The 143,653-nt window shown below is 45.1% G+C and overlaps 3 protein-coding genes and 1 long non-coding RNA gene across 5 annotated transcripts in view; 3 read left to right on the top strand and 1 right to left on the bottom strand.

Moving 5' to 3' along the window:
• Positions 1-22,909, top strand: part of LOC120394268 (N-acetylneuraminate lyase-like) — a 23,877-nt gene extending 968 nt beyond the window's left edge. The window contains 12 exon segments of the mRNA XM_039518504.1: positions 986-1,054; positions 5,569-5,642; positions 6,360-6,447; positions 7,922-7,979; positions 9,896-9,968; positions 12,310-12,402; positions 15,782-15,927; positions 16,125-16,171; positions 16,857-16,897; positions 16,900-16,940; positions 19,852-19,891; positions 21,641-22,909. Coding sequence (XP_039374438.1) covers positions 990-1,054; positions 5,569-5,642; positions 6,360-6,447; positions 7,922-7,979; positions 9,896-9,968; positions 12,310-12,402; positions 15,782-15,927; positions 16,125-16,171; positions 16,857-16,897; positions 16,900-16,940; positions 19,852-19,891; positions 21,641-21,780 — 906 coding nt within the window. The 5' untranslated portion in view covers positions 986-989 and the 3' untranslated portion in view covers positions 21,781-22,909.
• Positions 22,910-36,190: 13,281 nt separating this feature from the next.
• LOC120394265 (ATP-dependent RNA helicase A) lies at positions 36,191-77,987 on the top strand. Of its 2 annotated transcripts, XM_039518500.1 has the most exons (27): positions 36,191-36,399; positions 37,392-37,532; positions 40,427-40,544; positions 40,809-40,921; positions 41,403-41,551; positions 45,756-45,802; positions 47,070-47,206; positions 48,293-48,382; positions 50,049-50,210; positions 53,662-53,739; positions 54,137-54,328; positions 55,598-55,739; positions 56,280-56,362; positions 58,910-59,066; positions 59,709-59,809; positions 62,220-62,433; positions 62,693-62,787; positions 62,957-63,030; positions 64,015-64,167; positions 66,874-67,034; positions 68,672-68,783; positions 69,499-69,660; positions 69,841-69,968; positions 71,848-72,077; positions 73,415-73,530; positions 74,483-74,683; positions 77,443-77,987. In XM_039518500.1, the coding sequence occupies exons 1-27, from the start codon at positions 36,289-36,291 to the stop codon at positions 77,765-77,767; spliced, it is 3,792 nt and encodes a 1,263-aa protein (XP_039374434.1). In that variant the 5' UTR covers positions 36,191-36,288; the 3' UTR covers positions 77,768-77,987. The 2 variants fall into 2 exon arrangements, with proteins under 2 accessions (XP_039374434.1, XP_039374435.1); XM_039518501.1 differs by lacking the exons at positions 36,191-36,399; positions 37,392-37,532; positions 40,427-40,544; positions 40,809-40,921; positions 41,403-41,551 and adding an exon at positions 44,231-44,364.
• A 3,274-nt stretch (positions 77,988-81,261) lies between these two features.
• LOC120394267 lies at positions 81,262-99,469 on the top strand. The gene is made up of 3 exons (XR_005592223.1): positions 81,262-81,311; positions 94,530-94,684; positions 99,430-99,469. It is a non-coding gene; the product is annotated as an uncharacterized LOC120394267 (long non-coding RNA).
• LOC120394266 (testicular spindle-associated protein SHCBP1L-like) lies at positions 95,145-143,087 on the bottom strand. Its single transcript, XM_039518502.1, is given in 11 exon segments — positions 95,145-95,449; positions 102,327-102,449; positions 103,127-103,377; positions 112,488-112,641; positions 121,927-122,032; positions 125,329-125,392; positions 125,395-125,546; positions 126,883-126,969; positions 131,409-131,623; positions 140,399-140,548; positions 142,777-143,087. Coding segments are annotated over 11 exon segments (1,785 nt in total). The 5' UTR covers positions 143,023-143,087; the 3' UTR covers positions 95,145-95,212.
• Between the last annotated feature and the right edge of the window lie 566 nt (positions 143,088-143,653).

The following is a 143,653-nucleotide window of genomic DNA, read 5'->3' as shown; positions in this document are numbered from 1 at the left end:
TAGAAGAATTTTGTTTCTAGCCCCTATGATTGTGAAGACAACCTCCCAAAGCTGAGCCAAGTGTAACCATTGCAGCGTTGAAGTCTTATGTTCTCAGACATAGCACTCTGGGTGCCTCCAATACTGCTCAGTAATGCCAACCAGACATGTAACTGGGACAAACGTGATCAGTTTTGTTTTGATGCTGTAGACAAAGTTGGAAGCAGCAGCAGAGAAAGTCATGGAGGAGAAGGCACCAAAGACAAAGGCTGGGAAAGGGGTAGCATAGCATAGTAGAGACCTCACTGTCCGGTAGGAGAAGAATTCTCCTTTTCCCAACCTTTCCAAGAGGAGAGAGAGACTGAAGGTGGGACCGGTGCCATGTTTGGAATAACAGTAATGAGAGTGGTGGGTTAAGAGAAGTAGAATTGACCAGGCTCAGAAGTGACTTTTCAGTCACTTAATTTCCCACAATCTCCAACCCAAGCAGAAGCTATAGTGCTTTTCAGGGATTCTGTCCATATGAAATGTAAAGTTTGGTGGCTTAGTTCCCTTGATAAAAATGTGCTTATATTTCCCCCCCTTTATATTGTTTGATGTGCATCTTTTCCACTCCCTCCCCAGACCTAAAAAATGGTGTTAGAAATTTTGCTTCCAGAAATTCTCTCTTCAAGCAGAGACCCCAGACATAATTACTGTCTGGCCCAAAGGTGAATGTTTTAGGAAGTGATGCACATGTGAAAACAGGAGATTCAAAGAGAAACTGCCTTTGAATTAGAACTGTATCGAGTGCTACCAATCTTATGCTCAGACCTTGCCTGCTACAGTAACCCTGTCTTTACAGGTCCTCAGAAAACTGCACAATCTGTTTTTCTCAAAAGAAACATACAAAGTCCACTTGTTCCAGGCTTTGCCTGTAGGGCTTTGTCATTAACAGAATTTACTCAAAATATATATGTCTCTAGTTGAGAGAAATTTTGCTTGTCTTTCTGACTTCTCCCAACAGCTCAATGGCATCGCCAAAGAGATTGCAGGGTCTCACAGCAGCTACAATCACTCCAATGACTCCAGATGGGTAAATATTATCTCTCACCGCCAAAAGGGTTGCTGTCAATGTCAATTAATGTATTGTGAACTTTTTCCCAGAACATTACATTTTCCTACTTGCTTTTCAACTACTTTTTTTTTAAGTTAACTTTCTAACAATGTTCAACATCCCAAGATGACAAAGGTTTGAAAAGGCTTTTGTTTGACTGACAATCCCCTTCCTTACAGTCCTGCAATACTGGGAGCAAAGGTTAATTTTGTGGTGGTCAAAAAAATTTTGTGGTGAGAATCTAGGCTGGCTCTCGGGAGGAAAAAAAAACCAGGTTGGTTACCCTGTAAAAATGGAGTTGCTCAACCTTACCTGCCATTGATAAGTGCTTTGAGATCTAGGTTTGAACAGTGCTATGTCAGTATTTACGCCACTCCTTTCTACTTGTAAACTGAGAACATTTGATCTGGAGTTATTGAGAGGCCATAAATATGGAATCCAATCCTGATTATTCTTATTATCACAAGCAAAATAAAGACTGTCCCTTTCTCTCTTTATCCAAGCAAAGAGAAAGGGCAAAGTAACATCCACCAGATGCCATTTAACAGCCTGCATCCTGTAACTATGAAGGATGGTTTGCTTAGCCACTTCTTACAGTAGTAGAGTGTAGTTCTAAAAATAACTTGTATTTTTAGAGTACCCAGAAGTTGTTCATAGCGCTTCCCTTCTCAAAAGCGCTTAGTTTAATTACCAAAAAAGACACAATGGATTACAGCAACAAACAATTGGTCAGGAGGCCGTGGCGGAATTAAAAGAAAGAGGCATGAAAGTTAGAACTACACCATGATGTGCTGACACTGGATTGTTATGTGCACTAAATGATCCTGTGACATCTTTTGGCCTATAAATATCCATATGTGTACATCACACTTCTTTAAAATGCATTTTTAAAAATTGTTTTATAATCGCACACATCTTTAAATCAAGTTAAGGTTGCTGAAATGAGCACCCAAACAGTGGGCCTTGAGGGCACACGGGAACAGGGAAGTGTGGGCGGCTTCAGTCTCTTCTCAGGCGACATGGGAGCAGTGAGTGAAGGAGCATTAGGTGACTCTAGACCTGCTCAGTGTGTTGAGAGCCCAGACCATGCATTCAGGTGGCCAGCAACACTGGCAAATTGAGTGGGAGGGAGGGCAAGCAAGGTTTCAAAGTGTGTGTGCTGGGGGAGTGTAACTGGGTGGCTTGCTCTTAAGGGCTGGATGGAGGTCCTACAGTTAGTCACCCCAGATTATGAAGGAGTCACACCTAGGTTGAATCAGGGAAGCAGGATGCAGAGAATGGCTTCAGCACAATATTCTTTGGTCTCACACGCCTCCCTATCTCCCCCACTCATGCTGGGGGTGGGGAGGTGTGCTGGAGAAGAGCCCTTATGGCAGTGCTCTGTTTGCAAGAGAGACCCCCTGGATAGGAGATATTTTCCTCCTCCCTTTAAGTCCCCTTTATACTGCCAGAGTGGTGTAAAGTGATCTTCATGTAAGGAAGAATCAGACCCCGTCTGCCACTCTGACGTTGGCTCACTAGCCACATAGTCAGAATAACTAAAAGGTTCTCCTGGTGACTAATTTAAAATCTGAACCTGATAGAGATGCTGTGATTACACATGCTGTCTGTCTCACCAGTTTAAGGACAGCTAGACAGTTAGCATTTTGAGTCACACTCCAATGTCCAAAGGGAACTGTATGGCTGACCAACAACACTACATATTTCATCTTGTTTGGGAACTATGCATTTTTCCCCCTGGCAGATATTGAATCGGGAGCTCAGATTTTTTTTTTTATCTTGATCCAAGAGCGTTCCATTCCAATCTTAATTCTCCTTAAACTACAATGTATAATACAAGAAACACTTAATAATCTGAGCATGGTAGAGCTGCTGGAAATGAGCCACTGTATTTTAATAGGGCAGAAAAAAACCCCACAAAGCATCTTCAGTAGCAGAGATAAGTGGCTATGCCAGAGGGTCTTGTTTTGTCTCTCGTGTTAAAGCCAAGACCACAGCCCATTAAAGGGGTTAAATGGTGAGCATCCAAGAATGTAATAGGAGGGAAACTGTTTTTCCTCTAATATTTTACTCTGAGCCTTTCATCCTATATGAAGTCTTAGTGCTCCACAAATTACAAGCGTGCAGCACACCAGTGAGATGCAGGGAGTGGGAAAGTGGCACTGGCAACCATCTAACACACTGTAGAATACAGGTGGGGAGGGTAAGGGAAATTTTGACCAAGAATGCTGGAACTTACCTCTGATCTTTGTTTAATTCTGTGATGGCAAAAAAGCATCACAGCAGAGCTGGTCAAGATTTCTCAAAATCTAAATTTTTATGAAATAAAATTATTCTGTAAAGGTCACCATTGTTTGAGCAGCTCTAGATCATAGGGTCTGTCTCAGTGATTTCTGTAGTCAGCATGTACCATTTAAAATTCAGACAATAGTTTTTAAGAACTCCTTCTGCAGATTAAGCCTGGATCCTGAGCAACAAATTGTAGCCATCTCTCATGTGACCACCAGTAACACACATTCTGCAGAGCAAATTATACCTCTCATTGACACAGGCACAATCCCATTGTCTTCACTAAATTTGCACAGATTGGAATTTAGCATACAATATCTGGGAGGGGCTCTGCAGGGCAAGCAGCAGTAAAGAGTAACGCATATATTTTCACTAGAGACTGCAAAATTGTAAAGGTATGGGGCTAGGTCCTCAGCTGATGCTAATTTACATCAGCTGAGGATTTGGTTCTCTACCTGCCACTGAAGAGAGCAGATATGACTGTGAATACGCAAAGGAATAGCTCTGTCAAAGCAATAGTTACTATTTTTACCTAGTCACTTTTCAGTTAGACCTGCAGTCTTCAAGCACTACAAGATATTAAATGTTTGCCCAGGGGAGAAAGGGCCTTGTTTGTTTTTTCTGTATCTGAAAAATCCACAATAAACTTGCCTAGAATTGTCTATCCACCTCCGAAGGCCTGAATGAACCCGGCTGGCGATTGGAGACTTCAGTGTCTGAGATTCTACTAGTTTCAAACCAGCCATTAAAACATAATTAAGCTTGGTATCCTTTCTAGCTACACTTTATTACGGGCTTACCCCATGTTCCTTAGAACAATAGTTCTCAAACTTTTTTTTTTTTTTTTCGCGGACCACTTGAAAATTGCTGAGGGTCTTGGCGTACCACTTAATGATCTTTCCAAATGTTGTTTGTACCATTAGTTAACTATTGTAAAGCACTTTGGATAAAAGCGCTATATAAAAAAACCTTAATAATAATCCACGTTTTTTTGGTCTACAAAAAAAAACCCCAACTCATATTTTAATATCAGTAGTCTCACCTTTGCAGTGCAATTGATGTGCCCTCTCTCCCCCGCTGCGGCAGCCCCCGAGCTGGGGCTGGGAAGGAGGGGGATGTCTCCCCGGCAGCCCCAGCCCTGGAGCTGGGGAAAGTTGCTTCTTTGTCTGGCCGCCTCTCCCCACCCCCTCTTCTCACCCCACAGCCTGCCCCCCCAGCCACCACCTCACCTTACATGTGAGTCTTCTCAGCGGTTCCCATAATTAGGTGGGTGGCCCTTCATTCTGTTGTGTGCAGCCACCCAGGCATGCGCCTTAGAGGGAACTACCCGCAGACTACCTGAATGGAGCTCGTGGACCACTGGTGGTCCACGGACAACAGTTTGAGAACATCTGCTGTAGCGCTTTCCAGAAGTCAGAGCCAGCCTGGTGGCTGCTGTGTGCTCAGAAGGGCAGTGGTTACGAGACAGAATAAGGTAAACTTGAAAAATAGTGTTCCTATCAAGTCTTCAATATATATTTTTTTAAAGGCATGAATACATTGTAGCAATAATAGAACACGTGAAGCTTTGTGGTTCTGATCGCTGAATATCTGGGTCCTATAGTTCTGTGAATCTCATGCTCTAGGAACCCCGATTAGGTCTCTCATACAGGACCCTTTCTAATCTGGTGTTCTCAGCCCCAAATACCCTGTTCAGAAGCTTTTATGTATAGAGGTCTCCACAATTCAGGAAGTGGGCAGATGAAACTTTTTTTTTTTTTTAAAGCTAGATTTCATACTCCCAACCCCTCTAGGGTATTAGAGGGAAACCTGTTAGAACTTGTACTTGGTCAGGGATTCCTTACACCAGGGGTAGGCAACCTATGGCACGTGTGGCGAAGGTGGCACACAAGCTGATTTTCAGCGGCACTCACACTGCCGGGTCCTGGCCACCAGTCCGGGAGGCTCTGCATTTTAATTTAATTTTAAATGAAGCTTCTTAAACATTTTTAAAACCTTCTTTACTTTACATACAACAATAGTTTAGTTATATATTATAGACTTATAGAAAGAGACCTTCTAAAAATGTTAATGTATTACTGGCACACAAAACCTTAAATTAGAGTGAATAAATGAAGACTCGGCACACCACTTCTGAAAGGTTGCTGACCCCTGCCTTACACACATGTTATTTCTGTCCTCCCCTTTTTTATCTTTCTTTTCAGAGAAATTAACCTCTCTGTGATTGGGCAATATGTGGATTATCTTATAAAAGAGCAGGGTGTGAAGAATGTTTTTGGTAAGTCTTAAGTAGTGAACTGTGCTTCTTGTCAGCCAAGAGCTGTGATGCAGTGGAATATGGGGATGGGAGCATTATAAACGTGCACTTAAGTGGAAGAGATCATAGTCTATTCTTTAGGAATCTGTTTTAGCCCAAATTCCCAGTTATGTGCAGGATAGAGCAGAAGATGAGAATGTTACTGGAGTGGGGAAGGAAGCAAAGAGACAACTACTAGACAATGCCACATTAGGGCATTAAAAAGGATCAAAGCAGTGACAGAAAAGACCCATCTGAATAATTCTGTCCACGTTTGGGCAAGATGTGGTCACCTGATAGACAACATTGGATATGAGAGAGATGCATTTATCCAATAGGCACCTTTATCAAATGAGCTTCAAGTCCATTGTTCTCTTACAAGGGTTTCTTCCTTTCTGATTGTGTTGGCCTAGGAGGTCATATGCATTTAACTCTTTCAGTGCTATAGGCCTCTCCCTCTCTTGGGGGGGGGGGTGCACACACACACACACTCTCTCTCTCTCAACGTTTAACTAAAGCACTTTAAAAACAATTTATTTAAATCAGTGCAAACCCCTGTGTGGGCTTGCATATCCATTTATAACTGTCCAATATTGGGTTAGTTTGTGTGATTAAATTTCAGTATGGTATTTAGTCAAACCGGTGCAACTTCTCTGTGTAGGCCAGGCCTTAGAGTGTGTTGTGTTCTGCTTGAAACAGTGAATGGCACAACAGGAGAAGGGCTGGCACTGAGCACCCAGGAGAGGAAGCAGCTGGCAGAGGAGTGGGTGACCAAAGGGAAAAACAAGTGAGTAGCTCTAAGGAAACATGTCTGTTCACCTAGACATTACTGCTTGTCTAAGCAAAGGGTGCATCATCTAATTACTTCCTCTATTTTGTTTCCTTGTCCCTTTTTATCAAGATTTTGCTGGTGTTGTCAAAATCAGGGACTATAGAAATGCTTATGGAGGCATGTGGAAGAGAGGTGGTTTTGGAAAATGCCCTCTTCCTGTTGCTTAAGTTGGGGGAAGGGAAAGTAATAAGGGATGTGAAAATGAGACCATCTCTTTGCTGCTTTTCTGTTGCCTTAACACAGGCATGAGAGCCTCACAATCTTTGTATGTATTTATCTTTTCAACACCCCTGTGTGGCAGGGCAGTGCTATTATCCCCATTGCACAAATGGGAAAACTGAGGCACAGAAAGACTAAGTGACTTGCCCAAAACCACACCAGAAGTATGTGGCAGAGCAGGAAATTGGCCCTATGTCTGCCGAGTCCCACGTTACAACTCTAATCACTGGACCATCCCTCTTCTTGGATGTTTTGCATATTCTCATATCACTCGCCTTTGTGCTGTCTCTAACGTCCATGTTGAAAGTGAGTTGCGGGGAGGTGAGAGATGGGGAGGGAGAATGTGGAATTATGGGGAAGGGACAGTGAAAATCGGGGGGGAGGGATAACCGGGGGGTGGGTGGAGGAATTCCCTGAATTTTCTTTTGGCTTTAAACTTTCTGGGCTTCTCTTTGGAGGGAGAAAGAGGGGAAACAAAAATGGGTGGTTTTTTTTCCTTGAAGTAGGGAGGGGTATCTGGATAATTTTTGTTCAAGTTTGAGTTAAAAAAAAAAAAAATTCTGGATTCGGGTTTGTGTTTTTGTTTTGGGTTTTTTTTATTGTTGAATAACTCAAAAAATTCCAATGGAAAGTTTAAGGGGGAGGAGAAAGAATTTTGAAAATTTCCCATGAAAAATGAATTTATTTTTTTAACCTACTCTGTGTGACTCTCTAAGCTTGCCTACAATGGGCCTGATTCTCCACAGCCTTGTACCTGGTGCATTCATTTCTGCTGATGCAAAATGGTGTCAGATGTTGCAGATCAGAATGATTAGCACTTTACATAGAGGAAGAGACTACACAAGGGGCAAAGCAGGGGAGAATCTGGCCCACTGCTTCAGGAGGATCACTTGGCCAGCATTTGGCAGCTCTGGCGATGAGGATCTGAGAGAGCTGCAGAAATAAGATTGTGGGATCAGGGTGTCGAGAACACCTCTGGGTAGGGGAGGGAACTGGGAAGAAGTGTTGGATGTGTGGCTGAACTTTTTGCTGTACTCTAAAACTTTGTTTCTAGATCCCTTTTAGTTTGTATCCCCACTCCAATGAAGTATCTCTGTGTGGACAAATAGAGGACATAATTCAGTTACCCAGACTGTCTGGCATCTTTCCCCCACATTTAAATTCCCATGAACCAAAAATAACAGCAACCTTTCAATCTTTTCTTGTGCAGGTTGGATCATGTGATCATTCACGTGGGAGCATTAAATCTACCAGAGGCAAAGGAACTGGTGCGTGTGTGAATTTTCTCTTCGCCTCCTTTTGTCTTTCCATAACCTTACATACGAGTGGGTTGGATCCTCTTTCTGAGTTTATGCACTTGGTCCAGGGGGATCCTGAGGGTACATCTACATGGCAATAAAACACTGGCCTGGGTCAGCTGACTCCGGCTCACAGGGCTTGGGCTGTAGGGCAATAAAATTGCAGGGTAGACTTTTAACTCAGGCTGGAGCCTGGGTTCTCAGACTCGCCCACCTTACAAGGTCCCAGGCTCCACTCCGAGCCCAAATGTCTGTACTGCAGTTTTATGGCCCTGCAGCCCAAGCCCAGTGAGCCTGATGGTATTTTATCAATGTAGTCATACCCCCTGAGTCTTTGCGCACACAAGCATTGGATCTAATCAGCCTGAGTTGGTTTGCTCTACTAGTATCTTCTGGGCAGCTGTCAGATTATGCAGAATTGATTTGTTTGTATTGCTGCAGGGCCTAGGATTCCCTTTCATGGAGCTGGACCCCATTGCACTAGGTGCTGTACAAGCACAGAATGTTACAAATAGATTCTCTGCCACCATTTTACTGGGGGGGAGGAGACTTCCAAATGTGACCTGACACCCTCATGTGAATGGCCCCATTCATCTCAGTAATATAATTAATGATCATTGTAAATTGTATTAATCACTTTGCTGTGGGTCACTTTAGGATAAACCTCAGGCTCCCTGGGATTGAGGCTCTTTGATTTAGTTCACTGGAGGAACCAGCCAGGCTCCTCTTCACTGCACTCAGGTTGTGGGAAGGTTTAATGAATGGAGGCTTTTGCTCTTTGAGGCTTTGTCCTAAGGGATGAGCTTGTGTCATGAAGTTGCATCAGCTTGTCATGAGGGGATGTTGCTGCCTCATTGATGTATCAAGTAGCATCTGCTGTGCCCTGAAAATTCTCAGGTACCCTTTAACATTCCACCAGGTAGGCATGCAGGATGTAGGATCTGCATTCAACATTGCCACCTTTTCTCCAGGAGCATCCCACTCAGAAAATTGCTATAGATGTCCGGGACAAAAAAATCCCCTCCACACCAGCCTGTGTTGCAAGGAAATAAAGCGTCATTAGTGCTGAGAGAGTGACACTAGGATGATGGGCATATGTTAGAAAAACCTAGTTAGGCTTATGGATATTTTTTTATTTTTTTTTATTTTTTTTGGAGCCATCCCTAAGCACAGACTACTGGTAACATGGCTCCCCTATATCTGCACTTTATTCCTTTGTTTCCCCCCCCCCGGACCCCCACTCCTCATTTCCTCCTCTTCTGTTTCTTAGGGGGCTTCCATACTCTCTCCCATCTTCTGACTCAATCTCTCTCTGTCAGCCCCTGTTCACTTATGCACTGTCTCACTCGCTCTCACTCCACACATGTTCTCAGGCCCAGATGGTCCACTCCGGGCCACTTCTTCAGGGATGTGGGAATCCTAAAGGCACGTAGTAGCTGAAGGAAGGGAAAATTCTTGATGAACCTGATGGTGCCAGAGAGCAGGATTCTATTCCCTGCTTTTGCCACTTACTTCCTGTGTGACTTGAGCAAGTCGCTTAACCTGTCTGACCCCATTTTACACATTGGGAGACAGTGATGCTAACCTATTTCTTGGGAGGTGGGAGTTGTAAGGATGGAGGACCATTCATTAATCAGGCAGAGGTAATAGATGTGTGTTTTGTTTAGAAACAGAGGTAGTGCATTACATTGATGGAAGGGCCCTTCATCCCTGGCACAACTCCCATTGACTTCAGGGCTGAACTTGTCCCATAATGTACAACTTGCTTCTAAGAGTTTAATTCATAGCGGTGAAATGGATTGATGTGGTGGTTCTTTGCTATGTGCAGGATTAAAAATACATGCAGTGCATGCACCTTTTGATACATTCTGTTCTTTCCTATTCAGGCCAAACATGCAGCTGTAATAGGAGCCAGTGGTATCGCTGCGATTGCCCCCTTTTTCAAACCTACAAACAAAGGTGAGCAGAGATGTCTGTGGCCATCAGACCCACAGAAGCCCTTTTTCTTCTGCAGTTTTCCACACATTCAGGCTGTCAGCAGTATGATATGGTAAAGGGAGGTCATGTTTTTTAGAGATCTGTGGCAGCAATGCTGCTGTAGTTGGTCAGAGTATCTGTATCTTTGCTATATGGCTCCTCAATGATAAAACTTCCTTTATAGTGCTTATATTCCTCATTCAAGTGTTTGGAAAAAACTCCAAGAGGGCAGGTAATCGAGTTTTAATATAGGTCCTGTGTTATAGTCTCCTCCTTTACCCTCTGCTGCTCTGGCTCAGAATGTCACCATCCTCACTGTCATATGGACATTCTTTTGGAAACCATTTCTGGAAATAACATTGTTTGAATGCCAGTGGTGTGTTTGGCCTTGGTCAAAAGTGAAGCTAATTGATGATCTCTTGATGCCTACTGGACACACCAAATTGCATACATTACGTTGGCATATTTGACAGTTTCTGCGGAAGCACAGGAGTGGATTAACAGGACCAGTGCATATTACTTGTGAGGAGCAGAATTACTTGGGAGCAGATCAGAACTGAGGATAAATGATAGAGCTGTGTGGAAGAAGCTTGCAACACTCTGACCCTAGCCAGTGTTATGAATTCCTCAGATTAGCCCAAAATGAAATAACCTATTGTTGTCTGTGTTTTTATATAACACATGTAATATGAAGGAATTACACTGGCCCAGTGGGTTTGAAATAATCACATTTACTAATCTTATACACCATTCAAGGCCTAGCTACGTATATACACTGCTGTTCTGTTGGCTTCTGAAACCTAGACATTGAGAAACACTAGAGGGCTCACAATTAAAAGCACAGTACCCAATTCCTATATCCTGCACCTATTAAGTGCAGAAGAGATAGAGAAATAAGGTCTCCTTAGAGATAGCAAGTGTGAAAATCGACAGAGGGTGGGGGTAATAGGCACTGGGACAGATTGGATCACAGAACCCCTGGGAGCTGCTACCCGATGTGCCAAGACTACCTCTGCTCCTGCTTTCTCTGCCAGCTCGGAAACCCAGCACCCTGTCTTGCTGAGCCAGACACTCCCATCTGCTCCAACAAAGACCCAGGGTCTGAATTACTTGCCCCAAAGCTGCAGGTTTACCTGAAAGCAGCTAACAGAAGTGTTCCTGTCTTTAACACTCAGATGCCCAACTCCTAATGGGGTCTAAACCCAAATAAATCTGTTTTACCCTGAATAAAGCTTATGCAGGGTAAACTCAAATTGTTCGCCCTCTGTAACACTGATGGAGAGAGATGCACGGCTGTTTCCGCCCCCCCACCCCGGTATTTATACATACTATGGGTTAAATAAGAAGGAAAAAGGTGATTTTATTAAATACAGAAAGCAGGATTTAAGTGGTTTCAAGTAGTAACAGACAGAACAAAATAAGTCACCAAGCAAAATAAAATAAAATGCGCAAAACTATGTCTAATCAAACTGAATACAGATAAGATTCTCACCAGTTCTAAAATGCTCCCTTTTACAGACTAATCTCCTCCTTTTAGCCTGGGTCCAGCAATCACTCACACCCCTGCAGTCTCTGTCCTTCGTTCCAGTTTCTTTCAAATATCCTGGGGGGTGGAGATGCTCTCTCTTTAGCCAGGTGAAGACAAAATGGAGGGGTCTCCCGGAGTTTAAATAGACTTTCTCTTGTGGGTGGAGACCCCCTCCTCTCTCCTATGCAAAGTCCAGCTCCAAGATGGAGTTTAGGAGTCTCCTGGGCAAGTCACATGTCCGTGCATGACTCAGTTTTTACAGGTAGCAACCATTGTCTACATGTTACCTTGAACCACCTCAAGTAGACTTTTTATGTGGATTGGAGCATTCCAAGATCCATTGTCCTTTAAGTGTTTCTTGATTAGGTACTTAATTTCAACATTCCTTTCTCCAGGAACTGACCAAATGCTCTACTAAAGTTATTTAGAAATCAAGCCAGTACACAGCCAACATTCATAATGTTCATAACTTCAAATACAAAAATGATACATGCATACAGATAGGATTAATACATTCAGTAGATCATAACCTTTACAGAGATATGCTTAGAATGTGTTTTATACTACATATGCTATGTAACATATCTCCGTAAAGCCTTAAGGGAGGTACTGTCACAGGCACCTATGTAAGAAAAAGCCCCAAATATCTGGACTGTCCCTATAAAATTGGGACATCTGGTCACCCTACTTGGAGATGGCTTGCTGATAAGTCTGTGAACCTGAACTCTCCTTTATGTGGATGACCTCCTTCCCTTGCCTCAGTGTATGATTGCCTTCTTTCACTGCCTCTTTCAGATACATTGGTTGCTTTCTTACGGGAAGTTGCATCTGAAGCCCCTGGCATTCCATTTTATTACTATCACATTCCTTCTTTAACAGGTGTAAAGAGTAAGTATATTGCTCATTCAGTGACTCTTGCTCCTATTACATGCAGACTTTCCCTGTTCAAGGGATTTACTCAGAAAACAGTTGGTGAATCTAGAATTAGAAAACAAATTTAGCTTGTCTACATTAGAAAATGTTACTGTGCCGAAACAGGATTGAATGGTCACGTAGGTGCTGTACTTAGTGGGGAAGGAGAATTAATAACTCTTGACATCAAGAAGGATGAAGTATTTAATGCCTATTTTGCTTCAGTCTTTACTTAGAAAAAAGTTAATGGTGACCAGATACTCAACACAGTTAATACACAGGACCCTCGCTAGAACATGCATCTATATAGCATACATTCGCATATAACACAGTCGCAGCCATGGAACCCAAATTTAATTACTTTAATTGCAGTTCATTTTAACGCGGTCCCTGTGTTAAAGCAGTACCCTGCATGGATACCAAATCCCGCGTTCTAGTGATAGTCCGGTGTATTAATAAGGGGGAAGGAACTCAGCCAGGCCTGATGAAATTCATTCTAGGGTACTTAAGGAACTAGCTGAAGCAATCTCAGAACCATTAGCAATTATCTTAGAGAACTCATGGATGATGGGTGAAAGGCGAACATAGTGCCTATCTATTAAAAAGGGGAACAAAGAGGACCTTGGGAATCATAGACCAGTCAGCCTGACTTCTGTACGTGGAAGGATACTGAAACAAATTATTTAAAAAATCAATTTTGTAAACATATAGAGGATAATAGTTATAAAGAATAGCAAGCATAGATTTTTCAAGAACAAATCATGCAAAACCAACCTAATTTCCTTCTTTGACAGAATTATTGGCTTAGTGGGTGGGGAGGAAGCAATAGATGTGATTGTAAGGCTTTTGACATGGTCTCACATGATGATCTCCTAAGTAAACTAGGGAAATGTGGTTCAGATTAAATTACTATAAGGTGAGTCTGGAACTGGTTGAAAAGCTATACTCCAAGAGCGGTTATGAATGGCTTGCTATCAAACTGAGAGGATGTATTTAATGGGTTCTCAGAGGAGTCAGTCCTGAGTCTGGTACACCTCTACCCCGATATAATGCGACCCAATATAACACTAATTCGGATATAATGCGGTAAAACAGTGCTCCGGGAGGCGGGGCTGCGCACTCCGGCAGATCAAAGCAAGTTCGATATAATGCGGTTTCACCTATAACACGGTAAGATTTTTTTTTTGGCTCCCGAGGACACCGTTATATCGAGGTAGAGGTGTACCACTCAATATTTTTATTAATGACTTGGATAATGGAGTGGAGAGGATGCTCATAAAATTTGCAGATAACACCAAACTGAAAAGGGTTATAAGCACTTTGGAGGACAGGATTAGAATTCAAAACAACCTTGACAAATGGGACAATTGATATGAAATCAACAAGATGAAATTAAATTAAGACAAGTGCAAAGTATAACAGTTAGGAAAAAATCAAATGCCAAGCACAAAATGTGGAATAACTGGCTAGGTGGTAGTACTGCTGAAAAGGATCTGTGGTCACAAATTTAATGAGTCAACAATGTGATGCAGTTGCAAAAAGGCTAATCTAAGTCTGAGGTGTATTAACAGATGTACCTCCCATCTCTGGTTGTACACAAGACATGGGAGGTAATTGTTCCATTCTACTCTGCATTGGTGAGGCTTCAGCTGGAGTACTGTGTCCAGTTCTAGGCATCACACTTTATTGAAGATGTGGATAAATTAGAGATCATCCAGAAGAGAGCCACAAAAATGGTAAAGGTTTAGAAAACCTATCCTCCAAGGAAAGGTTAAAACAGCAGGACATGTTTTAGTCTTGAGAAAAGAAGACAGAGGCTGTGGCTACACTTAGCACTTCAAAGCGCTGCCGCGGCAGCGCTTTGAAGTGCTAAGTGTAGTCAAAGCGCCAGCGCTGGGAGAGCTCTCCCAGCGCTGTCCGCACTCCACCTCCTGTGGGGAATACGGACAGCGCTGGGAGCCGTGCTCCAGCGCTGGGGCTTTGACCACACTGGCGCTTTGCAGCGCTGGAGAGGGTGTGTTTTCACACCCTGCTGCAGCGCTGCAAATTTGTAAGTGTAGCCAAGCCCTGAGGGGCGGACCTGATAACACCTGAAGTATGTTAAGGGTTACCAAGATGACGGTGGTCAGTTCTTCATGTTCAGTGGAGGTAGGAGCAGAAGTAATGGGCTTACTCTGCAGCAAGGGAGACTTAGAAAGGTTTTCCTAACAACTAACCTAACTATAAGGATAATTAAGCTCTGGAATAGGCTTCCCAGGGAGGTTGTGGAATTCCCACCATTGGAGGTTTTTAGGAACAGGTTGGACAAACACTTGTCAGGGATGGTCTTGGTTTACCTGGTCCTGCCTCAGCATAGGCAGCTGGGCTAGATGACTTCTGGAGGTCCCGTCCATCACTATGCTCCTGTGAGTCTATAAGATGAAATGATGCTGACTATGACATTGTGACCAGTGAAGACCAGGAGAGGTTACGTTTATAATCATGTCCGCTAACCATGGTTAAACCCTGCTTCCAGCAACCTTTCACCACACCTAGCTGAAAGTGATAACCTCCACTTGTGCTGCTCAATACTGACAGCATAATCCTGGTTAGCTAACTGAAATACTAATCCCATACAGTCACAATAATCTTTTCTAATGTAGACAAGTCCATAGATGGTTAGCAGTGCAGCTGAGAATTGAACTTAAGTTTTTGACTCTTGCTCTAAGCACCACACCATGTAGCCTCTTTGAATATATTTTTAAAGTGTAGCTGCCAGTTCATTTCTGAACTGCTTATCTAACTGTATTTCTCAGTTTCTGAACTAAGATTAATACTCAAAGGAAATAAGACATCTGATAGATATTAATGAAATCACTGCTGTGTAACAGGGCACAAGCCAGGAAATAGACAATTGGGGGGGGGGGGGCGGGGAATGCGGGTAGCAGAATTTTATAGAAGCTTTTCACCTTATATGGGGATGTGTCCCACATTATCTTGCTTATTGTCAATAAGCAGCAATAATGTAAAACAGGAGTAGGTATAAATGAGAGGATAGTGACAATTCTATATCAATGGTACATTTCTCCCATTTGTGCATCTCTTCATATATTCCAAAGTTACTTTACTGGTTCCTTTGAAGCTATTTAAGTAACCAAGCTCTTACATTTAAACCGTAAAGAAAATGTTGGAAAGCAACAAGTCTGCCTCTGATTACCTTGTGTAAGGGGATGGGAAGGGGAGGGAAGGGACCTGACTCTGCTCAGATGAAGAATAGTAAGGCTTGAGTGACAATGATGATCCTTTTGAGGAGCAGACAGGGACCTCTTATGTGACTGGAATGTGTTTCTTGACATGAGATTGTTGTTCTGTGCAGTTCGTATTGAGGAGCTGCTGGATGGTATAAAAGAACAGATCCCCACCTTCCAGGGGGTGAAGTTCAGTGACACAGACCTCTTGGACTTTGCACAGTGTGTGAAGAACAACAAAGAGCAGTTTGTGCTACTCTATGGGGTGGATGAGGTAAGGGGGCTCCACTTTTAATGATCTCCCCTAAAAACCATATGGCTTATGCTAAGACACATACTGGTTCTAACCTGAACAATTACTGCCCTGTGCAAATTGAATTCTAGCCATGTTCAGGACTGCGAGTTGTACTGCTCATTCTTCCTTTGCTTTTTATTATATGAAATAAAATGCTTTTTGCCCCCACAAACTAGCATCTGCTGAGCGCACTGGCAATGGGAGCATCTGGGGCAGTTGGAAGGTCAGTCTTTTTGCATTCCTGCTCCATTTGTTGCCATATTTACCACTGTCTGTCTATGTACCCTACAGTAATATGGCCCCTATTACTGTAATACCCTGAGTACCTCACAATCTTCAATGTATTTATTTATCCTCACAACATTGCTGTGAGGCAGGGTTGGACTATTACCCTCTTTAGTCTCTCTGAACTTCAGTTCCCCTCAGTAAAGAGACTTCTGTGTGATCTTAGGAAAGTGGAGAAGGGAATCGAACCTAGGTCAGGATCAGTGCTTAAGCACTAGCCAACTCTTCCTCCCCCCCTGAGGAGGCGTAAATGAGTTACCATACCGCATTGCAATTCATGTGTACAATATATAAATCACACAAGTGACAAGTAAACAAAGTGATTGTTCCCAGAATGTTTTTCCAAGAACAAAAAATCAGTTAGCCAATGTCATTTGTAAAGGATGATGGGAAGAGAACACTTAATTGGAACACTTTCTTTTTTTTCATTGGGAGCAGTCATGCTTTTAAGGCTCAACTATATACAATGTGTTTCAGACCACGTGGAATTTCTAGATCGGAATGATTACATTCTGAAAATAAAATATTGCACTAGAAAGCCTGGGACTTCTTGTTTGTTCTGGTTGTGGTGGCTGCTCTAAGCACCTCTTTGCATAACTGAGTTTACTTTGTTTTTTTTGCAGCACATACAACTACCTGGGCAAAAGAAACAACTTGATGTTGGAGGCTTTGCAAAGCAAGACCTTGCATTAGCACGACAGCATCAGGTACAGCATCTTCACTTGCTCACAGTGGAGTGTCCTCTCTCGGCTTCCCTAAACTCAGGGGTGAGCTGGAGCAGTTCGCACCGGTTTGCGGGAACCCGTTGTTAAATTTAGAAGCGGTTTTAGAACCGCTTGTTAACTAGCTTCCCTGCGAGGAAGCTTTGATGGGCTCTGCCTGGGAAGCCTGTAATTCCTCCTCCCGGCCGCTGGGGCGCTGTGCTGTGCTGCGAGAGCCATGTGAGCTGCCTCCTGGCTCTGGTGCTGCTCCTGCTCTTTGGACCTCTGGCCCTGGGGCTCCTGCTGCTGCCTGGTGAGTCCCTGGCTGCCTCCTGCTGCTCCCAGCCCCCAGTGAGTGTCTGCGCCCCTCCCCCGCCGTCCCTGCCCCCCGCCACCCCCTGCCCGCAGCCGCCCTCTGCCCCCCCCCCTGCCCCTGCCGCCCCTGCCCCCAGCCCCAGCCGCCCCTGCCCCCAGCCAGCCCCTGCCGCGCCGCCCCTGCCCCCAGCCAGCCCCGGCCGCGGCCGCCCCCAGCCGCCCTCTGCCCCGCCCCCTGCCCGCGGCCGCCCCTGCCCGCGGCCGCCCCTGCCCCCAGCCAGCCCCAGCCGCCCCTGCCCGCTGCCGCCCTGCCCGCGCCGCCCCTGCCCGCTGCCGCCCCTGCCCGCGGCCGCCCCCTGCCCGCAGCCGCCCCCTGCCCGCAGCCAGCCCCTGCCGCGGCCGCCCCCTGCCCACAGCCGCCCGCAGCCCGCCCGCCTGCATCACCTGCCCACAGCCAGCCCATGTCCCTGCCTCCAGCTAGCCCTGCCCCACGCCCCTATCTGCAGCCAGCCCCACATCCACTGGTGCCCTGCAGTTCCCAGGGCAGTAACCCTGCACACCTGCTTCAATGAGGGGGCAGGAGCAGCTGGGACCCACACATGTGCACACCCGAGAGTGACCAGACAGCAAGTGTGAAAAATCGGGACGGGGGTGAGGGGTAATAGGAGCCTATATAAGAAAAAGACCCAAAAATTGAGACTGTCCCTGATCACCACCCACACCTGTGAAACGGAGCTCATTTCTAGTTCAGCCCCATCTTTTTAAAAAAGAACTTTAGGTAGGGTTAAAATACATCTGTATTTTCCTGGACATGTCAGGCTTTTCGGTTCTTAACCACCTCCTGGGAAAATATGGACATATGGTAACCCTATTGGTACAAAAAATACATGCTGTCACACATCCCTTAAATCAGAACTTTTTTATAGGGAACCCGTTGTTAAGATTTTGGCAGCTCATCACTGCCTAAACTTCTCTTCACTGGGCACCATTCATTCTGTGGCTTCCCACCACCACCACTTTAACCACCTAATCTCTCACCACTATGTTCACACACAAACAATCTGTTTGTCTGGTACACAGCTCCCCTTTTCTCAAACCGATCTAGGCAAGAACCCTGCTATTTTAACTAGCCAAGGCACAGCTCACCTTTCTTCCCTTGTGTAACCTCCTTCAGCCCCCAAAACCCTATGTGAAATGAGCACTGTCCATCTCTTCCCTCATAAACAGTCTAACCCAGACAGGTATGTGTGTTTTCCCCCAGTCACATACAAGTTTTGGCTTAGGCACAACCTGCTCTAGGATCCTCTTGTCCCATTTCCAATCAATGTTCTTCTCATCCACCCTCCTTCCTCTTCCCTTCCTGTCGGTGTGCACACAGCTACCTGCTGACTAGTCTGGAGGACTGCCTCCTGCCTTTCTAACCTGGCTGAGCACCCCCTTGCTGATTGATAACCACCATTCAAATACTCTCCATCTATAGCAGGGGTAGGTAACCTATGGCACGTGCGCCGAAGGCGGCACACGAGCTGATTTTCAGTGGCACTCACACTGCCCAGGTCCTGGCCACTGCTCTGGGGGGCTCTGCATTTTAATTTAATTTTAAATAAAGCTTCTTAAACATTTTGAAACCTTACATACAACAATAGTTTAGATATATATTATAGACAGAGACCTTCTAAGAACGTTAATGTATTACTGGCACGCAAAACCTTAAATTAGAGTGAATGAATGAAGACTCGGCACCCCACTTCTGAAAGGCTGCCGACCCCTGAGCTATAGGGCTCCATGCCCAATCTCTTTTAAGGGGTGGTGGTCCTAGTCGTCTTTTTAACCATTCCAGATGGGTCATTGTCCACTCTACTCACTTTTTAACCAGTCTTGGCAGTTTCTTTCCCCTCCCTCATCAGTTGCTTGTGCGGAAGGAAGGTTAGGCTGGACCAAGCATCACCTCTTTCCTTCTTGTCTCTCCTCCACCTCTCCCACACCACTGAGATTGGGCTTTCTTCCTGGTTAACAGTAGGCAATAACATTCTGCACAAGGGTTCTCCATCATGCAGAGTTTCTCGGGTCACTATGCCATTACCCTTCTTGCTCAACATGTCGGAGGCCATCTAGAGGAGTCAGGAGGCCTGAGCGATGGTGCAGTCAATATGCAAATGATACACAATTTTCTATCGCAGTCTTGAGCAGCTGGGGCACTTCTCCTTTGCTCTAAAGAGAGGGACTGGTGGCAGGAGCGTGGGGGCCATGTTCAACAAAGGGTCCTCTACTCTGGAAAGGACTTCCTGTCTGGAAGTCTAGAAGGGCATGGTGCACCAGTTTCCTCAGACTGTTGTGTTAAGGGGCCAAGTTGAATAATAAGGATGGCCTGAATGGGAGTGGTACATTGAGGTGGGAGTGGGTCATTGAGGAGGAGCTGTGGATGATGTACTTTTGGGGATAGAGTAGGTTGATTACTTAAGAAGGCATGGCAAATGTACGGGGGACTTTCCCCTTTGTTATGTCATATATATAACTGTTGTTATACAAGCATCCAGAGCTGTTAGGATATATGTCTTGTAAATATGAAGTGAATTAAAAATACTGTCTGTTTCTCTTCTAGTTCTGTACTGGAGAATTTCTCAGCTTTGTATTCAAACTAGGTAGGTGCTGCAATATCTTCCTCCTCACTGTGTTGTAAAACAGGAACTGAAAATCCATGAGTTTCACTGAAGTTTCCAGGTCCCTGCAACCTGAGAAGCTCCTTCTGAACGGTCTTGTGCAGAGAGACCTCACATCTGCTGTTGCTCTTGAGTTATCAGCAGTTGGGAGTTCAATGACTGAGCTGGCAAAGCACATCCAGAAAGATTCTACTCACTCTTCTCTCCTTTCTCCAGGCTCTCTGACAAATTCCCCAACTTCAAAAAAAAAAAAAAAAAGTTTATCCTGACTATCCATTTTTCTTAAGTCCACTCTGTGTCACTGTTACTGAGTTCTCAATCCCGGACAAGATAATAAAGTGCCCTGATGACAAAGCGCAGGGGGCCTGATTCTCCTCTCTGTTATGTTGTGTGGCAAGGCACCTTCTCGGTCTCACCAGCCTCCGCTGCTTTTAGCCTTGGTGAGACAGGCTTGGGTAAAACAGGCCCTCTTGGTTGCACAGGGGAAGTCCATTCCTTCTCTCCACCAGTCTTTTGGGCTTGTTTGCATTCCTTATGGGAGGGAATGCAGCCTCCCCTCCTGGTGAAGCTTGCTGTCTTGCTGCTCCTAACCTGTTAGCAGCATGACTCCTCCTTCTCTCACTCTCCCCCTCTTCTCCTAACAGGGGAGGGTTTAAAAGGGTCTCAGGCAGCCCTTAGTGGGAATCAGCTGATCTTAATTGACATAAGATAACTCCTTCTCAGCTGATCCTAATTGATTGATTCTCTGGTAACCCCTTCTCAGCTGAACCTGACTGACCTGTAGTTACCTCTCCTCAGTTGATAAGGAGAAGGGCTTTTTAACCTTCTGGGACTGTTTTCTACCCCTTCCCTCTTGAAGCTGTCTGTCCTGAGTTTATCACAGTTGGTGTAACTTCAAGCGAGTGGAGTTTTACACAAGTATAAGTGGTATGAGTGAGAGGACAATCAGGCCCAAGAATCTAAACATCCATTTATGAGGGAAAATAAGTGTTTTTACATTGTAGGCCTACCCCCCCCCCTTGTGCTTTCAAAACTATATCTATTGACTTGGTTGGCAAAAATACATGTTTTCTCCTATTAACCCTGTAGAGCCATCACCGCTTTGGGGGCCAGAGGCAGATTCTTTCTGGTTTGCACATAATCAAGAGAATTATTTACAGATTCTGTATAGAATTCAGTTTTACTACTTTGAGTAGCAGCCGTGTTAGTCTGTTTCGGTGTTAGTTTGTATTACTTCTGATACTATATGTAAACCACAAAGGACACGGTTGGGCTTTCGGTTCCTAGGTTGTTTGCTAGGCTGAGAGTTAGATGATGCATCTTATCTATAAAGATGACCCTAGTTTGATCTGGAAGTCATGGAAAAACAAGTATGGGAACCCTCACAAAGCTATACTTACAGAGTCACTTTTCAGAGCATAAGCATGCATTACTAAGGAAATATTGTACTTGGGGCATTTTGGAGGAAAATATGGGTAGGTAAGAGTGGTTTGTACTGTAATACAGGATGGCTATTAACTCTGTTTTCTGTCTGCAAACATTGCTTGCTGATTACATCTTTTTCTCTTGTGGGAATTTAAACTCTGACCATATTCTAGGGTTTCACAAGAGATGGAATAGTTGGTGCAGTTGGGATTTTAGAGCCCTCTGTAGTGACTGTCTTTTATTTAAGTGATGTATTTAAGTAACCTGCTTTTCTTTTTTTCTTTCTTTTTCTTTTTGCCTACCTAGGTTTTGGTGTTGCACAGACTAAAGCAGTCATGAGTTTTACCTCAAGGATTCCAATGGGTCCCCCACGGCTTCCGCTCCTGAGTGCCTCTGTGGATTTTATTGAGAAAGCAAAAGCTAAAATGGATAGCCTGATTATGTGACTGTCCCAGCAGTTGATCTGATATTAATATGGATCTGGAGGTTTGGGGCCTCTGCTTTTGTGATTCATCACTCAAAGAGTTCTCGTTGGGGGGGACACTGACTCAATGAGATTTCCATCAGTTAATTTGTAATAAGTGACTTCCTATCAAGGATGGCCTTGTTAGTCTATGTCTTGCTTTCTTTCCTTTAGCATTACCCAAAGGGGGAACTTTTATAATACAGGTGAATTCTGTTCATATGAATGGCCTGGAGGACATCTGAGACCTTTGGATAACCAGGTGTTCAGATAAATGGAAGTGCTATTTTTAGCTGCAGTTTCACAGGTCTGGTCTACACTTCAAATTGAGGTCAGCCTAGCTACGTTGTTAAGATGCCCTAACCTCTCTGGTAGATGTGGCTAGGTCAATGGAAGAATTCTTCTGTTGACCTAGTTACTACCTCTTGGAGAGGTGGATTACACCTATTGAGGGCACACCCCCTTCTGTCGCTGTAGGAAACGTCTACACTATGGCGCCACAGCGGCACAGTTCCAGTGCCATAGCCGTGCCGCTTGAGTGACTGTAGTGTAGACAAAGCCACTGTTTCATGCTGCAGTGATGCCAGTCCCAGAGGGAGGAGGGGAGAAAAGGATCTGGTATCACTGCAGAATGAAAGGCTGGAGGGTGGGGGAGACAAAGAGGAGGATGGGAGAGAGAAAAGAAAGGAGGTAGAGGGGAAGGAGCCACAGGAGACAGGAGCCTTCTTGACAGCCCAGGATTCCACAAGCACCAGTACAGATACTGTAGTGAGGGGTACAGCTGCCTGGCTCCCTCCCCACAGCTGTCAGCGCTAAAAGTGCTCAAACAACACCAAGGAGGTTTTTGTCTCCTGCAGCTATTCCCCCTCTTAACTACATTTTGGATCCCCAAGAGTGTGATCTGAAAGAACAGTGTATCCCCCATGCGTGTAATGAGCTGCTAAGAGGTTATCTGAATCAGCACAATTAATTGGGCTATTCAGTTAATTGAAATTTGAACTTTGCCTGTAGTTACCTCTGCCCTATGGTGCACAAAAGCAAGGTATGCTTCTAATGAAGCAAACTTATAAGGGTATGTCTGTACTGAAAATGCTACAGCAGCACAGCTGCAGTACTTCAGCGAGACACTACTTACCCCCATGGCAGGGGTTGACATAAGTTACACCAACATAAGTGGTGGTGTCGACATAGCCTGACTCTCTGCTGAGGAGGAAGGTTCCTTGCTGGAATTCTGAGTTCCTCTGGAAAGGGAAGAGGACTCTCTGGCTTCCAGAATTTCCATCTACTATGACAGTCCCAATGCCCCACCCCCACACTTTTTATGATGCTGGGACGTGGGTGAAGTAATGTCTCTTGTACTCTGACATGACATCATCATTCTGCTCAGACTAGTATTTTAGTGTAGCTGTTATGTCATATAAACCTACAAAACCTCCATTTTTACCAGTGAGTAAAAGGAATCAGGTTAATGTGCCCAGAACTCCCAGAAGACATTCTTCTTCCATAGGCTTCTTTCCCTTTATCTTTCTTCTCCATTTTCTTGCTCTCCCTGTATTTCCTCAAACAAAAAAATTAAGTAACTCTTTTGTGACAGAAGGCACTTGCTCCATCTTGTTCCCAGCATGTGCTGGCTAAAGCAGCACCAGGAATTGAACCAGAGGTTCTACATGGCAATGCAAAGCACTACCACTTCTTACAAATGTCATTTATTGCTGATGTTAAGGGGCCCTCTACACATATTGGACCTAATGTGCCACTACACCATGTGTATTTGTTTGCACCTTGGCAAAATGCTACCATCTAGGTGCCTGGAGAATTTTGATTTGGTAGTGTTTTACACCCACTTTGCACAGGTAAGAATGACTGACTGCATGTGCAAGGCACGGAGAATCAGGTCTGAGAATCTGGTGATCTGTTGCTATTTTAGTATCCAAGGATTCTGGGTAACCTGGAGAGTAACATTCCATTAACTTCTTCAGTTTGGCAGTAATAATCTCACTTTCTATCTGCAGAACACAAACTGTAGAAGCCCTGACTGAGTTAGATAGTTGACAAGGTTTTTTTTTGTTTTTTTTCCTGAATCTGTAAGGCATGTAGGTAAGCTTCCCTGGTGGGTCAAACATGGAAGAAGGTGGCCTCTGAAATAGCAAAGAGCACTGCACATTTGCAACTGTTCCTTGCACAACCAACCATTGATTGGCGAAAGCATGCAGAGAGCCAGCATGACAAAAATCAAAGGAAAAAATAAGACTATGTGCACACTCCCAAATTCAGCTATTTTAGGAGAACTCTACTGTGTGTTCCTTAAAGCTTTTTACTTTGATGTTTTTAGGTTCTCTAATCCAAATGAGATTCTCTATTACTGTTCCAACATTATGCACATAACAATACACTGTTACTTACTTTCTGCATGTTTTAATATAATATATAGATGCATCTAAACAGGAGATCTTCAGTTGAATAACTTTTCTAACAGACCCAAATTATTCCTGGTATTTTTAAGTCTGTCTTGATCTGTTTATACAAATCTCCAGATATTAAACTGTGTTTACATCTGAAATTTTGTTTAACATTTCAATGAAGTTTCTGTGTGTGTGTGGTTTTTTTTTTTTTTTTTTTAGTGATCATTAAAAGCATTCTTAAAAATATTTTGCCTCTATTTCCTCCTCGGGGAAAAATGCTCTTGAGGGGGCAGAGGTGGATGGGTCAGAGGGGACTGTTTTCTAGTCTCTCAAAATTTAATATCTTCCCCTTCCTCTCATGCTCCTTCAGGAAGATAATCTTATGGATGGATGCTGCAAGCACTTAAGCACATGCTTAACTTTACCCATGGTAGTAGTCCTACTGAAGTCAATGGTACATCTTGCATGAATGAAGCTTAAGCACAAATATGCCAGCAAGATCAGGATCTAATCTCCTCCTTTAAAACTCAAGTATGGGAAAGATTGTGTCTGCCTTAACTCACTTTCAGTTGCTTTTTGACCTGCACCCTCTTCCAAACTGCCATGAATCCTAGTACCTTCTATCTGTTCTCTCAGAAAGTCAGTGGAAAGTATTCTTGGGTTTTCATGTGGTTTTAAGAAATCTTCAATAAAGACAGGTGCAAAGTACTTTGTTTTGGAAGGAAAAATCAAATGCACAGCTATAAAATGAGTAACTAGCCAGGAGGCAGTACTACTGTAAAGGATCTGGGGTTATAGTGGATCATCAATTGACTGAGTCAAGAATGTGATGCAGTTGTGAAAAAGGCTAATATCATTCTGGGATATATTAACAGAATTTTTATATGTAAGACATGGGAGGTAATTGTCCTGCTCTATTTGGCACTGATGGGGCCTCATTTGGAGTACTGTGTCCAATTCTGAGCACCACCATTTAGGAAAGATGTGGATAATTTGGAGAGAGTCCAGAGGAGAGCAACAAAAATGATAAAAATGTGTCGCAAACTTGACTTATAGCCGGGTTAAAAAACAAGGTATTTTTAATCTTGAAAGACTGAGGTAGGACCTAAGTCTTCAAATATGTAAGTGGTACTTGCTCTAAAGAGGATGGGGATCAATTGTTTTCCATGTCCAGTGAAGGTAGGGCAAGAAGTTAATAGGCTTAAATCTACAGCAAGGGAGTTTTAGGTTAGAACATTTTCCCTAATATCTAACTCTAAAGGTAGTTAAATTCTGGAAGAGGCTTCCAAAGGAGGCTGTGGAATCCCTTCTCTGCGATGCCTTCTCAGGGTGCCCAGAACCATAAGCCACTGTGATGCCTCTGCCTCCGCAAGAGAGCTTTGCTGGTGCTTAAGCTGTGTCAGCTCTGATACACCAGCCAGCCTTACCAGCAAACTCCTTGAGACCCTGCCAGTCTAAATCTTGCCTTGCAGGTAACATTCAGTGAACCCCAGTTACCGGGCTCCCCAGAGAGGTCTAGGCAGTGTTCAGTTCCTCTCACTAGATACTCACATTGTCATAAACATACAGCTCAGGGTAACATGAAATCCCTCTTTATCTTGTAAAGGGTTAAGAAGCTCAGATAACCTGGTTGGTACCTGACCAAAAGGACCAATAAGGGGAGAAGATACTTTCAAATTTGTGGGGAAAGGTTTTTGTTTGTGTCTTTGTTTTGTTCTCTCAGAGTCAGCAAAGGAACCAGGGCAGGGCAAATGTATCTCCCTAAGCCATATCTGGACTAAGCATCTAGTATTGCAGAAATAGTAAGTAATAGCAAAGAAATGCATTAGATTATCTTTTGTTTTAGCTTGTGAATTTTCCCTGTGCTAAGAGGGAGGTTTATCCCTGTTTTTGTAACTTTAAACTTTTACCTAGAGGGGAAATCCTCTGTGTTTTTTAATCTGATTGCCCTATAAAGTTATCTTCCATCCTGATTTTACAGAGATGCTTCTTTTACTTTTTCTTTCTTTATAATAAAGTCTGGTGGGTGGTGGTTGTTGTGTGGTTGTTTTTTTTTTTTTAGTGCCCTAAAACCCAAGGGTCTGGTCTGTGCTCACCTTGTTACCTATTTGGTTGGTAGAGTATTCTCAAGCCTCCCCAGGAAAGGGGGTGAAGGGCTTGGGGGGGGATATTTTGGGGAAATAGGAACGCCAAGTGGTCCTTTTCCTGAATCTTTGTCTAACTCACTTGGTGGTGGCAGCATACTGTTCGAGGCCAAGGTTGAGTTTGTGCCTTGGGAAAGTTTTTAACCTAGCTGGTAAAAATAAGCTTTAAGGGGTCTTTCATGCAGGTCCCCACATCTGTACCTTAGAGTTTAGAGTGGGGAAGGAACCCTGAAGTTTCTCTCCAAAGAGACAGTGTGCACACCAGCCTTTTAGCTCAGTTGAGGATTAAAGTATAACCTCAGCTGAACTAACAGTATTTGATATCCAACACCCCCCTCCCCACCACCACCACTTCTTATTTATTTATTTATTTATTTATTAAATAGCTAGAGCTAGTTGGGAATTTTCCATCAGCATTTTCTGACAAAATGCAGTTTCTGCCAAAACAAAATTTTTCCATGCTTCAACTTTTCCCCATTAAAAATATTTAATTTTTTTATTTTTAAGTTTTTGACCCAGATTGGACTAGTTTTGTTCTATTGAACTATCCTGAAACATTTTATTTTCAAATGGTTAAAAACCCCACACTAGACTACATTTCCTTTTTAAGCACATTGGCATATGGAAGTTGGGGGTTGAGCCCTCATTGTTTCCTCCCTGGTTAGATGACCTCTTCCCTGAGGCACCATACAGCTTGGCAGCTGGTTATGCTGTGCATTGAGGGAGACTGTATCCTCCAGAGAATCAAGCCCACAGAAAGCAATGGGGCCTTGAGCGACAGCTCCCATAAAACAGTGTGCAGCAGATAGAGCAATACTGCTTAATATTGATTTGAGCCATTAAACAAAACGAAACAATGATTTCAGCAATGCTGAAACATTTACATTAAAACATATTGACATTTCCCACCTTTTTTTTTCTCTTTAATTTCTGTTCTGCAAAATAATTTCAACTTTTTATCCCATCTGGCAGGAAGGAAATTCCAAAATTTCCTCAGCTCTACTTATTACTGGCTAGTTCTGGGGCTGCAAGTCACAGTACTAGCTCTGAAATTGGTTTTCAAGTTAGGGCATGGCTACACTTGCAGATGTAGAGCCCTGTGAGCTAAACCAGCCCTCGGAGACCACAGCAGGGAAAGCGCTGCCGTGGGTTCATGCTGTCAGCTGCAAGCGCAGTGGCATGGCCACATTTGTAGCACTTGCAGCGGTATTCAAAGCAGTGCATTATGAGCAGCTATCCCACAGAGCACCTCTTCCCATTCTGGTGCTGTGGCTTGTGGGAAGGGGGGGGCATGGGGCATCCTGGGTCCTGTCCCAGTGCCCCATGATGCATCACTTTGCATCCCAGCAATCCCTGTGCTTCCATTCACATTTGGTGCCATCTTTCAATGATTTTTGTTCTGTTCCCTTTCGGGCTGTAGGAATGGATCCCAAACTTGTGAGGAATATGCTGATGGATCTCACCAGCACATCACGAATTGCAGTCAAGTTACTCCTTAAGCTACAAAGTGACAGTGAGGAGTCCGATGTCAACTTGCATAACGCACACGACATGAGATTGCTTGTGGCATTCACGGACATGCTCACCACAGTGGAACGCCGCTTTTGGGCTTGGGGAAACAAGCACTGAGTGGTGGGATCACATCGTCATGCAAGTCTGGGATGAGGAACAGTGGTTGCAGAACTTTCAGATGAGGAAAGCCACTTTCATGGGACTGTGTGAGGAGCTCGCCCCCACCCTGCGGCGCAAGGACGCGAGATTGAGAGCTGCCCTGCTGGTGGAGAAGCGGGTGGCTATTGCAATCTGGAAGCTGGCAACTCCAGACAGCTACCGATCGGTCGCGAACCAGTTTGGAGTGGGAAAGTTGGCATTGGAATCGTGTTGATGCAAGTTTGCAGGGTCATTAATCGCATCCAGCTCAGAAGAACCGTGACTCTAGGCAATGTGCATGACATTGTGGCTGGCTTTGCACAAATGGGTTTCCCTAACTGCAGAGGGGCAATAGATGGGATGCATATTCCAAGACTACCTAGCCTCTGAGTACATAAATCAGAAGGGGTATTTCTTAATGGTTCTCCAGGTGCTTTTGGATCACGGTGAGTGTTTATGGACACTAATGCAGGCTGGTCTGGAAAGGTGCATGACGCATGCATCTTTGGAACCCCAGCCTGTTCAGGAAGCTGCAACCTGGGACTTTCTTCCCAGACCAGAAGATCACCTGTAGGGGAAGTCAAAATGCCCATTGTGATCTGTGGAGACCCTGCCTACCCCTTAATATCATGGCTCATGAAACCATACACAGGGAGCCTTTACAGCAGCAAGGAGCAGTTCAACAACAGCTGAGTCAGTGCAGAATGACTGAGTGTGCTTTTGGCCATTTAAAGGGCGGCTGGCACTGTCTGTATGGGAAGCTGGACCTGGCCGATGGCAACATCCTCACGGTTAGAGCCGCATGCTGTACCCTCCATAACATTTGTGAAGGGAAGGGTGAAAGCTTCACTCGGGCATGGAACTCGGAGGTTCAGCAGCTGGAGGCTGAATTTGAACAGCCAGAGACCCAGGGCTAGTAGAGGGGCCCAGCGCAGGGCTGCAAGGATTAGGGATGCCTTGAGGGAGCAATTCTATGATGAGAGCCACTAGTAATGTGTGGTGCCCTGCACAGGAATGAAGTGCAGTGGTTCCAATGCTAGTAGGCATCTGTGTTTGCTACGTATGATGCACTGACTTGCAGGTCCTGTTGCTTTCCTGGGCTATGCTATCTTTTACTTAATGCAATAAAGAATGTTTGCAAAGCCAAAAAATTCATGTCTTGAAAAGAAACCCAACTGCTGGAGAAACACATATGGCATGACACATCTGTGCTGTGTGGGAGGAAGGAAGGGGGCAGGGTGAGGAATGGGACAATCACAGATTTGTGTTGTGTCCTGTTGTTATACTCAGCATTCCTGTCTGGAGTGCTGTGCAATGAGTGCTGCACTTCAGGCTGGCTTAAATGCATGGTAATGGGGGTTGAGTGAAGTGGGTAAAGGTCGTAGTTTGCAGGGCTGGGCAGTGAAGCTAAAGGTGTTGGAGACAGCTGGTGGCTATAAGAAACCAGAGGTTGAGGAAAGTGGGTTGGCGGTGACATGGGGGCACAAGGAAAGAGTTTGGGACAAGGGCTGCAGGGTGGGGTGGGTGCATATCTGCTGTCTGGAGTGCTATGAGAGCCTGCATCGAGTTCACTTGGTGCTCCGTAATGCTTAGGAGCCACTCCGTGCTTTGGTGCCAGCAATCTGCATTCTCCTGGCAGAGCCTCCTTTCAGTTTCGCACCACTCCTGTACTTCTTTATTTTCAGTAAGGGACTGCTGTATGACTTCATGCAGAAGATCCTCCTTGCTTCTTTGTGGACGCTTCCTGATTCTTTGTAGCCTTTTGGCCATTGATAACAAGGACGGCAGGCAGCTCAAGGTTGCATCTGTAAAGGCAAAATGCAACATTTAACAGAGGCAGTGTTGTTAACACTAGACAGAGCAATAATTCGGCCGAACTTGAAGACCAGCACAGTGCACACAATAGCAGAAAGTGCCCGTCCCAAAGTGAGCGCACATAACCCATAAGAGCCCTGAAATGGTGAGTACGCACAGGGGCGAGGGGGACTGATTGTTTCAGTGCTGTACTGTCGTCTAGGGTTCTGTGCCTTAGGGAGAGCTAACGGCTGCAGGGGGCCCCTATACTGAACTCTGTCCCCACATTTTCCACAGCATGAGTTCATCCTGGAAGATATCTCGCTCCTGAGGGTGACCTGGGAAGCAAGGGTTGGTCCCAGGGCTGGTAATCACTCTGGCCCCTTGGGAGTGGCACGATCAGCCAGGCCAGGACTTGCCCTGGCTGGGCTCCCTCAAGATGCACTTGCCTGGAGGGGCCCAGCCAAGCCCTCCACTCTATTTCCCCTACACACACCTGGCTGAGACTGGCCAGGCTTCTGCATCAGTCCCAGACAGCTCAGCGCCAGGGAGACAGGTGGGGCTTCACAAGTGGTGAGAAGCAGAGACTGTCCAGAGCTGGAGATGTACTGGGGTCTGCCAGGGGGCTGGGAGGAGCAGGGGGTGGGGCCAGGAGATGTAGAGGAGGTGTCGGCCAGCCAGCGGGCAGGCCGAGAGGAGCAAGTGGTGGGCAGGGGGAGTCAGCGACGCCTCAGGGGCAGTGTAAGCGGAGCAGGCCAGGGCCCCTTCTGAGCATGGGCCCAGCTCCATGGGGCCACTGGCGCCATTGTAAACCTGGCATTGGTGGTACGTACATGTTAGCCTTAGTGGGACAAGGAGCACAGTAGCTCTGCCAAGGAACCTGTGCAAGCGGCTTGCCCAGCTTCTGCATGAGATCTTCGATGAGATCACTGAGGCCGATTACCGCCATGTGAGAGAGCATATCAACGCCCTATTCTGCATCTAGGCATGCATGCAGCCCTAGCCCTTCTTTCTGCAACCCCCCTCAGCCCAAGAGCCTGCACTGAACTACCTCCCCAAAATAAAAGCCGCTTACCGGGCACCTCTGCTGCTGTTTGTTCTTCCACAAGCACCGTCTGCTGTGACTGACTACCTTCCTCCTGGCTTGAAAACAACTCCTGGCTGCATGCATCTAGGGATGCTGGGCCATTCTCTGACTCTCCTCCTCCTCAGCACCCTCGCTCCCACTTTCCTTGTTGAACTCTGGGCTGCCACAGCCTCTGAAGTGTCCGTGATGGTCTTCAGAGTGGAGGTGGGGTTGCCCCCAAGTATCTCGTCCAGCTCTTTATAGAACCGGCAGGTTGTGGGCACAGCACCGGAGCGGCGGTTTGCCTCCTGTGCTTTGTGGTAGGCATGCCGCAGCTCCTTCACTTTAACCCTGTACTGCACTGCATCCTGGTCATGGCCCCTTTCTATCATAGTCCTTGATATCTGCTCGTAGGTATCATAATTCCTATGGCTGGAGCACAGCTGGGAATGGACAGCTTCCTCCCCCCAAACACTGATGAGGTCCAGCACCTCGCCATTGCTCCATACTGGGGATTGCCTGGCACGTGGAGGTATGGTCACCTGGAAAGATGCACTGAGAGCACTACACACCTTGCTGAGCAAACAGGAAGGGGAATTTCAAAATTCCCAGAGAATTTAAAGGGCAGGTCTGACGGTTGGTCACCTGAGGGCAGGGCAGTAGAGTTCAAAGTGATGTACACATTGAAATGCTCCTCCTGCCAATGTAACTCCCCTGCTATGCCAACATAATAAACCCACCTCCATGAGAGTGGGGGCTATGGCGATGCAGTGTCTGTGTAGACACTGACAGTGGCTGTTGGCTGTCATTCTTGTCAATTTCACTACTGGAGCCATGAAATTGACAAGAAAAGTGGGCCTCTGGAGTACAGCTGCCCACCAGGTCCCAGCTGAAGCAAGAAACCCGGGGCAGCTTCCCTCACCCCCACTTCCCACTGAGAACCAGAGCCGTGAAATTGTTAAGGCTGCTGGGCTCCTGGCAAGGAGCAGAGCTGAGATGCCGGGACAGCTGGACTCCGCTTCCTGGGGGTCAGATGCCCCTGGCAGCTTGCTTCCGGCGGGAACCAGGAAGGGGACAGGGAGCACACCCAGAGCTTGTGGAACAGCTGGATTGAGTGTCAAGGAGTTTAGTATGACTGATGTGTGAACACACTGGCGCACAATATTCAGCTGCAGAATATACTAAGGCAATTGTTGTGGTTCATAGAGTCCATGGATTAGAGCCTCATGATGTTCCAGCCCATCTGAAAGGTATAACACAGGACCTAGCCTTAGTGCGGGTGTTCTCAAGGTGTTGTCGAAAGGTTAAACTCCGATCCAGTGTAATGCCAAGATACTTTGGGTTAGCCTCCTGGCTGATGCTCTCACCTCAGAACTGCACATCAAATTGGGTATTAGCCATTTTATTGTTGAGATGGAAAGTGGTTACCCTGCGGGGGTTTTGGGTTAGCCCTAAATTTCCAGTGGTGGAAATAATCAGCCATTGTGCTAAGATCTTGGGTTAGGCTGCAGCTACTGATATGAAGGCTTGTATGCTGAACAGCTTGGGCAATGTCATCTGCATACATGAATTTCCTTGACTCTCGCAAGCTCCCCACAGACCAGGACACACCAAATAAAAGCAGCACAAGACCCTGCCAGAACAACAGATGCTAAACCTGCTGATGCATCTCTACTGCTACAATGATCAACACCACCCACAACACGACTTTGAAGATCCATCGGTCCTACAGATGCCTACATAACATGTGGTATACCTCCATCCAGTGCACTAAATGCCCCAACAACAACTATGTGGGTGAAAACAGACAATCACTATGCTCTCAAATGAACTCACAGGAAAACGATGAAAGACAAAACAACCTAGCACCTCTGGGTGAACACTTTTCACAGTCCTCATCCTCAAAGAAAAACTGCAGAACACTTTCAAAAGATGAGCCTTGGAGCTTAAATTCATTACTCTGCTAGACACCAAAGTTCATGGACTGAACACAGACATAGAATTTATTATAACAATCTGTAACCCAGTAACCTTCTTTTTGTCCTCTGACTGCAGCAGAGGTGTTAACAGGTCACTCTACCTTGAATGGTCCCTTACAGTATATACTAGCTACTTCTGCTAAACAATCTACCCATCTTGCATTTTGCTGTGAGGCTGGGAGTTCCTTTCCCAGTCCTGAAGAAGAATTCTGTGGCTCAAAAGCTTGTCTCTCACCAACAAAAGTTGGCCCAATAAAAGATATTGCCTTACCCACCTTGTCTCTCTTACAGTATCTGAAGCAGAGCCAGAAATTCTATAGCTAGGACTGTATTTTTCTTCTCAGCTAGCAATGGGTCAAAAGTGGTTTCATCAATTGTTCACTTTAGCATAGTTTTCCCCCTGATCAACACTGGCTTCCTGCCCTCTCTTTAATCCCAAGGATTTGGATGTTCTTGCTTTTGTTTGGTTTTCTAAAATGTCTAACTAAAGACAAGGTGGGTGAGGTATTTAAAATGTGTAACCGCATACTGTGGACTGTCTTTTCAACTCAATGGAACATGTAACCATGCTGGTTAACTACATTAGCTGGAAGTTTCAGCCTCATTAAGCAAGGAGAGACAAACTTACTCTGAGTGTCACAGCTAAATACAAGGTGGAACAAATCTGTGACACTGAGTATGTTTCCCAGATCTGAAGAAAAGCTCTGTGTAAGCTTGAAAGTTTGTCTTTCTCAACAGCACAAGTTGGTCCAATAAACGATATCACCTCCCCCACCTTCTCTCTCTAACAGCCTGGGACCAACACTGCTATAATAACACCACATATAGCTAAAGTACTGCATTTTTCTTGCTTAGAGAGGCTGAAACTTCCAGCTAATGTGCTTAACCAGCATGGTTACATGCAGTCCATTGATTTAAAAGGACATTCTACAGCAGTGGTTTTCTAACTTTTGTACTGGTGCCCCCTTTCACACAGCAAGCCTCTGTGTGCTCCCCGAAATTAAAAACATTTTTATATATATTTAACACCATTATAAATGCTGGAGGCAAAGCAGGGTTTGGGGGTGGGGGCTGACAGCTTGTGACCTCTCCCTCCCCCCCATAATAACCTCATGACCTCCTGAGGGGGTCCCGACCCCCACTTTGAGAACCCCTGTTCTACAGGATGAGGTTACAAATTTTATATATTCCAATAAAGCACTGTTCTACCAACTTTGGTTTTCCTTCTGTTCCCCCCACGGAGGGACTGAACACTCTGGCCCGAATCCAGCAAAGCACTTAAGCATATACTTCACTTTAAGGGAGTGAATATCTTAGTGACTTCAATGGTCCTACTCACTTGCCTAAAGTTAAGTATGTGGATCAGTGCTTTGATGGATCAGGGCTAGATTGCTTAACTTGCAGGATTGAGTTCTTACTGCATCTCAGTGTAGGACTTTCTCCACCTGTGAAAGGTTACAAGAAATTTTAGTTTAAGCAAGCCCAGTTTTGTAAGGTGCCCTGGTTATACTCAAACCCTGCTTTGGCTGAGATTCTATATTGAAACTCAGGGCTTGGCTACACTTACAAATTTGCAGCGCTGCAGCAGGGTGTGAAAACACACCCTCTGCAGCGCTGCAAATTGCGGCGCTACAAAGCGCCAGTGTAGTCAAAGCCCCAGCGCTGTCCGTTATTCCCCACAGGGAAGTGGAGTACGGACAGCGCTGGGAGAGTTTTCTCCCAGCGCTGGCGCTTTGACTACACTTAGCGCTTCAAAGCGCTGCCGCAGCAGCGCTTTGAAGTTTAAGTGTAGCCATAGTCAACGTTGCAGCTAGGCTGACCAGATAGCAAATGTGAAAAATCAGGACAGAGGTTGGGGGTAATAGGCACCTATATAAGAAAAAGCCCCAAATCAGGACATCTGGTCACCCTATTTGCAGCAGAACCTTTACACCAGGGGTTCTCAAACTGGGGGTTGGGACCCCTCAGGGTCATGAGGTTATTACACGGGGGGAGGGGGGTCACAAGCTGTCAACCTCCACCCCAAATCCCACTTTGTATCCAGCATTTATAATGGTGTTAAATATATTTAAAAATGTTTTTAATTTATAAGGGAGGGGTCACACTCAGAGGCTTGCTATGTGAAAGGGGTCACCAGTACAAAAGTTTGAAAGCCACTGCTTTACACCATTCCAGCCTACACCACTCCCCCAGCAGCAGAATCTTCATCAACACCCATGTGTGATGAAAAATTTATTCTGTGTTTCAGTAAGACTGTTATAATTTCTCTCCTGCTTCTAAAATGCCTCCCCTTCTTCCTATTGTCTGAGTTTGGCAGTCCTAGCCCGGTAACTGCAGAAAGCTTTAACACCTCATTTTTCATCTCATGCATTTTCACAGTGACCTTTCCTTTTTTTTAATAACTGGGCTCCCCCCCCCCTTTTTTTTTAAATGTATAAAGGAAGTCTGAAAGTTGCTTTGTTTTTTACAGTTTAATTTTAATACAGCTTGCATTTTATATGGAAACTTCTACTCCCTCCCCCAAAACAATCTCGTTTTCCTAGGCTTTGCAGGAAGACTCTGAGGAGGGCTCAGCACATTGCCCGTAAGCTCCAATCCCGCTGTGTGCAGGAACAGCAACAAAGGCAGCTTTTATTCAATGTGACCTGCTCACGGAAGTGAAATAAGCGCCCCCAAACCCAACCCACGAGTTTTAAGCAGCTCCCATCCGCTGTGTAACTCCGGCTGTCCCAGGAGCAGCAGGGCCCGAGCGCTCCCGCCAGCCCGGGGCTGCCCGTAGGGTCGGGCTCGTGTCCAATGCAAAAACCAGAGGGATCCGTGTGAGCCGCCAGGAGCCCCCGCCCCAGTACAGCAGCAGCGGGGGGGTGGAGGGGCTCGGGCTCCGCGCCCTTCCGGGCAGGAGCCGCTCCGGGGCGTGCAGCTGCAGTGCGGGGCTAGGGCGCCTTGGCCGTGCGCTGCAGCAGCGGGAGTCTAGGCTCCCCCACAGGCTGAGAGCGGCCAGGCCTGAGGGGCCCCGAACTGGGAGCCCTGCGGCCCCTCTGTCACCATCCCCTACGCTGGGGGGGGGGGCGGCTCCCTGCATTCAGCCGTGGTGGCCTTTGTTCATACTCCTTATGCGCATGCGCTCCACAACCACCATTTTGTGGCGCTCGACGAGCGAGGTGCTTCACCCCCCCGCACAGCACCTGCCCAGCCGAAACCGGGTAGAGGCTGAGTCTACGGGTGCGTGCGCATGCGCTGTAGGGGGAGGGGCGGGGCTGGGTCAAGAAGAGGGTCCTGATAGCGCGCGTGGTGCTGTTGCGTGCGTGTTGTTTGTGCGCATGCGCTGTTGTTGGGCCGGAGCTCCGCTCTCCCCGCCATTACCCCCAGTTGCTGGAGAGGCGCGCGGCTCTTGACCCCTCCCCTGCTGTGACCCAGCGGTGCTAACGGTCGCGCTGTCCCCGCAGAGCCCGCGCTATGGGGGACGTGAAGAACTTCCTGTACGCCTGGTGCGGCAAGAGGAAGGTGACGCCGACCTACGAGATCCGCGCCGTGGGCAACAAGAACCGGCAGAAGTTCATGTGCGAGGTGCGGACCTGGGCGCGGCGGGCCCCTCACCGCGGCGTCGGAGCGGTCCCGGCGCCTGTTCTGCGCGGCTCGTCTCCACACACCGGCCCGGCAGCCGCAGGCGCGGGGTGTAACCGCCCAGGGCAGGGCCGGGCCGGGCCGGGCCTGGAGCGTAGCGGCGCAGGTTGACGTGAAGGGGCCAGTCAAGGATGCTGCCAGCACCGCCCGGCCATGGGCTCCCGCTCCCTGCAGCCCCGCTCAGGGCTCCCGCCTGGCTTCCCACGGCCAGGAAAGGAGCATTGGCTCTAGGGCCATTTGCTACCTCATCCTTTTCCTCTTCTCACCCTAAAAGTGGGAGCGGTGCCTGGGTCGCTCTGCTTGCAGGCCCAGCCCTTTCATGTATTGTGTCACCACCTTGGAAAATTCACTAATTACCATGAGTGGCCTTATTAGTGTAATTAGCCAGCTTCTGCCACTTCACGTTTGTTGGCTGAGCAAAACCAGACTCTATGCTCAGTTTATCTATAGAGCAAAGAACTGGTTGAGGCAACCAGTGACACGTCCCAGCATAACAAACCCCATTTCAGCCCAGCTGTTGTCCCAATAAAAATGTTGACATTCTGAATGACTTGCTGCCCCCAGAGGCAGAAAAGAAATAATGGTGAAGGGGTGTGGGGTATGTGCACAGCCTTTGGCATAGCTAAAAGCTGCTAGTACTTAAAAAGTTAAGTCCCATTTATCATTTTTAAGGTCAGGCTTGACAAAGCCCTGGCTGGGATGATTTAGTTGGGGATTGGTCCTGCTTTGAGCAGGGGGTTGGACTAGATGACCTCCTGAGGTCCCTTCCAACCCTGAGATTCTATGATATCAGCTCTGGGGAAGATGCTCAGCTAGCAGGGGAGCCAGGAGTGAACAGAAACAGCTGAGAGTCCATTGGAATTGGTTGGGTGTTCACATGGTGAGATTTTTATGTTGTAAACATTTACCTGAGGGTCAGTTTTTGTCGGTTGCAGGTTCGGGTGGAAGGTTTTAACTACACTGGAATGGGCAATTCCACAAACAAGAAAGATGCACAGAGCAATGCTGCTAGGGACTTCCTTAATTACTTAGTTCGGTTGAATGAAATCAAGAGTGAAGAAATTCCAGCTTTAGGGGTAAGTGTCTTTGTCCCTGTCAGTCATGTAGGAGAGCAGGTTTGATTCTCTCAGGTGGTAACTTGTAATGTGCTGCTAGGTAGGTTGCTAGCAGCACAGATTGAATCTGGGATCTCTGGATCTAAATGTCAGAGCCACTCCTCCTGGAAGAGGAAAGCCTAAGGTGAGGTAGAAGACCCAGGCTTTCTACCTCAGCCTGAGGCAAGGTAGAAGACCCAGGAACAGGGGCTGTTGGAGAGACAGATAGCATGGGGCTGCTGGGGGGGGGGTGTCAGATGGGGGCTCATAAGGGCTAGTGAGGGAGGACAGACTGGGGCAGGGGCTGAATGAGAGAGGAGGCACAGGGCAACATGGTGATGGGGGTGGGGTTGGCTGGTTGGGGGCACAGACACACATGAGGACAGAGGGAGGGGTGCAGGACCACATGGGGATGGGGGGGAGTGGGTGTCTGAGTAGGGGTGGAGGGACACATGGAGTTGCAGGAATACATGGGGAGAGAGGCAGATGTGCCTGACTGAATGGGAAAGGCTAGGGGTCCTCCAGGGTCTCCACGGGAGAAGCTCCTTAACAATCCCTTCTCTTCTTCCCCCCCCCCCCCAAACCCCTGTTCCATACTTTTCCCACCCATACCCAACCACCCTCCAAATTCACACCCAGGCTCCTTCCCAGAAATTTACTTCTTTCCCTCAGCTCCTCTGTTACCTCTGACTCCCCAAAGTCTTTGTATTGCTTCTGAGGGATGTGGGAAATTCAGTTCAGTTCAGTTCTGTATTGTAGTTTAAATGAATTATTACTCAGAGTTCTGTATTAATATGCCTAGTAAGGAATCTGTTTGTCAAAAAACATTTCTTGAATCTTTTTTTGTTGTCTGTATTGTTACAGACGTTCTTGCTGACAGGTATTTTGAAATAAATGACCACAAATAATTTAAACTGGTGTGATTATATTGTGGTGTTTTGACAAATAAAATATGCAGAATTTTTAACTTTTTGTGCAGAATTCCCCTAGGAGTATATACTGGAGGAGATTGCAGGAGCTAGTCTCTTATGACTGCTCTAATAGTTTTATAAGCTATTTTTCATCGTTGTGTCATGAAACCAGTAATGGGTTACGGTCCTCTGCCATATTGCCCTTTTCCTGTGAAGCAGTGGCTTTCTGCTGCTTTTAGGCTGTCTTTCCCTTTGGATACCTCTGGCACTGGTCATAGTTTGGTCAAGCGGTTGTGATGTAAGAGTGTCAAGTACTGTATGTGTCTGCCATAGGACACTGAATATCAGCTGTAAATTGATGGTAATCTTGTCTTTTGGTCTGTTGCTCATAGCTTTGCTGAGGCATTGGAGCAATCTGTAGACCCAGGCAAACAGTTATGTATCATTTTTGCCTGGTTAGAGTCTAGACCCCATAGTTGTGAAGATTATTTTTAATGGAAGTTTATGATCAGAAGAAATTTGTAGCTTTGATCATCCTATTCATCAGGAAAAGCTTCCTGCTTACTACTGGTGAGTGAATTTTCAAGCCCTGATTTATTATAGGCAGGGTTGGCAGCACCTGAGAAACCTCTGTGAGATGAGAGGGTCATCTTATCCCTATTTTACAGATGGAGAATTGTGGCACAGAGAGAGTAGGGTCAAGAGTAGTTATTAATCTTGAGTGCCCATTTGAGGCCCCTGGGACCTGTCTTTTCAGAATATTTAGCATTATAAAACAGGCTTCCATTGACTTCAGTACTTCTACAAATCAGATCCTGGGTCTCAAGTCAGGCACTCAGAAATTGAGGAACATTCAGTTAATGACCACCTGTGAAAAGTGTGGTTTAAGTAACTTGCTTAGCATCATGTAGGTACTCTGTGGTATAGGCAAGGCTAGAATCTGTTTCTCCAGGCAGCATTCACTTGCACTAACCATGAGACTATACTTTATCTTCCTTCAGTCCTCTACTTCATTCACTGTGCACCTTGTAATGGTACTGGTCAAGATGGTCAGAAGAGGAAATTGACCACAGGAGGGGGCTTGCAGGGGGTTGCTTTGCAACTGTGGGCCTACTTCTGATCCCTAGTGCAGTCATGTCTCTGAGCAGTTTTCCCCTGGGCAGTGTCCATTGACTCCTTGGATGTCTTTGAGCAGTCATGGGTGCGGTCAGGGATTCTCTGCTCGGTGTCCCCTTCCAGTTCCCTGATTTTTCACTCCTATCTCTGTTTTTTTCATTTGTTGTCCCCAGTATTCAGTTGTGGCCTAGGTTCACAGTCCTCCTCCCCCCTAGCCGGGGGGAAGGCCTTTAGCTACTGGTGGGCTTAGGCCCGCTGTGTCCTGGAACCCGCAATAGGTACTCATTTTCCAACTTTTACAGCAAATGAAGAATGGTGTTTTAGGGACAAATCTCCTTCACTACACAACATTCCTAGAGCAGATCCTTTCTGCTAGCTGAATGGGCTGAGATCCTGTTGGAAAACTATATGTGATTGTGTAATTAGACTATCATAATGCATATGTATAATGGGGCTGAATTAAGGTTGTCTAGCTAACTGCTTAACTTTTGAGTGCTTGACTTTTGCAATATTAATAATGTTCTTTTTATGTGTAATTATACAGTGCATTCAGTGTATCCTGTTTATCATGGATATAAGCCATGGGCCATAAACACACATTTTTCCTGTCGCTTGAAGCAACTAGGAATGTTAAATTGTGAGTTTTAGTAGGACACCTGACAAAGTTTAAATGCTCAGCAGTCAAGCTTTTTAAATGTTTTAAATGGAAGCTTCTGACAACAATGTTATATAGTGAGCATATCTTTAAGTTGTATGACAACTTTTCTGACATGAGTGTTGAGTGAAAAGTTCTGTCATTTTATATGAAGTTGGTGGCATTGCCATTCATGGGCTGTTTCCCTTCCCCAGGCAGGAGCTGCTGATGCTCCGGATGGAATAGTGCCTGAAGCACGGGGAGATGCTGGTGAACGTGTTTCTACTCTGGGCGGACCTCTTCCTCCACATTTGGCACTGAAGAGTGAAACAGGTAAGACTTGAATATCTGTAACTTTTTCATTATATTTATATATAGATATATACACACACACACGTACACGTGGAATATTTTTTACCTTATAGTATCAATGTCTCCTATGTGTGTTTCTTCATAAAGAAAATAACTAAAAGTAATTGAGCATTTCTGAGGCATGGCTGGGAACAGTTCAGATTTTTCTTTCCTCTTCAGAGCACCTGACTTCTCTGCATCTCACAATTGTTAGGAGAGGGGTTAACTTTTTTTTTCCGCCATTAGGTGGTGGTCCGGCTCCTGGAGTTGGAAGCTCTGGCTATGGTGGGGCTCAGTGGGACCGTGGAGCCAATCTGAAGGATTACTATTCAAGGAAGGAGGAGCAGGAGGCACAGGCTGTAAGTTAACCTATCTAATTCTACTTTAGCTCTGAAACAAGTGTTTTCCACACCTTTTAATGATTGATTAGAGTTTGCAGCCAGGCTTGTAATTTTTGAGTTCAGTATTTTGTAACTTTTTAACTGGCAGAAGATCTATCAGTGAAGAAACTAGCTGGTTACTGTTAACATCCAACACATTGCTAACCACTGTAAATAATTTACTATCTTAAATTAGTAACAGAATAATTCTGGGTACACTGATGGTCAGATTGTCCTCGTATCAACATTATTATTGTTTATACAGACTCTTTGCTATGGCAGTCTGCGGAAATAGTCTTGAGGCCGTAAAGACACTTAGATTTCTTGTGAAAATTCCTGACTCTTCTGTGGCACGCTGACCAATTACTTGGGAAATTCAACTTTTATATTTTGTTTTAAACATACTTATAACAAAACTTTACAGTTAAAGCCAGTAAATTTAAATTGTTTTCAATATTAGACCTTGGAGTCAGAAGAAGTGGACTTAAATGCTGGTCTTCATGGAAATTGGACCTTGGAGAATGCTAAGGCGCGTCTGAACCAGTTTTTCCAAAAGGAGAAGGTCCAGGGAGAATATAAATACACTCAAGTGGGGCCTGATCACAACAGGTTTGCTAGTTTCACTCATATCCTTCTGTAACGAGGGTTAGAAACATTTGTGGGCAAGAGGAATCCTTTCTGGGAGCCAGCCTATTGATCTAGTTTGTAGTACTCTGCAGCCCTATGTGGGAAAGCTTTGTTCCTTCGTCAGTAGCTCTTTAAAAAAAGGCAATGAGCAGTAGTCCCTGGAAAGAGGGGATTGTGCCTCATGTTAATCTTCAGCAGCTCCTTTTTTCCTTTCTCAGTTGATTTTAAAAAATGTCTTTGGCTTTGCAGTGTCCTATCCAGTGTGTTAGAAGAATGGTGACTGTGGTTCTGGTCCTTGGGAGGGAGGGGGAAGAGATCCTTGACATTGGGATGTGGATGACACCGTGGAGAAATCTTTGCCTGATGATTTTGGCGCTTGCTTAAAGAAATGCCTTTTGTTTTGCATATTGCTATGATCTGGGTAACTGGGAGGTCTCAGTTTGATTGCTAGGCAATTATCCCAGCAGTAAATAATCATTTGTGCTACTCACTATAAAATGCATTAAGGAAACATTAATTTGATGTATAATGCTTAAATTAGGTTAAGCAGGGAATATTAACAATTGTTACGCTAGAGCTGGTTGAAAATTTCCATTGGAATATGCTGATTCAGTGGAATCAGTGTTCTGTGGGAATGTGTTGTGATAGCATTGAAAAGTTTTGGCAGAAACCAGGAAGTCTGGCCAACCTGGTTTTCTGCCAACCGGTCAGGGTCCCAGGCTGCTTGGCTCCCTGGGGAGTGAGCTAGCAAGTTGAAAAATTCTATTTCATTTCTTCTGAAATGGAATTCTTTCCATTCTGTGGAAAAATTCACAATTTTGAGTTTTCATCCAAACTTGGGACATGTTTTAATTTGTCCCCCCTCCACTTCTCCTCCTTCCTCCCTCTCTCTTCCCAAAAAAAGTGAAACTTTTGTGGCAGGGAAAGTCTGTTTTCTTTCTTACTGGAATCTTTTTGTGGTGAGAAACGCTATACTTTTTTTTTTTTTTTAATATATCAGTTCTGTATAAATAAGCCTTTTGGAAAGCTGCTGTGCCCTTTGCCATCCTAAATGTGTTCTCTGAAGGTTATGCTATTATCAAGAGAGACAGCTGGATTTTTGTTTTCTCTGATTCCAATATCCCTTGGTCTACTCACAGAAGATTGCCAGGAACTCTGAAGTACCTCTCCAGTCAATTCCTATTAATGGTGGGAAATTTCATAAAAATCTTTTTCAGATATACGAACACATTATGTGTTTGACATCAAGATACCCCGGTACTCATGTAAACCTTGTATTGGCATTGCTTCAAGTCAGTTCACTTCCATTTCAGTTTCCAAATGTTGAGCACTTACCTCTTTCAAATCAATGGGGTGAGGATTAAATGTATACTACTGAGTACATATAAAATTCAGGTTCTAAGTGTTGTTCAGCAGAGTGTTTACTTCTGTAACCTGCAGGTTGCTGTTCCTGTATGTGGTGGTATGGATTCCTTGTGGGTGGAGACCTTAAAATCCATGTAGTTGAGGAAAGTGGGGGTGGTGGTTGGTACTGGTATGTTTCTCAGCCTGCTTGCTGTTCTTCCAAAGAGCATTCCAGGGTGTAGTATTTATTACTCCCAGGAAGGCTCGTATGGATTACTCTCATGTGGATCAGCATGTTGGAAAGAGTGGATTGTGAGAGAAACCTGTTACAGTGGATCTGACTCTTCAGACCTATTCTAATATGAGGCCAGGAGTAAATTTGCATATTAGGTGAATCCTTCTGGTATATATACAGTAAAAGCAGAGGAATAGTTGCACTGTATCTCTGGATTGAAGAAGTAGGGTGATAGTAGTATTTTCAGGAAGCACCAATCCTCACATATATCTAGGCTTGGCCGAATTCAGTTTTTGATTTTTTTTATAACGTTGAAAGATAATATCAATATTTTAAATTTTCAGGTGTACAAAACTGAGTGTGTCAGACAGTTGTTTAATGACAGACATTGAGATTCAGAAAGTTAAAGCTTTAGAAACCAAACACAAATTGTAAATATCACATGTCAAAAGATACAAGGAAAATAACCTTAAATCAAACTGTAAGTTCTCAAGCAGCATTTTTCTTACTTTGCTTATCTGTAAATTTAGATTATTGATGGTAATGTCTTTTGTCCATTTGTATGTGTATGATATCTAAACTTGCTGACATTTACCAGTAAAAAGCTAATCCTTCCAAGTCTACATATAACTTGCCAGTTCTGATCTTTTTAATATTCTTTATATTGAGTGTCAGTTTTACTCTTCCATAAGTGAGAAATTTTAAAGGAGAAATGTCTCTTCAGTGGATTTTTTTTGTCACTGTCCCTTCAAAACTGAGTGGGTACAGGTACTTGATAATAGCATACATTTGGAATCAAGAGGGTTTATTTTGAGTAACAGGAATGTAAATGTAGAACTTCTGGGGCACAGACTAAAAAACGAATATTTTAGCAAATGATGGGACAAGACTTTTACCTTTGGGGACTTCACTGGCAGTCTGGGTACAGCATTGCTGCTTGTTTCATGCTGAAAGGGGTAGCAGACGGCGACACCAGAGATCTGTGCTCATTCACACATGTGCTTCTGCTTAGGCCGAACTAAGCAATCACATGGGAGTCTATTGTAAACTGATTTCTGGTGTCGCTGTTCCCCCCTTAGGTGGAGGAGAATGAGATTGAGTGCTGACTATAAGCCTGGCTGAGAAACATACTGGCATCGGTGTCATTAATGAAAGGGTGGCTGTTGTATCCCTGAGAGCCAGTGGCCTTTGACTCATGAAGCCGCTGTGCCTGAAGGTCAGTTCACTGATGGTGCAGGAAGGAGTCTAACATTGAACTTAAATCCTCACCTAACCTTTGTTTTATTTACAGCGAGAAATCAAGGCTGTGTCCTAGCTGCAAGGTTCTGCCTGCAGCAGTGGAAGCACCAGAGGCATAGTTTTCAGAGAGGAACTGCATCTGTTAGAGCCCAAACAACTTGGATCAGATTTGCAAGTTTAAACCCAAAGTTATAACAACATGGTTTTAATTTCTAATCTTCGAACATGCATTTGTGCTGTGATTTAAAAAAAAAAAGGGGGGGGGGTGCAAAACTTGTGAGGTAGGTGCCCAATTCCCATTGAATTTCAGTGGAAGTTGGGTGTCTTACTCCCTTAAGTGTCTCTGAAAATCACAGCCTTAATCGTACCAGTAGTCTCTTTTAACAAGTTTATTATATGGTTAGCAGTCTGAATGTTTGTGTTCTGACTGAAGGCAAAGCCAGAACACATGGAAATGAAAGCAATCTGAGCAGATTGCTCTACATTTCAGTGTTAGGCAGTACTGCATATAAGAATCTTGTTAACAAAACCATTGACTACAAATCAAAAGCAACTCTGTTATCTGCCTATTTGGTCACACTTCACCACTTGATTCCAGGCAGGGTAGGAGCCTGTTCTTGTGTTGAAACATGTATACCTTGATGCTGGTGTAAACAAGTGAAGATATCCTCTTCTCCCCCGCCCCGCCCCATCCATCCTCTTTAAGGCACGTCAGATAGTTCTGTCTTGTTCTGTCAGTTTCTTAAGGTTCTGTTCTGAAAAGTAACTGTAAAATGACATCATGGGTATGTGTGTTCATGAATCCAGATCAGACATACTCAAATTACCAGACTTTTTTTGTCCAGTTGCCAGTCCTTCAAAGTCACTCTTCAGTTCAAAAGTTAAGCTGCATTTTACTAGTATATCAGTCCAGTGTGCGTGTGGTTTCTTTTGGTGTTGCCCATTAACTGTCAAGTTGCATAGGGAACAAATAAGGGAAGAATCTGGATCTGCAACTGGAACAATTGATCCATCAGTCAAACTAGAATCCAGTTTACTTAGCTGAATTAGTTTTTATGGGATTAAAAGCACTAGAATCTTATTTTAGTCATTAGTTGTTGAAGTATGAATCTGCTGCTCAAAATACACAGGGAGCAGATCTCACGATTTAGAAGGTGTCACTGTACAAGGTTTTTCAGAGGGAAAAGCCACACACTTTTTAAGGTTAATGTTTCATTTGTTCTAGAATTAAGGAGGAAATAATTGTTTTATAATTGAGTTTTGATGAGCTTTGTCTAAACAGTTGGAAAGCCTGGCCATCTTGGAAATGTCGGGTTCAGCCACTTTCAGGAATTAAAGCCTTAACTGTCTCTCTCTGTGTGTTTACAGGAGCTTTATTGCAGAAATGACCATTTATGTCAAGCAGCTGGGCAGAAGTAAGTGTCCTCCTTTTCCTCCTGTCTGGCTAGTTATGGGTCTTAGAGCAGAGAAACATGAGCATAATTCTGAGTACATGCAACACTGGTTGGATGGTGTTTCATGCAATAATGCACTGCTGGCAGTGCCGCAGTGGGCCCCAGTAAGCAGCTTGCTGAATGGTGTGAAGTCTTCTCACCATTGACTGCTATTATGGAAATGTTCTTTTACCTTTTCCCCCAGTAAACCTTTCAGCTGCTTGTTCATTAAACACATAGGCCTTTCCTTTTTGCATTGTAAAGAGATGGCCTGTGATAACTGGCTACATAGTGTATGGTGGTTTCAAATACCCGTATATCTGGTTAGTGAAATAGCTTAAGACTCTTGGCCCTGAACCACCTGAGAGATGCAGGTATCTAGTGTTATTGCACTGCTTGAATTATTGCTTTTAGAAATTATTTTTAACGAGCTGGCCTCTGCCTTCATGGAAGTCTACTGCAGTAAAGTCCAAAGCAAGCAAAGAGCTAGAAGTAGGACCATTCAAGAAGCCTCCTTGCTCAGTTTAAGTATCTAGTCAGTGATCCAGGATAGAGATATACAGGACTAGGATGGAGGAAGATGGGTGTGGGGGGCGGGGGCGGGGGAGAACCTTGGAGAATCACAAAAATTACACAATTTCAGAACAGCTAGTTAGAAACCTGTGGGTTGTGTGGTGTTTGGTGGTTTTTTGAAAGATACCAAGCACAGAAGTCTTAGTCTTGTGATTTGAACTTTAGCAGATATCTACACAATTAGAAACTTCACCAGTCAATTGATGATCTTTTTATAATGTCCCTAATGCAGTAAAATTGATGTAGTGTGATACCTTAAAATGACCAAACTGTTAGGTATTTGAAGACACAAGAAAAACAAGTGTCAAGTTTCTACTGGCTTTGTAGACTGGTGCCTTGAAATTGAAAATGGGCCTGCAGCATAACCTGGTCCAGGTGAGTGCTGTAAGGGAGTCCTGGCTTTCACAAATGTTGTGGAAAAAGCCCTGTTAAGCCTGGGTAGGCTGAGTGCTATAAGGTAAACCTGCTTGCATGAATACTGTAATGTGAATTAACTTTTGTTGGTTACAGCCTGGCTGGAACTGGGAGTCCCTCTTCTCAGTAGGGATCATTACTGAAACCTGCTTCTAAGTAGCCACTAAACCCATCTTATATTGCTATCTTATGCTAAAGCTGTTTACCCACACAGACAACATGCATCATTGGCTACTATAACCTTAATGTTTGTGTGCTACAGGAATCTTTGCTCGTGAGCATGGATCAAACAAAAAGCTGGCAGCACAGTCCTGTGCTCTGTCCCTGGTCAGACAGCTCTACCATCTTGGCGTCATCGAGCCCTACACTGGGCAGACAAAGAAGAAGGAAGGAGAAACAGTGAGTCTGCTATAGGAGAAGCAGATACTATTCCTCTGAGTCAGAAGGAGCAGTAAACTGGTGTAAATTTGTCCCTGCTTGCTTATGCTCCATGTTTAATGCTTGGGAAGCTAATGCAATTTTCTGATCTTCAGGACCAGAGACTGATTTTGATCTGGGGAAAGATGAGTGGCTGGGATGAACAGAGAAATAACTGCGTGTGTATTTGTGTGTATGTATGTGTGTGCACCTGTGCGCTTGGAGCAACAGAGAGGTATGCATGCATATTGAAAGGATGGTGTGTGTGTGTGTTTGTGGTCACATTCTACAATAGTAAAACCAAAAATAAAAAATCTCTATTTTTCAACTTAAGAACATAAGAACAGCCATAGTGGGTCAGACCAAAGGTCCGTCTAACCTGGTATCCTGTCTTGGACAGTGGTCAATGCCAGGTGCCCCAGAGGGAATGAACAGAACAGGTGTAATCATCAAGTGATCCATCCCATCTGTCCCATTTCCAGCTTCTGGCAAACTTGATTTACCGTATTTTCCGGCGTATAAGGCGACTGGGTGTATAAGACGACCCCCTAATTTTACAGTTAAAACATAGGTTTTGGCCTATACTCGCCGTATAAGACTACCCCCCCTTTCGAGGGGGGGAGCCCAGAGCCTTTTAAATCCCAGCTGCGGCCGGGAATCAGAGGGCTCTGGGCTGCCCGCTGTTTATAAGACGACCCCCGATTTTTGGGGGTTGTTTTTTAGTATAAAAAGTCATCTTATACGCCGGAAAATATGGTAACTTGTCAGCAGACCAGTCAGTTTTGGGTTCTCTTGTGTTAGTAGTACTGCAGTATTTTGATTGCAAACACTGAAAGAATTGTCTACATGTTCATTTAAAAAAAAAAACAACAACCTTTTTTTAAAAACATAGATTTTTGTTGAACTTAAATTTTGTATAAAAAGTACCTTTAATAAATATGAGTTCTGAGCTGTCAGTGTCCCCTTTCACTTCTCTCTCCTTAGAAGCCTCTTAGCGTTTCGAGATATTCTCCAGTGAGGTTCTTGTGGATATCTTGGGTTTTTATTGTAGTATTTTTAATTTCACAGGTAGAACCTTATGAAGTGGTGATCTCTCCTGATTTGGAAAATCAGCTGAATAGCATCATACAGGAGCTTTCTCTTGAGGTCATGCCACAGGTGGGTGCATGCTTCAGACTTGGGCTGTCAAGCGATTAAAAAACTTAATCATGAGATTAATTGCGCGATGTTAAACAATAATAGAATATCATTTATTTAAATATTTTTGGATGGTTTCTACATTTTCAAATATATTTCAATTACAACACAGAATACGAAGTGTACAGTGCTCACTTTATTTTTGATTACAAATATTTGCACTGTAAAAACATAAGAAATAGTATATTTCAATTCACCTAATACAAGTACTATAGTGCCATTTTTGTCATGAAAATTGAACATACAAATGTAGAATTATGTAGAAATAATAACGGCACTCAAAAATAAAACCATCTAAAACTTTAGAGCCTACAAGTCCACTCAGTCCTACTTCTTATTAGCCAATCACTCAGACAAACAAGTTTATTTACATTTACCGGAGATAATGCTACCTGCTTCTTGTTTACAATGTCACCTGAAAGTGAGAATAGGCGTTCATATGGCATTGTTGTAGCTAGTGTTGCAAGATACTTATGTGCCAGATGCTCTAAAGATTCATATATCCCTTCATGCTTCAACCACCATGCTGATGATGTGTTCTGCACGATAACGATCCGAAGTAGTGTGGACCAACACCTGTTCATTTTCATCATCTGAGTCAAATGCCAACAGCAGATGGTTGATTTTCCTTTTGGTGTTTGGTTTCTGTAGTTTCCACATCAGAGTGTTGCTCTTTTAAGACGTCTGAAAACATGCTCCACACTTCACCCCTCTCAGACTTTGGAAGGCACTTCAGATTCTTAAACCTTGGGTCAATCTTTTTAGAAATCTCACATTGGTACCATCTTTGCATTTTGTCAAATCTGCAGTGAAAGTGTTCTTGAAATGAACATGTGCTGGATCATCTGAGACTGCTATAACATGAAATATATGCAGGTAACACATAGCGGGAGACATACAATTCTCCCCCCCTGGAGTTCATTCACAAATTTCATTAACACATGATTTTTTTTTTAAGCATGAAGGGGCATACACATGTTTAGCATATCTGGCACGTAAATACCTTGCAATGCATGCTACAAAAGTGCGATGCGAACGCCTGTTTTCACTTTCAGGTGATGTAAATAAGCGGGCAGTATTATCTCCCGTAAATATAAACAAACTTATTTGTCTTAGTGATTGGCTGAACAAGAAGTAGGACTGAGTGGACTTGTAGGCTCTGAAGTTTTACATTGTTTTTAGTGCAGTTATGTAACAAAAAATCTACATTTGTAAGTTACGCTTTTACAATAGAGATTGCATTATGGTACTGTACTTGTTTGAGGTAAATTGAAAAATACTTTTTCTTTTGTATATCACTTTTGCAGTGCAAATATTTGGAATCAAGAATAATATAAAGTGAGCACTGTACACTTCGTATTCTGTGTTTGTAATGGAAATAAATATATTTGAAAATGTAGAAAAAACATCCAAAAATATTTAATTTCAATTGGTATTCTATTGTTTAGCAGTGCAATTAAAACTGCGATTAATCAAATTAATTTTTTTAATTGCAATTAATTTTTGTTAATCGCATGTGTTAACTGTGATTAATCGGCAGCCCTAGTTCAGACACTTCATTACACTGTTTTTCCCCATCAGTATTACAGTTTAATTAAACATTTTTTTTATTTTTCTGAACTTGTAGCCTGAAGATCCAAGCTATCCAGTTTCGCTCAACATTGGAAAGCTGGCCCATTTTGAACCATCTGTGAGACAGAATCAAATGGGAGTTGTCCCATGGTCACCCCCTCAGTCAAACTGGAACCCTTGGACCAGCTGCAATATTGATGAGGGTCCTCTGGCATATGTAAGTCTAAGGCAGTTTCTTAGAATGGATCTGTTCCTATTTTCATATTCCTGGAACTTGTAAATGCATTTTTCCGGGTTTCTGGGGAAAGTTCCATAATCCATGGGACTTCTTGGATTGACTTAATGGATTTTGGGTTTGGCTATCTGACAGCAGCCCCTTGCTTGTCCTATTTGGCCATTTTGTTTCACGCTATCATTTTTGCAGCCCTTAAACAGCTCCCATTAACTTCATAAGGCAAACATATAGGCTTCTTTAAATTTCAGTTTATAACTATTCTCAGCCTGTCTTCCCAATCCCCAGGAATCCTGCTTTTGAAAGGAGAAACTGCTTCAAGCAGGTGTCACTCTCTTACCAGTCTGCTTTTCCATGGCTTCCAGCTACGTAGAGAACAATGATGTGGCCTAGTAAAGAAAAGGAAATGTTGGCTTGGCGGATGCAGCTGGCTTGACTTGAGTACCAGCATAACCTGGTCAAAATAGGATACCCATAGCAAGAGTCTTGTTTTCTATTTTTCTGATGCGGTTTATGTCCCTATCTCCTCCCTGAGCTTTGCTTGCTTGGCTGAAACAATTATGCGTTGTTTTTTAAAACACGGCACTAGCAACAGTCCATTAAATGCAAGTTTGAGATGTGTTTGTAATTAAGATCTTGAATGATACTGCAAATTGAACATATACTTCATATCACTCACAAGATTTGCTCGGCAGAGTGCAGCTTCCTTTGCAACGGAGATTAATTGATCCTTTAGTAGCAAAGTTGAAAGATTTATGACTATATTTAATATTACCATTAATCGCACAATTAATTTTTAAGACTAATCGCGGTAGTAAAAAGATTAATCGTATGATCGAAACAATAATAGAATACTATTTATTTAAATAGTTTTGGATGTTTTCTACATTTTCAAATATATTGATTTCAATTAGAACACAGAATACAAAGTGTACAGTGCTCACTTTATATTTTTTATTACAAATATTTGCTTTAGAAAACAAAAGAAATCGTATTTTTAAATGCATTGCCTACAAGTATTGTAATGCAATCTCTTTATCATGAAAGTTGAACTTACAAATGTAGAAGTATGTACAAAAAAACAATTGCATTCAAAAATAAAACAATGTAAAACTTTAGAGCCTACAAGTCCACTCTGTCCTCCTTCTTTTCAGCCAATCACTCAGACAAACAAGTTTGTTTACATTTACGGGAGATAATGCTGCCTGCTTTTGTTTACAGTGTCATCTGAAAGTGAGAACAGATGTTCGCATGGCACTGTTGTAGCGGCATTGCAAGATATTTACGTGCCAGATGTATTAAAAATTCATATGTCCCTTCATCTTTAACCACCATTCCAGAGGACATGTGTCTATGCTGATAACAGGTTCTGCTTGATAACTGTCCAAAGCAGTGCATGTTCACTTTCATCATCTGAGTCAGATGTCACCAGCAGAAGGTTGATTTTCTTTGTTGATCGTTCAGGTTCTGTAGTTTCTGCATCGGAATGCTTCTCTTTTAAGACTCCTGAAAGCATACTCCACAGCTCGTCCCCCTCAGATTTTTGAAGGCACTTATTCTTAAACCTTGGGTTGAGTGCTGTAGCTATCTTTAGAAATCTCCCATTGGTACCTTCTTTGCGTTTTGTCAAATCTGCAGTGAAAGTGTTCTTAAAACGAACAATGTATGCTGGGTCATCATCTAAGACTGCTGTAATATGAAGTACATGGAAGAATGCTGGTAAAACAGAGCAGAAGACATACTATTTTCTCCCAAGGAGTTCAGTCAGAATTTAATTAATGCATGATTTTTGTAAGGAGTGTCATCAGCATGGAAGCATGTCTTCTGGAATGGTAGTCGAAGCATGAAGGGGCATACGAATGGCACGTAAATGCCTTGCAATGCCAGCTACAAAAGTGCTATGTGAACTCCTGTTCTCACTTTCAGGTGACATTGTAAATAAGAAGCCAGCAGCATTATCTCCTGTAAACGTAAACAAACTTGTTTTTCTTAGCAATTGGCTGAATAAGAAGTAGGACTGAGTGGACTTGTAGGCTCTAAAGTTTTACATTGTTTTGTTTTTGAGTGCAGTTATGTAACAGAAAAAATCTACATTTGTAAGTTGTACTTTACGATAAAGAGATTGCATTATGGTACTTGTGTGAGAGGAATTGAAAAATACAATTTCTTATCATTTTTACAGTGCAAATATTTGTAATAAAAATAATATAAAGTGAGCACTGTACACTTTGTATTTTGTGTTGTAGTTTAAATCAATATATTGGAGAATGTAGAAAAACATCCAAAAATAGTTAAACAATAAAATACCAGTTGAAATTTATTAATAGTGCGATTAAAACTGCGATTAATTTTTTTAGTTAATTGCGTGAATTAACTGCAATTAATCGACAGCCCTACTTATTAAGTATTGGAGGTGGGTAGTTCAGCTAAGGTTTTTACTGCATCCTGCCCTTTTGTGCAGAATTGCTAATCTGTGGATGATGCATGTGAAAGATTGCCATCAGAGTGATCACTTCAGCAGTTCCTTGATGTATAGTTTTTCCATTCAGTCAGAGTACAATGCATTTGTGTCTAAGCCTAAAACAGAGAGTTAGACTGTTACTGAAAATTTTCTGGGAAAACTAACTTTTTTAGAAAAATGGTCCATCCAAACTCTAGCATCCTAGTCTGGGTAGGTAAAGAAATGGTAGGATAGCTCAGGGAACTAGATTAAAAGATGATGTTTCTTTTGGGATTGCTCATGCTTCTTCAGTCATCACTGATTCGAAGGTGAAGCTAAGTCCTCACTATCATGGTTTTAAAAAATAAAACCTCACATCTTTGCAGTAGCCTTTTCCAAAAGGCCTCTTACTATAAATTAGAAGTCCATTTTCATCTTTTTTTTTTTTTTTTTTTTTTAATATTCTCGCATCCAAAGTTATGTAGAGTAGGAAGCTGCAATTTGGCAGACTGTCTCAAAGAGAATATTTCTACTGATGATCTCAATGAAGACCTAGTAAGTCCCTTTTTGCGGTATGAGAGGAAATAACCTGTTCCCTGAGTCAACTTTCATATGGAATTCTAATGCCCTAACATGAAGGATTACTGCATGTGATCTTTGTGATAAATACGCAACCAAACTCCTGGTCCATTGGTTCCCTATCCTGTCTTTGGAAGTGGCAGGCATTTGATGTCTTCTGATAATGGACTGTCAAAGTAATATTGATGGTGTACTCCTGATTTGTTCAAATTGCATCTTTTTATAACTACAGATTTGCACATATAACTTCATCATCCAAATATTTCAGTATTTGGTAATGGGTTAAAGTTAAGGTTATTGTGGTAACATTGCATTAGTACCACTTAACCACATTAATGCAATAAGAAGTTTATTTTCATTGTAAATATAAACAGATGTCCTCCCAATGAGTCTCTTAACCCTTTGTGTACTTTCCAGGCCACCCCAGAACAGATAAGCATGGACTTGAAAAATGATCTCATGTACCGCCTGGAGCAGGATCAAGAGTTACAGAGGGTAAGTCTGCTGCCTGTGATTTTTGGCATGCTGGTAAGTTTGCAGAAGCAATGATTGCTGTAATTTTCTTCACCCTAGCCCTGGAGTTGCTGCTCTTTCTGAGTGCAGTAGATAATTCTTTGTGCTGGGGATTGTGGGTTTTACTCGGGATTGCTGGCAAGTGCTTTCAGAGGCATGGGGCACTACTGCTGCAGGAATGGTTGCTTTAATATGTTTTGCCCAAGTTCAAGAATGCTACCATTATGGGTTTTGCAGGAAGAGATCTCTCAGGTTCACAGATCCCACTAATGTGGAGTAGAGTACATGTTTTGCAAGAGTGGGACACTCTTGATGTAGATAGGGAGCAGAATGGGTTGGATTGCTGAATATTACAGGAAAGGTCTGGGTCTCTTTTCAGATTCTACAAGAGAGGGAGACACTGCCTGTGAAGAAATTTGAGACTGAAATTCTTGATGCAATCCATCACAGTCCTGTTGTCGTCATTCGTGGTGCCACTGGTTGTGGCAAAACCACACAGGTTCCACAGTACATCCTGGATGAATACATCAAAAACGGCAAAGCTGCAGAATGCAACATTGTAGTAACACAAGTGAGGAATGCATTATAAATTGAAATTATTTAGGTCTCATGGTGGATTATGATAAAATATCCATCTGGACATGCTATTAAATCTGAATATAATTAAAACAGTTCATGAAGGCTGGAGAAACTAAATCACATTCTAGACAGTTGTGAAAACATCTGCTATACTGATTACACTAAATTCATTACTCACTATGCATGTGTCTGTGTAATGATTATTCATGTTGCAGTGGGTATCTGATAAGACTTAATGAAATAATCTTCGTGGACAGCACCAGAAAACTTTGCACTTGCATATATAGTGCAGTCCTTTCTGATACTTAGTAATGGAATATCCTAGTTCAGGGATTGGCAACCTTTGGCACGCGGCTCGCCAGGGTAAGCATCCTGGTGGGCCGGGCCGATTTGTTTACCTGCCACGTCTGCAGGTTCAGCCGATCGCTGCTCCCACTGGCCACGGTTCGCCGGCCCAGGCCAATGGGGGCTGCAGGAAGCAGCATGGGCCGAGAGACGTGCTGGCTGCCACTTCCCACCGCCCCCATTGGCCTGGGACGGCAGACCGCGGCCAGTGGGAGCAGCGATCGGCCGAACGTGCGGACACGGCAGGTAAACAAACTGGCCCGGACCACCAGGGTGCTTATCCTATTGAGCTACGTGCCAAAGGTTGCCAATCCCTGTCCTAGTTGATAGGTGGGGCAGGTCAGACCTATTGGTTATCTGAAGGAATGGGATCCAGCAGATAAGGGATATGGGGGCCTATGGATATCAGCTGGACTATGCAAGATGAACCATTTTTTAAGGAAAACGGTGAGCTTGCATCTTTCTGGTGATCTGATTTTCTCCATTCCCAGCTTAAGTAGTTTGCTTCTTGCAGTGTCTGCAGTGTGATATTGTCCATTAGAAGCAGCTACTGACTTGCATCCAGCTTCTGTTTATTCACATTGTTCAGCAGGGTCTGCTTAAGATAGAAATGTTTTGAGGTGCACTGGCAGAGCTGTGTAGGACTTTCATATTACCTACCTAAACTATACATGGCTCAAGCCAGTGCTGTTAGTAATGTATTTTCATGAGTATTTTAAGAGTTTGGATTGTAGTTCTCATCTTTTTTGGGTGCTCACCAATTAGATTTGTCTTTAAATGACTATCCTGCAACATTAAAGTTTGGGGAGAGGGCACAGCTAACTTCCCCAGTCTCTCTGTACTTGTAGGTCTATGCAATAGGTAAGTTTGCTTAGTTTCATCTTTACAATGTGCAAAAAAAAGTTTCACCTCTCAGCCTAGGAGGATCAGTGCAGTTTCCGTGGCAGAGCGTGTGTCGTATGAGAGAGGAGAAGAACCTGGGCAAAGCTGTGGATACAGTGTACGATTTGAATCTGTACTTCCCCGCCCCCATGCCAGTGTGATGTTCTGCACTGTAGGTCTGTATTGCTTTGTTACCCAACCAGCCTAATATCTGAGTTAAATGCCTGGCACTAGTGGCACTGATGACAGTGAGAAAACAGTCCTTGTTTTCAGGGAGAATCTGAATGAAAATTGCAAGTTTTGTTCACCTGCCCAGCAAACTTTTCTCCAATTACGGAAAGGGAAGTGTGCCAGTTTAATTTGGTCTTTGGGCTCATTAGAGGTTTGAGAATGAGTACAGATCAGATACCATATCCACAATATTCCCTCTAAGTGAGATGAGGAGTAGCCACCTGAAGTTTAGGATGGGGAGGTGGTGGGTGGGGAGAGGTGGTCTCTCTAGTCTCAACACTTGGGCTCCCTCTCCTCATTACATACAGGTGTAAATGTGGGGTTTAGACAAAGAGTTTCAAAATGTGCACAGTTCTTGATGTAAACTGATGTTGGCAACCCTCATAAAAGCATAGCTGAGGCTTTGTTATAAATGTTTGAACTGCTGTGATCCATTTCAACATTCAGCTGTTACTATCCCCATTAATGTGAATTCCTTTTTTAAGGTGTCCTCTTAAGAAAACTGGAGGCTGGGATCCGTGGAATTAGTCATGTTATTGTGGATGAGATCCATGAGAGAGACATTAATGTGAGTTACTGAGCTGGAGATCTGGATTACTTTACCTGTTTACCAGGTCTTTTGTGTTTGCTTAGTGTTTACTCTGAATGCTATGTATGCGTTCCTGTCTTATGTGAAAGGGAATTGTGCATTTTACTAAATTTTATGGATCTGAGTCTTCTGTAATTGTTCTCAATTGTAGTACAGGTTGAAATACTTCTGAGATGTTTCCAGCTGAAGATCAAGGCTTCACAGCTTCTTCTTACGTCCCTTTATAGGTCCTAGTAGGACTCTCTCTCCTACACCTTTGGATTTCTTTAGCAAATAGAGCACTACAGTGCAAGTACTCTTTGTACAAAGTGGTTTAGTGCTGAAGATAAGAGTGAAAATTGGATAGGCTGAAATTTTGTTGTCCTTCCCTTCCATTTTCTTAACTACAGTAATATACCACTTAATATGCTAGTACTTAAGCCACAATCATCAAGTTGACAACTACAATACAGTAGTTCAGTACAAAAATCTGCAACAAATTGAAAACCTGAAAGCACTGCAAAATGAGCAACATTTAATATAAAAGTGGGGATATTGTGCTGAATTTATTCACAATTAATTAAAAACCTCTTTTTAAATCTACCTGAATCTACCTTGGTTTTCATAAGAATGGCCATACTGGGTCGGACCAGTGGTCCATCTAGTCTATTTATCCTATCTTCTGATTGCTAGTGGCTGGTGTCAGATGCTTCAGAAGGAGTGAACAGAACAGGGCAGTTTATTGAATGAGCCATCCCCTGTCATCCAGACCCAGGGTCCCTTACCATCTTATGTCTATCCAGTGGGTTATTAGCCACCCTCAAGGAACTTATCTGTTTGCTTTTTTTGAACTCCGTTGTAATTTTGGCTTTCACAACATCCCCTGGCAACGAGTTCTACAGGTTGACTCAACATTGTGTGAACATGTCTTCCTTTTGTTTGTTTTGAATCTACTGCCTATTAATTTCATAGGGTGAACCCTAATTCTTATGTGAAGGGTAAATAACACTTCCTTATTCATTCTCCACAGCAGTCATTATTTTATCATATCAACCCTTAATCGTCTCTTTTTCTAAGATGAGTAGTCCCAGTCCTTTTCATCTCTCCTTGTGTGAAAGCTGTTCCATGTTCCTGATCATTTTTGTTGCCCTTCTCTGTACTTTTTACAATTCTAATATAGCTTTTTTTTTTTCTTTTGAGATGGGGCAACCAGAATTGTATGCATTATTCCAGGTGTGGGTATACCATGGATTTATTAAGTGGCATCACGATTTTCTCTTATCTATCCCTTTCGTAATGGTTCCTAATGTTTGTTCCTTTCTGTTTTCCTCAATAAGATTTGATTTCCAATTTTTAAAGGATGTCTTTTTGTCTCTAACCATCTCTCTTACTCTGTTTAACCATGGTGGTGTTTTTTAGTCCTCTTGCTATTTTTTTTGTTTGATGTGTACATACAGTTTAAGCCTTTGTGGTGTTTCCATGCAACTTGCAGGCCTTTCAATCTTGACTCTTCCTTTTAATTTCCATTTAACTAACCTCTTCATTTTTGTCATTCCCCTTTCTTTGGAATTTCTCTCTCTCTCTCCCCTCCCCCCTACTCCCACCCCCAAAAAGGGATGTTAAATTTAATTACATTATGGTTTCTGTTACTGAGCTGTTCATCTATATTCGTTCTTGGACCAGATCCCACACATCACTTACGATTAAATCAAGGATTGGCTCTGCCCTTATGGGTTCCAGGACTAGGTGCTCCAAGAAGCAGTCGTTAATGGTATCTTTCAGCTTTCCACACCAGAAAGCTGAATCTTGTCACATGATTAAAGTTCAGTGTGTCAAAGTTAAGTTCCTCATTTGTACTTTGAATCCTCTTACGAGGAAATGTACTTGCATTTGTGGCATCCAGACCGGATGAGCTGCACCTTTTCCTTTTCTAATAGGAGAGATGCTATTAAGGGCATGTATTGTATTGAGTAGTTAGATTTTTGTACAGAATTGGTGTTTTTTAAACTAAGAGGTGGTCTGAATGCAGGGCAAGCTAAACAGATAAGCCAGACTTAAACCAATAAATGTTTTCATAGTATGGATCACCACTTCATGGTGCCACATCAATTACCTCCCTTCTCATTTACAGTTGTAGAAGGTCCTGTGTGTAGAACTACAGCAATTGTTCAGTTGTATTTTTTTTTAATGAGGACTGGAAACTAGAACCACAAAGGGTTCTTTGGTGCTAACTAACTGTTCTGAGCTTGTTGACATGGAAGTCAAAACCACTTTAAGGAGGCACTCTAGAAGCAACTGAAACACTAGTCTCATCTGGTAGGGGGAAAATGAGCAGTTGATAACTAGGTGCTTAATTCTCCAATATGCTAGCTGTTTTTCAGAAGTTAGTTTAGTTTGAAAGGTTCTCAGTAGAAGGCAACATAAGTGCTGTTCATATGAATAGGCAATTACATAGTTGCTTATCTATTGTTAGGGTTACTGGAGAAATGAAAATGTTTCTGGCAGCCTTGGCTAGTTGGTTAACACTCCTGTTTTCTCTATATACAGACGGACTTCCTCATGGTGGTGCTGAGAGACGTGGTTGAGGCATATCCTGAAATCAGAGTTATCCTTATGTCTGCCACTATTGATACTAGCATGTTCTGTGAATACTTCTTCAGTTGCCCCATCATTGAGGTCTATGGTAGAACCTTCCCAGTCGAAGGTAACACACTGGCTGAGCATGTATTTTGAGTAGTTGGTTTTATTCATTCTCTTTTCAATCTTGCACAAAGTAGAAGGGACAAAAGCTTAAACAGGTCAAATGAATCTCAGCGTATCCTGAGATCTGGTCTATATCCTATGTCAGCAGAGAAGTCAGAGAACATTAACTACTACAGTGTGAATTTTTTCACTGTTTCTCTTAGAGGGTTAGATAGTGATAGTGATTTAAAAATGAGTTGCTTCTACATAATGCATACATCTATTGTCTTGAATAAACCAGCCTAAATGATCCAGTATAAAAACTGCTGTAGAAAATACATGGGAAGAGCCTGAATGGACAGGCTGGCTGGTCAGGGGTGAGGAACAATGGTGGGAGAGTGTGGGGAAGCTTGTAGTGCCATTGCCCATACTGTACTTATTCTTTGGATAAATAGAGGATTTTGGTTTCCAAGGCTGTCAGTCAAGCACTCGTCTCCAGCACTAGCTTCAAACTCTGAGTCCTCAGCCTGCTCTTTTGAAACTTTATGGCTATCTTTAGGAAGGGCCTGTGTAGAGCTATGGTTAGAATATGTCCCTCTAGTGAAACTTATGTGACTGGTTGATGGGCATCCTCTATACTAACTTGATGGATCTGTCCCTGCAGAGTATTTTCTGGAAGACTGTATTCAGATGACTCAGTTTGTTCCTCCATTAAAGGATAAGAAGAAGAAAGACAAAGATGAAGAAGGTGGTGAAGATGATGATGTATGTTGGGCTTGTTTATATATGTAAATTAAACAAGCACTGGCTGGAACCAGCGCACCAATGTCATGCATGCATTGCTGTACTCCTTTCTTACTTGGACATCAATGAAGCATTTGACCTGTTAGGGACAGAACACAATTTAACCAAGTTAAATTATAGTACTGTATAGTAAAATTTTTCAGATTCTCTTTGAGGGTTAAATATTTGCAGTGTTTCAGAAAAGTATGATTCCTACGTTATTATACAAAGACTAATGGGTGAGCATGAGTAACTAATCGGGGACAGAGGTAGAGGTTAGACAGCAGAACAATGGTATAAAATGAATTCCTATATAATTCACTGGCTATGTTTTAATGGCTGCAACATTGTTGCACTAAAACACTTTCAGAAACCTTGTAACTATTGAAATAGTGTGGGATTGCTGTTGATGTATTTAACTGAATTTTCTGAATGCTCCTCTAATTGATGTACAGTAAAAGCTGTTTTATACAGCACTTCACCAACTGGAAAGCTCTATAAACCTGCATTTCTGATCTTCATTGGAAGTCCGGTTTATAGTCTAGTTGGTGGTATGTGGCTGCCAGGGGGTTGGAGTGCAGCATGCAGACTCTGAGAGGGAGTTTGGGTGCAGGGGAGGGCTTGAGGTGCAGGTGGGGTGCAGGTTGCCAGATCTGGGGGCCGCTCACCTTGGGTGGTTCCCCGGAAGCAGCAACCTATCCCAGCTGCTCCTGGTTCCTGGCCAGTAGGAGCTGGAGCCAGCACTTCGGGTGGGGGCAGCACGCAGAGGTAGCCAGGACAGATTACTGCTTGTGGGGAGCCGCCTGAGGTGAGCGCGCCCCAGCTCTGGCCCCCCCTTCCCCTCTCCGGCACCCAAACTCCCTCCCCCTTAGTTAATCGGCATTTTTCATTTACCGGCACCCCCCCATTCCTCCAGCATGCTGGATAAAACAGCTTTTATTGTATTTATTTACCTTATAAAGTTCTAGTCCCATTTTGTCACGTCACCTGTTTTAAAAAAATTTAACTGATGTGTGAATTCAAGCTTACTACTTTTGCTGCAGTAGATTTTGCCAGCAACTATGCCTACCAAGAACTTGTATTCCTTACATGGCTGTGGGTGATGGTATCTTCTGTAAAAAGATAGTCATGAGTCTTGTAATGACTAAGATCATTTAACTGGGGCTCTACCAAATTCACGGTCCATTTTGGTCAATTTCACAGTCATAGGATTATAAAAATAATAAATTTCATGATTTCAGCTATTTAAATCTGAAATCTCACTTTGTTGTAGTTGTAGGGGTCCTGACCCAAAGGAATTGTGGAGGGGTTGCAAGGTTGTTATGCGTGGGGGGAGGATTGTGGTACTGCTATGCTTCTGTGCTGCTGCTGGTGGTGGCAGCGCTGCCTTCAGAACTGGGCAGGTGGAGAGTGGCAGCTGCCGGTTGGGAGCCCAGCTCTGAAGGCAGAGCCACCGTCAGCAGCAGCGCAGAAGTAAGGATGGCATGGTATGGTGCTGCCACCTTATTTCTGCACTGCTGCCCGCAGAGCTGGGGCCTCAGTCAGCAGCCACCACTCTCTGGCCACCCAGCTCTGAAGGCAGCGCAGACGTAAGGGTGGCAATATTGTGAACCAATACTGCTACTCCTAAAATAACCATATGCCCCTGCAATTTCCTTTTGGGTCAGGACCCCTAATGTGAGAAACGCAGGTTTTCCCCCATGAGATCTGTATAGTATAGGGTAAAAGCACACAAAAGACCAGATTTCATTGCGGGGTGGGGGGGACCAGATTTCATAGTCTGTGATGCATTTTTCATGGCCATGAATTCGGTAGGGCCCGAGGGGGAAAACGTGTATGTTGTGTTACTTTGTGCATTTGAGACCACTGTTGGGGTCATGTAGTCAGTTTCTAGATTTACTCTATATAATTCTTAATTTTCCCCAGCTGGCACTTTAGGTCTGTCTTCTAGCAACAGAGGAGAGAGAAACACCTCAGCAGGAAAAACTTAGTTGTAAAATCACAAAAAATCTCAATTAATTTGATTGCAAATTGACCATTTCTCCTTAAAAGAAACAATTTTTTTTCAAACCTACATATTGGTATTTCCTTAAAGAAAAAGTTTGATGCTGTACTTATGGCTCCATCTGTTCTAATGGAGATTTAATTGGTTTGATAGTTTCCTACTCTTAATTTATAATTATACTGGTTTATAATTCTGAAAAGAGAATACGTATAGAAAAAAGCTGGGGAACAAGGCCAGGCCAACTTGTCCTGTGAGCCAGGACTGAGCCTAGGACAGTGTTTCCAATCCATCCATCCCATTCATCTATCTAGTTTGAGTGACCCTCATCCCCATAGTATCAGAGTGCCATCTGGTTAAAGGTTTTTTGTTTGTTCTCTGCATCTGCAGGCCAACTGTAATCTTATATGTAGTGATGAATATGGTCCAGAAACAAAACGTTGTATGGCCCAGTTGAACGAGAAGGAAACTCCCTTTGAGCTCATTGAGGCCTTGCTAAAGTACATTGAGACCCTGAATGTTCCAGGAGCTGTGCTTGTCTTCTTGCCGGGCTGGAACCTGATATACACCATGCAAAAGCATCTGGAAATGAATCCACACTTTGGTACAAACAGCTTTTGGTTATTTTCTACTGTGTCCATCCCTCAGAACAGTTACTGGGTGAATGTAAAGATGACTTGACTGAAGGAGTTGGTCCTTGTGTGTGTCTATATAGGATGAGAGCTGGGTTTGAGTAGATGGATGAGAGAAAGTTGAAGGAAGGTGTTTAAGTATGAAGCAGTGGATGGATAAGAGAGAGTTGAAATTTAATGTCTGGTACATAAAAGTTATAGTTGTTTAACCTCCTGGTGTTCATATTGTAGGAAGCCACCGGTACAGAATTCTGCCCCTGCATTCACAAATTCCTCGAGACGAACAGCGCAGGGTGTTTGATCCAGTGCCTTCTGGAGTGACCAAGGTGTGAAACTATACCACTTACACAGAGATGGAGTGTAGTTTCATTGCTCTCTCCTGTACTTTTGAGAGGAGTTTTTTTTAATGCTGGCATTCTACATGTTACCTTACAGACCGTCCTTGGCTCGTTGTTACAATACATGTATTCAAATACAATTTTCCTGTTTTCATAGGTGATTTTATCCACCAACATTGCTGAGACTAGCATTACCATCAATGACGTTGTCTACGTTATAGACTCTTGCAAGTGAGTTCCCGATCCAGATCTTTATTTTACACAATGTATTCTTTGTTGGAATGCCAAATAGTTTTTGCGAACATGCAGTACTTCCTTGTATTGCTGTAGCCCCAAGACTGAGTTTGGAGACCTAATCTGCAGTGGTTGTGTGCTCCCCAAGCAATCTACACAGTTAAACAACCACATTGGTGTATCTGTAAATTGGGGGGAGGGATAGCTCAGTGGTTTGAGCATTGGCCTGCTAAACCCAGGGTTGTGAGTTCAATTCTTGAGGGGGCCACTTAGGGATCTGGGGCACAAATTGGTCCTGCTAGTGAAGGCAGGGGGCTGGACTCGATGACCTTTCAAGGTCCCTTCCAGTTCTAGGAGATTGGTATATCTCCAATTATGTATGTATGTATGTCCTTGGTCACTTGAATACCATGCTAGTAGCATTTATATGGGTGTCAGTGGGATTCCTGTACACTGTTTTCCAAATGGATGATTTCATACTACAGATCTTGGTGTCCCTAGCCTCTGTTTGTCAGAGGGTGGAGATGGATGGCAGGAGAGAGATCACTTGATCATTGCCTGTTAAGTTCACTCCCTCTGGGACACCTGGCATTGGTCACTGTCAGAAGACAGGATACTGGGCTGCATGGACCTTTGATCTGACCCAGAACGGCCATTCTTATGTTTAAACTCTCATTGTATGGTTGCTGGGGGAATATTAAGCCTTCCTATATTAGTCTGTTATGCACTTTGACTTGCTGTATGCACTTTGAGCATGTTATAGTCATGAATCACTAATTGCATTAGAGCTTTGAGCTGAGATTTAAACTTTTGGGAGAAGTCCCAGAAATACAGGTTCTGATGCAGTGAGTGGGGGCACTATTCTTTAAGCAGAAAGACTAGCAGTTAACTTTTTTTTATTCCAGTTTTGCTGCATTAAATGATACAGTGCAGACCTGCTTTGGCAATATTTGATCTTCATTGTTTTTACTACTTTTACAGACAAAAGGTTAAGCTGTTCACTGCTCACAACAATATGACAAACTATGCCACAGTCTGGGCATCAAAAACTAACCTTGAGCAACGGAAAGGGCGAGCTGGCCGAGTGCGGGCTGGATTCTGTTTCCATCTGTGCAGCAGAGCTCGCTTTGAAAGGTGAGGCTGTGCCTCTTCTTCTGGGACAAAGGGACAGTTGGGAGCACTCCATAAATTAGAGCATACAGTTGTGAGCTGCTTCAACCCAAGCAGAGGAAGCAGATTAACGCAAAATCATGGGGATAAGATTGCCATGAATTGTTGCATTTCCTCAGACACAGAATTTAATTCCCGCTCTAGAATCTGTGGGTCCCCTTAGAAAACTGCCATGGAAAGCAGGGAAATTGTTCGAGATGTGACTTCAGGAGCAGTCCCCACTTGACTGGACAAGTATGGCCCAGCAGCCTGATAGAAAGACTTGGAAGAAAGAGCCCCATGCTTCACCCAGTGAGACATTGTTGAGGCCCAAGGTATTGAGAAGAAAAGGAAAGGGATTCTAGAATGAGATGCCACAAAAGACACCTGGATCCTACCAACCAAAAAGTGCATGATTGTATAGAGAGGTGCTGGAACCCTGCTCCTCTCCCAGAGAGGACAGCAGGTGTGGAAGGTGGTGAGAACCAGGTGAGGGGGAGAGACCTCAGAGGAGAGGAGGCAGGTAGACGTTCTTCCTTTTTCCCAACTCCCTGGCCAGAAGCTGCTAACACCTCTTTTGCTGCCAAAATGTTTTTCTCCCACTTCCATCTGCTCTAACGTTCCCAAACTGCTGAAACCTGACCCCTTCTTGTTCTTATCTGCCAAACCTTTCCCCAAAGACACAGCCATGTAACCCTCACTGCACAGCTGCAGGGGCTTACACAGCTGTCAGATTCTACTATATTTCACCCACTACCCTGCAAAACATCATAGTACACCCATTCCCTTGGACAACAGCTGCAGGATAGCTGTATGTTTACAGTGATCGATGTTAAGAAATCTCAGTTTCTGATGCAGTGTGTAATATTTAGACACATATTATAGTAAAACGCGATCATCTTAATTCATTATGAACTTCTGACAGCAAACTAGTTACATGCTGTTAAATTCTGACAAGACCCCATGATTTCTTTAAGTTCATCTTACCACAGAGCACATGGAACCTCAGGAATTACTGTGCTTAAACAGACAAATTGTAAACAGGAGATTGTCGTATATTTCCAGTGGGGTCCCACGGGGGTTGGTTCTTGACCCTACACTATTTAAATTTTTTGTTTTTTTGTCAGTGATCTGGAAGAAAATATAACAACTGATAGTTTGTGGGTGACACAGATTGAGGGAATGATAAATAATGAAGAGAACAGGCCATTGATAGAATGAACAGGATTGCATGGTAAACAGGGTGCAAGCACTCAGTGTGTGTTTTAATAGGCTGAATGTAGACATCTGAGAACAAAGAATATAGGCCATACTTACAGGTTGGGGAACTATAGCTACCATGATCTCTCTCTCAAAACAAAACCAAAAAAAAAAACCCTGCTTCCCAGGATAATGAGGAGAACATGAGCTCCCAGTGCAGTGCTGTGGCTGGAAAGGCTAATGCAATCCTTGCCTGAATTGGAATCTCTAGTAGAAGTATAGGTTATTTTAGCTCTGTATTTGGCACTGGTGCAACTGCTGCTGGAATACTCTATGGTTCTGATGTCATTTTATGAAGAATGTTGATAAATTGGAGAGGGTTCAGAGAAGAGCCACAAGAATGATTAAAGGATTAGAAAACATGTTTTATCATGATAGACTGAAGGAGCTCAATGTGAGATTAACAAAGAAAAAGTTTAAGGGGTGACCTAATTGTATAAGTACCTGCATGGGGAACAAATAATGAATGGACTCTTCACTCTAGCAGAGAAAGGTATAACATGAGCCAGTTGAAAATGAGACCTATGTTTTTTTACCATGGGAGTAATTAACCCTTGGAACAATTTACCAAATGTTGTGGTGGATCCTCCCATCACTAGCAGTTTTAAAATCAGGATTGGATGTTTCTCTAAATGATATGCATGAAGAATTATTTTGGGAAATTCTATGGCCTGTGTTGTACAGAAGATAAGACTAGATGATCACAATGATCTCTTCTGGCCTTGGAATCTCTGAAAGCCTAGCTTCATGCAGCGTAGAAGGAGAAAGACGGTTTGAACTGTGGAAGCAAGGGTAAGAAGTATAAATGGATGGGACCATGTTCATTTGGGAGGCATGTTTATCCCAAACATCACATAGGATACTAAGTGTTCAAAACCTCAGTCATTTATAGGGGTTAACACTTGAACTGTGGTCCTCAAGGTAAAGAGACTGAGGGCGCTGTGTCTGGGAGAAAGGGGCCCAAGAGCTCCATCCCCACCACACCTCCATGCTTCTAGAAATAAATACTTAGCCTGTTTCCAGTAAGAGCACTCCTCCTTGTTGTTAACCCAACTGAACCAGGGACCAGCAGATGGTGTTGGGAGTGGAGGTGATAAAGTAGCCAGCATGGAAACTGGGTAGTGGTAATAGGTGGCCTGGAAGTAATTGACCTGCCTGAGGAATGGAAGACCTGTTCTAGCATTCAGGTTTGGTTGTGGAAGGGCAAGGAGATAAGGTTCCAGTTGGAAGGGAAATGGGAATTTCTGAAGATAAGTACTTTTAATCAGTGCAGGTTGCAGGAAGTCACTGAGGGTGGATTGATGAGGTGACTTGGTGAATGTATTCATGTAGGAAGGCTAGGTTGCACTTGATGGGATGACCTGTATTGGGGATTGGGAATGCAAATGTCTAAAAGGTTGACTTGTTTTGTTCTCCCCTCACTGTTTTCAGGCTTGAAACTCACATGACACCTGAAATGTTCAGAACACCACTGCATGAAATTGCTTTGAGCATCAAACTTCTGCGACTGGGAGGGATTGGACAATTCTTGGCCAAAGCGATAGAACCACCACCTTTGGATGCAGTGATTGAAGCAGAGCACACACTCAGAGGTACTCCTGTTGGGCCACAAGGTTCTTTGTTAGCAAACCCAGAGATGTGACATTTACAGCTTTGAATGGTTGAGGGTCTCAAGGTCAGTTGTAAGTAGCTTTGATATTTATATTTCTAGGTTTTCTTTGGCTGGAATGACATGTCTGGAGACCCCTTTGGCTCTGGGATGCATTTTCTGGGTAGCAGTGAGTTTCTGAAACTGGAGCAGTACTTAGAACACAAATGTTCCTCTAGATGACTTCCTAGCTTCAGGCTTGTTTTTGTTACATTTTACAAGGATCTTATGAAGCTGGCTACTACTGTATCTTCAGCTGTGAGACTTATATATATGAGATGCGACTGAGTCCACTGCATTACAGCATTTGGGATACTGGTTCAAAACAAGTCTGATCTAGGTTGATGGATTCTGTTATAATTATTTTGCACTTCTATACTGCCTGGTCACCCAGTTTTGTGAGATCCCTTTGTAACTCATTGCAGTCAGCTTTGGACTTAACTAGCTTGAGTACCATAGTTTCAAATTTTGCCACCTGACTGTTCACGCCTCTTTCCAGATCACTTATGAATATGTTGAACAGCACAGGTGGTCACTACAGATCCTTAGGTAGCCCCCACTATTTACCTCTCTCCATTGTGAAAACTGACTATATGTTCCTACCCTTTGTTTCCTATCTTTTAACAAGTTATTGATCCATGAGAGGACCTTCCTCTTATCCCATGACTGCTTAGTTTACTTAAGAGTCTTTGGTAAGGGACCTTGTCAAAGGCTTTCTGAAAGCCCAAGTAGGGTGTTTTGACTGGATCTCCCTTGTCTTCAGGCTTGTTGATACCCTCAAGGAATTCTAATTGTTGAGGCATGATTTCCCTTTACAAAAGCTGTGTTGACTCTTCCCCAACATAACGTGTTTATCTGTGTCCAGTATCAGAGGAGTAGCCATGTTAGTCTGGATCTGTAAAAGCAGCAAAGATTCCTGTGGCATCTTATAGACTAACAGACGTATTGGAGCATGGGCTTTCGTGGGTGAATACCCACTTCGTTGGATGCACGTGTCCAGTCATTCTGTCCTTTCCTGTAGTTTCAGCTAATTTGCTTGTTACTGAAGTTAGGCTTACTGGCCTGTAATTGCAGGATCGCCTCTGGAGCCCTTTTTTTGAAAATTGGTGTTACAGTAGTTGTCTGGTTACAGAGGCTGATTTAAGCAAAGGTTGTATATCACAGTTAGTAGTTCTGCAATTTCATACGAGTTCCTTCAGAATACTTGGGTGAACATCATTGTTAAAGTTCTTAAACTAATCTCTCATCCAAGGGCTAATTAAATCCTTGGTTTGACTTTGGGCTTGTCTACACTGGCAATTTACAGCACTTCAAAAAACACACCCCTCCGAGCGCAGCAAGTTTCAGTGCTGTAAAGCACCAGTGTACCAGCACTGGTAGCCACGCTCCCAGCGCTGGTAGCTACACCCCTCATGGAGGTGGGTTATTTTAGAGCGCTGGGAGCTCTCTCCCAGCACTCTGCTACGACCACACAAGCCACGTTAAAGCGCTGACGTGGCAGCACTTCAGCGTTGCCAGTGTAGACTAGCCCTAGGCAACTGCCAGAACCATCCTTGCTGATCAGTTAATCGCTTGTTTCAGAGCTGGATGCCCTGGATTCTAATGATGAGTTGACACCTCTTGGGAGAATCCTTGCTAAACTCCCCATTGAACCTCGTCTGGGCAAGATGATGATAATGGGCTGCATTTTCTAGTAAGTTCCTCAGTATCAATGATGATTCTTTGCTGTCTTGCCCTGTGTTCTTGAATCTTCAGGCATCCAATAATGTCAAAAAAGATGCACCCAGATGGGCTGTGAATGGCACTGTGGGTGGTGGCATGGAGGGGAAGGGGAGGGAACTGAATATTCATGAGATTAGGAGACAAATAACATCACTGGGTGTGGGGAGCCAAATATTCATGAGCTAAGGAGGAACTGAATGGCACCAGTAGAGACTGAATATTCATGAAGTGAGGGAATGGGACACTGAACACTTGTAAGATTGGAGTGAACTGTGGTTGGGGAGATGTGGACAGTTAGCATTTGAGAGACGAGGTGAAAAGAACCATGGGACTGAATATTCATCAACGGAGGTATGCGGGCATTGGTTTTAATCATGAGGGGTGGTATTGGAGAGCCCATTATCTGGAAGAGGGTGGTGAACAGGATTGTGAGAACAGATGGGGAGGAAAGGCATAATATTCATGAATGTGCTGTGAAATTCCAGCCACTGTCATTTGATCTAATTAATGTCCTTACTATGGGAAGAGCTGCTGTAAAGAAGTCTCTCTAAGAATAAGTACTGAGGTAATGAGGCCCATGTCCTTAAGCAGGAAGTTTTTACTCATGTCAGTGGGCCTGTAACAGCTGCTGGCAGCAAGACTAGGAACAAACCCAGTCATAAATATTTCTATGGTTTTTGTTTCAGTGTAGGAGATGCTGTGTGTACCATCTCTGCTGCCACCTGCTTCCCTGAGCCTTTCATCAGTGAGGGTAAACGGCTGGGTTACGTCCATAGGAATTTTGCGGGGAACAGGTTTTCAGATCATGTAGCCTTGCTTTCAGTCTTCCAGGCCTGGGATGACGCAAGGTATGTTGGCTTAGCACAGAACTTGATGGAAGATTAAGGGTAATATTGGGTGAGCAACTAACTGTGACCTGACTAGATAGCCAAATGGCTGTGTTAGAGTTTCTGTTTGTGGCACTCATTCTTCTCTTGTGTAGATCTTCTTGAGTCCACATGAGTCTGTCTTGACTGTTTCCTTTTTAGAATGGGCGGTGAAGATGCAGAAATACGATTCTGTGAACACAAAAGGCTCAACATGGCTACACTCAGGATGACTTGGGAAGCTAAAGTCCAGCTTAAAGATATTCTTATCAATTCTGGCTTTCCAGAAGGTAATACTCCATGGAAGTAGTCATTTCAGTATTGTCCTCTTCAATCTTTGAGTTGAGGGATAGGTTTCCAACCTGTTGGCTGGCTAATAGCCCAGTAATGGTGAATACACGGTATGTGGGACCATAGTGAATTTGCCCCAGCACTGTTGTGCTGTTAAAGCAGCTTCCACCTGAGTGTTGCTGCATGCATTCTGCCTCTCCTGGCTGAGAGCAGTTTAAGGACTTGTCTACACTGTGCATTAGTGCGTACATTTGGACTACATTAATGAGCACTAGGGAACTTAGTGTGTGTCAGCAGGGTCCATGCAGACCAATCAGTGTGCTACATCCTAGTGCACACTAGAACTTACACCACTCTAGCGTGGACTAATGCACAGTGTAAACAAGCCCTACAACTGCATGTGAATTTAGCACTGCAGTGGTGGTAAATTCTGGAGGGCAAGGTTATGAGGAATTTGACCGTTAAGTGGTAGTTGTCTTTTCAGATCCACCTCCATGGTTTTGCTTCTCATACTTCTCTGCCTCTTACCTCTGCCATATATGCTCCATATTGCAGTGATATTCCTTCTGGATGAGAAGAGCTAGAGACTGCCCTTCCAAAATCACTTGGCATAGCTGTTGTATTATCCTAAGGGAATCACTCAGGGCATTACCTCCCCACAGGATCTGAACATTGCCTTTCCTGCTCTGTAGTTTTCTGGGCTTGTGCTCAGATCTTCACTACATAGCATGTTAGCTTAGAATTCTTCGTATTTGAGTTTTCATTTCCATTACAGTGGGAATATTACAATACATAGCAAAATCTCTCAGCTAGTTACCAATATAGGATTGAGCAAGACATGACTTAACACAGCCATGTGCAAATGGCAAGAAGTCAGATTTTCTTTCAAATGGAGTCTATTCAGAGAGAAGACCAAATTTAAGGAAGGTACCTGTAAGTATCCAAATTAGGTTGGATTTATAGAGACGTTGTCAACTTGAAATCTAGTAAATTTTAGTGCCTTCTGCATAAAATTAATAGCAATGGCCAGGTCCCTAGTGGACTTCATGGGGTCCTTGCCTCTCACCCGTTTTCAAGATAAAAACTTTGATTGGGGAAGGGTTTGGGGCGGTTTACGTTTATTTTTTTTCTTGTAAGGTTGACTTTGAGGAGTATGCTTCGGTTGGGGTCTTTTGGTTAGGAGTCAATGCAGAGTTTCCATTCTTGTGGTGGAAGAAAAGCCCTTCTTTTGAAGAGGAAGGCTTTACAGTGTTTCCTAAAGATGGGACAGGTTCTAAATTCGATAATCTCTGCAAGTTTTGTTCCATGTTAAAAAGTTGATGGGAATCCAAAGTGGTGTTGCTCTCCCTTTCATTTTCTTAATATCCAGTAGTCTGTCTTTCTCCCTCTGCTCTCAGGGATAAATGCTACAATAATTCTCTTTCTGGGCTGGATGACCCAACAACCCCCAACCTGGGACTCCAGGTTTGTTGTGACAAGCACTGTTGCAACATCCAACCTGACCACTTCGGGAGGTCCTATGTTTCCAAAACAAATGAAGAAAAGATGTGATACAGCTATTCCTGGACAAGCTTTTATGTCCTTGTTCTTGAGAATGTGGGAAGGGGAATGACTTTTCCAATTTGTAGTTTATTTTTTAGCTCTTTTCTCATTGAATACTAGAAAATGTGTGTTCAGTTTTACTCATTACAAATACAGTTCTTTAATGTTGATGTGATGCAGCATTCAAATGCCCTTTTCTAAGGGCAGATATGTCTTGAGAACCAATGCCTAAATAGTTGAGTCAGTAAATCTTCAGATCAAAGATCCTGAATAACTTAGTTGCACTGCACTATGTGAGATCTGGAAAGAAGCCTGTTTTCTGTTCTCTGTCAACAGAGTGTTTGATGACTCAGATATTTAACAACACTGGACCAGATAACAATCTAGATGTTGTGATCTCCCTGCTTGCTTTTGGTGTATATCCTAATGTCTGCTATCACAAGGAGAAGAGGAAAATTCTTACCACTGAGGGGCGCAATGCACTTATCCACAAGTCATCGGTCAACTGTCCTTTCAGCAGCCAGGACATGAAGTATCCATCTCCTTTCTTTGTTTTTGGTGAAAAGGTAAAGAGAACCGTGAAATACCTTCTTTTATAAGGTTACCAAACTTTATGCCCATTCTTCATTTCAAAAGGAGCCTCTCTGGCACTGTTTTATTTCTTTAATGAAAATGTTAGTGCTAGTAAAACAGTGGATTGCAGCCCTGGAATCCTGTATTCCAAGGCTCTTCTGTTGTATGGCAAAAAAGCCTGGAATTAGCCCTCTCCTCTTGCTGTTCCCTGCTCAAGGTCAGTTTGTTCAGAATTCCATGTTCATTTATTTTATATTGTTCACAATCCCCAAGTGTTCAGCGTGCTGCATATTTTTGAATTGACAAGTAACTGCTTTATAGAGTCAAGGGGCATGATGGAGGTTTAAGGAGCTGAACAGGGGGACAGCTATAGCTTGTGGCACCCATGAAGGTGAGGGCAAGTAGCTTGTGTTTTTGTTACCAGAATGCATTTGAGTCTTTTGGTGCTGGAGAGGATTCCATCTCCTCTTCACTCCTGCGCAAAAAGGAGAAGGAGAGAGAATTACAAATTTGGGGGGGGCTGCAGGCATTAATTCCTTGCTCCCGTCACTCTAGCAACCCTGGATAACATCAGGCTGCCTCATTGCACTCCACCCCAATATCTGCCGCAACAGCCAGCAGTGACAAATAGGCAGCGATATACTTATCGCTGATCTCTAACCGTAACTGTGCTTGCTAACACACCATTGAAATGAATAGGGCAGTTCACATAGTCAGAACCATTGTCTCAGTCTGTCTGCAGAGTTCAGCAGATGTCACTGAATTGGTTTATGCCAGATCCTATTTTTAAGGTATTCTCAACAAGTACCATGTTCAGGTTTTAGTTTATATAAACAAAAGCCTAGGGTTTTAGCAGTTATGCAGGAATTTACAAATCTGCAATTGTGGGACAGTTGTGTAATCACCAGGAATATATGGATCCCTGACTATCCAAAGAACAGATTGCAAGCTTCCCCTAGAGTGCCCTACCAAAGTGCAGCATCCCAGACCATCTGATGCTGGGGCATTCTGCTGAGACTGACAAAACTTGGTGTTTTTTGTAAAGTTACACCTGTTCCTTAGGAACTGCATTGAGACCACAAAATTCATTTCACATGGACAATTGAACAGCTTTTAAATGGTAATGAATTTGTTTCAAGCAACCAAAGCTGGATTCACAGCATCTGTCCTGATCTGACGAGCTCTCTCTCTCAATGGATTAGTAATAAATACAATCTCCCTGGGATTATCCGGTTTGTAAAAAAAATTCTGTTAGTTTCCATGGCCAGTGGAAGAAGGAGCCATCTCTTAGTTCTTCAGATGGGAAACCATATTCCTCTTCTACCTGCAGATCCGAACACGAGCTATCTCTGCCAAAGGAATGACCTTGGTGAGCCCGCTGCAGCTGCTTCTTTTTGCCTCAAAGAAAGTCTTATCTGATGGAGAGATCATTCTGGTGGATGACTGGTATGAACTTCCTAGTTGATCATGGATAACTGTGAGGAGAAACAGCTGGTAACATAGCTATAAGTATGTTTAGAATGGGAAATGTAGGTCAGGCTGTGCAGTAACAGATGAATTTCATCAGAGCATTATCGTTGGTCTGTGTAAGGATGGGGGAACAGTTTATTTTGGCAGCTCCTGTTTTTTCTGTAGATTATGTTCCTAAATTGAAAACATGAGGCACTGGCTGGATTCCACAAAAGCTACTTTCCCTGAGATCAGATCTGAATTAGAGGCAGTGTAGAATTTGGGTCACCGCCTCATAGACAAGCAGGAGGAAAGATAACCTCATCGTTAAGACACAGGTCTGGGTCAGGAGTGCTGGCTCTGCTACTGACTTCCTGTGACCTTTGGCAAGTAATTGGGAAACAAGTAAAAAGACAGTCTTTACAATGAGGTTAATGCCTACCCACTTCTCAGAGTTGAGGCTTAGTTCACTAACATTTGTCAAAGTTGATATTATGGGATGGCGGGTAGTTTTTTATGACATCTTTGTGTCCTTAACAGGGCCTTGAAGAGCCCCTGTATTTTTGAGCCTGCTTTAACATTTTGGCATCTTTTAATCCCAGAGGGTAATGGAGTAGTAACTGGTAGTACCTGAAGCATTCCAGGTCCAAAGAGCAGGGAGTCAAAAATGTAGCAGCTGTTCTAATTGGCTTCTGATTTTCTCGCAGTGCTGAGGAATCTCAGATGTTGCCAATCATACTTTTTCCGTTCCAGATGGCGGCATTTCCCATTGTTAGGGTGTTATCCATACTCTTAACTTTGAAGTTCTAAGTGTTTTCTGTGGTGGTTGGCACTAGATGCACTGAACACCTGCTCTGTGGAACATTGTTCTCTATAGCCTCTCTCCTGTAGGCTATGATGCTCTATATCTAGAGAGATCTTCATTTTGAAATAGTTTTTCCTGCTCTAGGATTAAATTGCGGATGTCTCATGATGCAGCTGCCTGTGTCACTGCCCTACGTGCAGCAATGGAAGCTCTTGTTGTTGAAGTAACTAAAGATCCTGAAATCATTAGCCAGCTGGACCCAGTGAATGAGCGAATGCTGAATGTGATCCGCCAAATCTCCAGGCCTTCAGCGGCTGGCATCAACCTCATGGCAGGCAACACAAGGTTAGTGCCAATCTGTTCACGTATACAGCTGGATCCTTGGAGTAGGAAAACATTCCTGGTAACTTGGAAAGCCTAAACATTCCAAAGGCCAAAATGTGTGTCTGAACTCCTGTGCCAGCAAGAACTCCTGTTGTGGGATTTAGTTTGGAAGCAGGCTGCCTGATGTAGATAATGAGTGTTGAAGTTTTTATATACTCATATTTTCAGTGAATCATAATGTCTGAAAATCTTCCTAAGAAACTGTGCAAGCAGTGAAGTTGCAGGTTGATGGAGGATGACAAAAGGAGAGTAAAATGATGGCTCCTATAGTTAAGAGTTAATGAGGTTTGGTGTGATTGGCTATCCTGTGATACAGCATATACCAAGGATCTTCTGGATTTCACAGACGAATTGAGGGGGCTGGTCTACTCATGCAAGCCTTTGAACTGTTTGGGAAATGCACACCGTCACATACAAAGTATACTGACTGTAATTCCTTCCCCAGGCCACATGTCACCCTCCCATTAGTGGCAGAATTATAAAAAATGAGGAATAGCAGTTTCAGGAAACTGAAATAACACAACCCTTAGGGCCTGAAGTAGAAATCTTTCAAAAACCTGGGAGAGTATGGTTAAACTATAGCAACTTGGTATGCACAAATGGTTACTCTGCAGAGAGTAACCATTTCACTGGCCTGCAATAAACTTCACACCAGAAGACTGATCTTGGTATGAAGTGTTTGAACAAGTTAATTTCAATTTAACCCTACTGTCAAATTCGGAATATGGTAGTTGTAATCCAAGAGGCCATGGTACCCTGGTGTGTACATCATATGGCTTGAACATTCTGGCAGCTGTAGAGTTAATTTGGATTTGCAGTGGTGGGCATTAACTTGTGTACTGAATTTTACATACTCCGAGCATGTGTGTTTTCCACCTACTCAAGACTATTTAGATTGCCTGCAATTTCATACCCTTCACATCAATTTGTGTTGCTCATTATACAGAACAGATTTAAGATGTAAAGATGACTTTCCCCAAATCTCTGGAGATATAGTAATGGTTGAATTGCAGGCAAGGAGAGAAATGTATTAGTGTTTGACTTCTCCATTCTACCACACATACTCTTCCTGAAGAGATCAGTGCATCAGTTCTTGAGTGCTTATCTATTCAGACTGTGTGGTGCTAGGATTCCCCCTTGGTCCTAATGGCTGCCTAAGAGCAGAAAACACTACTGTACTCTACTCTACTCTGCCATTAGTCAGATTCAGTGTGGGCAAAGCACACATCAGGGTTGGGATTTTTCTTGTAGAGAATGGGTGCTGAAGCTCCTCATCCAGTCTGTATAAAGAATGATAGAAATCAAAGAAGTGCTCCAGGTTCCTAAACCACTATAAACTGTACCTGTGTTGCTCAGTACAGCAAACCATTACAGACAGCAAGAACCACTTTTTTGCAGTTTTTACAAAAATATCTGAAAATAGTTGCACCTTATAGACTAACAGACGTTTTGCAGCATGAGCTTTCGTGGGTGAATACCCACTTCTTCGGGGTATTCAGACTGCTTGCATCCGAAGAAGTGGGTATTCACCCACGAAAGCTCATGCTGCAAAACGTCTGCTAGTCTATAAGGTGCCACAGGACTCTTTGCTGCTTCTACAGAACCAGACTAACACGGCTACCCCTCTGATACTTGAAAATAGTTGGTGTCTGTCCACACGAGTCTCACCACTTCATATAATACAATACCTATTTGTGCTTTTCCATACCAGTGGTAAACATGGCTGTGTATAGGGGAAAGGGAGCTGTAGAGCTCTGTGATGTATACACATGAAAGTTCTAACAAAGAATCTTTTCTCTGCTTCAGTATCAGTCCTAGTACCGCTGTTGAAGGGCTGCATGGGGGGGAGTTCCTGTTTCAGTATCCTTTCTGCTTTGAGGAACAGGCTGACTCTTTCCCCTCCACCCCACCCCCACTCCTTCCCTAACTATATCAAGCACATCCTATTTCCAGTCCGCTCTTCCTTCTCCTGCAGGCCGTTTCCCATTATTTTCTCAAATGCTGGGTGAATTTACAGGGCTAAATGTTAGTGACTTCAGAGACTTTCATGTTCATTATTCTGCTGTTATATAAGCAGAACAGAAACTGTGCTTTCTGTGTATCATTGGACCATTGTTAGCAATAGCCTCAAACGGAAACAGCTGAACCACTTTGGTTGAAATTCAGCCTGAGGCAACTGGCTGACATGGAAAACTTCAGCCCCATAACGGGACTTTGGCAAAGTTGTAAACAATTGAAAATAGAGTCTTATAGTGGGACATGTCAGGCAGCCCTGCCTCTAATAACCTGTTCATTCCTTATTTCTGATGTAGATAATTTAATAGAAGTGATGGAGACTCAGCTGTATGGAGCATAGGTAACTGATCAAAATGAGGGACCAACTTCTATTTTTTCTTAAACATACCACGAGGGGCAAAATAGAGACCCCAGCACTTCTGACATAAGCTGAAAACTGCCACCCCTACCTGTGAGTGGTTGTTTTTGACAAAGTCCACGTTAGTAGACAATTTTATCTCAGCTTCTGAATTTTTTCAGAATGGGTGTGGTCCTGGACCAGATGAGATCACTCCAGGCTGCTCTTTAATGAAGCTTTACAGGGAGCAAATGTCTAAGTTGGGTGTGGGATTTGAGCATATTGCTCTGCTGCATAAGAGAAGTGGGAGTTTTTATAAAGTTGTGGGTGTTTAAATTAATTTTTTCTTAAAACTTTCCTTTCCTAGGTTTGGAGATGGTCCTCGTCCACCCAAAATGGCTCGATATGACAATGGAGGTGGATTCAGAGGACGGGGAGTTAACCAGCGTGGCTCTGGCTACAGAGGTGGAGGCTATGGTGGTGGAGGCTATAACTCATACCGAGGTGGCTCTGGAGGAAGAGGATACCAAGGTGGTTCTGGGGGAGGTTATAGAGGTGGTGGGGGATATAGAGGGTCTGGGGGAGGGTATCGAGGCTCGGGTGGGGGATATAGAGGGTACCAAGGTGGTGGGAATAGAGGTAATTATGGAGGTGGGTATGGGGGCCAAGGAAGGGGGCGTGGTGGTTATTGAAATCCATTGAAGTCTTTCTTATACTCTACAAAAATGTGCATGTTTCCTTCTGGAATTTCTTTGATACTAATACAGAAGTCTGTTTGTTTGTCATTCTACTTGTCCACAGTAGCTTGAAACAAATTGTTTAGGACTAGTGATATTCTGTAAAATAGAGTCCTTACTACATAGTACCACAGTCTGTATACTTTGTTCTTAATAAAGTGTTCTGTTCACAAGACTTAACATGTTTTGTCTCTGTATGATGTTTGGATTCTTGACTTGAGCATGGCTGTTTCCTTTTAGGTTTAGCATTTGTCTATAGGAGGTATGAGAAATTTGGGAGAAAAGTCTCTTTATTGTCTCCAGGGTGTAAAAGAGCATGTGGGACAGATATCAACAATTCTTCAGAATTGCAAGGGTTTCTAGTCATTGCTGCTTCAGACCATGATTGCACTGAATGGACAGAAGCAGAGGTTTGAAATCATAGGACTTCGTTAGCCAATACCTAGTGAGGTGTAGAATACACTACATTAATAGATATTATGAGCACAGTATTAATATAATGAACACCATTATATATGTGTTGGGAAGCTACATTAAGTATTGTGCTCTCCCCACAATTCTGTACACCCGTGTCAAATATCCTATTACACTTGTCAAAGCTGAAATCGGCTTTACAATTAGAAAATAGGAAACATGGCAAAGATGCATGAATGCTTTGTATCAAGTACAGTTAGGATTTACTTCCATGGCTCATCAACACATGGAGTGTAATATTCAAAACAAAATATGGGAAAATACAGGTTGATACCAAGGACAAAGCTGGCACAAACTAGTGGGTTAAACTTTAACGTGACGTGTAAAGAGTTGTAACTTGTAAAATCATACTACTGGCTGAAATGCGTATCTTTGAAGCATACATCTGCAAGCATTTGCTTCCCAGGAAGGTATGCATGTCTCCTTTTTATTGTACTGCTTTGTCTTTAGACAGTATATTTAGCTAAATTGGATTATTTGGTCTTGAACACTTTTAAGAATGATCCTTGAGTGTAGTCAAACAATTGGCTACACCTTTTAGTTGATTACTTGAATAGCTGATGTGAGGGGAATCTCTTCCTTTGCTTTAGAATGCACTGTGCAAATAGGCCCTGCTGCAGTGCCAGATGACACTGTCACCTTTTACTGCAGATTTACAGCCATTTAGGTTGTCCACTGGCTGGTTACTAGTATATGCTGCCTTGCTCTATAGAGAACTGTCCCTAGTGAGGTAATAACATGGGCTAGGTTTCTCTGGCTCAGATACAGGAACCTCCAAGGGAAGCGTTTGAGGTTGATGTAGAGATGTTTACTGGCTCTGAAGTTAACTCGGAAGTATGAAAAAACCCATTCATGTAAACAGATATTAACTTACAATGTTGACAGGTAAGCAGTGAAATAACTTGTATGACAAGAGGATTTCTGTTATCTGTCCATTCTACTAGGAGTGGCAGCATTTTGGCACCATGAGTAAGGACAAAGGACCTCAGAGTCCAGCATGTATCTGACGTGCTGCAAGGGGGAGCCAAACTAACTCGGAGGGGCAAGCACAGGGAATCCAGCAGAACTCCTAGGTGTGTTTGGATGCTAATGAATAGAGCCAAGGCCAGAGAATGTGATTTATCATGCTTGTAATCAGGTGCTGTCTCAGATGAAGCGCTATGGACAGAACTTGAGTGTCACAAGCTTCCCCTTGCCTCCACTACCCCTGATTTTAGGGGTTTAATTCTAAATGAAACAGCCCCTCCCATAAGCCACAGAAATCATTAGACAGCAGTACAGTTCAGTAATTACCAACCTGGGCTGGATGTAAACTGGTAATGTATTGCTTAAAGACTTTATTCCATTACCAACTATCTGAGCTATCCACTCCTATTTTTTTCTCTAGTTTCCTGTATGGTGCTCCTTTTTCTCCCTATTTTTGGTTTCCTTAATCTTAGTATAAGGTGTAATATAGCGTATTGTACTAAATTATTGCACATGTACACTGAAACAAATATGCAGAAAACTGTATTTTCTAATTAGATGTGTATATAAAACAAAAAACAACTTTAAACTAAAAGTATAGCTGAGGGAGAACACAGATTTTGCACAATTTCTATCCTCTCAGCTACTGAGCTTGTTAAGTGATATATGAATACTGCTAAGAATTCCCTCAAGGTTTCTTATTAATAGTATTGGGAAGTTCTTACTCGTGTTTTAGTAAAGTGGGAGAAGGCAGTGGGCTGATCTCTTGCGAACCACCACTGATGCTGTAACCCAGTGGTTCCCAACCTTTCTGTGACCAGTAGCACATTCATGTTTTCAGAAGTGTGGCAGGCGCCAACAATTTTTCAAGGCTTATTTTGTATTTGTACATTAAATAATACAAAAAAAATCATGTTTAATATTACATAATATATGAATCCAGAGAGAGAAGAGAGAAGCCGCGAGGACAGAGAATACCGGTGCCTGCAGCCCCAGAGTACTCTGTCCCCAACAGCTGCAGGGGCCCGGATTCTCTCTCCTGCTGGGAACTAGGCGAGTCCCGCACCTGCCGGGGACTGAACACCAGCGCCCACAGCCTGCAGCCCCGGAGTTCTCTGTCCCTGGCAGGCGCGGGGCCACAGCTTCTCTCCCCTGCGGGGCACTAGGCAGGCCCCGCACCTGCCGGGAACAGAGAACACTGCGCCTGCAGCCTGAGTTCTCTGTCCCCGGCAGGCGCAGGGCCGTGGCTTCTCTCTCCTGCTGGGCACTAGGCGGGCACACATAAATGCTCCGGCGGGCACCACGTTGGGGACCACTGCTGTAACCTATTGTGGACTCAAACTACAGGCAATGAAAACTAAATGTATATATAATGGGGAAAATCCTATATAGTACAGCTTTCTGGAGCCCAGTGTCTCTCTCAATTCTGCTACTTATAGGCTATTCCCCCACTCCTATCTGCTGCTTTCAGAGGCAATTAAAAGCTGTAGCATAGCCTGTGATAGACACATTCCCTTTCTTGACCTGAGGGCAAGATATTGCCTCCACCCAGCAGTCAGTCATGGTTCTCTCTGCTCCTAAACTTGACTTTTACATTTCTTAATTTTGGGGCATTAGCAAGCAGCCTTCTTTGTTCTCTCCTCCTCCTGGACCAAGTATTTAGAAGCAGGTGGCTGAAGCCACACAGAGTCTCCACTGCAGTGCCTCTCTGCTGAGCTCTTCTTCCTCCTTTCAGGGATAGCAGAGCAGCTGCAAAGCACCGCGGTGACTAAGCCTAAAAGGCTCTACAGAAGCAAATTATGTCCTGCCTGTTCTCAGCCACCACACCATAGTGTGGCTAGGCACGGAGTTTGGAGTTGGACAGGCATGTTGAGACTCCTATCCTTTCAAGAAGCTGTGATTTCATTCCAGAAATGCCCAACTGGCCAGAAAGAGCAGAACAGGAGACCTAAGGATGCGGATTTCATGCAGCTGGCCCAGGGGCTAAGTCCTGAAGTTTGAAACCATGTTCAAAAAATGGAATCCACAATCCAGATCCAACCTAAGCAGGCCCTCTAAGGTAAGCCTCAGAGTAAATACCTCCCTTCCAAATTTTCTCCTTAGTGATTCCACTGCACACACCTTTTGAAGAAGTAATCAGGGAGGAATGGGTGTCTCTTGAAAAGGGTAAACACACTAACAGGCAGGTTCTTCTTCGACAGATGTCCCTGTGGGTGCTCCACTCTAGGTGTCGGTGCGCCTCTGCAGCAGTACTCCTACTGGCCACGCATGCTCAGAGCCTGCCCGCCCGCTCTGAGTATAGCTCTAGTGAGCATGCGCGGCCGGTTCCTCAGTTCCTTCTCTACCGTCCCCGGCTTGAGATGGAGCTCAGCAGACTCCCTAAAGAATTTCTTCCTTATCTTAAAATAACGTAGTTAGATAGTTTTCTTGTTAGTTAGTTGTTAGTTAGTGTTACTTACCTTTTTCTCTACCGTTTAAAAAAAAAAAAAAAATTCTCTCAGTGCTTCAGACATGCCTGGCTCCACAGGCTTTATGCGCTGCTCCTCCTGTAAGGACGCTATCCCTCTCTCCGATGGTCATTCACACTGCATAAAATGCCTGGGGGAAACTCATATTCCCCCAAAATGTTCTCACTGTACTAAACTAAGCTCCAGAGCAAGAAAGGACAGGGAGCTAAAACTTAAATTCATTCTACTGCAAAAATCCTTAGGGTCCACCTCAGACCCTGGCGCGGACTCTGCTTCTGCTCACCGACACAGCTCTCCTGCTGCTAAAAAGCAGAAGAAATCAACTAAACGAGGGCACCCTCTGTCAGGAACAAAAGAAGCCCTAAGATACAAACCCTCTCCGGTGAGATCCACAGTTTCCTTACCAGTGCTCCCCCGCCTGAGCACTTTCGACGAGCCGGGCTCCTCAGGAATCGCTTTAAACCCGCCTGTGCTTTCGGTGGCGGCGCGAAGCTCCGGTGCTGAGGCGATAGGCTTTCAGTTGCCTGCCTCGATTATGGCACCCATCGGCACCGTGATGAACGTGGTGCCGACGTTCCAGGACCCCCCTGAAGCACCGCAGCCCGCTGTTAATAGTGCAGCATCGGCTCCGACACTGGCACCGAAATTGACAACGCTACTTGGCACTGAGCCAAGAATTAGAACTCCGGTGCAAGCCTGAGTTCCCGCACAGCAATTCTATCAGCCTTCACCTTCAGCTGCCTCAGTGCTGCCGTTTACTCAGTCAAGTGACCTATTAGTGTCACCTACAATGCAATCACCCTTCCTTAAAGATTGCTTCTCCCTTACCAATGATTCAGGATCTGAACAGCATTCCTCCAGTGAAGCGGAGTCTGAATTACAGGGTGATGCCTCAATGCAATCAGAATTCCATCCTCGGATTCCTGTCAACCGCGGGCACAGGAAAATTGTCTCAGACTCTCCTCGAGATCCTGCCTCCTGGTGCGTTAACCCCTGGATGGCTCCACCTATGCCTTTTCCATCACCATGGCAGTATTGGGCCCCATGGGCACCTTTCTCTCGGCAGCACACCCACTATTCCACTTCCACGAGACACCAACGTCCAGATGATATCACTCAGTTGGCGGCACCTTCTCATTCTCAGGGTCAATTAAATCCTGCCCCGGACCCAGTACCAACTGAAATACCAATTGAAGTAATGCCTGAAGAAGCTTTACTTCCCCCCCATCTACCTTCTTCAGACAATTTTACGAAATTCCAGGATCTCTTTAAAAGGGTTGCCAGCGACCTCAGAATTAATCTAGAGGAAGTACCGGACCAACAACATGAGTTAACGGACATCCTGCAACCCTCTTCTTCATCTAGACTGGCATTACCAATCAATCCAGCCCTTCTGTAACCTGCTAAATCCATCTGGCAGGCTCCAGCCACAAGCCAGCCTACTTGCAAACAAGCAGACCGTAAATACTTCATCCCCTCTAAGGGCTCTGAATTTCTTTTCTCCCATCCTGCGCCAAACTCACTGGTAGTGGACGCAGCCAATCAAAGGAACAAACAACAGTATTCCCGCCATACCTCAGCCAACAAGGAAGGCAAATGTTTAGACCTGCTGGGTCGCAAAGTGTATGCCTCTTCAACCTTACAATTTCGAATTGCCAATTATACTGCCGTTTTGGCAAAGTACGACCACAGAAACTATAATAAGTTCATGGACTTTATTGAACACATTCCGGACCAGAAGAAACAACAGTTTTCAGCCTTAGTTTCAGAGGGCCAAATCATATCATGCACGGCTTTGGTGCCTTGCAAACCACATCCGCATATCAGCTGCTTATCTCCCAGGGGTGATGAACACCACTGCCGACGAGTTAAGCAGACGTTTCCCTTTGGACCACGAATGGGAGATAGACAAGGGAATCATTTACAACATATTTCACACTTGGGGTCTCCCAACCATAGATCTCTTTGCAACCGCAAAAAACACGAAATGCCTCAATTTTTGCTCCAGGGCGGGCTTCTTCACCCGAACCTGCCCATGCTTCATCTCAAAGCCTGGTACCTGCATGGTTCTCCCAACGAGAACTAGACTGTTCCGACCAAGTTCAGAGGGTGCTTCTACACAGCAGAACACAATCCACCCGTACCACCTATCTCCGAAAGTGGAAACGATTCACAGAATGGTGTTCAACTAAAGAACTGTCTTCTACCTCGGCATCCCTTCCCTGCATACTCGACTACCTATTGAGCATTAAGCAATCCGGCCTTTCCTTCAGCTCCATCAGAGTCCATTTAGCTGCCATCACAACCTTTCATGGTACAGTTGACAATACCTCGGTCTTTGCTCATCCCATAACCAAGCATTTCCTCAAGGGACTCCAAGCCTTATATCCAGACATTAAGCCACCTGTCCCTCCATGGGATCTTCACTTAGTATTGTCCTGTTTAACTCATCAACCCTTTGAGCCATTAGCCACCTGCTTCCTCTTGCACCTCTCGATGAAAACAGCCTTTTTGGTGGCGATTACCTCCGTCAGACGGGCAGGAGAGATAGCAGCCCTTATGGCAGATCCACCATATACGCTCTTCTTCAGGGACAAAGTGACCCTACGCCTGCACCTGAAATTCCTTCCTAAAGTTCACACGTAATTTCACATCAATGAACCAATACATCTACCAACTTTCTTCCCAAAACCACATGCAAACTCTTTCGAAGCCACAATGCATACACTGGATGTGCGCAGGGCCTTATCATTCTATTTGGACAGAACCAAACCCTTCAGAAACTCTACTAGGCTCTTTGTCTCCATTGCGGAGCACTCCAAAGGCATGCCTATCACTCCCCAGAGACTGTCAAACTGGATCTCCGATTGCATACGACTCTATCAGATAAAAAATGTTACACCACCAGCATTCATCAGAACTCAGTCCACTAGATCTGTATCTACCTCTGTAGCCTTCTTACGTAAAGTGCCATTGACTGATATCTGTAAAGCAGCCACTTGGTCCTCCGAGCACACATTTGTCAAACACTATGCCCTTATTCAGGGTCCTCTCTCTGACACTCAATTAGGCAGGGCAGTATTAACCACAGCATTCCTGCCAGATCCGAAGTCCCTACCTCCTTGAGATAGACTGCTTCGAAGTCACCTAGAGTGGAGCACCCACAGGGACATCTCTCGAAGAAGAAGAGGAGGTTACTCACCTTGTGCAGTAACTGACGTTCTTTGAAATGAGTGTCCCTGTGGGTGCTCCACTACCCACCCTCCTCCCCTCTACTTCGGAGTTGGGGTAGCCTCCGTTGTAGAGAAGGAACTGAGGGAACCAGCCGCGCATGCTCACTAGAGCTATACTCAGAGCGGGGGGGCAGGCTCTGAGCATGCGTGGCCGGTAGGAGTACTGCTGCAGAAATCTCCGATCAAAAGCGCAGGGCGCACCGACACCTAGAGTGGAGCACCCACAGGGACACTCATCTCGAAGAACGTCAGTTACTGCACAAGGTGAGTAACCTCCTCTTCTGATTCTTTGGCGCTTTCTGCTTGTAGAATGCTCTCTGATGTACTTAAGGTTGATGCTGCTATAGCACCTCTACCAAAATATAAGATTATTCCAACAGAAGGAGACTTCTTCCCCAAGGATCCAGTGGACAGCAAGGTGGAAGGACATCCTTAGATGAATCGATGCCTCCTCAGAGCATCTCTGGCAGCCACAGGCTTTGCTTGAGTCACAATGTCATGGCTAAAGGACTTTAAAGCCCTTAAGGGCAGAGACCATCTGGACTTTATACTTAAAATCTCCCAAACAGCAGCATTGGTAGCAGATACTTCAAATGGATGTGTAGTGAGGCGGCCTGGCTCCCGACGGCCCCTGAGAGAGAGGAACCAGAACAGCCTCCTCAGTGGGCGGAGCCACCTCAGTGGGCGGAGCCACCGCCGCCTGTTCCCGCCCCCCGGAAGTCAAGGGGCGGGACAGGAAGTATAAAAGCCCGGCCTCAACACTCAGTTGGAGCCCAGCGGCCGGAGAGGACGGACGCTCCTGTTCAGGCTCCTGCCGGACCGAGCCTGCCCAGAGCCAGGTACCCTGACGCGGACGGACCGAGCCTCCCTCGAGCAAGGTATCCGGACGTGGACCGACCAAGCCTCCCTCGAGCCAGGTACCCCGAGGTGGACTGGCCGAGCCTGCCCCGAGCCCGGTACCCCGAGGAGCTGCCCGAGCGTTCCCGTGACCTGAGTCCGGAGGAGCAGCCCGACCTAGAGAGCCCTCAGCACGACGAGGAGCCCATGGTGTGGGACCCCGCTGCAGAGCCCAGCGAGGAGCAGGTACCCATGGAGGGGGAGATGGAGTGTAGCCCGGGGGTAGCCGACCCCTGTCCGGCTGAGGGCACTGACGTGCCCATGTCAGTGTGTTGCGGCCAGGATCCCCACTGACTGCAGCGGATCCACGCCGCTGTTAGGGCCCCGGGCTGGGACACAGTGGAGTGGGTGGGCCTGTGTCCCCCCTGCCACCCCACTCACGGGTGGCAGCCTCCCCCTCCTACCAGCGTTCAGGCAGAGAAGCCTGCACTTACCTGGGCTTCCTGAACTGCTGCCACAGCTCAGTTCCTGTTACAAGGACCTGAGCCTTGAGCTATTGTTTGTTGCCCCGCCCTGACTGAGGGCCTGGGCCTCCTGAGACTGATGCCGCTGCTTAGCTCCTGCTACAAGGACCTGAGCCTTGAACTATAGTTTATTGCCCCACCCTGGGTCTTACTGACTATTGTTGCTTAGCTCCTGCTACAAGGACCTGAGCCTTGAACTATAGTTTATTGCCCCACCCTGGGGCTTACTGACTATTGTTGCTTAGCTCCTGCTATAAGGACCTGAGCCTTGAACTATAGTTTATTGCCCCACCCTGGGGCTTACTGACTTGCTGCTCTGCTCATGCTACAAGGACCTGAGCCTTGGACTATTGTGTGTTGCCCCACCCTGACCTAGGGCTGGGCTTACTGACTCTTGTGGCTCAGCTCCTGAGCCCCTGGGACTATTGTTTGTTGCCCCACCCTGACCTAGGGCTGGGGATTACTGAACTATTATTATTGCTCAGCCCCTGAGGCAAGGACCTGAGCCCTGAACTGTTATTGATACTCAGTCCCTGATGCAAGGACCTGAGCCCTGAACTGTTATTGCTCAGCTCCTGACGCAAGGACCTGAGCCCTGAACTGTTATTGCTCAGCTCCTGATGCAAGGACCTGAGCCCTGAACTATTATTGTTGCTCAGCTCCTGCTGTAAGGAGCTGAGCCTAGAACGGCTGTGTTTGGTGCCCCGCCCTGATTAAGGGCCGGGGCTTAGCTTGTTAACTTTGTGTTACTACTTAGCTTGCAGGGGATCTGAGCTCCCTGGATTCTTGGGTGCTGCCCCGCCCTGAGCTAGGGCTTGGGGCTTACTGCCTCTGTAACTGCTCAGCTCCGGCTGCCAGGACCGGAGCCTAGACCTAGTGTCTGCTGTCCCGCCCTGACTGAGGGCTGGGACTCATTGCAGGAACTGTGTGCCTTCTGTTCCGCCCCTGCTTGAGGGGCAGAACCCAAAAACCTTCAGAACCCGGAGATTGATAGGGGCCGTGTAGTGAGGCGGCCTGGCTCCCGACGGCCCCTGAGAGGGCACGGCCCCAACCTCGGACTATTACAGGATGCTATAAGACTTTTCTGCCCGTACCATGGCATCCAGCTCAGCAGCCAAGAGACACATGGTTTCATCCCTGTAATGTAGATACTCACTCCAAACAAATCCTGTGCTCCTCTGAATTCACAGGACCTCCCTGGGGAGAAAAATTAGACAAAAGTCAAACAGCCTCCCCTCTCCAATTAGTGCTCAAAGAACAGACTACAAAGCTACTATCAGACACTCCTTTTTTCCACCTGCCTCACAGAGGTTCCAGAGGAACGATAACACATAAGAGAGAACCTTGGAACTGAGAAGTGATCAGAAAACCTAAGGGTGCCTTCCATGACCTCCATGAGTTCATTATGACAATGAATGAATGAGCCTCCACCTAGACCTCAATTTACAGGCAAAATTCTCAATTTCCAGATGAATTTCTTGTTTTTACTACACACAGGTAGATACAAGGGAGGGTGCACCAGGGATACTTCCTCATGCTAAAGGCCCTGCCCCCTCACCAGTGACCCCGCAAAGCTTTAGCAGGTCTGAAATGAGATTTCCCATCTGGACATAGGAGTGATGGATGTTCTCCCAGAAGAACACTTCTCAAGGTTTTACTCCTCCTCCTTCATTGTTCATAAGTGCACTGGAGGAGTCAGAGCCATACTCAACCTCTTCAAAAAGAGATGAAGAAAATTCTGGATGGGGTCCCTAGCTTCGATAATGACATCCCTGTCTCAAGGCTACTTCCTAACCTCAGTGGATTTGCGAGACTCAACCTCTACATTACACCACAGGCTTTTAAGATTTCCTTAATGGCACAGATCACTACCAGTACTGAACACTGCCATTTGGTCTCTTGGTCCCCAGTGATTTTATGAAGATGCTGGCAGTGATCATGGGCAGGCTCAGATCCCAGAGTGTTCACCTGTATCCCTTTCTGGATGAGCCCTGTCCCACAGCACGTAGTGCCATGATCCGGACTCTGAATCTTCTGCGAGCACACGGATTTGTGATAAACATAAAGAAAAGTTCCTGGATTCTGTTGACAAGGATTATTCATCTGGATGTGGAGAAACATGTTAGCAACACTGATCTGTCAACTATCACTCAACAGATTCCAGAAGATTCAGGATCTGATATCCATGATGGACCAGTGCATGAGCCCAACCATAGCTGTGCGGCTTCAGCTACTGAGCTTCCTGGTCTCATGCACCAGAATCTCCCCAGGACAAGGTCACATATCAGGTGCCTCCATGGCCTTTCTTCCGAAAGTATACGACCAATCCCTGGAGCACATACAAAATCAGGTACTAGTCCGAAACCAGATTGACTCCCTGAGATGGGCAGTCCCGGGCAAGTTCCACAAAGCAGTCTTCATATGCCTTCCAGACATTCAGGTTCTTACCAATGCTAGCCTAGACAGATGGGAAGCACATATGGAGCCTGAGGAAAGGAATGATAGCATCAATCTCTTGGAGCTCAGTGGGTCAAACCAGCTGTTCTGAGATTCCAGAGCCATGTGGAAGGCAACTATATCACGGTGAGTCGGACAGCATGACAATGGTTGCATACATAAACAACTAAGGAGGGAGAAGCAGGTTGCTCTACATGTAGAAGTGATAGAGATAAAAGTGTGGGCAGAACAGAGAATCTTTTGCATAAAAATAATCCACATAAAAGAGGAACTGAACCAAAAGGCAAACTAGCTCAGCCATTACAATCTCAACAACCCAGAATTATCTTCAATCTGATCACACAGATATTTGGTTCCCTTCAGCTGACCGACTTGCCAATCACAAGAATGCAAAGTGGCCAAAATACTTCACCTGGGAAGCAGATCCAAGTCTATGGGAACAGATGCTTTGTCAAACAGATGGCCTCAAGGCTGACTATGCAGGTTCCCTCTCTTCTTTCTCATAGGGAAAATGAGCCAAAAGATGTGGTGAGAAAAAGCAAGGGTGATGTTAACTCTACACTGGCCATGGAGACCCTGGTTCTCTGACATGATAGATCTAAAGCTGAAACCACCATTGCAGGTACTGGTGAACTCAGACATCCTTTATCAAGGACCATTTCTCCGTCTGGATGCAGCTCATCTTTATGTGACAATCTGACTGTTAAAAGGGATGTGTTAGCCACATGTGTGGCATATCTTCCAAAGTGATGGGGATTCTGCTGTCTTCTATGAGAGGTTCCACACTAAAATCCTATTTCTCCAGCTGGACCAAATTCAGCAGTTGGTGTCGAGCACAGAGTAAAAGATCATGGGACTCCAGTTAAATTGGAATTTCTTCAGAAAGGAGAGGCTAAATGTTCATGCCAAGCACTGCAGCTTGCTAGGTGTCAGCCTTTCATAGTGTACTGGTTTGCATTATCCTCTGGCTCCCTGGCCAATAAGCCTTAGGTATCCAGGTTCCTCATAGCAGTTTCACTGGCCAGATCAGCTGTCAGACTGATCTTCCTTAAGTGGGACCTACCACTGGTGTTGAAAGCTCTAACCATCCATCCTTTTGAGCCTTGGACATAGCTGTATCACCATGTTACCTCTCCATCAAAACCTGTTTTCTAGTTGCCATCACAACCACCAGATATGGCTGCTAGTTCTGGAACTCATCTATACATGAACCTTTTTGTGTGTTCCATGAGGGTAAGGGTGGTGCTAAGAATTTAAAAAACGTTCTTGCAAATGATACTGTGAGGTGTGATACTGAGTGGATGAAGAGTGACTACAGGACACTGGGAGTACGGATGAAGGAGTTTGGAGCACAGGTGGTATTCTCTTCGATCCTTCCTGTCAAAGGTAGGGGCCCAGGCAGAGACAGGTGCATAGTGGAGGTGAATGCCTGGCTGCGAAGATGGTGTCGCCAGGAGGGCTTTGGCTTCCTCAACCACAGGATGCTATTCCAGGAAGGACTGCTAGGCAGAGATGGCGTTCACCTTTTGAGGAGGGGAAAGACCCTATTTGGACACAGACTGGCTAACCTAGTGAGGAGGGCTTTAAACTAGGTTGGACGGGGACAGGTGAGCAAAGCCCACGGGTAAATGGAGAACATGGAGACCTGGGAGATGGGTCGGAAATAGGAGGGAGCGTGGGCTATAATGGCAGAGAGAAAGGAGGGTCAGGGCAAAACTGGGAGGCAAGATCAAATCAGTATCTTCGATGCCTATATACAAATGTGAGAAGTATGGGTAATAAGCAGGAAGAACTGGAAGTGCTAATAAATAAATACAACTATGACATTGTTGGCATCACCGAAACTTGGTGGGATAATACATGATTGGAATGTTGGTATGGATGGGTACAGCCTGCTCAGGAAGGATAGACAGAGGGAGAAGGGAGGAGGTGTTGCCTTATATATTAATAATGTACACACTTGGACTGAGGTGGAGATGGACATAGGAGATGGAAGTGTTAAGAGTCTCTGGGTGTTGAGAGGCTAAAAGGGGTAAAAAAAACAACCAAGGGTGATGTCATGCTAAGAGTCTACTACAGGCCACCTCACTAGGTGAAAGAGGTGGATGAGGCTTTTTTTAAACAACTAACAAAATCATCCAAAGCCCAAGATTTGGTGGTGATGGGGGACTTCAACTATCCAGATATATGTTGGGAAAATAACACAGCGGGGCTCAGACTATCCACTAAGTTCTTGTACTGCACTGCAGACTTTTTATTTCAGAAGGTTGAAAAAGCTACTGGGGGGAAGCTGTTCTAGATTTGATTTTAACACATAGGGAGGAACTTGTTGAGAATTTGCAAGTGGAAGGCAGCTTGGGTGAAAGTGATCATGAAATCATAGAGTTCACAATTCTAAGGGAGGGTAGAAGGGAGTACAGCAAAATAGAGACAACGGATTTCAGGAAGGCGGATTTTGGTAAGCTCAGAGAGCTGATAGGTAAGGTCCCATGGGAATCAAGACTGAGGGGAAAAACAACTGAGGAGTGTTGGCAGTATTTCAAAGGGACACTATTAAGGGCCCAAAAGCAAGCTATTCCGCTGGGTAGGAAAGATAGAAAATGTGGCAAAAGATCGGCTTGGCTTAACCACGAGATCTTGCATGATCCAGAAAATAAAAAGGAGTCTCATAAAAAATGGAAACTAGGACAAATTACAAAGGATGAATATAGGCAAACAACACAGGAATGCAGGGGCAAGATTAGAAAGGCAGCGGCGCACAATGAGCTCAAACTAGCTACAGGAATAAAGGGAAACAAGAAGACTTTTTAATCAATACATTAGAAGCAAGAGGAAGACCAAGGACAGAGTAGGCCCACTGCTCAGTGAGGAGGGAGGAACAGTAACAGGAAACTTGGAAATGGCAGAGATGCTCAATGACTTCTTTGTTTCGGTCTTCACTGAGAAGTCTGAAGGAATGCCTAACATAGTGAATGCTAATGGGAAGGGGGTAGGTTTGGAAGATAAAATAAAAAAAGAACAAGTTAAAAATCACTTAGAAAAGTTAGATGCCTGCAAGTCACCAGGGCCTGATTAAATGCATCCTAGAATACTCAAGCAGCTAATAGGGGAGGTATCTGAGCCTCTAGCTATTATCTTTGGAAAATCATGGGAGACAGGAGAGATTCCAGAAGACTGGAAAAGGGCAAATATAGTGCCCATCTATTAAAAGGGAAATAAAAACAACCCAGGAAACTACAGACCAGTTAGTTAAGGAAATCATCTGCAAACACTTGGAAGGTGGTAAGGTGATAGGGAATAGCCAGCGTGGATTTGTAAAGAACAAATCATGTCAAACCAATCTGATAGCTTTCTTTGATAGGATAACGAGTCTTGTGGATCAGGGAGAAGCGGTGGATGTGGTATACCTAGATTTTAGTAAGGCATTTGATCCGGTCTTGCATGATAGTCTTAGCAATAAACTATGCAAATACAACTTAGATGGGGCTACTATAAGGTAGGTGCATAACTGGCTAGATAACCATACTCAGAGAGTAGTTATTAATGGTTCCCAGTCCTGCTGGAAAGGTATAACAAGTGGGGTTCCACAGGGGTCTGTTTTGGGACCAGTTCTGTTCAATATCTTCATCAATGACTTAGATATTGGCATAGAAAGTACGCTTATGTTTGCAGATGATACCAAACTGGGAGGATAGGGTCATATGTTTGCAGATGATACCAAACTGCTTTGGAGGATAGGGTCATAATTCAAAATGATCTGGACAAATTGGAGAAATGGTCTGAGGTAAACAGGATTAAGTTTAATAAAGACAAATGCAAAGTGCTCCACTTAGGAAGGAACAATCAATTTCACACATACAGAATGAGAAGAGATTGTCTAGGAAGGAGTACAGCAGAAAGGGATCTAGCGGTTATAGTGGACCACAAGCTAAATATGAGTCAACAGCGTGATGCTGTTGCAAAAAAAGCAAACTTGATTCTGGGATGCATTAACAGGTTTGTTGTGAGCAAGACATGAGAAGTCATTCTTCCGCTCTATTCTGCACTGGTTAGGCCTCAACTGGAGTATTGTGTCCAGTTCTGGGCACTGCATTTCAAGAAAGATGTGGAGAAATTGGAGAGGGTCCAGAGAAGAGCAACAAGGATGATTAACGGTCTAGAGAACATGACCTATGAAAGAAAGTTGAAAGAATTGGGTTTGTTTAGTTTGGAAAAGAGAAGACAGAGGGGACATGATAGCAGTTTTCAGGTATCCAAAAGGGTGTCATAAGGAGGAGGGAGAAAACTTGTTCACCTTAGCCTCTAAGTATAGAACAAGAAGCAATGGGCTTAAACTGCAGCAAGGGAGGTTTAGGTTGGACATTAGGAAAAAGTTCCTAACTGTGAGGGTGGTTAAACACTGGAATAAACTGCCTAGGGAGGTTGTGGAATCTCCATCTCTGGGGATATTTTTAAGAGTAGGTTAGATAAATGTCTATCAGGGATGGTCTAGATGAGTGGTCCCCAACCTTTTTGTGACCAGTAGCACATTCGTGTTTTCAGAAGTGTGTGGCGGGCACCAACAATTTTTCAAGGCTTATTTTGTATTTGTACATTAAATAATACAAAAAAAACCATATTTAATATTACATAATACATGAATCCAGAGAGAAGCCGCGAGGACAGAGAATACCGGTGCCTGCAGCCCCGGAGTACTCTGTCCCCAACAGCTGCAGGGGCCCGGATTCTCTCTCCTGCTGGGAACTAGACGGGTCCCGCACCTGCCGGGGACTGAACACCAGCACCCACAGCCTGCAGCCCTGGAGTTCTCTGTCCCCGGCAGGCGCAGGGCTGTGGCTTCTCTCGCCTGCTGGGCACTAGGCGGGCACACATAAATGCCCCGGCGGGCACCACATTGGGGACCACTGGTCAAGACAGTATTTGGTCCTGCCATGAGGGTAGGGGACTGGACTCGATGACCTCTCGGGGTCCCTTCCAGCCCTACAATCTATGAATCCATAAGGAGAATCTGCCTTTCCATGTCTTATAGGAGACTATCCTCCCTTCATTTTGTCCAAAGCCACAGCCACTGACTGGGAAGCTATGGCACACCTTTTATGTCAGATGAGCACTAAAGATTTATAGCAAGTGTACAGAATCCATAAGGAGATCAGGCTCCCTGTTGGCTCTTTTCACCCTATATGCTAGGGTATCCAAGCTATCCCTGGTCAGATAGATCTAACTATGTATTGTACAGACATACAAGGCATATGTGCACTGGTCCAGAAGGAATTGAGGCCTATTCCACAAGAACTGATGCAACTTCTTGGGCCAAAAGAGCATGTGCTTCCACCACAGGGGTCTGCAGAATAGCGACATCAAGAAGGGCTAACATTTATAAGACACTATAGAGATTCTTATGAAGAGGCTTCCTTTGGAAAGAGGGTGCTGCAGACTGTAATCCAGTAATAACCTTGCTTTTTGAGCAATCCTGAAAATGTTTTTCTTCATTTGTTTACTTATCCCTCCTTACTCCTGTCCACTGCTTGCTTCTTCCCATAGGTAGCAGAATTGTGGGAGATGCTGGGATGCAGAATGGAAAATTTCCTACCTGATCATTTTATCTGCTAGCAGTATCTTCCACAATTCTACCCACCCTGGATGGCGTGTCAGCTGAGGGTGAACATCTTATTTGGATAGTTACCTTCCAAGCAAGGACTTACTGTACATAGTTATTTGGTTGGCATTGGAATTATTGTTACTAATTATTTTCTACAAGTTTTTACACAGCTTTTGAATGAATCATCTGGCAGTAGACTGGAGAAGAGGGTGTAGCTAGCACAGCTACGAACTGCCTCTGCAAACTGCTGCCAGGAAATAGCCCATATGTAGCAGAATTGTGGAAGAGACTGCTATCAGAAAGAAAATTACCAGGTAAGAGATTTTCCACTCTCTATATTTCCTTGTGCAGCTCTACTGATAGTAACCACAATAGAAGGGTCACTGTGAATAAGTTAGCACCGGCATTTTAGCCAGAGTTGTCTAATCCTACTCAGAGTAGGTCTGGATAATGACTATGTAAGGGTGTTCTACATTAGTGCTCAACTGTTGTTGCCAGTGCAGCTCTACCAGTGGTAGTAACAGTGGAGAAACTAAGGATCAGACTACTGTAGACACAAGTGGCTGTTCAGTGTTCTAAAATGACCTTTCCTAGCCTGCTGAGAGGAAAAGTATCTGTTCCCAATTTAGACTATTAAGTCAAAGGGGACACATTGTAACCCAAGACTGAAGGTGTGTGTTAGTAAGATGCTCTAAAAGTTAACAAAGCACAGTAAGGGCAACTCTAGTCATTGTCCATAACATTAATTCAAAGAAGCATTTAAGACTAACAGTCTTCAACTTGGAGTACTGTTGCTTTAATCAAACAATTTTTATATACCAAAACATACATCAAATGCATGTTTAACTATTAACTATGCTCAGACCCTTGATATCATCTAGTGTGTTACTACTCATCTCTAGGCTCAATTCATGCATTAGTTTGGAAAGGATATCTTCCTCTGCATCTCCTGATGCAGTAAATTCTAGTATCCCTCCTGTAGTAGAGAGTTGGTCCGTAGGCTGAAGGATGGTCACTCCATAACCATTGTTACTATAAATGTGATTATTTTTCATCTTCAGTTTAGGGACAGGAACAACCTGTTAAGGATTCAAAACAAACTAGTTTTGAAGGGTGCATTGTGCTCTTAGACACCTAAAACATGGCATAAAAGAATGCTTGCACTGTTCACATTCAAAAGAAACACTTTTTCCTTTATAGTTCTTAGTATTCCTCTCAAAATGGCAATGCCTTATCTCAGATTTTTAGACCCTCTCATAACTGTTAAAAGGAGCAACTTAATTCAAATCTGAAAAGACTTAACAAATACGTTTTAACTTCTAAAACTACTGATTTTAGTACTAAGATTACAGTTTCAATTTATTTAAATTTGATCTAACATCTTTTGAAGCTTCCCACTTTCTACTGTTACTATAATTTAAGCAAGTATCTTTCACAAAGTATAGTATAACTAGTAGCTTGCAATCCATTCACCATAGCCAGCTCTGCTGCCCTAGCAGCAGTTCACAATGGGACTGAAATTGTCAATCTTCCATTTTCTGACTGAAATCCTAATACTGCTCAGCAGTTTGATAGCACAGCTACACAAGACATGTGACCTATTCCCTGTCCAACTTACTATTTAGTAGATACTGACGAGAGAACGTTGTGAAAAACTGTTTTGCTGAGAATGAAAACATCAGGAAATTCATTTATTCCTTATGTATGTATGCATTTATTCCGTATGTATGTATTTTTACTCCTACAGCAAAACCTATACTGTAATTGTCTCAATGATTACCAGCCCAGTCTTGCTCAATTTTTTTTAAGTGCCAGTTCCTACAAGTTCAGCCTGGTACCTGAGTGATTAACCATTGGAACAAACTACAGTGGGAAGTGGTGGTTTCTCCATCTCTTGATGGCTTCAAATCAAGTTGGAGGCCTTTATGGAAGATGTGCTTTAGTTCAGTTAAACAACTTGTTGGGTTTCACACAAGAGTAACTTGGTGAAACTCAACAGCCTGTGATCTACAAGTAGTCAGAGTAGATGGGACCATTAGTTTCTAAGTCAAACTATGAAAACAAGCTGTATTGGCTCATGGGCAAAATGCTATAGTTCTAACAAAACAAAAAAACAGATTAGCCTGTTAGCACATACTTAAGTCTTACAGATGGGAACTAAAATGTGACAGAAGTTGACTAAGAGGACCTACAAAAAAAATCATGAACTCAGGGTAAATTCTTAACTGTTGAGTAGAGCAAGTGAGATCATGTGTAACAACCAGTCAAAGCAGTAATAAAGGGAAACTTCTTCACACCAAGGCCTTCTCTTCAGTGGAAAAAAAAGGTATATTGCTAATTCAAGTTAGCTAACCTGAGGTACAATTCTAATGCAGGGCTTGTCTGCACTGCAGTGAACTTGAATGTGATGGTGCTTAAGTTGAGTTGGCTGGCCCATCAAGAGGTATAAGCTCAATTGAGCTCAACCCATTAGCTGCTCTCACTACCTTTCTGGAGAGTGAATGAATGCAAACTCCACTCAAATGGCAACCTCTACTGATTTCCCATCATTCCTTTGTGTGCCCAGAAAGGAAAGACATGTTCTCCCACAATTCACTGGGAAAGTCATGGAGCACCTCCTATTACTGCAGCACAAAGAACCACGGAATATAACCTCAGAAATCTTAAGTGCCACACATGAGTGAGTGCAGTGCTAGTGTGAACACAGCAGCTTGAGTGTTTTGTAATGTGGCCACTCACTCACGCTAGGCTAACTCAAGAAGTAACTTGAGTGTAGATCATTCAAATTAATTCTGCAGTGTGTAGTTTTCGCATGAGTAAGGCTATGATTTTGTCATGTAGGTTGCAGAAGTCACGGATTCCATGACTTCCCAAGACCGCCGAGACTTCAGCCCGCAGCGGCTGGGAGCTGCAGGGTACCCTCACGGGCGGCAGAGGAACCCTGGAGCTCTGAACAGTCCTCACAACTTCCCAGTGACTTCCAATTTTGTTGTGGATATTTTTAGGGTTTCCGTCAATTTTTCTTTCTTGCCTGTGACCTGTCCGTGACTTTTACTAAAAATATTCATGACAAAATCTTAGCCTTACATATGAGGTAGCAGATTGAGGCCTGGTCTACACTACGTGTTTAAACCGAATTTAGCAGTGTTAAACCGATTTAACCCTGCACCCGTCCACACAATGAGGCCCTTTATATCGATATAAAGGGCTCTTAAAACCGATATCTGTACTCCTCCCCGACAAGGGGAGTACCGCTCAAATCAGTATTGCCATGTCGGATTAGGGTTAGTGTGGCCGCAAATCGACGGTATTGGCCTCAGGGAGCTATCCCACAGTGCACCACTGTGACCGCTCTGGAAAGCCACCTGAACTCGGATGCACTGGCCAGGTAGACAGGAAAAGCCCCACGAACTTTTGAATTTCATTTCCTGTTTGGCCAACATGGAGAGCTCACCAGCACAGGTGACCACGCAGAGCTCATCAGCACAGGTAACAATGCAGTCTCCTGAGAATCGAAAAAGAGCTCCAGCATGGACTGCACGGGAGGTACTGGATCTCATCGCTGTATGGGGAGAGGATTCCGTGCTAATAGAATTCCGTTCCAAAAGACGAAATGAAAAAACATTTGAAAAAATTTCCAAGGCCATGATGCAGAGAGGCCACACCAGGGACTCAGTACAGTGCCGTGTGAAAGTTAAGGAGCTCAGACAAGCCTACCAGAAAACCAAAGAAACAAATGGAAAGTCCGGGGCAGGGCCAAAAACATGCCGCTTCTATGCTGAGCTGCATGCAATTCTAGGGGGGTCCGCCACCACTGCCCCACCCCTGTCTGTGGATTCCGTGGACGGGGAAGATGAGGAGGAAGAAGAGGAGGACGAGCTTGTAGAGAGCACACAGCACTCTGTTCTCCCCAACAGCCAGGAGCTTTTTCTCACCCTGACGGAATTACCCTCCCAGCCCTCCCAAGCCACTATCCCAGACAATGAAGCCATGGAAGGGACCTCTGTGAGTGTACCTTGTAAATATAAGACATGGTTTAAAAGCAAGCGTTTTTTAATGATTAATTTGCCCTGAGGACTTGGGATGCATTCGCGGCCAGTACAGTTACTGGAAAAGTCTGTTAACATGTCTGGGGATGGAACGGAAATCCTCCAGAGACATCTCCATGAAGCTCTCCTGGAGGTACTCCAAAAGCCTTTGCAGAAGGTTTCTGGGCAGCGCTGCTTTATTCCGTCCTCCATGGTAGGACACTTGACCACACCATGCATGTAGCAAGTAATCTTGTATCATTGCATGACAAAGCCTAGCTGCGTATGGTCCTGGTGATTGCTGGCATTCAAGCAACATCTGTTCTTTATCTCGCTGTGTTAGCTCAGGAGAGTGATATTGTTCCTGGTAACCTGGTTGAAATTCAGGAATTTAAGTAAGGGAACAGAAATGGCCATTCCTACTGGGCTGTTTTCCTGTGGCTTAAAAGAAATCCTTCCCTGCAGGTAGCCAAGCGGGGGGGGGGGGGGGGTTGGGGCGCGATTGGTGTTGAGCTTTTCCGCGTTTGGCTAGCAGGGATCTTTCCTGCTACCAGCCACGCGGTTGGAGGGGAGGGGGAAAGGGTGGTGATTAGCAGTGATCTTCCATGATACCAGCCACGCGGTTGGAGGGGAGGGGGAAACGGGGGTGTTTAGCAGTGATCTTCCATGATACCAGCCACGGGGTGGTTTCTGCTGCTGCACGTTAACAGGAAAGAAGCAGCACTCAACGGACTTTGCTTGCTATTTGGGAAAGGAGGGCACTGGATAGATGAAGGCTGCAAAAGACGAAAGACAATGGCTTACCATGGCCGCATGCAAGCAGAATTCTGATGCCCGGACCTGCGTCTGTGATCTGTAACACCAAAGCCGCAGGCACTCAATATTAAGATGCAAAATGCGACCTTGTAGTGAAAACACATGTGCTATGTAAGGTGAATAGTGTTGTTCACCGTGAAAGAGTATGACCATTGTTCTCTAAAATGTATCTTTTTTTTAAATACTTCTCTCCCTTTTTTCCCTCCCTCATGCAGCTGCAAATTTTTCAAGCCTCCCTACTCAGTCCCGAAGGCTATCTCAGATAAGGCGGCGGGAAAAAAAAGATGCGAGAAGAAATGTTTTCAGAAATCATGGAAGTGACCCACAATCAAAGAGCTCATCTGAATGAGTGGAAGGACGTGGTAGCAACGTACAAGAAAGATGCCAGTGACCATGAGGACAGCAGGGACCAACGTGAGGACAGGAGAGATGCTCGAGATGAGAGGTGGCGGCAGGAAGATCAGCGGTGGCGTGATGCAACTCTAGGGCTGCTGCGTGATCAAACGGACATGCTCCGGCGTATGGTGGAGCTTCAGGAACAGCAGCAGGATCACAGAGTGCCGCTGCAGCCCCTGTGTAACCACCCTCCCCCCTCACCATGTTCCTTAGCCTCCTCACCAGGCAGACAAGTAAGAACTCGTGGGGGTAGGCTCCGTGCACCTGCCCACTCCACCCCAGTGGACAGCCCAACCAAAAGGCTCTCATTATTATTAAATTTTTTTAGTGGCCTTCTCCTTCCCTACTATTCTCCTCCCAAACCCCACCTGGGCTACCTTGTCAGTTCTCTACCTCTTTTTATAATTAAGTAATAAAGAATACATGATTTTTAAATGAGTGATTTTATTTCCTTAGAAAGTAAGCTGTGATCGAAGGGGGTGTGTGGCTTACAGGGAATGAGTCAATCAAGGGGGGGGGGTTTCATCAAGGAGAAACAAACACAACAGTCACACTGTACCCTGGCCAGTGATGAAACTGGTTTTCAAAGCTTCTCTAATGTGCACCACTTCCTGGTGTGCTCTTCTAATCGCCCTGGTGTCTGGCTGTGCGTAATCAGTGGCCAGGTGATTTGCCTCAGCCTCGCACCCTGCCATAAAGGTCTTCCCCCTTACTCTCACAGAGATTGTGGAGCACACAGCAAGCAGCAATAACAATGGGGACATTGGTTTGGCTGAGGTCTGAGCGAGTCAGTAACATGCGCCAGCACGCCTTTAAATGGCCTAATGCACATTCTACCACCATTCTGCACTTGCTCAGCCTGTAGTTGAACAGCTCCTGACTACTGTCCAGGCTGCCTGTGTACGGCTTCATGAGCCATGGCATCAAGGGGTAGGCTCCGTCCCCCAGGATAACAGGCATTTCAACATCCCCAACTGTTAATTTCTGGTCTGGGAAGTAATTCCCTTGCTGCAGCCGTTTAAACGGAGTAGTGTTCCTGAAGACGCGAGCGTCATGAACCCTTCCCGGCCATCTCACGTGGAAGTTGGTGAAACGTCCCTTGTGATCCACCAGTGCTTGCAGCACCATGGAAAAGTACCCCTTGCGGTTTATGTAGTGGGTGCCCTGGTGCTCCGGTGCCAAGATAGGGATATGGGTTCCATCTATCACCCCACCACAGTTAGGGAATCCCATTGCAGCAAAGCCATCCACTATGACCTTTCGTAGCAGCAGCTTAGTGATTGCTTTGGCTACTTGCATCACAGCAAGCCCCCACAGTAGATTTGCCCACTCCAAATTGATTCCCAACTGACCAGTAGCTGTCTGGCGTTGCAACCTTCCAGAGGGCTATCGCCACTCGCTTCTCAACTGTGAGGGCTGCTCTCATCTTGGTATTCTGGAGCTTCAGGGCAGGGGAAAGCAAGTCACAAAGTTCCATGAAAGTGCCCTTATGCATGCGAAAGTTTCGCAGCCACTGGGAATCGTCCCACACCTGCAACACTATGCGGTCCCACCAGTCTGTGCTTGTTTCCTGGGCCCAAAATCGGCATTCAATGGCTAGAACCTGCCCCATTACCAGCAGGATCTCCAAAGCGCAGGGGCCCGCAGTTTGACAGAATTCTGTGTCCATGTCATCATCACTCGCGCTGCCGTAGCCGCCGCCGCCTCCTCGCCTGGCTTTGCAGGTCCCGGTTCAGAATTGACTGCACGAGAATGCGCAAGGTGTTTAAAACGTCCATGATTGCTGTCTTCACCTCAGCAGGGTCCATGCTTGCCGTGGAATGGCGTCTGCACAGTTCACCCAGGAAAAAAGGCGCGAAACGGTTGGCTGCTGCTGCTTTCACGGAGGGAGGGGTGAGGCTGTATGCAGAAACACCAGCGGCAATGTTTTTTGCCCCATCAGGCACTGAACCCAGAATTCCAATGGGCAGGGGAGACTGCGGGAACTATAGGATAGCTATGGGATAGCTACCCACAATGCAACGCTCCAGAAATCGACGCTAGCCTCGGTACATGGATACACACCGCCGAATTAATGTGCTTAGTGTGGCTGCGTGCACTCAACTTTATACAGTCTGTTTTACACAACAGGTTTATGTAAAATCGGAATAATCCCATAGTGTAGACGTACCCTGAGTTTAAAACTATAGTGGATCTTGGGACTGCCTCTCTTTCCCCTAAAAACACACCTTCTGTGCTGCCTCAAAAGAAGCTCATGCAGCAGGGACACTCCACCATTTCCCCATCCCCCCCAGAAGACTGGGCACAGGGACCCCTTCCAAGACAGCCCTTCCAACCACCACCACCTCCACTGCCCAGCATACAAGCCTCTCACTTTTTTAGGTACCAAATGCCCTTACTCAGTTAGCTCTCAGCGCCATGATGCATAGCACTTCAGTAACTGCTGTACATTTGGTGTCTAAGAAGTTGAGAAGTGTGCTGGGACACTAGAGGTTACGTGATAGGATTCATGAAATTCCACACTAATGGTTGGTAGTCAAGGACTTAGCCACTGGATTCTTGAATTAGAAATTTTAACTAAAGAAATGCAATTTTTAGAATAAACATGTTTCACATTTCGTTAGCTTCCACTAACTTCTGCATTTGCATCAGTACAGCTATTACTTTATAGAAGTGTCAGTTACAGTTGCTAGGAGAACACAACACAGTTAGTTACCTTAATGTTAATTCCACCTAGGGCACCCTGTGAACTCTCACTGGTTTTGAAGTTATTGCAGTGGTGAATTTTGTTACCCTCCAAAATGGCTGTGCTTCCTGGGTGCAGCTCAACACCAGCACCCTGTACATTAAAATCAAAAAATTAAATCCTGAAAGTAAGGATTGCCACAGGAAAAGCATTCAGAGTACAGTCAAGTATGTAAAAAGTGGTTCTGCAATTTCGTATGACTATAAGATGTCAGAATTGGTCCACTGCAATTTATTATAGTGAGGAATGGAAACCCATAAAACTATGCAATTATGGGACCTTGCAACTCCTGCTCACACTGGAATGAAGGATGCAGTGGAATCTTTTACTATTCATTGCTTAGCATTTATTACCTTAAAATTACATCTTCAGGGATATATTTTAGTCTCTACATCAAAGTGATTTACATGTAAAAAGTACCAAGCATGAAAATATTGCTTAATAATTCTGTTTGGTTTTTAATAAGTAGGAAAGCAACTCCCAGCTAACACTTAATTCCAAAGGTGAGGATAGCACTCTACCCTAGTAACACCACAAATAAAACAAGGCTGCTGCCCTGAAGAGCTTAAAGAAATTTGCTCCAGAAAATTGGAAGTTAACTGAAAATTACATGTAAGTTTTCAAAACAGAATTTGAACTTGAGGTATTTCCACTTGCAATTCAACAGTATTTGTCCTTTAAAAAAAAAAAAAAGCTTCTGTATGCATGTTAACATTTTATACTTGCTTGTGTATTAAATTTATTTTTTGATATTCATGCAGACTCAGTACCTGAGCTCCAGTAATCTCACTGTTTGTAATAGTCAGAGAAGCTCCAGTAAGCACACAGACTCCAGTTCCTTCACATTTCAATATACAGTTTACAAAAGTCATATGACCAGATTCAACCACCACAATACCATCAACAGTCCCCTGTTGTACTAAAGTGAGGTGCATTAGTTTCACATTTTGGGCTTTGGATACCACAAAACTCTCATGAGTAGGCTCTGAAACGATCACAATTTCTTCTGGCTTCCCAGCTCCTAGTTGAAAGAAGAAAAGCACTATAAACATTTATTTCCACACTATACATAAAGCAGCGAATACCTTTTTGCTGTTTGATTAACTGTTACAACGTTTGGGTTAAAATGAGTATTTCTCAGTTAGGTGTTTTGGTTTTATTTTAAGTACCAAATTAATTACAACGAATGACTTGCGTGTAAAAAAACGACTCCCTCCCTCCCTACCAACCAACGCCCAGTGGTTTGAACATTGGCCTGCTAAACCCAGGGTTGTGAGTTCAATCCTTGAGGGGGCCACTTAGGGATCTGGGGCAAAAAATCAGTACTTGGTCCTGCTAGTTAAGGAAGGGGACTGGACTCGATGACCTTCAAGGTCCCTTCCAGTTCTATGAGATAGTTATATCTCCATATATTTTTTTTTTGTTTAACCTTTCATAACTGATGCTGTTGCTCATGTCCATTCCTAGTAGATGTGTGTACGCCACATGCATGATTGCCTCTCTAGTCCCTTGAGGAACCATCTAACCAGGGGGTTATCAAATACTGACAGCCCCGCTGCACCCAGGTGGAAAGAGGAAATAAGAGCCAGATGCACCTTGATCAATGAGACTGCCAGCCCCTGCTGCTTTAAGTAGCGTACCTAGCCCAGTATAAAAGAGATTGAAGACTGTGGTGGAGGGGTGCCCTTCTGCGAGGACCAAATAGAGAACCTTTTCTGCTTGGCCAGATAAGTGGCATGAGTGGAGGGCTTTCTACTGCCAAGGAGAATCTCCCTAAGTGAATCGGAGCATTGGAGCTCTAACGAGCTTAGCCATGAAATTTCCACGCTGTGAGGTGGAGAGACACCATGTTGGGGTGCTGGAGGCAGCCGTGGTCCTGCGTGATGTCTGGAATCATGGGCAAGGCCATGGGCATGTCCACCAAGAGGTGTAACAGCGTGGAGAACTAGTGTTGGGGAATCAAAAATGTCTTGTCCTGCTGGCCCTTGAAGAGGACCTTGTGGACGAGAGGGAAAGGCGCGAACACATACCGCAGGCACCCCATCTGCAAGAAGAGAAAGGCGTCTGTGATCAAGCTGGGGCTGTGGTTCAGGAAAGAGCAGAACTGCTGGCACTTCCTATTGTTCCGTGTTGCAAATCGGTCTACCTGGGGAGACCCCCACCTCTGGAAGATATTGCTGACGACGTCCGGGCAGAGAGACAATTCGTGGCCATGAAAGGATCTGCTGAGATGATCGGCTAGTTCATTTTGTGAACCCGGCAGCTGCTATGCCTCCAACTGTATTGAGTAGGTGATGCAAAAGACCCACAACCTGAGGGCTTCCTGGCACAGGAGAGAGGAGTGAGCAACCCCGTGTTTGTTTATATAGAACATCACTGTGGTGTGGTCTGTTAACACCAATACACATTTGCCCTGGAGATGGGCCTGAAATGTCTGACAAGCTAGACACACCGCACGCAATTCCCTGACGATGTGCAGCGATAGTTCTGCCTGGGATCATAGGCCTTGAGTTCTGCGGTCGCCCACGTACACACCCCACCCCAGCACCAATGCATCTGAGACTAGCAAGAGCGATGGCTGAGGTTTGGAGAAGGGTACTCCTGCACAAACTACGTGTGGACTGAGCCAATACTGGAGAGATTAGAAAACCCGAGCAGAGAGCGTGACCAGTCTGTCTAGATGGTCCCGGTTCAGCCTGTTTCCTTGAGCCAGCCATGCGTGAAAGGGACGGAGCTGCAACCTTACATGCTGCACCATGTAAGGGCAAGCTGCCATATGTCCGAGCAATTTTAGGCTGTCGTGTAGAGAACCAGTGGAGACCTTCTATGATGGTGCTCATGGCCAGAAAATAAGACTTGAGCAGGAACACCATGGCCTGAGTGGAGTCCAAGAGGGCCCCGATGAATTCTATTATCTGAGTGGGAATTAAGGTCAACTTTGCCACTTTGAGAATGAGACCAAGTCTGAGAAACATTGTATGCACCAGGTTCACGTGTTCCTCCACCTGGTCTTGAGATGAGCCAGTCGTCTAAGTACAGGAAGAGTGATGCTTTCGAAGAAAAGCTGCCACAACTGCCATGCACTTCAACACCTAGGGGGCCGCTGATAGGCCGAAGGGGAGGACCATGAACTGGTAGTGCATGTTGCTGACCACAAACTGCAGAAACATTCTGTGGAACAGGATTATGGAGATATGGAAGTACACGTCCTTCAAATCAAGGGTGGCGTACCAATCCCCCGGATCCAGAGAGGGAATGATGGAGGCCAGGGAGACCATCCGGAACTTCAATTTCTTCATGAATCTGTTGAGGTTTTGCAGGTCTAAAATGGGCCTAAGCCCACTCTTGGCATTGGGGATTAAGAAGTAATCTGAACTCCAAAGGAACCTCCTCTACCGCCCCAAGCTGTAGGAGTGTTTGTACCTCCTGTACTAAAAGTTGCTCGTGAGAAGGGTCCCTGAAGAGGGACAGGGAAGGTTGGTGGGAGGGAACAGAATTGGAGAGAATATCCAAATTCTACAGTGCTCAAAACCCAGTGGTCTGAGGTTATTTGAGCCCAGACACGGTAGAAAGGGGATGGATGGCTCACAAAAAGAGAGGAAGGATCCAGGTATTGAACTGGTGCTCCATCCTTGGGCACATCTTCAAAAGTTCGGCTTTGAGCTCAAAGGCTGCTTAGCCTGGCCCTGGCCGGAGGAGGACTGAGATGGGCATCTCCTGTTACTTCTGCCCTGCTTCCTGCTATAGTCCTGGCTAGGAGGGGCAGAGTAGAAGCATGGGGTGACCTGGGGCTTTAAATGGCTTCCTTTGAGGGGCTGGTGTGTGCAGCCCCATAAACTTGAGGGGCACCTGTGAATCATTAAGGGTATGAAGCCTTGAGTCTGTCTGTTCCGCAAAGAGGCCGGAGCAGTCAAAGGGCAGGTCCTGGATTGTATTGTGGACCTCATGCGGGAGCCCTGAGACCTGCAGCCAAGAGCTGCACCTCATGGCTATGGCAATGGCCATATTGTGGGTGGCTGAGTCCAGGGCAGCCTGAAGAGAGGTCCTGGCAACCACCTTGCCCTCCTCCAGGACTGCCCCAAACTCGGAGCAGAAGTCAGCTGGAAGCAATTCCTGGAATTTGGCCAGAGAACTCCAGGAGTTACAAGCATAGTGGCTCAGGACCACTTGCTGGTTCACTATGCGAAGCTGGACCCCCCCCGGCGGAGTAGACTTTCCGACCAGAGGTCCAGCTTCTTCACATCCTTGGATTTGGACGTTGGCCCTGGTTGCCCCTGCTGCTCCTTGTGGTTAGCTGCCTCTACCACCAAGGTCCCAGGCTGGGAGTGGGCAAAGAGGTGTTTGTACCCCTTAAATGGTACAAAGTGTTTACACCTCGGCAGGATGGAGGCAGGTGTGTGCCACAGCACCTTGGTGGTATTTTGTATAGTTTTAATGAGGGGAAAAGCCACCCTCAAGGGCCCTTCAAGAGCCAGAATGTCCATCATTGGGTTTGTGTCCTCAGAGGCCTCCTCTGCCTGCAAGTTCAGGTTCTGGGCCATCCTCTTGAGGAGGTCCTGATGGGCCCTGGTATCCATAGCAGGCAATGTGGTGGAGGTCCCTGCCACTGCATCATCCGGGGAGAACGATGACAATGCCCTTGGTGGCATTGGGTTTTCCTGACCCTCCGGCTCACAGGGATCCACCTGTGTGAAGGCCCATTGAGCGGAGCAGGTGGCAGCTGCAGTACTGAGTGCCACAACCGCTATGGTGCCAGTGCCTGTGTCAGTACCCAGCCTTGACTGTTTTGTTCGGTCTGGGCTTCTGCATCCCGACCACGGGGAGGCTCCCTGGTGACAGAGGAGGTAGATGGAGGTATCCGAGCCTCTGATACCATCGACAGGGACCTAGAACTGGGCCCCTGGGCTTGGTGGTAGGCCCATGGAGTCCAAAAGGGCCACTGAGTCAGCCCCTGCCACTGCGGCAGCCAGGAAAATATAGGCACCAGCTGCCACTTGTCCAGCCTTGGGCTGTGCTGGGAGCAGTACTGGCTATGCTGGGATGTGTAGGAGTCCACCTCTGAGGAGAAGTCTGAGCCTGACCATGGCGGTGCGGACCTAGACAGTGCCGGGGAATGGTGCCACATCATAGGCTTGTTCCTATGACGGATGAATGCTGATACCACTATCTGTGCCAGAGCACGAGCCGGCGGGGCAGGAGACTGTGCAGTCATGGCGATCAGGTCCCTTGGTGCCTCAAAGGTGTCTGGTGTGAAGGGAAGATCCAGTTCCTCCTCTAGCTCCTCCTGCACTGGGGAGTCCACCAGTACTAGACTCGATGGACCTCCCCAAGAGGCCAGAGTCAACAGTGCCAGCATAGACGGGCCCAAGGTTGGTCCACTGTCTTAGTAGGGGAGTGCCCCATCCTCTCTCTTTTTGTGCGCCACTGAAGACTACGAGCGGTGTCTCATACTGAAGCTGGTTCTCGGTGCCAGGAATGGTGGTGCTGAGGCTCCCCAGATGAGTCCTTTTTCGGTGCCAAGGCCTCCCGCACCGAGGCCGGCGCACTAAACACCGAAGTGCCCAGCCCTGGGTCCGACACTGTCTGGACTAGCTGAGGGCAAAGGGCTGACTTCATCAAAAGGAGTTTCAGCTGAAAGTCCTGCTCCTTTTTGGTCCTGGGCTAAAGCCCTTGCAAATTTTACTGTTCGACTGGTGTCCTTCTCTCAGGCACTTGAGACAGGAGTCATGTGGGTGTCCCTTGGGCATGGGCTTGAGGCAAGACCCACACGGCTTGAAGCCCTGAGACCGAGGCATGCCCCAGTCCCAGAGATGGGATTGTGAGGGAGGGGTAACCCCCAATGTAAACTTAACTAATTACAATTATACAAACTATTTATAGATAGATGAGAAGAGAATCCACTAGGGAATCACTTGTGAACGCAAGAGAGAAGCTGCTCCAATGACCATTACTGGTGGTAAGATGGAACTGAAGAGGCGGCGGGTCGGCAGGGACCTATATACGGCGCCACTTCAGGAGGCTCCACAGCCGACATGACGGGTACCACTAGGGAAAAACCTTCCAGTGATCGTGCATGTGGCACGCACACACTTACTTGGAATTGACATGAGCAATCATTCAAAGAATTTAAGTTATCCAAATTTGTTCCCTCTCCAGATCTACTTATTTGTATGTGCCATATTGCACTGAACAAGGACCTAATAATGATACACATTTAACATGCTGGTCAAATGCCAAGTAAAAATAGCAAAACATTATTATGCTTTCCTCAATCTTAGTTCTATAAGCCTGGTGCTCAAAACACAGAAGTTCTGAAGACATGGAGAAACAAGCATCACTGTGGAGACAAATTCTGAGAACTCTATTTGTTAATGCAATACGCAGCTGTAGTGCTGTCTGTTAACAATTGAGCATGACCAGGGAAGCAGTAGCAGAAGAGATTTTTAGAATCCACCTTACTGCTCCATTCTAGAAAATATATCCGGAGCTTGGTCTCTCACAAACGGTCAGCTTCTGCAATTTGCCCAAAGAAATGAAACTTCCTTCTACCTGTTCTGTTAAGTTCCACCAATGGAGAGTCCTGAGGATTTAAAGACTATTCAGCAGAGCTCCTATATGATTCATATTTGGAGTGTATTTTGCTTCCAACACCACTAGATATCTGCAAGCTCCTGGCACCAATGAATGACCTTAAAAGATCTGCCTCTATATCAAAAAGATTCACATGTCAGAGCTGATATTGGCATCCGAGACTTCAGTACTTATAGAAGTCATAGGCATAACAGTCATGGACCCTGATCTGTTTTGAATTGACTTTATTGTGGAATTTATTCCTCATTTTCCTGGCTTTGAGACTAAAAGAGGTCTACTCTATTCCTTCACAGGACAGCTGATTCAACATCAGAGTCAGGGTTTGAGCTTTTAAAGCCTCTTTGAGGATGGCATAAAACCTCTGCTGCTTACTGGTGCAGACTTGATATTTGAAGGCTCTGCACACAGTGCAGCAGTTTGGGGAACAGGCTTACTGCAAGCAGAACAAATAGCAAATGTGTATGTCTGCCTCAAGGAACCAGGAGGGAAATGACATACACTGCTTAAATCCACCTTTCTTATCAGAATCCTTGGAAGTGTGATCATCCGGGATCAAAAAATCTGAGAACTCTAAGTCCAAAATAAAAATAAAATGTGCAAGGCAACAACCGTTTTACCAAATGTCATAAGTTAAAGTTTGGGATGAAAACAACAGAAGCCTATTGAGAGGGCTGGATCTGCATAGCCTTTTGCAGTCCATGCTATGAACATCTGCTATGAGAGGACACTGATGTAGCCTTAAAGAAACTGATTTGCAGAAGGATCACAAAGTTCAGCCACAGATCTCAAGTTTGAATAGGCCGAGGCCACCTCAAAAAACCTTAACTTTTTATTTCTCTATTCTGAGTTTACTGACCATAATGCTACATTAACCTATTTTGCATTTAACATTACTTAGTTCTGTTTATACAGTAAAGCCTGTCTTAAGTAAATATCTAAGGGATCAGCAAAGATTTTTTTGAAGGGATGTTTTGAAGTGGTCTGATGCTGTTGCCTGTTAGTGATCTTTAGCAAAGAGTTCACTATTTAGATAGAATACATGATACTGTAGTATAAGTGTTTTAGTTAGTGATGGTTACATTATTTACAAGTAGTCATTACACTCATAAGTAGCTCCTCAAAGACCTTGAAAGAGAAGGTGATGGAATCTGGTTATACTGTGGCATAAAACAGGCAAGCCCATTAAGGCAAAGTGCCTGATGTAATCGAGAACTTCCTCTGATACAGAAGAATAAAAAATCCAAACTAGGAACCCAGGAACAGGTATAAAGCAGCCAACATTAAGAGTATGGCTACACTAAGAGTTTACAAATGTGCAGCTGCACTGCTGTAAACTCTCTAATGGAGCTGCTCTAAGCCAACGGGGGAGAGCTCTCCTGTTGGCTTAACTACTCCAGCCCCCGTGAGCGACAGAAGCTATGTAGGTGGGAGAAGCTCTTCCGCTGACATAGTGCTGTTCACACCGGCGCTTATGTCAATGTAACTTATGTCGCTCAAGGGGATGATTTATTCACATCCCTAAGCAACATAAGCTTTGCCAGCATAATCTGTAGTGTAGTCATAGCCTTAATTTCCTTTCTCATGGATGTTTTGAATGAATGACTCAGTGGCTGAAGACATAGTGCACACATGTATTATGGACATATTTAACCTTGGCGGAGACAGATAGGATCTAGGAATAGACAATTTCAATACACCATTCTTGAGCATTCATTCATTAGACCTACCTGCTCTGAAGTCTCCTAGGACCACAGAGACGTTTGTTCACCGCAAGCAAAGCAAAGAGGCTGGGGACAGAGGCTGCCATTTTGGAGACCAGGATAGACAATCGCTCAGAGGCATGACATGAAGTTACAGAGCTAGCAAGCTTGGGTAAGCCGTAAGAGGAATACTTACTAGCATATCTTCTGTTTCTCATCCATTTTAAGTAAACTCTCCTGAAGGGAAGGCCTGACTAGATTTAAGAGAAACCAGTTTAGGGAATAATCTGGAAGGTTGAATGGGAGTTTAGAACTTGAATTGTCCACAACTGGGATGCAAGAGGAAGTTTAAGTGCACCTGGATTGTTGCCAAATAACTTTCCAGAATGCTATTAATTGCTTATTCAAGTGTGACACTAGTGGAAATCTATCAAGTTGTGGATTGACTAGGATCTCAGAGATATCTTCTAATCTAAGGTCTTGCCAGATGAAAAAGAGTGCTTCTAGATGCAACGTCATCACTTTTAGAGGAAGCCATTCAAGTGCTGAAAGATGAGATGGAGAGTACTTTAAAAAGAAACTGTTACAGGTACCAAAGAGTGCAAAAACCTGTCAATGTCAAAAACAGATTCATTCTTTTTCCAATAAAAAGGATCTAGAGCTTCAATTTTGCACCTGAAATCAGTTGCACGTGTACATGACAGAACTGAAGTTAAATAATTTGTGCCTGACATTTTGCACTTGCACTGAATTGTATGTGCATGATTGGCAGGCCAGTTTAGACCCTATTAAAAATTAGGGCAAAGCGTCTTATACCAATACTAAATGCATCAATACTATTGGTGTTGGCCAAGCTAAGGAAAATTTTTCAAAAGGCTTCAGTGAAGAGGGACATATACTTTGGGGCTAATTATTGAGTTTTAGTTTTAATTTTCAGTTCCTTCTTGGTTTAGTAACCTGAAGAAAAAAAATCTAGTTGCTAACCTGTCGAAAAAGGATATAAAAAGTTTTAGTCCTCACATTTACTACTTCCATCTTCACTTGTTAATTAGGAATGCTGCCATTTATCAACAAGACTACTACATTACTGGTTTCTTAACAATGAATAAGGCTAAGATTTAGTCATGGGTATTTTTAGTAAAAGCGATGGACTGGTCACGGGCAATACACAAAATTTCACCATCCGTTATGTGTCCATGACTTTTACTATAACTACCTCTGACTAAATCTTAAAGGGGCTGCTGATGGGAAGCGGTCATCCTGGGGAGCTGCTGCTGGTGGGGGCGAGGCCAGCTCCAGCACCGGCTGCCAGGGGCCACCTGGGGAAGCAGCTACTCTGGCCGCTTGGGGACCGTCACCGGGGGTCACCAGTAGCAGCTGCACTGGCCATCTGGGGCCTGCTGCTCAGGCTGTCCCCAGGGCCACTCCAGCAGCGGCTAGCTGCAGGGCTGCTCCAGGAGAGGCCAGTGTAATTGTCCCTAGGGCCACCTGAGCAGCTGGCCCTGGGGTCAGCCACACTGGCCCCCACAGAAGTCACGGATTCCATGACTTTCCACGACCTCCGTGACTTCTGTGACAAACATGGAGCCCTAACAATTCTTACTGAATGAATATATCACTAAATTCCTTATATACTGCATTCAGTTGCACAGTATTTTAAACCGGGGTGACTAACATTTTATTCTGTCTAATGTTTTCAGATTCAGTGTTACTAATCCCATTAGAATTCCCAGTGGGTTCCCTCCACCTCCCTATTTACTTGTAGTAATTGCTGATCTGAAAGACTGCTTTATATAGTTACAATTTGTAACATTAAAAGTAAGTAGAATGCACTGCTGACCTTGAATAATAATATCCTCAGTTAACATGGAGAGGTTTAGAGCCTTATATTCTCCCGGGAAAATGACCACTTTATCGCCACTGTAACAGCTATCCAAAGCCATGTTTAAATTATCATGTTGTTGAAGCAGTGTGTCAACAGAAAAATCCTTAACCTGTACAGGAAAGAGGGAGCAACAACTATTAAGACAAAACACACACAAACACCATGAAACGTTTGAATTAACAGCCAGTCTTTTGAAATCTGCTGCACTGTTATTTCTTACAGTGTCATTTACCTTTGTAGAGTTCATTTCAAACAGCAGGATTGCATGCTGGATGTGGAGTCCCACGTTCCTGCCCATCCCAATCCTGTGGAACATTCTCGAGCTTCCCTGGCTGCAGAGAGCCGCATAAAGGGAGTGACAAAAATGAATCTGCTCCTTTCCTGCCAGCTGCCATCTTTTCCATAGCTAAGCTTTCTCCTCCATGAGACCCTGTCTGATCTCCAGCCCCCTCCTGCTCTTTCCCCCTTGACTTGGGGATTAGTTGCGCAAAATAGAGTAGACTACATGTTTGGAGTCATTTGGCTAAACTGTGGCAGCTGATCCCCATCAGTAGCTCCCCTTCCATGTTCTGTTGCAAGAAGAAAATCTTCAGCCCATGTGGAGACCAAGGAAGAATGCACCTGGTCCCATGTCCCAGAGGAGACTCCCACCATTGCTGCTCCCCCTTGGCCCAAAACTCTTCATTGGAGGTGGTCAGAATGGAGTATTGGGAAGGGGAAACACAACCCTCATGTGAAAGGTAACAGGTTGATGGTCGTTGAGAGCTCGCGAGGGGGAAGAGATATTAGGGAGTGAGTGTGATATGGCTCAGTGCCTGAGAGTGTGTATGATGGGTGCATATATGTCATAGGGTGGCTGGCCCTGACTGCCCTTATATCTACCTGTGACAGGATTCTTTAAGGAGAGCAAAGCCATCTAGGCAGCTAACTAGCTAAAACATACCTGGGCCTGATAAAAGCCTCTCAGTTGGAGGGAAGTGCTCCCAAAGACTCTAGCACAGTGGTGGGCAGCCCGTGGGCCCCACGAGGCCCACCAAGGTAATCCGCTGGCAGGCCGCGAGACAGTTTGTTTACATTTGCACAGCCGCCTGCAGCTCCAAGTTTGCCATTCCCGGCCAATGGGAGCTGCGGGAAGCAGCAGACAGCACATCCCTGCAGCCTGCACCGCTTCCCGCGGCTCCCATTAGCCGAGAACAGCGAACCGCAGCCACTGGGAGCTGTGGGCGGCCATGCAAATGTAAACAAAGTGTCTGGTGGCCTGCCAGTGGATTACCCTGAAAGGCTGCATACGGCCCGCAGGTGGCCCACCACTGCTCTAGCAGGAGGATAACTATGGCCTGTTCATCTCCAAGCTGACACATGAAAGGAGTAAAAAAGGGGCCAGCTGGCATAATCTTGCTCCAAGGGGAGTTCTGTGGATGTACTCCTCATCTGAGATGCATGAGTTTGTTTTGCATGTTAACCCAGCTCTGGAATGGGTGCTAGGAACTCCTGAACTTGGAAGAGGATGCTTGTCAGCATTAGCCCCCAGTCAGAAGAAGGGATGGAGTTGAGGGGCTTTATGAGATGCAGCTTTTTATACTCTGTAAAAAAAAAAAGTTAATAAAACATCACAAAGAGTGTATCTTGTTCTGTTCCCAAGTCTGAGTAAATCATTGCATGACCTCAACAGAATAAGAGGGCACCAGGACTGCAAGGCCACACCATGCCCCACGTGGGCATGCTTAATGACATCTACCTGTTACAATATACTATTGGCATAAAGGAAGAAAAAGTAAATGATGAAGGGAGGAGGAGAGAAAGATAAGGGGAGGGATTAGTAGAAGGAACAATTCATAATTAGGGCCCTACCAAATTCACGGTACATTTTGGTCAATTTCATGCTGATAGGATTGTAAAAATTGCAAATTTAATGATTTCAGTTATTTAAATCTGAAATTTCAGTATTATAATTGTAAGGGTCCTGACCCAAAAAAAGGATTTGTGGACTGGTTGCAATATTAGTGTAGGGGAGGTTGCAGTATTGCTACCCATATTTCTGTGTCTATCAGCACATAGTCATAGATTCCTGGAGTAACAGTACAAATGCCTTTCATACCAGACAAGGTGGGTGAGGTTATATCTTTTATTGCATCAACTCCTGTTGCTGAGAGAGACAAGCTTTCAAGCTTACTCAGAGCTCTACTTCAGGTCTGGGAAATGTACTCAAGAGTGTCACAGCCAAATACAAAGTGGAACAGATTGTTTAGCATAAGTAGTTCATACATATTTCAAGGGACCATTCAAGGTGAACAACCCTGCAGTGATAGGGGGGAAAGGAAAGGCGGGAGGGAAAGCCAGCTGGGGGGACTGTTAGTGGGTTAATCTATAAATCCAGTATGTCTACTCAATCCATGATTTTTAGTGCCTTGCAAAGTTATGAATTTAAGCTCCCAAGCTCATCTTTTGAAAGTGTTGTGAAGGTTTCCTTTGAGAATGAGAACAGATAGGTCAGATACAGAGTGATCATTTTGTGAAAAGCATTCAACCACAGGTGATATGGTGTTTTTTTGTCTTTTATCATTTTCCTGTGTAAGTTCATTTGAGAGCATAGTGGGGCTTCTCTCACATATTTGTTATTGGGGCATTGAGTGCACTGGATGAGGTACACATGTTGTGATAGGCATGTGTAGGACCCATGGATCTTGAAAGGTGTGGGAGTGTTGATCACTGTAGCAGTGGAGACACATCTGCAGGTTTTGCATCTGTTGTTGTGACAGGGTCTGGTGCCACTTTGAATTGGTATGTTTTGGTCTGTGGGGAATTTGCTTCTATTATGAGCTCAGAGAGGTTGGGGGACTGTTCGAAGGCCAGAAGAGGAGTTTAAGGAAAGATATATCTTTCAGGATGCGGTCCCCATCAAGTATGGATTGTGGTTGTTTTGATGGTACCTCCATGTGGGTTCCAACGTTGGGTGTTAGGTGACAATTATGGGGGTGTGGTTAGAGGAGGGTTTATTTCTGTATTGAAGCACGTTCTCTCGGGGTATTTGGATGACCTGTTCCATGAAGCAATCTACTTCTCTGGTGGAGTGTTCTTGTTTGGTGAAGGCAATTTTGCGTGAATTGAGGTGTATACTCAGACTCTCTCCTCAGAGCATATTCTGTGGTATCTGAGTGCATGGCTACAGATAACAGATTTCTTGGTGTCTTTAGGGTGCCTACTGGATTTATGAAAGTAGGTATGGTGACCTATGGGTTTCTTGTATATAGTTGTCTGTAGGGTTCCATTGTTGAAGCTGATATGGGTGTCCAGGAAGTTGATGCTAGTGTGGGAGTGTTTCAGAGAGAGTTTAAGGGATGGGTGGTGGTGGTTGAAGTTGTGGTGGAAATCTATGAAGGAGTTTAAGTTGTTGTCCAGATGATGAAAATATCATTGATGTATCTCAGGTATATCATTAGTTTCTAGTGCATTCATGCCAGACAGAAGCCTTTGAGCTTTAGGATATTTATGTAGAGACAAGCTTCTTGAGAGGGCCATAGGTCCCAAGTTTAAAGGTGCTCTAGGAGTGCCTCCCTAAGTGAGGAAGTCTGGTGAACAGTCTTCAAATGCAGAGGAGCAGAAGGAAAGGTTACTCGCCTTGTGCAATAACTGCAGTTCTTTGAGGTGTGTCTCCCTGTGGGTGCTCCACTTTAGGGGGGAAGTGCGTCCTGGCACCGTCGATCGGAGATTTATGGTCTCGTGCATGCGTAGTTGGTGTTTTGCGGTGCTGTTGGTGCCGCGTGTAGCATGCACATGACCTGAGCCCTCAAGTTCCTTCTCTACCGCAGAGTCCTCACTGTGAACGCCACAGTAGAGGGGAGGTGTGTGGGTAGTGGAGCACCCACAGGGACACACATCTCAAATAACTCCAGTTACTGCACAAGTTGAGTAACCTTTCTTCCTCCTTTGAGTAGTGTCCCTGTGGGTGTTCCACTTTAGGTGACTGTCGAGCAGTGCTCCTCTAAGGGCTGCAGGGACTTTGGGTTCATTTGAGTCACTGAGGTAAGTACTTGTGAGGTCCACTACGGCGTCAGCCCTGGAGTCCTGTGTGACTGCATAGTGCTTTGTGAATGTGTGGACGGAGGCCCAAGTGGCTGCCTTACAGAGCTCTAGTATTGGAACATTATTAAGGAATGCTACTGAAGATGAAATGGACCTAATAGAATGTGCTCTAATGTGCTCCGGTGGTTCTGTATTCCAGATATGGTAGCATGTTTGAATGCATGTGGAAATCCATTTGGATAATCTCTGACTGGATATAAAGTCTCCTTTCAAGCACTCAGTAGTAAAGATGAAAAGTCTAGGGGATTTCCTGAAAGGTTTGGTTCTTTCAAGGTAGAACACTAGCACTCTTGTAATGTCTAGAGTGTGTAGGGCGGCTTCTGTTGGAGTACCATGAGGCTTAGAGTACAATGTCAGTAGGTGAATAGATTGGTTCATGTGAAATGCTGAAGTTACTTTTGGTAAGAATTTAGGATGCGGACTTAGCGTGATCTTGTCCTTGAAGAATGTTGTGTAAGGGGTGCTCATGGCAGATCCTCCAATCTCGCTCATCCTTCTGACCGAGGTAAGGGTGACCAGGAAGGCTAATTTCATTGATAAGTAGAGTAATGAGCTGGTGGCTAATGATTCGAATGGTGGTCTGGTGAGGCATTTCAGTACCAGGTTGAGGTCCCATGTTGGCATAGGTCATTGAACATCTGGGTAAACATTTATGAAACCCTTGAGGAAGCATTTTGTAGTTGGGTGTGCGAACATCAAAGTTCGATCTCTCAGTGGAATGCTGAAATGGCCGCAAGATGAACTCTGATGGAGCTCATTGTTAAGCCAGTGCTTTTCAGCTCCAATAGGTATTATAAGATAGATGCTAGTGGTGCTGAATCATTGTCAAGTGTCTTCCTTGACACCAGGCCGAGAACCTCCATTTTTGAAGGCAGGTATTTCTCATAGTCTGTTTCCTGCTGTTTAATAACACGTGTTTAACTTGTTCTGAGCAGGTTATTTCCTCACAGTGGAACCATTCAGGAGCCAGGCCTGTAGGTGGAGTATCTCCAGGTTCCCATGGACAGTGCGACCATTGTGTTGAGTCGGCAGATCCGGCCAGTGAGGGAGAACTCGCAGGGTGTATATTGCCATGTGTAACAGGTAAGGAAGGATACCATGCCTCTCTGGGCCATGTCAGAACTATAAGGATAAACCTTGTCCCTGTCTGCTTGTATATCACTGGTATCAGTGAAAACACATACATGAGTTGTACCTCCCATTTGATGAGGAAGGCATCCCCTAGTGACCGTAGTCCCAGTCCTGATCTTGAACAGAACATCACACATTTGCAATTAATCAGGGATGCGAACAGATAGATGGTGGGAGTGCCCCACCGTTTAAAGACTGAACTCAGGAGCTCTCCATTCATCTCCCATTCATGATCCTGAGAGAAGTACCTGCTGAGCATGTCTGCTGTTGCATTCTGACAGCCTGGCAGGTAACACGTTGCGATGTTTGTTATGTTGTATGCACCAATTCCAAAGTCTCATGGCTTCTGTGCATAGAGAATGTGAGCAAGCAACTCCTTGCCTGTTGATGTAGAACATGCAGGCGATATTGTCGGTCATAATTTGAATGGATTTGTTCCATATATGAGGTAGGAAATGTCTGCAGGCATTGCGGACTGCTTGTAGCTCTAACAAATTGATGTGCAGTTAAGTCTCTCCCAGAGACCATTTGGCCTGTATGGTGTGTTGACCACATGTGAGCACCTCAGCATATAAGTGAGGCATCTGTGGTGATCACTGTTGTCAGGGGTTCCTGTTGGAAAGGAATACCCATACAGACATTTTGTGGACTTGTCCAGAACGCATTACAATGGTGGACATTTTGTTTGTGTAGGTTGTGTTTGCTTGGTATGTATACTGTGCGCAGCCAATCTAAATGAGGCATCGCATATGTAATTTTGCATGTCGTACCACGAATGTCATGGCCGTCATGTGTCCTAGTAATTGTAGGACAGTGCGAGCCTGAACTTGAGGACTGACTTGTACCTCTGAGATGAGGTTCATGAATCTGGTAAGGGTTAATGACGCCTTGGCTTTTATAGCATCAAGATGTGCCCCAGTAAAGTCTAATTGTTGTACCAGGTTTATGGATTATTTTGGTTTGTTTATTTGTAGAACGAGCTCTCAGAATAGTGTGATAGTGGACTGCGTCCACTGTGTCTCGTAGAGTTGGGCCTTTGATAAGGCAATCGTCCAGGTACAGGAAAATCATTATTCCCTGTTTGTGTGGATGTGCCGCTACCACCATTAGAGTTTTGGAGAAGACTTTTGGTGCCATGGATAGGCCGAATGGTAGTATCCTGTATTGGAAGTGTTCTCATCCTACCATTGAGGCTGGCATTATCGTATGGTCGCTGTTGTTGTCTGTTGTTTAAGGAGTCTCTAGGTCTCTAATATGCTTGGTATCTCCTTCTTCTCTTTGCAGGGTTGGTGTAAATCCCCAAGGTGCAGACCATGGCCCAAGAGACCTTCACTGAATGAAGCACCTCGTCTGACTTCTGAGAGAAGAGTTATTCCCGGTCGAAAGGTAAGTCCTCTACTTTTGTCTGGAGTTCTTTTGATGTCCCTGAGGGCTGAAGCCATGAGGCTCAGCATGTTACTACAGCTGTGGCCGTTGTTCAGGCTGCTGTGACAACTGTGTCCAATGCAGCCTGAAGGACTGTTTTGGATATGAGCTGGCCCTCAGTGACAATGGCCTGGAATTGCGTCTGTTTTTCCTCTGGGAGCTCAGATGTGAACTGGGCAAGTTTCCCATAGTAGTTGTAGTTGTATTTGGCCAGTAGGGCTCAATAATTGGCCACTTGAAACTGAAGGGTGCAGGAGGAATATTCTTTGCGTCCAAACAAGTCAAGTCTTTTGTGTTTTGTCATGGGGTGTAATCTTGAATTGTGGCTGTTCGTTACGGTGATTTACTGCCTCGACAACTAGGGAGTTGGGAGGTGGGTGCGCAAACAGAAAGTTTGCCCCCTTGGATGTGCGTAATATTTTCTATCTGCCCTTTTGCAGGTGGGCAGAATAGAAGCAGGTGTCTGCCAGACTGTCTCTGCAGGATCCAAGATGGCCTCATTGATGGCACTGACAATTTTGGAGGTAGATGCAGGTTACAGTATTTGTACTAGCTTGTGCTAGTTTGTCTTTACCTCCTCTAGCGGGATGTCGTGCCTTTGCATGACCCTTGAACAGCTCTTGAAACTGTTTAAAGTCATCTGCCGAGGCTGGCAGTAGGGGCATAATCGCCTCATCTGGGAAGAAGATGAATTGTGTACAGAAGATGTCATGGTCTGTGCCCATCTCTGTGTCCTCCCCCTTCCTGTGTTTCCAAGGGTTGTGGTGTGGGAGATGCTGGGTTAGAGCACAGTTCGCATCTATGCACTGTGGACAGGCTAGAAAGCTGACCCCTTTTGAGCTCCATGGTTCTCAAATTGCCCGTTGCATTGGGAAAGCCATAGGAGGGTACATCCATGGGGGTCCACACCCTGGTTGGTTCATCTGGTGTCTTGGACCCATGTGGCTCCACGTTGGTCAGTGGACCTTAGGTGACGAGTGACGTGGAGATAGAAGGTATTGTCCCTGCATCTCCTCCTCCTCCTCATCACTGGAGAACTGTGCTGTCTTGTGGGCTGTGATCTCCTCTGGAGCCTGTGGGGGAGCCCTCGGCACCGAGTATCAGTTTGGTGTATATAAGTCACCCCATGGACAAGATCCCATTTCATGTGTCTCCAGGCATTTCTCCTCAAAGTATGGACCCATTCACTGGAACATATAGAGGATCAGGTACTGGTCCCAAGCCAGGTATTGGATTCCCTCAGATAGTGGGTAATCCCAAAGATTGTCTGCAAGGGTCTTTTCATATGCCTTCTAGACCCACAGGTGCTCAACAAATGTCCACTTAGGGGATGGGAGCATACCTGGGACACAGAACAGCACAAGGCACCTGGAACTCCATTAGAATGGAATCAAAGCATCATTCGCCTGGAGGCTCTGTGCTGTTAAATTCACCCTATGAAGGTTCCAGAGGGAAAGGGGTCTGAGCAGGTTTGTCTTCATTTACTTACTGAAGGCAAGGCTAGAGAAGCTTTGTCTACCTCCAGAAACCCATGAAGATCCTGAGAAGTATTCTTTTCCCCTGAATAAACAAGAAGTATTTTTAAAAAATAACTTCCCCTGTAATTCTTTCCTAATTCTCCAGAGGCATAGGAAGCTTACTCAGATATGCAACTTCTTTTACCACTGTTATCCAGAACTTCAGAGTTTTAGACCACTGAATGGTATCTTGCTCAGTTCAGTTCTGGAGTGGTGTCCACACCTGGAGGTGAGGCCAAGTATATCTCTTAGCTATGGTGGAACAAAAGGAGGCAATGGAAAGGCCAAGACGGACAGATTCAAGGGACAAATATCTCATTAAGGCAGAATTTCTGGATGAACAAAAACCAGGGGGGAGGGGGGAATGAGTGGGACAAAGAACCATCTGAGAGGAACAGAATTAAATGAAGCCAGGCTGCAAGAATTTGGGGTGGTAAGACTAGATAAAGCAGCAAGAGTCACTTTCACAGGTAGAAGGCTTCTAGCTAATTCAAACACAGATGAAGTTCCCTCTTGTGGAGACAGAGCATCTAGCTTCATGACCTTTTTTCATGGCTGTGGTGTCCACTGCCCCCTAGAGCAATAAGTAATAGTGGACACCTCATCTCCAAAACACCCAGAGCAGTCTCTTAACCTATGAGCCTGTGACAGCCTATCACTAACTGGTAAGAGATACCCTTTTCTAGGACTATTGCTGGCCATGGCAAAGTGGAGCTACTGCCCTCCAAGCCAGAAAAGAGAGATCCCCATGAACACCCTGCTGCACATCTACTTCTGTCAGCTCGTCTAATGAGCTCTATGGTCTGCTGGAGGGAGAAGGAGAAAGAAAATGTGGAAGTGTGGGGGAAGGGATGCCAGCAAGCCACAGTAGCCAAGGTTTCCCCAAGTGCTCAGCAGTGGAATGACGACAAGTTGTTTCTGCAAAGAGAGGTAAAATAAACAGAGCTTGTTGTGCAGTTACTAGGCTTACATATGAGGAGTTTTGACAACAACCAATAGTTCATTTCAGACTAATGGATTGCCTATTAGAAATGTATATTCTCTCATCCCATGGACTGAGAGGATTCTATGCGACCACTTCAGTTAGATCAGGAAGTAAAAGTTTAGTGGTCAATTCTGAATAACAATCTCCTTCAAGACAGCTATGTACTAATATCCCATAGGTCATTTGGCCTTGGTTTTGTTTAGCACACTTAGTCCTTCTGACTCATATAAAACATAATCGAAGTCTTCCTCACCATTTCTGCTGTCATTGTTTTAGCTACAATATGAGTTACAGCTTTCCCATCATCTCTGTGTCCTCTCCTACGCCTCAGTATCCTTGGGGTCAGAGGTCCATGAGCTCTGTAATTTAGACCAAAATCTATGTACTACAATTAGTTGTATACAAAGCATTTCTGATGGTATGTAAAATTGTTTGACTTTAAGAAGTTTTATGCTGAATTTATTAGATTTTAACAGATATATGCATTTAAACATCTTCATCCATGACAAATATAACAAACGTCTCCAGCATCACAAAACTTTAAGTATTAAATGCAAGATATGCAAAAGCAGCACATTTGGTATTTCCAAATTTGTTTCCAGAATCCTATAAATTAATATATTTCATGAATTTGGCTTTAGGGTCCTGGGCTTTGACCCATGTTTGAAAACAAACATTGAACTCTATTTAAACACTGTTCCCAGTATAATCCATTCAAAAAGATTGTCTGAGTGACCAGTACAGATAGCCTTAAAATATTTTTTGGCCTATTTTCAAAAAGCAGCTTCTAGCCTAGATCACCAGTTTGACTCCATCTATTGATACAACATCATTCCTTTACTATACCAATCCCCAATGAAAAGTGCATATGGAGTGTCCAAACAAAAACCTACCAAAAAAACCCTGACACATTTCTTAAAATGTAGGCACATCTTAAAGTGTGGTTATGGTTAGAAAGGGCACTCTTCAAATTATCTATGTTTCATATTCTTTCCTCCCTCAGTATAATAATCCACTTCCATTTTACAAAGCAAAGAGAATTTAAATCTGCAAGAGATGCAGGGCAAGGAGGAGGATTAGAAGGCATGAGGGGTGGGCGGGAGGAAGAGGCAGGACAGAAACAGAAGAGGACAGGGACAGGCTTGTTGGGGGAAGGGAAGAAAAGCAGGAGCAAAAGTGTCTGGAGCCACTAGACCACACTCCCCAGCAGAACCTGGAACTAAACCCATTATTCCCAAGTTTCAACATTACTTTGCTATCTAGGAAATCGTTGTGAAACCCACTGAAAGTATGTCTCTCCAGTCCCCATCTAGTGGCAGTCCCATACGGAAGATGAACTAACACAGCTGATAGCAAGAGAAGGCAGATTAAGTGGTAGAGAGCTGTGCCGTGAACCAAAAGATCCCAAATACGCTATTGACCTATGTGGGGGGTAAATCTGTTCCCACATACACCTCTACCCCAATACAATGCTGTCCTTGGGAGCCAAAAAATCTTACCACGTTATAGGTGAAACCGCATTATATCGAACTTGCTTTGATCCGCTGGAGCATGCAGCCCCACCTCCCCAGAGCGCTGCTTTACCATGTCATATCCGAATTCGTGTTATATCGGGTCGCATTATATCGGGGTAGAAGTGTAATGGAATTTGTTTTGAAATTTAAGATTAAAAAAAGACATGCATAAGACATTAAACTAACAGTAATGTTGCAAAGTCAAGCACTCAGAAGTTAGAAAATGTTAAAATTAAGTTTTCCTGTGCAGTCTTAATTCAGCTTCCTTGTGCATATGTTATGATAGAGTTTAATTATGTGTTCATGTATATTTTTTCCCTACAGAACTCCTGCCTCATTAAGTTCACAGGACAAACTGTGCTGTAGGAATGAATCAAGGTTGTGTACTGAGTGAAACTGTTGTAGGACTGCTGCCTCATTTGTTGCAGAAGTTGGAAGATGTGTAGTGAACGAGGCAGAGAACTACAGGAAGAAAAAGATGATCTTATCATTAGGACAGCTGAATAACATGGAAATTGAATTCTATCCCTGACACTGCCACAGAGTTCCTATGTGATGCTATGTATGTCACTTAAAGAAAACTTTTTACAGGTGGTCACTAATTGTGCATTCCTCATTTTCTAGGTACCTGCCTTGAGTTACATGTGGGTTCATTTACGTTAAGTGCTGAGTGCACACAACTGCAACTAAAGTCAATGGGCACTTTCAACATATAAAGTGCTATAAAACGATAAGTCCTCTAAAAACAAAACTTCAGGCTTCTCAAATTCAGCACCCAAAATTAACTTACACTTCTAACAATTTTGAATGTAAGCTTTGTACCTCAGTTCTCTATCTGGAAACTGGGGATGATATCATCTCGCCTCTCAGCGGATGTTGAAGATTAATTAATTAATGTTCATAAAGAACTAAGATACTTCAATGAGAAAAATACAGAAAACACCATGAGCAAATTAATAATTCTGTTCAAATTCTGCACTGAGTACAGTGCACAATAAATGATGATGAGGATAGAAAGAAATAGTGAATAGTGAACCATCTATCCTGTGCACTGAATGAGGAAGGGGTCCCATGGGGGGAAAAAAAGTGATAACATAATTAAAGACTGTCAGAGAGCATATGCACACCAGGACCTGAATTAAGGTTGCCATGGGCAACTCTTAACTGGCATTTACCAATTTCTGAATGCTTGACTTTGCAACCTTCTTTTAACGTGGGGGTTTTAATATAATATGGATTTACAGTACATATTTTTATACAGTGAAATACTGCAGTTCAGACAACATCTGGATAAGGACTGGACTCAAGTATGCTGATAAACTAAAGAAAAATGGAAGGACGAGATTTTTCTAAATTTTAGTGATTTAATAGTTCCACTGGAGAATAAGTACCAATCAGCTGGTTATCTTAATATAATAATTCCACTAGGGAGAATATCAGTCTCAACCACTGGCAGGAAGCTTTTAAATTCACAGTTTATAATTAATTACAGTGCTAGTTAACTTCTATTAACATTTAGAAAGGACAAGCAAGAAATTATGATGTTTAAGAATGGATTTTGTTGTAGGGCCCCAAGTATGAACTAGTAACTATAGAACAGTGGTTCTCAAATTATGGGGCACACCTGGGAATGTGTCACTGGAGGCAGAAGCTGTATGCATTTTTTTTTCAAGAGTTCCAGCTGTCAGCCCCAAGCATCTGGGGCTTGGGCAGCAGGGCCATGCACAACCAGGAGGCCAAGGGAGGGAATAAAGAGGACAGCCGGAGGCCTGTCATCCCAGGGCTCTCCTCACCCCCCAATCCCTCACCAGGATGTAGTCTGGGCTCTCCTCCCCCCAACGCCACCAACCCTTCACCTGGAGGCGCCTGCAGGGCTCTCGCTATCAGCCCCAGGACAGCAGCAGCGCAGAAGTAAGAGTGGCAATTGGGAGCTAAGTCTGCTGTGAAAAATGGTATTGACAAATAGCACTTTTCACATTGCCACTCTTACTTCTGCACTGCTGCTGGCACAATGCTGCCTTCAGAGCTGGGCACCTGGCCAGAGGTATATGTACCTGTGTGGCAAGGGCCGTAAATGACTACAGACACAAAGAAAGGGGACTCAGTCAAATAAGTTTGAGAACCACTGCTATAGAGGTTACCTGAGGCGAAGGTCCTCCCATATTTTCAGCAATCCACATAGCATTACTAGTTCATAGTATTTTTCCAACATTCAACAGCTTCTTCTGCTGTAGGTTCTTCTTTAATATTACTTTGGTACTGAATCAATTCCAAATGCATGTTTTTATACTTCTCCAGATTTTTTCTAAAACGTTGACCAATTGGAACAGGAATAGTTCCATTCTCAATATCACACCAACTGTGAAAATAAAACAAAAATATTATACTTCTGTTATAGGGCGTACAGGCCCCATGCTGGCAAGGAGGGGGTTAATGAAGGCCTCTGGACCCAACTGGCCCTGTGTCATTACACTTGCAACAGATGTCAGGTATGGAGTTAAAAGAAGTCCCAGCTCAGTGCTGGGCTGATCAGGAAAGAAAGCAGAGCTCTGCTTCTTCTTTGCCAAAGGAAAGCCTGGTTTCAGCCAAGAGTCAGATACAGCTTGCTGTCTGGATGAGCCTCCCAAAGGATGAGATGACCAGGCCAAGGAAGACTGACCAAAAGGCGGGCCACATGTTATTTCCTGCAGCCCTCCATAGGCACCAACTTCACCGGCAGCTAATCTCCCCTCTCATCCCCCTCCTCCTCACCTCCCCCCAAGTGTGTTGTGTCCCTGCTCCTCCTCCTACCTCCCAGCGCTTCCTTGGCTGCACTTAGGACTTTCCAGGGGGGAGGGGAGAGGAGCAGTGACATGGTGCGCTCAGTGGAGGAGGCGGAGAAGAGGCAGGGCAGGGGCGGGGATTTGGGGAAGGGGTTGGAATAGGAGCAGGGAGGGGGGAGAGTTGTGGCGGGGACTTTGGGGAAGAAGTTGGAATGGGGGCGGAGAAGAGGTGGGGTGGGGGCGGGGCTGTGTGTTTGAGACACCTGTAATAGACTGTTTGTTGGGGCACCAGGCACTGTCGCCCAGGGATCTCTCTGTTAGGGGTTCTGGGCACCTAGAGATCCCCCCCCCCAATCACCCAGGGGTCTCTGTTAGGGATGCTGGGCGCCCAGGAGTCTCTCTGTTAGGGGTGCTGGGCACCCAGAGGTCCCCTCCCCATTGCCCACGGTTCTCTTCGTTGGGACACTGCACAGTGTCTGTGATGAAGTGGAAATCTTCTGTAACATTTTTATAATTCCTAGGCGAGCCTCAGTTTCCCTCTCGACTTTGTGCTATGACCAGGGGCGGGTGGAAAGGGTTATGCAGTGCAGGAGAGAGTCAGCGCCTACGGCGGGCCGCAGGAAACGGCCTGCCGGCCACGTGTTTGAGACTCCTGGTGTAGAACATCAGTGTTACTGACCACATAAGGAATAGTTACAGGTGTTTATATTTTATTAAAACCCCTCTTCGCAAGGAGTAGGACTCAAGTGTGCCTTAGCTGGAGGGCTAAAGCACCAATGCAGTAGACCCTGTGAGAGGTGGCAAGTGAACGTTAGAGACCCTATGACAAGGTGAATAGTGCTAAAATGGACCATGAGGAGACCCCTCAGAGCTTCTTTAAAAAAAAAAAAACACTCACAAAAACCTCTCTCTTTTTTGGGGTAATATACTTACAGTTTAATTCTCTCTTCTACCAGTGCCGCATAGGTCTCACAACTTTCATCTTCATCCCAGTCCCTCCAAAGGAAGTCATAGAAAAACCTAAAAGATATATTGACGTTACAGGGGGTCCCCAGTATATGTCAGTATTGCGTTCTTGAAAAGGGCTATGGATACTGAAACGACAGATACCAGGGAATTTAACTTTTCCCCATAAGAAAAAATGGCCTGCCCCCCTCTACTCCTGCCCTGCCTCTTCCCGCCCAGTTCTGCCCCCTCCTCTGAGCGCACTCCATCCCCCCTCCTCCTCCTCCTCTCTCCCAGCACCTCCTGAACCCCAGGGGAGGCACCCAAAGAAAAGCCCTGCAAAAGGTGAAGCGACAGCTATGTGGATCAGAACCCGTTCCCCTATTGGTAAGCGATGGATACGAGAAATGACAGACAAGGGGGAGACTTATACCGGGGACCCCCCTGTATGATACTGCCACCACATTTGTTCTTGCGTGAGAAGCAGGGGAAAAAAAGCTGCCAAAATAACATATGGAAGGAAATCAACCTCACAACTTTTTACTGTGGTGATCTCAAGTTGTGAAAAACGTTTTCACTTCATAAAAACTACAACACCACAAATCTTATTTCCCCGCAAGGAAAATCTGCTTAATTTCTGCAGTTTGATTTCTCTCTTCACCTCACCAGCAGCCTTAGGTAAAATCTCAACAGCGCTTCTATAAGTTAATCCATATGGTTGTTTATGGCTGTCCAAAAGAAAAAATGTAGTTACCTACCCTTCATTTTTTTCCTTCTCTGAAATGGGCACCTGGTGCTCCATAATCTGTTATAACTAGGTTATTCTTTCTTATCTTCCAAGCCTGACGACTAAAAAAAATAAACTCCACTAGCTTCACAATGTAGTGCTGGCATTTAGAGAGAGGCAATCACTTCTCTTATCAGCTCTAACTCCCCAATCAACTGCTCATGCTAAGATGATAAATTATGAATTCTGATTATAACACAGGGAAATGGAAGAAACTGCTTACAGCAAAGAAAGATCCTAATATGAGGGAATCACAAGATTTCGCCATCTCCCTCTGCAGGAATATTCCATAAACAGAAAAAAGGAAGAACTGAGACATTTCCCCTCCAACTGGAAATGAATGCAAATTAGGTGACAACCTGGGAGAGATCCCACAGAGCACCAGATGTCCACTTAAGAGAAGGAAAAGTTACATGTAGGTAAGTAAATTTAACCTGTCTTCATCATGGGCACCTGGTGCTCAGTAATCCATTACAACTGGGAAGTAGCCAGTAAAACGTATCTACATAAACAGGAGGGAAACTTGAAACATCAAGAGTGAACCACAAGGGAAAAAAAACTGCTTGAGGATAGGTTTATTTTGTTTTACTTTTCTTCTGCCTTCCCTCAGCATGTGAAGTGGTTTATTGAAAGAAAGCCAAGAGAGCCTGCAGGACCTTCTGCCCAAAAGTTATATCAAAGACAAAACATCTATTTAAAACAATAAAGGAATGCACTGAAGTCCACAAAGCTATACTACAAAATTACTTCAAAGCACTATGCTGTTCTGTCCAGGAAATGGATGTATGCCTGAACTTTTACAGGAGGAGGGGGATCTTTTATGAACAAACTGTAGGCCTGACAAACTCCTTAATTTATCCATCTAGGACTAGTGTCTATGATGCTTTTGTTGCAATTTTCCTTAGGTCCTGCATCTAATTAAAATTGCATCCGATTTTCTTCAATAATTAGTTTTATGTAAACAGAATTTGAATATCCCAATATCTAAAAGGAAGTAACTGATTCTCTTAGTGGTGAAAGAACTTAGAATACAAGAAAAGCAAATAGATTAGTTCAAGTGGAAACCATAATTTCAGGGGACACAATTCTGGTGCAGGCCTGAGAATTATTTCATCTGCAAGAAAACTTCACAGAAAGATTCCAGATGGATAAAGCCCCCCAAACTTTAGACTAGATTACCCTTGCGGTCCCTTCTAACCCTATGGCTCTATCAACTAACTCTCCTGGTCAATGTAATTGCGAACAGGTAAAATGTTTTAATAAGTATGGGGAAAACTCCCCCATTTGTTTAGGAAAAATTAGATTATCTGAAGCATTAAACTATTCTACTAGTCTCCTAACACCATCTCTGCAGAGAGACAGCTTTAAGGAATTGGGAAATGTGAGGGTGTTGCAAAAAATGCTAGAATTGGAAGGAATATGCTACAAGTAGCCTAACATTGAGACCTGAAACTTCAGGAAGATTGTGTCATAGTCTGAGCAAGTGCCTATCTAGAAGGAACTCCAATATGTCCTTTCAAGAGCACCATGAGAATCAAGTTCTCAAAATCCTTGGAAGTTGCCAGATTTGTGAACAATTTCTATATTTGACTAGGATGTTCCATGAGCTCTCCTGAATATTCATGCTCTAGAAGGCAAAAACTTCAATTTCCAGGACAAACACTGTAGGTCTGGGAGTCTGAGAGGATCCTGAAATATGTTTCCACTTGACTAGGAAGTCTGAAATGCTTTTTTGGTCACGTACACTAAGGTATCTTACTGAAGGCCTGAATTAACCTTTTCAAAAGACACAGCAACTCCCAATATACTAAGCTATCCATCTTAACTGTTGTAAAGATTGCTGCTTCTGAAGCTATAGCTTTTGCTGCTGCCCCAGTCTATGACCTGCTCCTTGAAGAGTCAGAGGAATGCTTTAAAAAAGAAACGATAGAAAGAGTTGATAAAAGGGGAAGGAAAGCTGAGATGAACATGTTCTGACCTTAAAGCCTTACTGAAGTGGTTTTAAAGCTGTGGAACAAAACTCTCCTTCCTTAATGCTAACATTTTAGCACAGGATTACAGCCATTTGGATTGTCCATTGAAGCTGGCAGCTAATGGTGTAAGCAACTAGACACTCAGCAGTATCAGTTGAATGAAAAGTGGCAGGCTAGTCCAGTTTGGAACACATGAAAGGAAACTGGAAGAGAGAAGCTCAGTCAAATCCCTATAGATTCCAGCTATTTTGATAGTGTTATTGGTATAGGCAGGATGCTCTGCTGCACTCATAAGAAAAGTCAGCAAGAGTGGTAAAAAGGCAAGCTGAGTTAGGCCATGCTGAGCTAAGGGAGGCCAGACAGAAAACAGGTCTACTGACAGGCTGATCACTCTGCATCCTGCAAAATACAAAAATAAAATCAAATTGGGGGCAGGGGAAGAGAAAGCAGTGGTAAAACGAAGAACTATACTAGGCCCTACTGTCACCACACTTGAGGAAGCCAGGGAAACAGAGAGCTAGCGGGCATCAGCAGTTGGCAGGAGCCGGTCGACGGAACCCCTTGCCAGCTGGAGTCCTGGCTGCCGGACCCGCTCAGCCCGCTGCCGGCCTGGGTGAACAGAACCCAGGCTGGCAGCAGGAACCGGCGGACAGAAGCCCAGACCAGTGGTGGGCTCAGCACCGCCAGTCTGGGGTTCTGTCTGCCAGCCCCGCTCAGCCCATCACCGGTGTGGGGTTCCTGCCACCGGCCCCTTGCCAGCCGGGGTCTGGCCATCGGCCCCAGTCAGCCTGCTGCGGCCTGGGATACCAGCCGCCAGCCCTACTCACCTCACTGCTGGTCTGGGGTTCCAGCCGCCCTGCCCCGGCCCACTGTACTTAAGTGCCTGTGCTTAATTTGTGTTTTCGATTATTTACCTTCTAAAAAAGTCTCCCATGTCTTGCACCCCCAGAAAGGGCATCTCACACCACCACGGGGTGCGTGCACCCCAGGTTAAGAACCACTGCACTAAACTGATAAGATCTGCATTTTAATTTAATTTTAAATGAAGCTTCTTAAACATTTTAAAAACCTTGTTTACTTTACATACAATAGTTTAGTTATAATATAGATTTATAGAGAGAGACCTTCTAAAAACGTTAAAATGTATTACCGGCACGCAAAACCTTAAATTAGAGTGAATAAATGAAGACTCAGCACACCACTTCTGAAAGGTTGCCGACCCCAGCACTACACTGTGAAGCTAGAAGGAAATGGCAAAATATTTTCAAGATGAAATGACTCACTGAAAGAAATCCTTTTCTGCAAACAGTTTGTTTCTACACATTAACAAGCATTTTGTCAGAAAATTCCTGACTGGCTCTACTCAAGATACAGTACTGCAAACTTTGAAAACACCATATGGTTGGTGCATTAAGATAAAAGGGTCAACACCTTTTAGAGTAAAAAAACCAAAAGTGTTAAGGCAAAGCACCAGAATCCAGATAGAGTTGCTGAACCTCAAGTCCAAAAGCTGTTCAATCCTGGACTAAGTAAATCCAATCAAACTGCAAGGGTTTTTTGGGGCATTAACTGGACTGCATCAAAATGCTTTTTCATCCTTACCACTTTTTAAACTGAGATTTTTGTTTGTGAATACTCTTACACTATTAATGAAGCAAAGTAAATCTTTCTAATCTTTCTATTTTAGGTACAGTTCCTCAGTTAACATTTTAGCATCTCTGAATGGCAAAAATACAGGGGAAAAAGCTAAATACCTCACAACGTCCAAAGCCTGGGCAATATCAAATACTACCATATCCTGCCCCTCGACAGGGTAGATTTCCAGCAGAGGTACAGAATGGTCCAGTTCCTCCAAAACATTATCAACAAGCTCTCTTGGAATATTTGCAATATTAGAGGAAAATGGTTCAGCAACAGATATAGAAGCTTTCAAGTGAGATGAGGTGCTCTGAGATGGTTTGCAAGAAACCTAAGACATAAGAAATATATAGTTACAAAATGTTTTTAAAATGTCTATTTCTTTGTTAGTATGATCCTGCAATCCTGCCACACACACAATTCTTAACTTTCATGGGAGTGCCACCTGTGGAACTAATCCATACTATAAAACTAATTAGTGAAAATGACATCTTCCTTTAATTTTACCTGAAAGCAGTAGTATGATTTTAAGAGAAAATGATTAGTTTGCTACAGAATAGGTAAACTGAAAATTGAGTTATTTTTTAATCTAAACACTACAGACAGCTGTAGAGGCCAGTATTTAAGCCTGTTTATCACTCAGGGTGAGAATTTGCTATTTCATATTCTACCTATCTAGTATGTCAAGCTCAGTTTGAGGTTTTGTTTATTTACTAGGTAATTTCTTTGATCTGTTTGCTATCACTTATAATCACTTAAAATCTATCTTTTTGTAGTTAATAAATATATTTTACGTTTTAATCCAAACCAGCGTGCATTTAACTAAGGTGTCTGGGGAAAATCTCAGCTTGGTTACCACAACTATGCATGGTCCTCTTCACATTGAGGTTAAGCCCATATATAATGACCAGATTTGACCAGGGCAGAATGAACGGTACTGTTCTGGGGTCCTAGGCTAGGAGGCTGGTGATTAGAGAGCCTGCATGTGACTGCAGCTGGGTGTGTCCCTAACCTGTGTGAATACTGGTGAAAGTGCAAGCTTGGAGGGCTTTGCAACTTGTCACGGCAACACAGTGTGAGAGGGAGCTGGTGGGTCAGAGGGCTCAGTAATACCCCAGTTCTATGGAGCACCCCAGGGAGGAACCCATCACAGGAATCCTGTGGGGGGGGGGAGGGAATACAGCATGTAATCTCATAGTTAAAGACTACTGTACTGTTTATAGGAGCAGAAGTTAAGATTGTGAAAGCGACCTTCATTTTGGTATTTCCAGACTCTGGAATACTTCATTTTTAACCTTAACTTCAGTATTTAAAAAAAAAAACTACACATCACATGTTGCAGAAAGGAACAGTTTAGTTAAAAAAGAATTGATAGTCTAATCCTGTCCCTACCATTACCCTCCAACCTGCAAATTCAAGGAAACAGGATATAGTTATTCTTTTTTTCCAGTTCTCAAGGACTAATGTGCAATAACAAGCACTTGAACCAGTCTCAGAAGCACAAAGAGATCGTATTGCAAACCAGGATCCCCAAGCAGTGGAGTAATTATGTCCATAAAGTTGGGTGAAGAACAAAGAAACTACTCCACGGCTAAATAGCAACTCAACTCCCATGAGGTTTTGTGTAGTTATCGGTCAGGAGAAGCACAGTAAGTCTCAGCAAGAGCTGTACACATCTCGGAATGAAACTGGAGAAAGAGGAAAATTGTTTCCTCTAATTCAGCTGTTTACCAAAATCTTGCAGGATTTTCATTCCTAGATTTTAGCTTCTCTGTGGAAGACTGCTGGGAATCCCTGGCATAAAGATTCCAAATCAGTGGGAAGAAGGGTAGGGTCATGAGATCTGTGTGGACCAAAGCATCCCTAAGTCCACTTTCCATAAGGTAAATAATCTCTTTTCCAATGCTTGTCCACAAGGATCCCACGCTGCAGGTGAGTGACCAACAGTTACCTCTCAAAAAGCTGGCTGTAGGATTCCTATCCAAGATGCCACAATGGAATAATGATAGGTATGTGAACTTATCAAACTCCAACTAGCTTCTCTACAAATCTCAGGAATACGGAATGGAAGAGTATACAAAGATGGTATTTTCTACAATCTGGCTACCATACACAATAGCTCAAAGTATGTCCTTTTCTGCACTTGAAAATGTTAGTGAATGCATCTAGTTCCAAAAGCATGCACAAATGGAGGACCTAAAAAACAGTTACTCACCTTCTCATAATTGTTCTTCAAGATGTGGTGTTCATGTCCATTCCAATCAGGTGTGTGCGCATGCACGTGCACAGTGGCCGGATGATTTTTCCCATAGCAGCATCTGTCAGGTCAGTCTGGGCGCCCCCTGGAGTTATGTCTTCATGGCGCTCAATATAGGGCCCTGCCGACTCGCCACCCCTTCAGTTCCTTCTTGCCGGCTAGAGGGGAAGGAGGGAGGCATCTCAAAGAACAACAGTTAGGAGAAGGTGAGTAATCGTTTTTTCTTCTTCGAGGCTTATTCATGTCCATTCTAATCAGGTGACTCCCAAGCCCAAGTTCAGGAGGCAGGGTTGGAGTTGTCACTGATTGGAGTACTGTTCATCCAAAGGCCACATCGTCTCTGGCCTGCTGGGTAATCGCATAGTGCATGGAGAAAGTGTGTTTGGAGGACCACATCACTGCCCTGCAGATTTCCTGAGTAGGGACCTGGGCCAGGAATGCTGTAGATGAAGCCTGTGCCCTGGTAGAGCGTGCAGTGATCGGAGATGCAGGAACACCTGCTAGGTTGTAGGACTCACGAATACAGGATGCTATCCATGATGAGATGAGTTGGGATGACACAGGCTGACCTTTCATCCTGTCCGCTACTGCCACGAATAACTGGATTGATTTGTTGAACAGTTTTCTTCTCTCGATGTAAAAGGCCAGTGCCCTGTGGACATACAGAGAGTGAAGCCCTCTGCTCCCTGCCGCTGGAATGAGGCTTAGGGCAGAAGACCAAGAGAAAGATGTCCTGGTTGATGTGAAACTGTGACACAACCTTCGAGAGGAAAGCAGGATTGGGCCTGAGCTGAACCTTGTCCTTATAAAACATGGTGTAGGGAGGGTCTGATGTTAGGACCCTGAGCTCAGACACCCTCCTGGCCGAGGTTATTGCTACCAGGAACACCACCTTGTAAGAGAGGTAGAGCAGGGAGCATGTTGCTAAAGGCTCAAAGGGGGGCCCCCATGAGCCTACAGAGGACCAAGTTGAGGTCCCAGGCAGGGACAGGCTGATGGACATTAGGGTATAGCCTGTTGATCCCTTTTAGGAATCGGCTGCCCACAGGGTTAGCAAACACAGAGCGGCCCTGCACACCCAGGTGGAAGGCTGAGATGGCAGCTAAGTGCACCCTTATTGAAGACAAGAGTCTCTCCTGCTTCAGATGGAGGAGGTAGTCCAGAATGAGTGGCACTGAAGCTAGCATCAGGGGCAAATGGCGCTGCGCCGACCAGATTGAAAATCTCTTCCACTTGTTAGGGTATGTGGCTCTCATAGAGGGTTTCCTACTGCCAAGGAGGACCTGTCTGAACAGGAAAGCTCCAACAGACTTTACCATGGAGCTTTCACGCCGTGAGATGAAGCGACTGGAGGTTCAGGTGTTGGAGACGCCCGTGATCTTGTGTGAGAAGATCTGGGAAGAGCAGCAAGGTAACTGGGGCTCCCATGGACATGTCTCGGAGAGTTGTGTACCAGTGCTGACGGGGCCAGGCTGATGCTATCAGTATGACCTGAGCTCAATCTCTGAGGATCTTGAGAAGCACCTTGTGAACGAGTGGTATGGGTGGAAAGGCATATAGAAGAGAACCTCCCCAATGGAGGAACACATCTGCGCTGGAGCCTAGGCTGTGATTCTGGAAGCAGCAGAACCGCTGGCACTTCCTGTTACGTCACATGGCAAAAAGGTCTACCTGGGCAAAACCCCACCTCTGGAAGATTGAAATTGCGACATCCGGGTGAAGGGACCACTCATGGCTGTGAAATTATCTGCTGAGGTGGTCTACCAGCTCGTTCTGTATCCTGGGGAGGTACGACATCAGGTGTACTGAAAGTTCTACACAGAAGTCCCAATGCATGAGGGCTTCCTTGCACAGGGGAGAGGAGCATGCACCCCCGTTTGTTAATATAGAACACTGCTGTTATATTGTCCGTCATGATTGATACTCATTGTCCAGTTAGGTAAGGATGGAAGGTCTGACATGCTAGGCACACCACTCTCAGCTCTCTGACATTGATGTGGAGACCTAGATCTGCTTGAGACCAGAGGCCGTGAGTTCTGCAGTCTCCCAGATGAGCTCCACAGCCCAAGTCTGATGCATCCATCACCAGGGACAGAGACAGCTGTGGGGCAGCAAAGGAAACCCCTGAGCACACCTCCTGAATGTCAATCCACCACCAGAGGGAGTCGAGGACCGGGCAAGGCAGGATCACAATCCTGTGCAAACTGCCCCGGACTGGCCAATACACTGACACAAGCCACGACTGAAGTGGTCAAAGTCTGAGTCTGGCATGCTGCACCACATAGGTACAGGCAGCCATGTGTCCGAGAAGCTTCAGGCAGTTCCTTGCTGTAGTGGTGGGGAACTGGCTGAGGCCTCGAATTATATCGTTGAGGGCCTGAAACCTTGCCTCTGACAGGTATGCCCTAGCTTGGGTTGAGTCCAGTGCTCCTCATGAACTGTATCCTCTGGACGGGAGACACAGTCAATTTTGCTTCGTTTAGAAGTACACCAGGCTGTCTAAGGTGGCTCTGATGAATCTGACTTGAGCTTCCACTTGGGTCCTGGAGCGGCCTTTGATCAGCCAGTCGTCAAGGTACAAAAATACCTGTACCTGGTGCCTTCGCAAGAACGCAGCAAAGACTGACATGCACTTAGTGAAGACTTGAGGTGCTGCTGACAGGCTGAATCGGAGGACAGTAAATTGGTAGTGGGTACTGTTGACCACAAACCTGAGGTACTTCCTGAGGGGCTGAGTGATTACGATATGAAAATGTGTCCTTCAAGTTGAGGGCGGCATACTAGTCTGCTGGATATAGTGAGGGGATGATAGAGGCCAAGGAGACCATGCAGAACCTGAATTTCTTTATGAACTTGAGTTCTCGCAGGTCCAGGATAGGCCTGAGGCCACCTTTGGCTTTCGGTATTAGGAAATACCAGGAATAAATGCCCTCACCCCGTGTTCCTGAGGAACCTTCTCCACTGCCCCTAGTGATAGGAGCAACTGCACCTCCTGGAAAAGGAGCTGCTCATGAGAAGGGTCGCTGAAGAGGGACATGGAAGGAGGGTAGAAGGGCAGGAGGGCACAGAATTGGATGGAGTTTCCCCTCTCTACCATGTGGAGTACCCAGTGGTCTGAAATGCAGGACCATGCATGGTAGAAAGGGGACAGTCAGGAGAAAAAGGTATTGGGGGGGTAGATCCAGACTCTGATCTGGTGCGCTGTTTTCAACCACACCTCCAAAAGGCTGGTTTAGCACCAGAAGGCAGTTTGGGTTGGCCAGAGCCCTGGCCTGAAGACTGTTGTTGTCTCCTCCTGTCACTCCTGTTTCTCCTCCGAGAACTGTCCTGGCAGTTCTGGTGATGGAATCTCGGCAGAGGTTGCGCTCTGAAGTGTCTCCACTGTGTGGTGAGAGTGTGCAGACCCAAAGACTTGAGGTTGGCTCGTGAGTCTTTCAGGCTGTGTAGCCTCTTGCCTGTCTTTTCAGAAAAGAGTCACACCCTCAAATGGGAGGTTCTGAATAGTCTGCTGGACCTCATAAGGGAGCCCCAAGACGTGGAGCCCCTTCTCGTGGCTATTCCAGTAGCTATGACCCTAGTGGCGGCATCTGCACTGTCCAACGCGGCCTGGAGGGAAGCCCAGGAGACTAGCGTCCCCTCCTCCACCAAGGCCAAGAACTTGGCTCGGGAGTCTGAAGGGAATAGCTCCATAAATTTGGCCATCGCCGCTCAGGTGTTATACTAGTACCTGCTGACGATGGCCTGCTGGTTCGAAATAAGGAGCTGCAGACTCCTGGTAGAATAGACCTTTCTCCAGACAAGGTCTAGTCACTTAGCCTCCCTGTTTTTTGGGGAGGGCCCTTGGAAACCCTGTCTCTCACACTGGTTAGCAGCATCCACAACAAGAGAGTCGGGGTGGGTGGGAGTATAAATGTTCATACCCTCTGGAGAGCACAAAATAACGCCTCTCATTGCGCTTGGCAGTGAGCAGCAAAGAAGCTGGGGTCTGCCACAGGGTCTTGGTAGTGTCCACAATAGTCTTAATCAGTGGTAGGGCAATATGAGAAGGTCCTGAGGGGGTGAGGATGTCCACCATGGGATCAGCCTCCTCGGCCTTAATGCCCAGACTCTGAGCAGCTCTTCACAGCAACTGCTGCAGCACCTTGTTGTCCTCAAGCACCAGGGCTACGGCTGTACCCACCAATACCTTGTCTGGCAATGATGAGGAGGAAGCACTTATAAGAAGCAGATGCTCCCTGCCATCTGGCCCCAGGAGATCCCGCGACTCTCAGGGCAGCATCGGTGCCGATGGGGCGCTTGCCGGCACCGGGGCTGTAGCCGTCAAACCTGGTGTTGGTGCTGCCATCAGTAAGACCCGGGGAACCATCGATGGAGCCAGTGCCGATCCCTCTGTCTGCACCGACGAAGGGCCTGTCGCTGGTATCTGTGCTGGAGCTGTCAGTACCTATGCTGTAGTTGGCGCTGAAGTTGGGCGGCTCAGCGGTGCCAATTCTGTGGCTGGAGGTGTTGGCATATGGGCAGGCGCCGAGGCAAGCTGCATAAACTATGGCAGGGTGAAGGTGGCTGAGGCCACAGAAGATGCAGAAGAGCCTTGGTGAAAGACCCAGGGGGTCCAGAATGGCTTCTGCTACTGCGGTGGCCACACCTGGGGTGCTCTCTTGTCTCTCTCGGACCTCGATCTTTGACTCCTACTTCTCCTGGACTCCAAGGTCTCTAAGACTGAAGACCGGGGGGAGCTGAGCCTTGGTGCCTCAAGTGTCAAGAGCTCAGGGAGCAGGTAGGCTCTCTTCTCGAGTGGGCCGATGCCGAGGGACATGGAGAGGGGGAGCACTTGGACATCATAGCTGGCTTCCCTCTTGACTGCGCCAGGGCGTGGGGCTGCCAGCATTGGAGGTTCTTCCCTCCTTGGGGGCGAGAACGGCACTGTAAAGTACAACAGGTCCCGAGCAGTTTCGAAAGCTTCCGCGTCGAAGGGAGCTGTGGCTGCTGGCCTCTAGGGACCAGTGACCATGGCAGACCCAGACTCAACTGCCTTGCCTGGGCAGGAGTCGACGCGGCCCCAGTAGGGGATCGGAGCTGTGGCCCGCCTGGAATCTTACTTCTGTGGACCGTCCAGCTTCTTTTTTTTCTGAGGCAACGGTGAGTGGGATCAATGCCTGCTCTCAGCTGGACCTCTTGAGGTGCCATGATGGGGCCGAGCGTCCCAGGACCAGTCTTTTCTCGGTGCCAAGCTTGACAATGGTGCTGGGGCGCTCTGCATCAAGGATGACATGTTAGGAGCCAGGTCCCCTGATCCGGTCGGAATGAGTCCAAGAAGATCACTTTAAGCCGCTGTTCCCTTTCTTTAAGAGTTCTAGGGCAGAACTCGTGGCAGATCTTACAACAATGCTTTTGGTGACCCTCCTCTAGGCCCCGTAAACACGAGGAGTGTGGATCGCACTTCGGCATGCGCTTTACCCGGACCACACAGGTTTTAAACCCCGGGGACCGCAGCATACCACAGCTCCAGGGAGTCAGAATGGGGGGAGGGACCCCCAACAACTAATAATAAGGTAACTATATACAGAGAACTATAGAATGTGCTTGCTAAGCAACGGCTACAGGAAGTTCTAGCCAACCATCACTGGCAGTAAGAAGGAACTGAAGGTGTGGCAGAGCCCTATATTGAGTGCAATGAAGGCGTGACTCCAGGGGCTACCCAGACCGACTTGACAGATGCTGCTATGAGAAAAATCTTCTGTGCGTGCACACACCCCTGACTGGAATGGACATGAACAAGCACTCGAAGAATACTTAAATACCCATCACTATATGGAGATCTGAAAACACAGGTGTTTGAGAACTTCATAGAAACATTTGAAAAAAACTCAATGATAATTAGTGTGCAAGATGCTGTGAGCCTTGCTTATTTTTCCATTAAACTTTAAAAACCTAAATGCTTTATTTTAATGACAACTACCGTATATACTCGATCATAAACCGGTTTGTTTATAAGCTGATCCTCCCCACCCCCCCAAGATGGATAAGTAAAAATGGAAAATTTTTATAACCCGTTCATAAGCTGACCCTATAATTCAGGGGTCAGCAAACTTTTTGGCTCCGGGGCCATCAGGATAAGCCGCTGGGGGGCCGAGATGGCTTGTTTAACTCGAGGATCCGCAGGCACGGAGGTAAACTTAAGTAAACATAGTGTCCCGGCGCACCAGCTGCTTACCCTGATGGGCCGGGACAGCAACTGGTGGGGAAATTTTCTAGGGAGGGGAGGAGAAACTGGGAGTCAGGAGAGTAACCCCCGTGACCACCCCCCCATGACCCCACCCCCACCCCACTCTCCCTATCCCATCCCTTCCCACCTTATCTGGGGAGGGCCAGGGAAGGATGTCTCTGACCTGGCTAGAGCTGCTCCTGCAGGCTGGGCAGCTTGGCCCCAGCCTGCTCCAGTAGGCCAGATCAGGCAGCGGCCGCAGCATGTTTCAGTGGGCTGGGCGGCACGGCCATAGCGGGCCGGGTGGCACGGCCGCAGCATGCTCTGGGGGATGGGGCTGAGTGGCACGGCTGCAGCCTGCCAGCCCTGGAGCTGCAGCTGCTTTGGCGTGGGCGGGGGGGGAGGAGTAGCGTGGCCTGAAGCGGAGAGACTCTGGCCCTACCTCTTCCCTTCTGTCTCTGCTGGCTGTACTGCCTCTCCTTGCTCCCTCTGTTGGGGGGAAGGGCTGAGTCCCGCCTCTCCCTCTCTATACCCATTCATAAGCCGAACCCCTTCTCTGGTGCTTCCCTTTTTTACTAAAAAAAATCTGGCTTATGAACAAGTATATATGGTAACTAGAATGAAAAAATAAAAAGGAAAATTACTTCAACAAGTATTCCAACAAAAGGTATAAGGACATTTTCAGAATTGATGAAGAAAAGCTCTGGATTGGTCTTCCAGACTCCAAGCCATTTTTCTTTCATCTTCAGTTTCTCCAGAAGATATTTACTCATTGCTTCATTGGCATCTTCTGCCTATTACATGAACAAAGAGAAAAAATTCTCACCTATTTTAAAGACACTTCACTTTTACTTATAAATTCATATAAAACTTCACATTAATCCATAAAACATGATACATCACTCTAAGGCAGTGGTTCCCAAAGTGGGGTTTGCAGAATGTTACGGGGGGGCGGTTTGCCAGAAAAATTTCACTAAGGGTAGCCTGAGGACCCCAGGCATTGGAGGCAGCAGGTGGGACCCGATTGCAGAGCAGACAGCCTGAGCCCCAGGAAGAGCAGGGCTTGGCAGTTGGGGCTGGCAGCCTGAGCCCTGCCTGTCAGCAGGGGAGGTGGCAGCCCAAACCCTAGTGCTCTGCGTGGGGCTGGGCAGTTGGGGCTGGCAGCCTGAGCCCTGCCCATCAGCAGGAGAGCTGGCAGCCTGAACCCCAGCGCTCTGCGTGGGGCTGGCAGCACAAGCCCCAGGAAGAGCAGGGCTGGGCAGTTTGACTGGAAGCCCAAGCCCTGCCCGTCAGCAGGGGAGCTGGCAGCCTGAACCCCAGCGTTCTGCGCAGGACTGACAGCCTGAGCCCCAGGAAAAGTAGGGCTGGCCAGTTTGGGCTGGTAGCCTGAGCCCTGCCCGTCTGCAGGGGAGCCGGCAGCTCAAACCCCAGTGTTCTGTGCAGGGCTGTCAGCCCGAGCCCCAGGATGAGCGAGGCCGGGCAATATGGGCTGGCAGTCCAAGCCCTGCCCCCAGCAGCCCAAGCCCAGCACTCTGCGCAGGGCTGGCAGCCCAAGCCTGAGGAAGAGCAGGGCTGGGCAGTTGGGGCTGGCAGCCTGAGCCATGCCCCCACCAGTGGTTCCAGACTTCCAAGAGCTATGCAGACCAAATCAAGCCCATCAATCACACTGAGGAAATTTAAACTTAAATCCCTGGAAATATTCATTTTTAGGACAGGGTTCACAAGATTTCACAATTTAGTGAAGGGGGTTTGTGGGCTGTTAAAGTTTGGGAACCACTGCTCTAAGGGCAGCAGAGAAGAAGGATATAATGGGGAGGAGGGAGAAGGAAAGAAAATAGTGGGGGGGGGAGAGTGTACACTCTTACAGGAAAGAGAAAAAGCAAAAAGGAGTGAACCGGGGTGAATACTTAAAAAAAGTTAACTGACAATGTTAAAATTAAACAGTACACAATTACTTTAAATCGGAGTGCTGTGAGAAAATGTGTTGACAAATAATAACCAAATTCCTAAATTTTATTATGCTGCTACTCTTCAGGGAAAGAGGATAGTTTTTAAATAGCTTTCCAGCTGATCAGAGACAGGCATTATAACTAAGAAAGGAGGTAACACTTTCTCAAAACAGCACAGTGGGGAATCATTGAATAGCCTTTCAATTTATTCTGTCAAGCTTCAATATTCTAAAACTTAACTTATCATCAAATGACAATACATGGGAAGATTAAGACTGTACATACTATGAACCACTGTTCTTTTTTAAATAAATGCCAGTTGAGTGACACATGAAATAGTTTACGGTGGCAAGGTTATTTAATATCTGTGAGGTGTGCAACTTTTCCCAGAGGTTGGCAATTTATTTTATTTTACAGAGAAAAAAAATGCCAATAATTTCTTGCACTAACACCATTGTGAAGTAGACTTGACACAGCTACTAAATAACATAAGAGACAAGGTGGGTGCCATAATATCTTTTATTGGACCAAATTCTGTTGGCAAGAGATAAAAGCTCTCAAGCTACACCAAGCTCCACTGCAGGACCTGTGTAAGCTGGAAAGTGTGTCTCTCACCAACATAAGCTGGTCCAATAAAAGACATCACCTCCCCCATCTTGTCTCTCTCATATCCTGGAACTAACAGGCCCAGTAAACACCATGGCACTCTGCAAGGGTGTTCTCTAACCTTTCTTGGATTTTTATTTTTCTTCCCAGTCCCTCCCCTTTCCATCTCCATTTCCTCCTCCCTTCCCTTCGGTTCCGATTGCTCTCCCCTCCCATTACACTCTCCTCCTCCCTCCTCCTTGGGGCAGCGTCCCAAGGGCATGATCGCACGGTCCCTTATGTGAATCTTCCCGTTGGCTGGCGCTGTTTACCGTCAGAGGGCTCTAAACGCGTGGGGCTGAGCGCGCCTCGCCTCTTCGGATGCCCTGATGACGCCCCCGCCCCGTCCCCTCCCCTCGCAGGCAGCTCCAGGGGACTCCCCACCTGCCCCGGCCAGTGCTGCGCGCCAGGGTATGGGCCCCGTTCACCTTGCAGCCCCGCAGCAGCCTGTCGCAGTACAGGGCCACCTTGTCTCGCCCTGGCACGGCCCCCAGGTGGGACGGGTACTGGGCTGGCAATGGGTCGGCCTCCGCCTCTTCTTCGCCCTGGTTGGAAAGAAGCGGCCGCCGGCTCGGCCCAGCGCCGGACGAGGGCCCGGCAGGCCATGAGCGGGAGCTCTGACCCGAGCCCGGTTCTACCTCGGCCGCCCCTTCCTCGGAGCCACTCGAGGCCATTGCTTCAGACAGCCACGCGCCTGGCGGCCCCGGGCCGTTACCCGCCGAGCCGAAACTACAGCCAATGGGCGGCCGGCGCGGGACACCCAGCCAATGGGGGACCTGGCTCGTGACCACCGACCGTTAGCGCGAATCCGCCTCTTGTGCTGTGCTCTTCCCCTCCAGACTAACCGCGCGCGGGAGGTTTCTCATGCGCGTGACAGGGCGGGGCTTCAATGGTTCTTCTTTGCGTCCTAGATTTCCTACCTCGTGCCCCTCCCCGTCGCAGCGCGGGGCAGGGGCCTGCTCTCATCTGGGGAACTGGGGGTCCCGGGGGTTCAACCACCTTCCCTCTTTTTGGCCCCCTCCGACTGATGAGATCCTCCCACATGGGCCCCTCCCCCTTCACGTCCCTTCTATTTGTTTGTGGCGGGAGTGGCTCCCTCATTCTGGCGGCTGGTGGCTGCTCAGCTGCCATGAAGCCCTTAGGTGTGGGTGGCAGAAGGGTTTTGTTTGTAACCTAATTCACACGCTGAGGTGCTGCCCCTCACAGGAGGTGACTCCCTCGGGTCCAAGGGGAGGGGGTAGACTGGAACAGCAGATGCCAGTATGCACTGCTTCATTGCCCACCAAGCAAAGCAGCCTGCTGGGG

The sequence above is a fragment of the Mauremys reevesii genome, unplaced genomic scaffold (genome assembly GCF_016161935.1).
Source record: "Mauremys reevesii isolate NIE-2019 unplaced genomic scaffold, ASM1616193v1 Contig45, whole genome shotgun sequence".
In the NCBI taxonomy this organism is placed as follows: Eukaryota; Metazoa; Chordata; order Testudines; family Geoemydidae; genus Mauremys; species Mauremys reevesii.
Note: the sequence above shows the minus strand (reverse complement) of the source record. Positions and strands in the feature narration are given on the sequence as shown.

Coding starts and splice junctions, on each gene's coding strand:
- LOC120394265 (XM_039518500.1), top strand. CDS start 36,289: ATGGGGGACGTGAAGAACTTCCTGTACGCCTGGTGCGGCAAGAGGAAG. Junction 40,922..41,402: donor AGGAGCAGGAGGCACAGGCT/GTAAGTTAACCT, acceptor TTTCAATATTAG/ACCTTGGAGTCAGAAGAAGT. Junction 45,803..47,069: donor TGTCAAGCAGCTGGGCAGAA/GTAAGTGTCCTC, acceptor TGTGTGCTACAG/GAATCTTTGCTCGTGAGCAT.